At 34.5% G+C, this 125,553-nt stretch overlaps 1 protein-coding gene and 1 long non-coding RNA gene across 8 annotated transcripts; one reads left to right on the top strand and one right to left on the bottom strand.

Annotated features, from left to right (window-relative positions):
• Positions 1-3,403: 3,403 nt before the first annotated feature.
• On the bottom strand, positions 3,404-13,364 carry LOC308502759. 2 transcript variants are annotated; one of them, XR_013994091.1, is made up of 4 exons: positions 12,839-13,364; positions 8,001-8,161; positions 5,410-5,465; positions 3,404-4,312 (listed from the first exon to the last, which is right to left on the bottom strand). It is a non-coding gene; the product is annotated as an uncharacterized lncRNA (long non-coding RNA). The 2 variants fall into 2 exon arrangements; XR_013994092.1 differs by having other exon boundaries at positions 8,001-8,210; positions 12,839-13,352.
• CNOT2 (CCR4-NOT transcription complex subunit 2) lies at positions 12,689-120,011 on the top strand. Of its 6 annotated transcripts, none has more exons than XM_081060973.1 (17): positions 13,427-13,476; positions 50,698-50,840; positions 65,884-65,941; positions 74,742-74,864; positions 85,417-85,483; positions 95,774-95,921; positions 96,652-96,834; positions 99,166-99,245; positions 101,852-101,977; positions 103,732-103,856; positions 104,839-104,959; positions 105,051-105,207; positions 107,492-107,553; positions 107,643-107,692; positions 109,595-109,695; positions 111,406-111,550; positions 117,494-120,011. In XM_081060973.1, the coding sequence occupies exons 3-17, from the start codon at positions 65,921-65,923 to the stop codon at positions 117,578-117,580; spliced, it is 1,596 nt and encodes a 531-aa protein (XP_080917099.1). In that variant the 5' UTR covers positions 13,427-13,476; positions 50,698-50,840; positions 65,884-65,920; the 3' UTR covers positions 117,581-120,011. The 6 variants fall into 6 exon arrangements, with proteins under 6 accessions (XP_080917097.1, XP_080917098.1, XP_080917102.1 ...); XM_081060974.1 differs by having other exon boundaries at positions 13,429-13,476; positions 50,768-50,840; XM_081060971.1 differs by lacking the exon at positions 65,884-65,941 and having other exon boundaries at positions 12,689-13,476; positions 50,768-50,840.
• The last annotated feature ends 5,542 nt before the right edge of the window (positions 120,012-125,553 follow it).

Raw genomic sequence — 125,553 nt, forward strand, 5'->3', positions numbered from 1 at the left:
TGATAGAGAATCCTCATTCTCTGCATACAGGAACCCCAAATTCAGCCTTTCAAATACAGTATTTTCTTAAATGTAGTAGTTAGATAGTTCATGGTTTTGTGAAGGATTAGCTGAGTCTTTAATAAAAAAGAACTAAGGCACTTAGGGACACAAATATTAGCATATTAAAAATCCCAGCGATAATGAAATTTCTTTTACTTGGTATAACTCAGCATTCCCAATGCTTAATTTAAAATGTAATTCTTTTCTCACAGAATACTTACCAGTATATAATAGAACTAGTCTGAGGAACCCAGTTTGGATTCTATCTCCCTCCCTTTTTCCTTTAAGTAATTTTTGTTTCCATAAGAAACCTCACAGATTCCTGAAAGTTCTTCAGTTTAAAGAAGTATAATAAATATGTCTGCTGTTGCTTCACTAAACAGAGGATTTCTCCTCCCTTTGCTGCTACAGTAAGAGAGTTTTTTGTTTTTGTTTTTGATAAGAGCCCTTGGCTTTTCGCAGAAAAAAGCTAGCTTCTGGGATGGGGCTACCAGAAAAGGTGTTCCCTACTGTTTAGAAGTCTTATTTTTTATGTTTTCCTTTTGTGCTATACATCAAATTATCTCTTCAGTGGCAGCGGCTGAGTTTGTCAGTGATCAATTGGCTGTTTCTCTGGGATTTACCATTCAATTGTTCTCTGCCCACTTTTTGTGGGTTATGCTTATGAAGTGTTATTTCCTAATTGTGGGCTACTTTATTAAAATGAAAAGAGGTTTGGGGACCACCTTCACCAATCATAAGGTATAGCAGATGTAGCAACTGTTAAGACTTAGAGGCTAATAGGAATTAACTTCACTCATATTGAAGACGTACAAGTGTTTTACAAAACACAGTATTTATCTCTATTATAGGCAGTGTTTGTTTTTTGTTTTAAAGCTTTTTTTTGTTGTTGTTTTGTTTTTTATTGGGGAAGGGTAACGGGACTTTATTGGGGAACAGTGTGTACTTCCAGGACTTTTTTCCAAGTGAAGTGTTGTCCTTTCAATCTTAGTTCTGGAGGGTGCTGTTCAGCTTCAAGTTGTTGTCCTTTCAGTCTTAGTTGTGGAGGGCGCAGCTCAGCTCCAGGTCCAGTTGCTGTTGTTAATTGCAGGGGGCACAGCCCACCATCCCTTGCGGGACTCCGAGGAATTGAACTGGCAACCTTGTGGTTGAGAGCCCACTGGCCCATGTGGGAATCGAACCGGCAGCCTTCGGAGTTAGGAGCATGAAGCTCTAACCGCCTGAGCCATGGCCGGCCCATAGGCAGTGTTTTTTAAAATACCTTGATTGATTATAACTGTAGGTTCTACCTACTTTATATAGAGCTGGACACCACATTAAAAGTGTAATGTTATTTGAGAATTATTGTGAATATCTTGTAACTATCTTCTTGCAAATTTCTTTCTTTAAAAAGTGATGGTCTTTTTAAAATCTTGATAGTAATTGTGGAAGGGACGCCGACATAGAAACTGAAAAAGATTAGCTAACGTATGTATCTTATTTAAAAAAAAAAACACCTATTAAAATATTCTTACAGTAGCAAAATAAAACAATCACTAGTTGATGCTATGAAGTGTAATCATTTAATGTTTCATTTTCCTACCTTACCTGATTTATTTTTCTTAACAGGAAACATGTAACAGCTAGCTAGTACATTTATGCTTCTGTTTTAAATGGCCATTTAAATAGTCTTTCATTTTCTTGCATTTTCCATTTTAGATTCTCCCTTAATAATTATGCTTTTCACTTAAAATTCTTAGATTACATGTGGTATTTCACATAAAAATGCCATCATTATAGCAACTACTATTTTTTGAATGTTAGGTTCATTCCCTCTATTATGTTGAGCATTTACATAGATAATCTCATAAAAATGTTAACAACCCTGAAAGACATGGCAATATTTCTGTGTACAATTTTTAGGTAACAAAACTGAGGCTTGGAGAAGTGAACCATCTTGCTCGAGGGTATTCAGCTTGCTTGCATGTGACTTAGTTGGATAATATTCCAGGTCTGTGCTAATCTAAACCCCCAAACTTTTAACTTTTGCTTTTCACTAATATTCTTGAATATCTATGATTTCTCATCAAAAGCTTTAGTTTTCAAATTTTATTTCAAAAATAATTTAAAAATTAATATAGCTATACTTTGGATGACAGAGAAGATCACTACGTAAATATATTCTTTCACCTGAGTTAAATACCCATATTTTTGTTTATGTTTATAAATGAGTTGGAGACAAGCTATAAAAGTTAAATTGCCCTGGGCTACAGTAAAGAACAGAAACAAATTAATGATGCATACATGCCAGGTAAAGACCAACTATTGTAATTGCTTGCTTCTGAAACAAAGGTTTTAGAAAAATTATGATAGAAAAAATGGGGGAAAATGAATTATCACATAGCAATACTGGTATCCCAAATTAAAACAAATTTGTGCTGTATTAATTTCTGATGATGATTTAGGCTTAGCAAAACAATATTCTGTTACATTAAAATTACTGTGATTAATTTAAAATATTTTAGTTTAATTTCCATTTTTTCCAGTTTAATAGTTAGAAAAGAGCTATGAGCATAGGCTTACACCAAGTTTTCTATTCGCACATTACACATATTAGGATAACTTTATAATAAAGTTTATCACATTGGGTACACACAACAATTATTACAAGGTGTTCCTATATTATTTAAGATTGACAAACAGTACTATATAATCTGTATGGCTGGTGTGTAATAGGAACTTGATAAATGTTAGTTGAATCAGAGTTTTAATTATCTATCTAGGTTATCCATATTTATTCATTTGATTGACCAAGCCAAACCATGTCAGAGTTACTTTCTTATGATAAATGCACTGAACTCAAACGAGGAGTTTCAGTGGTGCTTAGATTTTTTTCACTAGGGACCTCTTAAATAATCTTATGAAATCTATGGACCCTCACCAGAAAAATGGGTATATAAAAACATTACATGCAATGTAAAAAAATTACATAATTAAAAAGAGAAAGGATTCTGAAGTTAGAAATAATCTGTGTAATCTAAGGTGAACTCTCTTAAAGCTTCCATTTCCTCATTTGTAAAATGCAAATACCACCTATCTCATGTTATGCAGATTGAGTGAAATCATGTAATTATGGTGCTTGCAATCTAGTAGATGCCAAATTAAGTGGTAGCTATAATTATTAGGTCAATATTGACCTCCTATTTTCTCTCTATTGTTGTTTGAGGTTTGTTTGTGCAGATTGGTTTGTTGCAGCCACTTTATAATTTCCAAGGTTATTTTATTCTTCCCATTGCTTACCTCATTTATTTGGCTTTTCCTTTTAACCTATTATTATAGATGATAGTGACCCATGAAAGCATTGGAGAGTAATAACATCTTTAAAGTTCAGTTTAGAATATTAAGTGGCTTTAATATTGCTGTGATCAATTCCAAAGGTGATTAGTAATAAACCGAAATTCAATATAAAAACAAAAATACTTAAAGGGCAAAATATGGTTCACAAGTTTAAATTGGAGATCGGCTACATACTTGTGGCATACATGAAAATGGGGGAAATTACTATACCCACAACACATAGTTTTCTTGGGAACTAAATGACAGTAAAACACAATGAATAGCACTTAAGTGAGATTTAATGACATTTGAATAATGAATAATTAATGGATACCAAGTCAGAACTGAACATTGTATTGAGAAAGCATTTATTCTCAAAACTGGTTATATTAAAAAGATACCCTCATGTTTTTAATATATCTGGAAAATAATTCAAAAAAGATACAGAATATTTACAAAAGTCAGCAAGAGTGCCATGAAAATAACACAAAGTTTTGGAAACACCCAATTATGGAAAACCTTATCAACAAATTCTAAGTAAGTGACTGTCCAATTTATTTATTGTCATTTTGGGATTTTTCATGTAAATACTGCATGAAATGTATAGGTAGGTGACAGGTTGAAGAGAAAAATATATTATTTAATTTTTATTTTTTTAAAGATTTTATTGGGGAAGGGGAACAGGACTTTATTGGGAAACAGTGTGTAGGACTTGCAGGATTTTTTCCAAGTCACGTTGTTGTCCTTTCAGTCTTAGTTGTGGAGGGCGCAGTTCAGCTCCAGGTCCAGTTGCCATTGTTAATTGCAGGGGGCACAGCCCACCATCCCTTGCGGGACTCTAGGAATCCAACCGGCAACTTTGTGGTTGAGAGCCCACTGGCCCATGTGGGAATCAAACTGGCAGCCTTCGGAGCATGGAGCGTGGAGCTCTAACCGCCTGAGCCACCCGGCCGGCCTCGAGAAAAATATTTTAGTTATGTGTTTGACATAGTGGTACTGTAGTCATCATCATGAGATTTCACTAAACACGGAAGAGAAACTTAATAAAGTTTCTCAAGCATTACAAAATGCTTTTATAAGTAATCAGTAACCTCCATCTGTATGGGAGATCTTAAAAAGTGATCTTAAGAACATATATAATGGAACATGTCCTCCTTCCCAAAATGATGGTATTATTAAGGATGCTGGTCATTTACCATCACAATGTCTCTCGTTTTAGAATGGTGAATGCTTCATTTAAAGTACAGTACGTTCTGGTTTTTCTTTTTTTTCAGTATGCTCTTGATTCTATGCAATTTCTAAAAATAATGCATAGAAGCTGAACCTGTGATCCCAAAACAGTTTTTATTAGTTCTATTGAATGCCACAGACTGGGAAGGAGAGCTAAAGACTTTATTCCCTTTATATTTTGAAAGATTTCGGAATTGAACACGTATATATAACCTGTTTCTGACTTAAGTCTTGGCAACTTAAGGCATCCTGGTGTATGTATTAATTATTGGGATATTTGTCACTCTTCCTGCACAGACTTGTGATCATAACTGTTTTGTTTAAATGAAATTGCTATCACGTGTCCTCACAGAAAATTTCTAATGCAGTTTTTGAGAACTACAGTTAACTATTCATGTTTAGCCAGAAAATTGACACAGGGTACCTTTTTGAAAAAAATGCTTTTTAATTACTAACCAAGTTATTTACTTTTCATTTTAAAAGGTGTTATTTCTGATGTGTACTGAATAAATGTAATTTTTTGTGCTAGACCTTTGACTGCTTTCAAGCACTGTAATGTGAAGTATGGTTAGAAACAATAATAATTAAAATATATATTAACCCTGGCAGGACTGAACTGTATCTCTCTAAAATTTTTTTCTTGTGTTGCGATGTTTGCCAGCATTCAGTACTGTTGATCGGATATAGGTTTACATGCTCATTTTCAGCTATTTCCTATAACTTGCAGCATGCTCTACAATTCAGTCCTTAAGGGGTTCATTTTACAAACTGTGTACGCTAAGGTTTATTAGCAATCAGATGAAAAATTGAGTAAGTTTATACCATAGTTTTGTAGGGGAAAAAATTCTGCTCAGCTTCATATTTCATCCATGAACAATCTGCAATGTGGGCAGTTTCAAGGAAAAAATAAAAATAAAATTAAAAACAAAAACAAGCAATGTAAAATTTCAGGTTAAACACAAAAACAGTCCCTGAGCACAAGAACTATTGAATAGCATAGAATCAGTTTGAGATAGGGAGTTTTTAGATTCTCTCATGCCCAAGGTTTTCTTGGGATCTATGTACTTCATAGTTTGTCTTCATAATCTTCATTGTCTTTAATACTGACTGTATTTTCACGTTAAGTTCCTCAGTTAAAATAACATTAACATACAGCTTTTGAATGGCTATCACTGATGCCATTACTAGTTAAGAAGCACAGATAATTCTTTTTTTTAGATAATTCTTTCATCAACCTATTGTTATGTATAAATTATTTTCATTCCTTCTATCAATTCAGTATTTAATCCGTTTCCCTTTTAAAAAGATTTTAATTTTTCATTGCCAGCAAAAATGTATTGGCTCGTTATATGTGAGTTTTAAATTGATTTACTATTATACATTCATTGAATCTGGTAACTTTTGGGGGAATGTTACTTTTTTAAGTGGAAGATACCTTATAATTCATACATAAGATAAAATAATTGGTCTCTTCATTAAGAAAAGATTAATCATATATTTAAACATTGAATAAAGTTGAGAAAGCAGAATAAAAAGTATTGAGTCTTTTGCATGAAGTGGGGACAAAATTTTTCTTTTCTTGTACAAAATTGATTTGAATGGGTAAAAACTTACATCACATTAATTTGGAGATGTCTCACAATTTATCTTGGAAAAAGGAGAGCAGCAAGGCCAGGTGATAAAAGCAGATGTGAAAAAACATGTAATCGATTCTATTTAACTTATTTTTCCTTTTTGGTGCTGACTAAACCTCGTAATTGATTGATTAGCAGGGACTTATCAAAATGCATCCATTTCAACTCTTCTGCCTGGCATTTAAAACTCTCCAAAATCCTACCACCTTATTCTACCTAAATTTCACTAACCCCCTCTGCTTATCTTAGGCTAGTTCTGTCACTATTCATTTCCGCTTCCAAGTTGGCTGAACTGTATCCCTCCGAAATTTATGAGGTTCTAATCCCCAGTGCCTTAGAATGTGACTGTATTTGGAGATAGGACCTTTAAAAAGGCAATGAAGGTTAAATGAGGTCATATGGGTATGCCCTAACACAATATGACTAGTGTTCTTATACAAAGAGGAAATTTGGAGACTCGCATATAGAGAAAACACCATGTGAATTGAAACAGCCATCTATAAGCCAAGGACAGAGGCCCTTGGAAGAAACCAACTCTGTCTTGGACTTCTAGCCTCCAGAGCCGTGAGGAAATAAATTTGTTTAAGCCACCCGGTTGTGATATTTTGTTATGATTTTGCTCATGTTATTCCCCTCACTGAAAATGTCCCCTTCCTTTCATCCACATCTATCTATACTGTCATTCAAAAAGGAACTTAAACAGCCTCTTGGTGAAGTTATCCCTGACATACCAGTTCTCGCTCACTTCCTTTTCTGATCGAGCAGAAAACTTACAGTCTGTACCAGAGATTTTTAGCAATTCCTAATACATGAAGTAGATGCACGGATATCATGAGTTAATATAGATACAATGCTTATAAGAGTGCCTGGCCTGTAGTGAGTCTTTAAATGTTTGCGTATCCGTTGCTGCTATTACTATTTCCTAACTATATTTTTCTCTAATCAAATCATGTTGCTACTGACTCTGTTTAGTATAATGCTAGGTATGTACGTGCTAAAAACACTTGTTGATGAATAAAACACTTAGGGGAAAATGAGACATAGTCCTTGCCCTTAAGCAGCTCATTGTGGAGCAGCGCAAAACCCAATTCTAAAGGAAAGGAAAAAAGTGGATTCAGAAAAATTTCACAAAAGAGGAGTCCTGAAGGAAGATACATTAGTTATCTATTGCTATATAACAACTTAACCCAAACCGTAGTATCTTCAAACATGTTTTTATTATCTCAGATTAAGGTACGTGGCTTAGGTACCTGGTTCTGGCTCAGGGTCTCTTATAAGACTACAGTTAAGCTGTTGGCGAAGGTTGGAGTCATCTCAAGGAGGCAAAAGGACTTGTTTCTAAGGTCACTTGTGTGGTTGTTGGCACATTTCGGTTCCTTATTGGCTGTTAGATTTCATTTCCTTGGAACATAGTTTTATCTATGGGCTGCCTGAATGTCCAATGACATGACAGCTGGCTTCTCAGAGTGATTCAAGAGTATGCATGAGGAAGTCCCAACGTCTTTTATGACCTGGTCTCAGAGTCACAGTCACTTCTACTTTATTCTATTTATTAGAAAAAAGTCACAAAATCCAACACACACTCAAAGGGAGGTGAACAAAGTTCCACCTCTTAAAGAGCAAAATATCAAAGAATTTGTGGACATATTTTTTAAAACCAGTATAAAAAACTAAAAAGTTAAGACATTTTTGGGGGGAGCAGGAGGCAGAGTGAAGAAAACTGCAAGAGCATGAAATATGAAGCAGCATAAAGTATTGGGATAAAACCACAACTAGTACCTGAGGCTGCAAATGTAGAAAAGTGTTATATTAAGGTCTTTCTATTGCATGAATAGGAGCTTGCACTTTTATCCGGTAGGTGATGAGGCTTCATTATAGAGGTTTTATGCAGGGGCGTCTCCTAAGATGTGCGCCATAGAACCCGGTGGTAGATTGGAAGACTGGAAAGAGGTAAAACTTCATGAAGAAAGACCAGATTAAGGGTGGATCCTAGACATATTTAAAAAGTAAAATATACAAGAATTCATAATTAGCTGTGGGATATAGGGAAGAAGAAAGGATGAACGATATCAGGCTTGGCAACTAAGTATGTGGTACTATTTCCCAAAATTATTAGCTTGTTTCTTTAAAGATAAAGGTAGCCTTTTTATTAGTATTAAATTTTTTTATTCTATGAAAATTAAAAACTGATATGGAAATAATGAAATAAAAATAATTGTAATAGTTACTTCTACAAGGTTGAATTAATATCTTGTATATATCCTGTTGGTCCTTTGTAAACTTGTAAATTTTTACAAAATTGGAATTATATTTTAAAACTTTCTTCACATTTTATATATCATATTGATAAAATTTTCTTCACGTCATTTTTAAAGGCTAAATACCGTACTATTGTACGGATGTAGCTTATTTAACCAATATTATAGCAAACAATGCAGTAATGAACCATCTTGCAATAAAACTGTTATACATATTTTTATGACACATTTCTAGAAGAGGAATTGCCCTGTCAAATGCTCATGCTCAAGGTTTTTGATATACAGAGGGTACCAAAAAAATGGATACACATTTTAAGAAAGGAAAAAAACTATTAAAATTTTAATAATATATACCAATAACAAAAGATGACTACAAGTCATGTGTATATGTATATTTTGGCACCCCCGGTATATTGCCAAACCGCACCTTAGAAACGTGCTAATTTATATTCAGTAGTATAAGCTGTTTCTCTGAACCCTTGCCCGTATTATCAAGACATAATCACTTGTTAAAATAACACCTGAAGACCAAATTAATGTGTAACACGTTATGTCGCTTCTAAGTCAGACTTACTATTAAACTTTTATATTACCATTCAAAGCTTAAGATCCTTACAAATATTTTAGATGATAAATCTGAGGTCCAGTATAATAAATCAGACTACTATTCAGTAGGAGTTTCTGCCCTAGATATTATGTTGCAGCACTCTTTTTGATTTGCCATTCTGTCTCACCAATTACTTTATCTTTTTTCTGTAATAACCTTGTAAGTTTCCCAGAAAAAGGTACATATCTTCATTATCAAGAGCTGGAAGCTAAGCATATTTATTCCACTAGTTTAGCATTATTTTTCCTAGCTGCTTCCTAATTTGGATTTTATACATTATACATTGAAGGAAAACTTTCAAGACATTTACTTAAAAAGTCTATCTAATCTTGGATAAGGATCTATTTCATTAGTTCAGTGGTTCATTTATTCAGTCTCGCACATGTAACTACTTATCTAATGTGTACCGTGTGTGGATAAAGCAGTGAACAAAACAAACTTAGTCCCTACTCTCATGGAACTTACATTTTTTAGTAGGAAGAAGGGAAACATAATAAATAAAAATGACAAATTACAAATGCTATTAAGAAAATAGAGGGTCATATGAGAGAGAATGCAAAAAGGAGCTACTTTAGATAGGGTGGCCAAGGAAGGCATGTTAGAGATGATATCTGACTGAATTAAGACCTGAAGGATGAGAACGTTAGTCATACCGTGTTTCCCTGAAAATAAGACCGGGTCTTATACGTATTAATTTTTGCTCCAAAAGACGTATTAGGGCTTGTATTCAGGGGATGTCATCCTGAAAATCATGCTAGGGCTTATTTTCCGTTTAGGTTATTTTCAGGGAAACACATTATATAGTCATAGAGAAAGCATATCTCACAGAAAAAAAAATAGCAAGTGCAAAGGCCCTGAGATGGAGCATCATTAAGTCCAATTGAGAACAAGAGACCCTAAATAGTAGCTTTAATAAGATAGTTCACTTTTTCCTTACATCAAAATCTGAATGTAAGGAATGCAGGACTGGTCCGGTACTCCACAAAGGTCTCAAGCCCCAGGTTTCCACCAGCTTACTTCTGCTATCCCTAGTATGGGAGAACTTCCCGATGGCCCAAACTGGCAACTCTTCTAGGGTGTAGGATATAAAAGGAAAAAGAAGCAAAAGTCTGAAGGTGTGCAACAGCTGTCTTTTAAGGATAGTTCTGGATGAGTGCCACATGGCGTATCTGTGGATATCCCACTGGCCGGAACTACCACAGGGATATACGGAGGCTGGAAAATATAGTCTTTATTCTGGACAGCCATGTGTCCCCGTCTATTACTACGAAAAAAAACTGAAATTTTAGGAGACAACTAATAGTCTGTGCTACAGACTGGGAAAAGCTTGGTACAAGTCAGAAACAGAAAGGCAGGCTGGGTAAGAATAAAATGAAGTTGGAGAGGTAGGCAGGAGGCAGATTATGCAGGCCATGGTAAGAAAACTGGATATTATTCTAAGGGATGCTATTGGAGGGTTTTAAACAAGGGGGTGGCATAGCCTTATGAACTTTTAAAAATGATTGCTCTGGCTGGTATGTAGAGAATGGTCTGAAGGGGCACAGGGAAAAGTGGAAGCAGAGTGATCGTGGATATTGCCCTGCAAGAGATAATGGTATCTTGGACAGGGTGGTGGCATCAGAGGTGATGAGAAGTGGCTGAGTTCAGAAAACACACAAGGAAGAGCTGATGGTACTGGATGAGGGGTTGGACCCAGAATGTGAGGAATCACAGACGATTCCTAGTTTTATGCCTCAGCAAGTGAGCGAACTGTTGGTAGTTTATGGGACGAGTTTGGATCCAAATGTTCTAGTTCAGTACCTGTTAAATTTGAGATAACCGTCCCTTTCATCCCTTACCACGGTAAGATTTTCAGATTGTCTACAACTTTTAAAAAATGTGAGGCCCTCCTTTCTTATAACTAGTTATTTATAAACTCATTTTTCCCCTAATAAAAGGAAAAAATTTTTCTCTCTATTGAAATCAGTACTTTTTCTATGAGATGCATAAGGAATTTACCTTACACACAGCTCAAACAAACACAAAACACATACAGGGTATGGACTGTTTTATCCATCAAAGTGAGTTAACAATTTAAAAAAAAAACCTATCTACCAAACGGGCAAATTTGATAAATGTTAGCAATAAAAATGAACTTTTTCATGCAATAGGACAATTTAAAAAAATGTACCAGTGCTTACTAGAAGCTCATAGCAAATGTTAGCTCATTGAATACCTAGAAGCAACCTCTAAGGTAGGTATTAAACAAGCTTTACAAAATTTTAACAGATTGGACACCAGTACCCGAACAATTAAAACTTGTTCTCCCACAAGACTTAAAGTAAATTTATCCTAAGCAGTGTTCTCAAGAAAGCAACAGTATCAGTGTATTTATTCCTAATGCTCCTACCCTACACATTTACTGTGGGAATGTTTGTTGTCTTACTTCTTTCAGTAAGATGTCCAAGGTAACAAAACCTCCGATTAGACCTGTCCCCTTCTGGAAGTGATTTCTTCAATTTTACCAATGCTTATGTTATTTAAAACTTGTGCTTTTTTGAGCACATATAGGGATGTTAAGAATAAGGTACATCTTTTGGTCTTAACAAAGTCCTCTATGTGAGTCAAACTAATAAATGGTAAGTAATACTTGATGTTACTATATACATATCCACATACCCCATTTTTCATTCCATCTTATGATTCCCAATATTAATAGTTATGCTTTGAAGTCATTAACAGATGAAAATGCTCAGTAACACACAGATATGCGTACACATAGGTATGCAAACCCCTGTATGTAGGACACAGAGGTGCAGTCAGTGTTTTAACACACCACCTTACACAGAAGAGCAAGGTAAGCAGCAGGAAGGAACGGGGGGGGGGGGGGGGGGCGGGGAAGGGAGGGAGCCGGGAGGGAAGAATTCAAAGACGTGTTAGTCCTCCTTGAATTTTCCTGAAGTGAAAAAACACAGTGAAGCAGCATGTTTAATGAAATGAAAAACCAGGCAAACGTTTTCTACTGGCTACATCAGCACCGTTTGAAGTTTAAATACATTTACACAGAAAGTACCAATTCAAAGTACCCTGTATTCTGTAATCACGGGTCACCTTTTATTGTACAGCATGCTTAGTTTTCTTCCTACTTATGACCCACAGAGGCCCTCTGACCTTCAATGACAACATTTTAAACTGGATGACAGTGAGTTTTGGGGGAGGGAAAGGTGATTTTACACCAGGAACAAACAAAGGAAGTAGACATTTTACTTACTCCAAATGAACTGTACTTCACGTGAACAAATTCCATCCCCCAAAGTAGCAAGAAACCGTTTTTTACTTTACGCAACGACACAATCCCCAAACAGACCGGCAGAGGCTGTTTTTCAGTCCAAAAATGCCGGGTAGCACCAGAAAGGGAAGCGTTTACTGATGCACAAAAGGATAAGGAGAGCTTTATTATTTCTAAGGGAAGAAATTTAACTCCACTTGGAGAGACAATTACGTTTCCGGACAGCGGAGACTTTTCCTTCTCCCGAAGTTGCCACCCGAAGCGCCGCGATCGCACACGGCGGCCCCGGCCCCCGCGCGGCCAGTCACTGCGCGCGGGGGCCGGGGCGTGGGGCGAGCTCAGGTGCCACGATCTGGCCGCGGCGCGAGCTCACCCGGACGTGCTTTACAACCCTGCTCCCCGAGATGCTCCCTCCCACCGAGTCAAAAAGAAAACACGCGGGTGGTGCATAGAAACCACCAGCGGTTTGAGCGGGGGGACTCACTTCTCAGGTGAAGGTGGCGAGCGGCCGGTCCCTGGACGTGCGCGCGCGAGCACCGCAGGCCGCGGGGGCTGAGGGAGGAGGGGGGGGCGGTCCGCGGGCTTCACGCGCTGGGAGGGCGCACGGCCCCCGTTCCAGGCTGACGTGGGGGGGGCGGGGTGTCGGACACGAACACAAACACAAACACGCTCGGCATCCCCAGGGAGGGCGGACCCATGCCACCTCAGCAGTCCCCGCCCCTGGACCCTGCGGCCCCCCTCGCACCCAGTGCCCGTGCCCAGTGGGAAGCAACCCTGCCGCAGGGGAACTGTGGAGGCCGCAGAGGCCCCGCTCGTTATAACGGCCACGGAGAAGCTAGAAGCCTCCGGGTGAGTCGGTGCGAGACAAGGTGGAGGCCGCAGAGGGGGAGGTGATGGAGTGAATCACCTCTCCCCACCGACAGTCTAACGCGCGGGAAGCGGTCTATCCACCCCCAACCCTATCCCGTAGGCAGTCGCCGCTCCCACCTTCCGCCGCCGCCTTGAGGGAAGCCGGAACGACGGGGGTCACGGCGGGGGTCAGAGGGTAAAGGTCTTGCTCCCAGCAGCCTCTGCGGTGGATACGTCGCCATCTTGGATCCGCGGGACAAGAAAATTCATGCGGTGAGTTTTTGGCAAATTTTCGGAAGTCTGGCGGCGGGGCGCGCGGCGGGGGCGGCGGATTCGGGGCCCCCGCAAGGCAGGGGAATGCCTCGGGGCCGGTCCGGTCGCGCCTGGGGTCTGCGGGCAGCGTCCCGGCCCGCCGCTTCCCGTTGCTTTTGTCTCGGCTCCAATCGAGAGAGGGAGAGTGGAGCGGGCGGGGAGGGGGGGGTGGCGGCGGTGGAGGGAGGGAGGGGGTGTGTGTGAGGAGGGTGGTGGACCGGACGTAAAGCGTCGCTGTACTCGGGTCGCTGCAGCGGCAGCTCCGGATCCTAGGCCCGGTCCCTTCGGCCGGCGCTGGGGCTTCCCCCAGACTCCGCTCCCACGGGCTCCCGCCAGCTCGGAGGAGCCTCCGCCGCGCCGCTTCCTGGGGAAGAAGAGAAGGCGGCAGCGGCGGTGGCCAAGGAGCCCGGGCCCGCTTTAGACGGCACTGCCGCCTTCCCATCAGCTGCCGCGGTCCCTGGCTGTTCACATTCCCTCAGTACACAGACAGCACCTGCAACTTGTGTGTATGTGTGTTTGTGTAAAAGATGGGGAACACCGGACTGGCTAACGGGCCCCAGGCGCCTCCAGGCCCTGGGACACCGAAGGCTTCGGATGGTGGAAGGAGTGCAACTGGGATGCTTCCTCTGCTCCCGCACCCGGAGGGTGAAGCTGCCGTAGTGGTGGGGACAGCGAGGAGAGTCCTGGGCGGCGGAGGAACCCGAGACGCTTCTGTCTGTGAAGTTGTGGCCCTGGGTTTCTACTTCCGCCGGGGCCTCCCCACCTTTTGCTGTCTTGAGTCTCACGTAAAAGTTTTACGGAAGAAATGAATAGTCTTAAAAGAGGCTCTCCTAGGTCTTAGTTGAGGCTCTGTGTCCGTCGAGGAGAGAAAACCTGTAACTCTTGGTGATTGAACCTTTTTGAATGCGAGTTGTAGTGGTTTTTTTTTTTTTGTTTTTTTTTTTTAAATAAAAGCATTTCCAAGGTTTTAGAATTTGCATTTATTCCAGGCCCTGTGAGTACGGTATTACCACCATAAAAGTCCTACGTGCGGGTACCACCCTCTCGGAAGGAACCCAAACATCAACTTCCTTTGAATCCTAGGAGATGCCTCCACTTTTCAGAAGACCGAATGCAACAGTTTTGTTTGATTTTCATAAAACTCTTGGCCAAAGAATCCTCCTCCTTTCTTAATCTTCGGGATGGTTTCTAATAAGTACAAGAACATTAAGTATTCACTGATACCAACTCTTAGATGATTTGAGAAGTGGTAGAAGACACTGAGTTAACAAAACCTGTAAAGGAGAGAGGCCATACTTGAATTTTGTTCAGCGTTGAACACATTTCCTGTCTTGCTTGATGTTAGGGATTTCTAGACCTCTGGAATAAGGGCACCTTTTGATTTGAAAGTATCTACGTATTTACATACCAGGTTTATGTTGAATTGTTAGGTAATATTTGCTATAGTTGACAATATTCTTTCCCAAACGTCAACGAACACACCTCTTTGGCAATTATGGAAGATAACCTTATCCTAGATGTGAAGGGATGATTAAGAATCACCGTGAGCTGAGATGGTTAAGTGCCTACTACATTCAAATAGTTAGATGTCTGCATTCTGCATTCTGATCTCTTTTCATTGAAATCCTTCTTAATGGATCAAGATCTTTAGTAAACTTTGTTTGTTGAACTCAACAGTTTGTAATTTTGTAAAATTAAATCCAAAGGAAAAATACAAAATGCACGTAAAAAGGCAAAACTGCTCCACTTCTTTGTAAGATCCTCATTTAATTTTAAAAAGTTAACTTTTCTCATCCTTTTCTGGGGGCTTGAATTGCAGTGACTTCTGTGACTACTTTGTATTTTAGACGGGAACTGAGAAACTCACATTTTTGCATCCTAATTGATGCTGCTGCATCAAAAATATATTCATGTAAGCATCATTTGTTGGCAGAACCCTTTTATTCTAAGTATACTGGGTAGAGATATCTGTAACCTAATCTGATACTCTTGGGGAATGAAAAATGCCTGTATGTTTAACCAAACAAATACAACTTTTGAAAATTTTTCAGTTTCTGTAATACTTTTGTTTTAAAGTGAATTTATAAGGTGGGAAAATGAGAGCAAAATGTGTAAGTGACTTACATCCCTTTTTTTTGGGGAAAGTACTTGATCTTGATTAAACTCAGAATATGCCTCCCCAAAGAGAACTAATTACCTATGTTTTTACTTAGTAACTTTGGATGTTTAATTTACTTTTTGATTTTTGAGATACTTGACAGTTATAACCTTGTTTGTTTCAAAGTAAATAAATAGTTTAAATTTATGAGTAGATTTCATTTGAAGTTCTTTGAACACAGTTTTGGTTTTTCTCTCTTCATAGATATTGGTATTAAAAGTACTTTTTAAAGAGCCTTACAGAATTTTTCACAACCTGTGGGAATTAATTTTACCCTCCTTAGTGACAAATTTGCTTCATAAGATTTTCTGATGATAAAGAAAAGGTATGCTTCATGTCTATGTATGAAATGAGTAGACATTAATAGACTAGTAAAAATAAGTTAACTATTTTTTGCTCTTTAAAAGCAATGTTAAACAGTATTTTTGTCTTAATTATTTTAACTGTGGAAAGTTCATTCTATTAGAATTAATGTAAAAGCAAACTTTTCCATGTGCTTGCTTGAATAGCCATTTGAGGACAACTTATGCAAATAGTGATAGTCTTAGTTAGAAGATACTGCTAAGATTTTATTTGTTACCTAGACCTCGAGTGGCTTTTGTAACACAAAGAAGCAAAAGAAACCAAGGTACCTGGTAGGGCAGTTTTACAGGCAGAGTTAATCTGAGTTGCACTGTAATGTTTGAATAGAATTACATACAGTATTGATATCAAGGAACCTAGTGCTATGAGAGGAGTCACGCTGGATGATGATACAGGTGACTGTTCTTACTAGGGATGATTTCTACTTGTGATACTTAAAGGAATTGAATTTCCTTTTGGTTTTCACTAGATATTTTAAGAACAGCTGTATACTGAAATTGATGTCTGTTGTGGAAAGTGTCTTTGAAAAGAAATAAAATGGACATAAGGGTTTTAAACTTATATTTTTTTACCTTGGTTTTGTTCAATGACCCTTTCCTCCTCCTTCAATTTGGATACTTTATATATTTTCTCTTGTTATTTTAGTTTTTCGTTTTTCTGTTAGGCTTCCTTTTTTAATAAACTCTTCAAACTCTTATAACAAGTCATGCTGATATGGCTTGTTCATTTATGTACTTTGTACTATTAGGATGACCTGGAAAAAAATTCCTAATATGTTTTTCTGCTAGCTTGTACTCTGAAGTAAGGTGAAAATCTCTTGTATATCACTTGGGTATATGCTGCATTATGAACTAATAAAATGGTTCACAATGTTTATTTTTTGGTCAGATCTCATAGCTTATATAATATGGAAATGCAAAATGAATTATCTAGGAGGAAAAAACCTAAAATTTCCCTTTTCTAGACACAATTTAATAAATTGTATATACTTTGACTCAGGATCTAAGTCTGTTTAAATATAGATAGATATTTTGGACCTATTTGCCACTTATTGTGAAAGTTTTCCTTTTTTTTTTGATTTCGTGTGTTTTTCTGTGTGTATGTGATGGGCTTATTTTTACTATCACTTCTCTGTTGTTTGACAGACTTCTTGTTCCTCAAAACTACTCTGGTGTCACTTTCTTAATGAAACCTTTCCTGACTCCCAACATCCTTCTGCTATACTGCTTTTATACTGCTTTTATTCGTCAAACTTCTCTTAATATGTCACACTGCTGTAATTTACTGTCCTACCCTACCACCCACCATGACCTCCACTAGACTGTAAGCACCTAAGAGGTAGGGCTTTGTCTTATTTATATTTACATTTCTACTACCTTCTGTAGTGCATAGACCTTAGTAGGTTATCAGTAAATGTGCAGTAAAGTGAACTAGTGCCAGACTGTCATTTGACAATGCTGTCAGTGCTGTTTTCCCATCCACAGATCAGAAACCACAGATTGGAAAAGGGAATGGGGAGAAGGGCATCCTGTACTCCTTCACTTCCTTGGATCCTTTCTTACAGTTTTGTTTCTTAATTACCTAGGGGAAACTAGATAGCCAGCTTCTTTGAGAAATGAATGTAGAGGGAGTACAGGACTACTGGAAAGATGTTAGTAGTAAAATACTTCTGGCATAGTGTTTAGGTCTGTTATTTCTTGCTGTATTTTGTATGGCTAAGGTCACTAAGGTCATGGGTTGAAGGAGGTATTTTGTATTTATAGTTACACAGTCATATATTTTTACCATTGCTTAACCATGTTAGGTCATATGTATAAACACTGTTTTGCCTTTCTAAAATCTGAAAAAGTTCCAATTCTGAGAAACACCTGGCTTTTAAGGGTTTGAATAAAATATTATGCCCCCTTTTTGTATCAGTTTTTTGAGATGTAGCCATCAAAACAGAGTAAATAACTCCCAGAATTGAGTTAGTGGAGATGCTAACATTTGACTTAAGGTTTTTAGAAATCTTTTCTTGTGTTTCATTTGCTTATATATTTTCCAGAGACTTGAATGACTAAAAACTACTAAAGATACAGACATATTTTTTTTAAGAGAGTTTGATCCAGTACTGAGGACTCCAGTCCTTTCTCTGCCTTTACTGAATTGAAATGTCTTTCCTTATGTGAAAGTAAATGAGAATGCACACTTAGTAAATTTGTACTTTTCCAAGGAATGATAAAATAAGAGAAAATTAACGTATCTCGGCAATTTAGATAACAATGAATAGGCTTGCTTTTTTAAAAAAAAACATTGATATACCATTTTTTCATTCATATATTTGGATGTTGAAACATAACTGCATTTTGTGTCAGCACCTGGACAAAATATAATGACTGATTATGTAATGCAGTGTGTTTGGAGAGGAACATTTGGTTTTGTGTCCTGTCTGGCAGGAATGTTTTTGTGTTACTTTTTACATTGTAAATTATACTTCATAGAAATTTTGTATTTGATATTCTGTTTGTAAAAGTCTTTCATAGGCTGGTGAAATAATATTCAGTAAGTTTACCATGCCAAAGTATCTGATACCTTTTGGCTTAATTTTACTACTTAATATATGAAAAATGCTTTATAGCTTGTGAAGCACTTCTTGGTATACATCATCTTAATTTTATATGGTTGTCATTTTGATGTTAACTTTTTGAATAAGATTAAATTTTAACATTGACATCAAGGTAGAACAATCAAACTGATGATTAGTATGAAAATTAGTAATTGGGAATTGTAAAGGCCCTTTTATTCTTAGACTGGACTCAGCATCTAATACCATTCTCACTTAATGCTACTCTGTAGGGAAAATCCTGATTCATCATATGAAGTAGGTGTAAGTGGAAAGTTTGTTTTATTTTTAATTCGTCATCTTGCAGATCTAGGATAATTTTAATTAAAATAATATAGGAGTGTGAAAGAAGTAGAAGGAAAGTTTTGTTTAGGGCTTGACTTTCTGGCAAAATACAACAGTTGCTCATATTTTTAAAAATTATAAATGTATTTATCAAGAAACAGCAAAACTTCAATATTGTGTTATGAGAGTAGTTACTATATCACACTGATGCCATGTTTTGTAAATTTACTTATTGAACAGTTACTTTGTAAGAAGATTATGTGCTGAATAGATACACCTTGTACTTTACCTTGATTTAATAGTGCACAAAATAGTGTTTTTAGAAGTGTAGTTTTTATAATTTTATGCGAGTAAGCATATCTGGCCTTAGATCAGAAAAAAATTTAGAGTTATACTCTTTATAATCTGTGCACATTTATGAGGAATTGTAGCTATATTTATAGACATGTCAGGCCAAACTTTATTTGAGGTCTACCCGGTATAGCAAAACTAACCTGGCAGAAGAGATAGCAGTCTTCAAAGTGTTTAAATTTGGTATACAGTCATGGGCAGCAAAATGATGTTTCAGTCAATAGCGGACTGCATATGTGATGTTGGTCCCATGAGATTATAATAGAACTGAAAAATTCCTGTTGCTTAGTGACGTTTTAGCCTTCCTGACTTCCTAGTGCAACTCACTGCACCACGTGGTGATGCTGGTGAAAACAAACCTGCGCTGCCAGTAGCATGAAAGTACAGCACATACAATTGTGTACAGTACAGAATGCTTGATAAATGACTGCGTTAGTGGTTTATATATTACTATGTTATACTTTCTATCATTATCTTAGAGTGTAATTTTTCTACTTTTAGAAAAGTTGGCTGTAAAACAGTATGCCATATTATGCAGGCAGTAAGTAACCTCATCTCTTTTATTGCGTCTCTTGATTGCATTTTCTCTTATGCTTGATTCAGTCTTGTGTTGTTTTGTACTGTACAGGCTTTAGCCCAGGAACTGCATATATACCATATAGCCTAGGCTTGTTGTAGGTTGTGCCATCCAGGTTTGTGTAAGTGCGCTCCATGATGTTCCCACAAAAATAATCACCTAATATAGTGCATTTCTCACAATGTATCCTCATCGTTTAGTGATGCATGAACTATATAGTGCACTTCTGTGGTCTCTGTATGAACCACATGTTCTGAAATAGATGTATATGTATAAAATGATTGTAGTCCAGTGCTTCAGGGAATTTGATGTCTGACTGCTCGTAAGGGATTTCAGAGCATAGTTTGAAAAACCACTGGACTTGAGCTCTAAGGTCAGTTCCAACCTAAAATCTGCATTTTTAAAAAAGTCAAGACTTTTTCTTCTTATGAAGATATAAAATTCATAGGATTTACTTGTTTTTTAGTAGCATTTGGATAGAAATTATTAAAATTTTTAGGCTCTATTAGTTGGTTGTTAGCATTTTAGACATTTTCAACTAAATCCTTTAGTAATTTGAGTGTTTTTTGTCTTCTAGACATTGCTGTAGTGCTGGGTATATATGGTGGTGCATAGGACAAGTCTGCCTTCATGGAGCTGTCATCTTAGAGGTGGAGACGGAATATAAACAAGTAGACAACTAAATAAGCACTTTCAGATAGTGGTAATTGTGATGAGAAAATGAAGGGGGATAGGATACACCACTGGATTAGGGATGGAAGGAGCAGACTATTTTAAGTAGGGTGATGAGGGAAGACCTCTGGAGGTGTCATTAGCGCAGAAATTGAAAAAGGAGAAAATCATGCAGAAATCTGGGTGAATGGTTCTCAAAGCAAAAAGAATTGAAGGCTCTGAGATGCGGTCAAGTTTTTCAGGTTTGATGGTAAGTTTTATAAACAGTTACTTAGTGCTTTCTACATAAATAGTAAACTCTATAGGGAAAAAAATAGATGATTAACACGTAATTCTTGTCTTTCAACTGCTGAAAATATTTTGGTGGACCTAGTAATTTGTAATATGTTTTGTGAGAGATGTAGAAAGGAGGGATTCATTAAGAGGCCATGGTAATGTTTTCAGGATCAAATGAAATTGGGGACTCTATATTAGCAGAAAATTATGAAGGAGGGCAAACTTAGAACTTTCTTTGTGTGTAGAATTAGCAAAACTTTTTAATAAGAGTTTTTAATTTTGCAGATTTTTAGATTTTTTTCCTTAGAGGTTAATTAGAACTGATTTTCATGTTTGATCAGATTTCTTTGTACAGTTCAATAAATACCGTTATGTGTCATGCACTATTATAGGTGTGCTGAATAATTCTTCAAGTTTAGTTTTTGAGGTGGCTATATGCTAGAGCGCAGCAATCTTGTTGGAGGGAGTTTATGTGTTGGTTTCAGGGAGGTGGTATTTGAACTGGTGTTTTAAAGGATGATTTGGAATTCAGTAGGTGGGTGAGTATATGGAATGAGCATTGCAAATGCATGAAGCCTGGGTGAATATGCTGGATTTGGAGAATGGCAAAGTCATTTGTTGTAATTCTTGATGGAGTTCTGGGACCTCATGAGAAGTTAGTTGGAGGAATGTATTTGCCATAGTGTGAAAGATTTACACGATGAGGAATAATTAACCAAAAACAATTTTTTAACAGTACCAGTGGTAATCAGGTTTGTGCTTTCGGGGCAAATTTTAGATTCCACAGTCAATTTATAATTAAAATTACAAGTTTAATGGTGTAGTATGCAGTATTTGTGAAATTTTTGAAAGATTATTTTCTCTCCATTAGACAAATTGAATATTTTGTATTTGTATTGGCAGCATTTTTTTTCTTTATTAAGAACTGTATGAACTTTGAAACTCTCTAGTTTGTTTTCCAGAGAAATTGTTATATGTATATATCAATGCCAGTAGTTAAAAGTTTTGCATTAATGTATGGAGTTTGTTACGTAAGTTAAGGGGCAGGCAAAGTTTGAAAGTTGTTATTTGCAGGCATGAAATTTAACATTGTTTGGATAAATGAGAATAACACCAAAAAAAGTCTAAATTAACCACATAATTATTCATAGGAGCTGGTACCTATGTATTATTAGAAGTGCTTATTTTACAGTGCTAAGATGTATGTGTGTGTCATTCATAATACTACATAACAGTAACACATTTAAGGTTGCTAGCATTATGTTAATTCTGAAATGCAAAAATAAGTCCAAATTATGTTTTTAAATAAAAAAATACTGATTCCCTAAGAATGCAATTTGAGCAAATTACTACTTTGATAGTATTCAGTATATAATATTTTTCTATTAATAGCAAAAGTTAATGAGTTGGAGTTGCCTAAGTTGCTTAATTGTCTATTTAGTTCATTTTCGGCTGAACAAAATGGAGTTGATTATAACTATTTCCTGTTAAAGAGAGTTATGTTGTGCTGGAGTTTTGCATGCTGTTAAAATCTCTGGTACTAGCCAGCCTGAATTGGAATCACCATTGTTCTGCTTTTAATTAGCTGTGTGACTTATCCTTCCTAAATTTCAGTGTTCTCATTGGAAAAATGTGGATGAATAACATTATTTACCTCATAGAGTTGACTTGAGTAAAAGTCTCTTGTGGGGTTTTTTTTTGAGTGGGACTCAGTACTTAAAGATAAGCTGCTGAGAATTAGCCACAATTTATTTCATAGAGTGCACCATGCTAGTTTTTGTATCAAATTTGTAAATGTAAACAAGAAAGATGCAGTTTTGTTCTCAGTCTAGACATGTTTTTCCTACTAGGAAATTTGTTTAGATAACATTGTGTTAAGTATTGTGTGTAGTATTTTGAGTAACAAAATACATTTTAGCATTGCTCTATCTGAGTGAAGCACTTGCATGGTGCTTGGCACATAATTTGTATTTAATTCCTTTATTGAATGGGATAAATCTAATGGGGAGAGCATTGGCTTAGGACTTAGACTTGTCAACCAGTTAAAACCTGAGTTATGTTGAGTATATGTAGCAAGTTTCTTTTCTGTGCCTGTGTCCATTTCCTTTAAATAAAATACACTACACATCTACTAAAAAGAATGAAAAAAAAATACAGTCATAAAACACCTGACAATAGGTTCTTAGCAGTGCTGGTTCCTATCTCTTTTCTTTATGCAAAATAAATATTTCAGAATTCTGGAGGAAGTTCAAAGGAAATACATAACATGGAACCTATCATTTAATTTTTGATCATTGAGAAAAGTCATTGAGTATATATATGCTCATATTTAAGGGAGGAATAATATATTGTTTTGGAAAGACTAGTTTGGGCTCCATGAATTTATTAGCTATGTGCCTGGGTAGATCAGTTAGTATTGAAGAGCCTCAGCTTTTTAATCATTTCTACTTCATAATGTTGCTGATGAGAATTGAGATAATGAAAGCAAAAGTGTTTGGTTAACTGCAAAGTATGTGAAAGTATTATGGTAATGATTCTTTATTACTACTGGATGTAACTAAACTAGTAGTTTCTTAAGTTTTGTGATTCATTCATTGATTCATGTTACCTTGTACTGTTGCATTCATATGGATTGCACTTTATTAAATTAAATAGCTGGCTCATTGGACTTTGTGGAGGGGGAAGTGTGGAGAGTGGGAAAAGTGATTCTGCTATGTTGATGATAGGAGGCCAGTTAATACTTGGATATTTTTTTGCGTGCTGAAGTCCTGGTACTTTCTGTGTGTTAAGTACATAGCAGGAAGTCTACCTCATCTTCATCCTGTCTTCGTTAAGGATGAAAGATTGTGAATATTCTTTGGGTTATTCCGTTTTTTGTAACTGTGTATGCTCTCTTTGTCATTGCTAGCCAAACAAATTTTTGGGAACATTATGCTTGTTTTTCCCTACAAATGAAAATCGTTTGTAGTTTATAATTAGAGCATTGAAAATGTCAGTGCAGTAGTTTGAAAGTATTGTATGTTCTCTGTGTATGTAATGTGTATGAATAACTTTTACTGTTTTTTCCTTCTTGTAAATCTGTATGATCTCTTGGGTACTGTGCCTTTTGAAGCATTCAAGTAAATACCAAATAAGGAAAGCAGACTAGTACTAAGTAGCTGCAGTAGCAAAGTAAGGAAAGTGAATCACAGAGTGATGAATTTGGAAAATGACTGTTGTGCATTGAAGGGAAAGGTGTTGCTTTTACTGTCACCCTTGTAAAATCTAGTTACTGATATTTTGTGTTTGTGAGGTCTACTGATTAATCCTGTACTGTAAAAAAATCTGCCTTCAAATAAAATGCTTATCCTAAAAACGTATGCTCAAACTCTAGAAATTGAAATCTTGGTACCGCAAATCCTTAGATTGCTCCTCCATTTTTTCATATTAACTAAGGCAAATAAAATGGTACAAAGACAACTCACTCATATCTAAAACTTACTAATAAAACTTACGTTTATTATATAAAATTTGTAAACATCTAGGAGAGGGGCAAATCTTGGTCAAGATATGCCCCCTGTAAAATTTTTGATGGTTTTAATAATGATTCTCAGGCATCGAATACTGATTTATGTCCAGTATGCTTACTATTCCCAGAAAAAGATAATTCGCTAACTCACATCAGGAACATTTTCAATACCAAAGGCTTTTTGGTTAATTTGCTGGAATTAACTGGAAGTAACTAGAGAATTCATTCTTTATAGTAGTCTACATTCAAAATTGTTTCGTTAAATGGGTTTTATTTTTAGTTGTATATGCCAGCTTTAGGCAAATAATGTACATGATGAAATCTCAAGACATGACAAAGATGTGTATTTTTGCTTTTACAAAATTGATTGTCAGTTTCAGAAAGTTTATCTTTATTTCTGATATGAAGATATCAATTGGCACAGAAAAAGAACAGTTAAGGTCCTTTGATTTCTAACATTCTATCTTGTCCCTCATTTCACCACTAGATCATAAGTAGGGGTCAAGTCACTCTTGTTCACTAATGTGTGTTTGAAACTTCATTTAGGACCTGGCATATATTTGTTGAATGTATGAAAGGTTATTTTCCAAAACTTTTAATATTTACTTGTCTTCTTTCCCCATAGCAAGGCTGTGCCAATTTACAATTCTCACTAGTTATGTGTGAAATTTCTTTTTTTCTTTATAAATTACTTGAATGTAATTTTCTTATTAGTTTCATGTGTACAAAGCAACATAATAGACATTTATACCCCTCACAAAGTGATAACCCCCCCAACCCCCCGCCAACGAATTGTCTTACTTTATTGTCAGTGACACTGAGAGTGGCTGTGTAAAAAAAATTGTCCTAAATTTTGAAGGTGTAAACTTACAATTTCAAAAATTTGTATTTTTTTTTGTTTTTTCGAGTAGTGAATCTTGTATTGTGCAATTTGTGTTTTGTGTGTTTTCTATTTATATCCTTGATTCTCAATAATAGTAAGAATAAAAATAAGAATAAAATAAGCAGTTACAATCCTATCTCTGGTCCCCTTCCAAGAATCATTCTGTATTTCCTGGGGAAGAAAATAAATAATATTTAATATTACACAAATGTTTAGTGAGGTTAATGTAGAGGTACGATACCAAAATTGACCACAAAGTGGTTCAGACTAGATAAATCAAACAATGTAAAAGTTTAAGAGGATTTTTGCCTAATTTAATTTACTATATCAACACTAAAAATGTAGCTAAAATGTTTTGTTAAATGCTAAAATTGGATTGCATTTTTACCATAAGCTTATGCTCTCGAGAAGGCTTCAATTTGGTATTCATGGATGAATTTGAACAGAATGAGTTGTTTGCTAGTGGGAAGTAGGCAATGGAACATTCAAGTACTGTATTAGATACTTTATTTATTAATTTGGCAAATATTTATATAACTTCTTTTATGTGCCAGGCATTGTACTAAGAGAATATAGAGTGTACAAAGTAAAAAATAAAACGTGGTATGGCAGATGGTAGTAAGGGTATATAGAAAAGAGACCGAGAGAATATGAAGTACATGAGGAAGCAGATTTGAATTGGCTGGCCATGAAAGCCCATGAAAGTGTGGCTGGAGTGTAGTGGGAAAGAAGGTTTGCACCTGTGTGACCATCACAGTCCAGATAAAAACATTCCCATCACCCCCCACTACTCCAGGCAATTCTCATTGGTGGCCACAGGAACCACTCACCTGCTTTCTGTCAGTATAGAATTTATTTTTTTTAGAGGTTCCAACAAATGGAATTGTACAATATGCATTTTTGGGGGATCTAGCATGTTTTGCTCAACATAGTATTTTTAGTTCATCAATGTTTTTCATGTATCAATCATTTCTTTTGAATAGTATTTTTCAGTGTGTCTGTTGAATGAATGCATATTTGGTACAGTAAATATACAAGGTTTAGAACTAAATGACCTTGTCATGACCCAGTATTATTTTATTATAGTATGTTTATTATATCATATTATATTTATTATATTATATTCCTGGTCTTGTAGTAAAATAAGACTGGGTCTTATATTAATTTTTGCTCTGAAAGACGCATTAGAGTTGATTGTCCAGCTAGGTTTTATTTTGGGGGAAACACGGTAGTGAAAATGGTCACTTAGGTCTTGATTAGTTTACTTTTATGTCACAAAATTGTAGGTTTTATTTCAATTAAAATTATGATTATAACTCATAAAACTTTTTTTAACAGCTTGGAAAGCTTAGTAAGATATAAAGGAGGAAAAAATCAGTAATTCTAACTCTTCATTATTTGGTGGATAATTATTTCAAAGAGTAATAATATGCTGGTGGGGAGAAAGTGGCTAGGAAACTAACATTTAGTTGAGTCAGGTTCTGTAGTAGGTGCTTTTCACATACCATTTATTCATTCAGCAAATTTTAATTTAATGCCGACTAGGTACCAGATACTCTAGAAGACATGCCTCACTGTGAGCTTTAGAGATTTTTAATGCTTCTATTTAAAAAAATCCTCTGTTCAACTTAGTGCTGGTACTTAAATATTATATAAATGTGTATTTGCTGAATGCATTAATATTTTTATTTGGCTTTGGAGCTAGGAGAGTTAATATGGTTTTTAGTAGATTCCATCAGTAATGTGTGCTTGTGACCAGGAGATAGTTTTTAATTTGCCTAAGTAACTGAAAGGTTATCAAAGTTTATATTTTGACTTAAGCATTGATATGGTTTGTTACTCCTAATTACGTTCCTCTCAAATTAGACTTGACCTTTGGAAAGAAAAATTTTGCATGTTGGGGTTTTGCTGCTTTTGTATGGTATATAGAAAATTTAGAACAAGAACACTAAATTTTGAAGGATATCTTTTACCTACTACAAAATTTTACTATTTGTCAGTATGTCACTTTTTCTTAAATTTTACAGGGTAAGTCTAATTGATTTATTGTCTTACAGATTAACTGGTTAAATCAAATGTGCTGTAATCACGCATTCAGTAGAAAAAGTTACTAGATGAAAACAGAAAAATGATGGTTCAGTCTGAAAATGTATAATATAGACGAAAAGAAAGATAAAAGTTAGTGGAAAAGTACAAATGGGAGATTGTTGCATTTTCATCTGCAATGTATGAAGGATCCAGTTTTCCCTCTTTCTAACAGTTGTTACTCTCTTTTTTTGTGAATATAGCCATTCTAGTGAGTTTGATTTCATTGTGGTTTTAATTTCGGATTTTCTAATTAATGGAAATCTGTTTCTCATAAGAAACACCATTGGGATTTTGATTGGCATTGTATTAATTGATCCGTAGCTCAATTAGGGTCTCTCTAATAGATGTCCTAATTATATTGAGTTTTTCAATCCTTGGACATGGTATTTCCGTTTATTTAGTTCTTTGATTTGACTCATCAGTGTTTTGTTGTTTTCAGCATACAGATCCTACATGTGTTAGACTTATAACTATGTAAAATATATAACTATGCATCTCATATTTATACCTAAGTATCTCATTTTGCGAGAACTACCTGGAACTGTACTATTACTAGCATAAAGAACTAAGATTTTTTTATATGTTGATCTTGCTTGTGACCATGCAAAACTCACAGTAGGTCTAGGAATTTTTTATAGATTGTTTTGCGTATATTATTCAGGCAGTCTGTCATCTGTATGTAGGGAAGACTTCTTATTTGTGTCTTTCCAATTTGTATGCCTTTTGTTTCTTTTTGTTTCTTTTTGCTCTCTTTTTTGCATTATTGCACTGCCTGGGACATCCTTGCCTTACTTGTAATCTTAACGTGAAAGAATCCAGTCTTTCATGAACATTATATATAATGATAGATATGTTTGTCAAATTAAGGAAATTGTTTTGTTGTCTGTTCACAGAAAGTTTTCATGATGAATGGATGTTGAATTTTGCCAAGTAATTTTTCTATCAGTTGATATGATCACTTTGTTTTTTAGTCTGTTAATATGGTAGATTACAGTAGATTGGTAGATTGACACTTTCACATAATAGCTTTACTGAGGTAATTCACATACCATACATTAACTTACCCATTTAATGTGTGCAGTTCAATGGTTTTTAGTACAGTCACAGAGCTTTGAAACCATCACCACAATCAATTTTAAAACATCACCCCCCCAAAAGAAATCTTACACCCTTTAGCAGGTCATCCCTGTTTCCTTAATCCCTCATCCCCAGTCGACTTTAGGCAACTGCAGATCTACTTTCTGTTTCTGTATATCCTCCTATCCTGTACATTTCATATAAGTGAAATACGTGGTCTTTTGTGACTTTTTGCTTAGCATAATGCTTTCAAAGATCATACACATTGAAGCATTTATCAACATCTTATTCCTTTTGTTGTTGAAGAATATTCCATTGTGTGGATAAAACCTATTTTATTTATGTGTTTATCAGTTGATGGACATTTGGATGTTTCTACTTTTTGGCTATTAATGAATAATGCTGCTTTGTGTACAGGTTTGGTGGACATATGTTTTCATTTGTCTTGGTTGCATACTTAGTGGACTTGTTTGGTCATATGGTAACAGTATGTTAACTTCTTGAATTGCTAGACTGTTGTCCAAAGCAGCTATGTACCATTTAACATTTCCACCAGCAATAGATGAGTTTGTTTCTTTTTATTATAGCCATCCTGTGTATCATGTGGTATCTCATGATTTTGACTTACCTTACCCTGGTGATTTATAACATTAACTTTTTTTGTGTACATATTTGGGCATTTGTGTAATTTTGGAGAAAATGTCTGTTCAGATTTAGATTCCTTGCCTAGTTTTAAATTAGCCTGTCTTTTTATTAATGAGTTGTAAGGGTTCTCTTTACCTGTTCTAGGTACAAATTCTTAGGTACCGTGTTTCCCTGAAAATAAGACCGGGTCTTATATTAATTTTTGCTCCAAAAGACCCATTAGGGCTTATGTTCAGGGGATGTCATCCTGAAAAATCATCAAAAATAAGTTAGGGCTTATTTTCCGGTTAAGTCTTATTTTTGAGGAAACACAATATGTGACTTTTAAATGTTTTCTCCCATTCTCTGGGTTTTCTTTTCACTTTTTTATAGTATAATTTGCAGCACAAAAGATTTTAATTTTGATGAAATCCAGCATATTTTTTGTTGTTGCTTATGCTTTTGCTGTCACGTTGAAGAAGGCATTGTCTGACCTAAGGTCATGAAGATTTCTCTGTTTTCTAAGTTTTCGCTTACACATTTATGTCTATGAGCCATTTGACTTAATGGTGTGAGGAAAGGGGTCCAGCTTGATTCTTCTACATGTGGATATCAAGTTGTCCTTGTACCATTTGTTGAAAAGACTGTACTTTCCCCTTTGAATTATCTTGGTATCCTGCCTAGAATGAAATGACCATAAAACATGAAGGTTTATTTCCAGACTCTCAATTCTATTTTGTTGATCTATATGTCTGTTATGCTAGTACGCTTTTTCAAACTAGGAAGTATGAATCTCCCAACTTTGTTCTTTTTCAAGATTGTTTTTTATTAGTCTGAGTCCCTTGAATTTCTGTGTGAATTATAGGATTAACTCATCAATTTCTTCAAAGAAGCCAAGTGGAATTTTGATTGTGTTGAATCAGTGGAATCACTTTGGAGAGTATTGCCATTTTAAGTCTTCTGATCTATGAATGCAGGATGTTTTTCCAGTTACATAGTTCATTTTAAATTTCTGTCAACGATGTTTTGTAGATTTCAGAATGCTTCATATTTTTAACTAATTAAAAAAATTTTCAATTATAGTTGACATACTGTATTAGTTTCAGGTATGTAATATTGTGGTTAGACACTTGCATAACTTAAGTGATCGCCCTGATACATCTAGTACACCTCTGACATTATACATAATTATCACAATATTTATTCGCTATGTTGTACTTCACATCCCTGTGACTGTTTTTATAACTGACAATTTGCACATTTTTTAAAATGATGATCTTTTTTTTTTTTTTTAAGATTTTATTGGGGAAAGAGAACAGGTCTTTATTGGGGAACAGTGTGTACTTCCAGGACTTTTTTCCAAGTCAAGTTGTTGCCCTTTCAGTCTTAGTTGTGGAGGGCGCAGCTCAGCTCCAGGTCCAGTTGCTGTTGCTAGTTGCAGGGGGTGCAGCCCACCATCCCGTGCGGAGTCGAACTGGCAACCTTGTGGTTGAGAGGACACGCTCCAACCAACTGAGCCATCCGGGAGGCAGCTCAGCTCAAGGTGCCGTGTTCAATCTTAGTTGCAGGGGGCGCTGCCCACCATCCCTTGCAGGGCTCGAGGAATTGAACCGGCAACCTTGTGGTTGAGAGCCCACTGGCCCATGTGGGAATCGAACCGGCAGCCTTCGGAGTTAGGAGCATGGAGCTCGAACCGCCTGAGCCACCCGGCCAGCCCCAATTTGCACATTTTAATCCCTTCCCCCTTTTTATACTTGTCCCCTCAAACTCCCTCCTATCTGGTAGCCATCAAAATGTTCTCTGTATTTGTGAGTTTCTGTTTTGTTTTTTCAGATTCCACATATAAGTAAAATCCTATAGTATTTGTCTGTCTCTGTCTGACCTATTTCAGCATAATATCCTCTAGGTCCATACATGTCACAAATGGTAACATTTCATTTTTTTTACGACCAAATAATATTCCATTGTATACATGTACCCCATCTTCTTTATTCATTTGTCTGTTAGTGGACACTTAGGTTGCTTCCATATCTTGGGTATTGTAAATAATCCTGCAGTGAACATAGGGATGCACGTGTCTTTTCAAACTAGTGCTTTGGCTTTTTTTGAATAATTACCCATAGGTGGAATTGCTGAGCCCTTTTTTGTCTCCTGTAACAGCCCTTGTTTTAAAACCTGTTTTCTCTGATATAAGTATTGTTACTCAGCTTTTTTCTTTGTTTCCATTTGCATGAACCTTTTCCCCCCCATCATTTTAACTTCCAGTCTATGTCTGTCTTAACATGTGAAGTGAGTCTCTGTAGGCCTCATGTGTATGGGTCATTTTTTTTCCATTCAGCCATTCTGGGTCTTTTTATTGGAGAATTTAATCCATTTACATTTAAAATAATCATTGATAGGAATGTAGTTATTGCTGTTTTATTCATATTTTTTTCTTTTTTCTTCTTAAGGAAGTCCCCTAATATGTCTTGTAATACGGGTTTGGTGGTGCTAAACTCCTTCAGCTTATTGTCTCGGGAAGCTTTGTACTACTTTTATTACTCTTACTCCTAAGTATTTTATTCTTTTTGATGCTCCACCCCCCCTTTTTCCACTTCTCCCCTACCCCCTTCCGGTTCAAGCCATTGTTTCTCAGTGTAGTTGTGTAGGACACAGCTCCCTGGACCATGCTAGTGGTATTATGAGCCTTTGCCCCATCTCCCCCCAGCTGAGGCTGTCTGTTGTTGGTCATCGGTCAGCCGCGCACAGTGACTCATGGCAGCTCTCGACGGCTGCCGACCACTCACGCTGGCCGCCCCCCTCCCCCCCCCCCCCCCCCCCCCCGCTCATGGCAGCACACGGTAGTCCACGGCAGCACACAGCAGCCCATGGCCACTCATGCTGGCAGTTGGCCACGCACACTGACTGCTGGCCACTCATGCTGGCCACCAGCCACTCCTGGCAGGGCATGGTAGCCCATGGCAGCACACAGCAGCCTGCAGCAGCCCACGCCCACCTCCGGCTGCTCATGACACCCCAGCTCCAAGGAGAGCCATGGTTCACAGTCTTAGCTGTAGGGGGCGCAGCTCACTGGCCCATGTGGGAATCAACTGGCGACCTCACCATTAGGAGCAGGGCTCTCCAACCACCTGAGCCACCGGCTGGCCCTTGATGTTTTCTAAATACAATTGTCTTATTAATTTTATTTTTGGAGTGTTCATTGTTAGAAGTGTAATGGATTTTTGCATATTTATTTTGTACCTTGCAACCTTGCTGAACTCATCAAATTGTACCTTGCAACCTTGCTGAACTCATCAAACTGTTATTAAAACCTAAACTGTTAAAGTGCTATAAAATCCAATAGATTTTTTTTTTTTAGTAGCTTCCTTAGGGTTTCATATCACTTGCAAATAGAGCTAGTTTTACTTCTTCCTTTCAAACCTGGATGGATGCTTTTTATTTCAGTTTCTTGCCTAATTGTTTTAGCTAGAATCCTCAGTAGGTTGAATAGAAGTAGCCAGAGTGGACAGTCTTATTGTAGTTCTTTCCTAGATGCCCTTTGTGAGTGTGAGAAAGTTCTTTCTATTGCTATTTGTTGAGTTTTTTTTAATCACTAAGCACTGCTGGATTTCTTAAATGTTTAATCTCCATCTAGTCAGATCATGTGATTTTTTTGTCTTCAGTTAATATGGTGTATTACATCATTTAATGTTAGGATGTTTAACAAGTTTTGCTTTCCTGAGATAAATCTCACGTCATAGCATATGTTCTGTTTTAATAATTGTTGGAGTCAGTTTGCTAGTATTTTGTTATTTTTGTGTGTGTCTATTTTTATTTTGTTATTTTTGTGTGTGCCTATTTTTATAAGAGATACTAGTCTGTAGTTTTCATTTTCTGTGATGTCTTTGATGTTATTAAAGCAATAATGGCCTCAGAATGAATTAGGAAAGTGTTCCATGTGCTCTTACGGTTTGGAAGAATTTGTGAAGAATTGACGCTAATTTTCTGTAAATATTTGGTTGAATTCACCAGTGAAGCCATCTGGGCCTGGGATTTTCTCTGTGAAAAGTTTTAAAGTTACTAATTCAATTTCTTCACCTGTTACAGGTCTGTTCAGATGGTCTGTTGAAAACTTGAGTCTATTTTGGGCATTTGTGACTTTCTAGCAAGTGGTCCATTTCATCTAGTTATTTTATTTGTGAGCATATTATAGTTGTTCACATTATTCTTTTATAATCCTCTCCATATCTGTAAAGTTGGTATTAATGTGCCTTTTCTAATTCCCAATTTTAGCACTTTGAGGCTTCTCTTTTTTCTTGGTCAGATTAGCTCAAACTTTGTCAATTTTGTTTTTCTTTATAGATAGGTAATCAACTTTGGTTCTTTTAATTTTTCTCTATTGTCTTTCTTTCTTTCACTTATTTCTGAACTCATTTTTATTCTATTACCTTTTGGTTTAATTTGCTCATCTTTTTCTAATTTCTTAAGGTAGGAGGTTAAGTTACTAATTTGAAATCTTAAATGTAGGTGTTTTACATTACAACTATAAATTTTTAAGTAATTCTTTCACTGCACCCCATAAATTTTGGTATCTTTTAGTTTTGTTTTCATTCCTCCCAAAATATTTTCTAGTTTACATTGATTTTTCTTTCCTTTGCCCATTGATTTTAGAAGTGTGTTAATTTCCACGTTTGTGAATTTCCCAAATATCACTTTGTCGTTAGTTCTAATTTCATTCCACTTTGGTTGGGGAACGTACTTGCATGATTTCAGTCTTTTTAAGCTTTTTTAAGGCTTGTTTTATGACTAGCATATAGTTATCCTGGAGAATGTTCCATTAGTACTGGAGAACGTATTTTTTGCTGTTGTTGGGTGTTCTATTATATGTTTGTCAGATTTAGTTTTTATATTCGTTTTTAAGTCTCCTATTGGCTTGTTGATTTTGTGTCACTTGCATTCATTATTGAAAAGTGGGGTATTAAAGTCTCCCAACTACTGTTGTTGAATTGTTTCTTTTTGTTCTTTCAGTTTTGCTTTATTTATTTTGGAGCTCTGTTAGGCTCATGTTTAAAATTGTTATTTTTTCCTGATGATTGAGTCATTTATCATAATAAAATGTGTCTGTTTGCCTGTAATATTTTTAAGTCTGTTTTGTCTGATACTAGTATAGTCACTCCAGCTTTCTTGTGGTTGCTGTTTCATGATGTATCTTTTTCTATCTTTTTTCTTTCAACTTGCTTGCATTTTTAACATGAAATATCTTTTGTGGTACCCATGTAGGGTTTTTTTTGTTGTTTTGCAACGTGACACTATGCATTTTGATTGGATTGTTTAATCATTTACATTTAATATGTTACTGATATAGTTGAATGTGTGTCTGCCATTTTGCTGTTTTCTGGTCTTTTTGTTCTTCTATTCCTCCTTTTCTACTTTTCATCAAGTGACTGTCTTCCCCCAGTGTAACATTTTAATTCCTTTAGTGATACTTTCACTAGATTCTTTTGTATCTTTTTAGTTGTTGCTGTAGGGCTTACCATATGCATCTTACCTCATCAAGATCTACTTTAGACCTATACTAATTTAATTCCATTGAGAAATAGAAATCTTGTTCTTAAACAGCTCTATTCCCTCTTCTCCCTTTATGTTCTATTGTATATTATGCAGCTATGTATTTTACAAGCCCGACAATAGTATATTGTTATTACCACCTTATATGATTTCGTATTATTTTAAAGAAACAGAGAAGAAAGGAGAACAGGTATATTCCCAAGGTAAGCCTTCCTTGTTCATTGTTTATTAATCTTTGGGTATCTTGTTGAATTTGATTTGCCAATATTTTGTTGAGGATTTTTGCATTTATGTTCATGAGGAATAGTGGTCTTTTAGGTTTTTTTCTTGTATTGTCTTTGGTTTGGGTATCAGAGTAATGCTAGCCCCGTAAAAGTGATTTAGGAAATAATCCCTCATGTTCTATTTTCTGGAAGACATCGTTTCAGATTGGTATTACTTCTTTCAATGTTTGGTAGACTTCACTGGTGAAACTATCTAGGAGGATTTTAACTGTAAGTTCCATTTTTTTAAGGAGCTATAAGACTATTCATGGTATGGCTTGATTCTGGAGGTTAGAAGTCTGAGATCAAGGTGTCAGCAGGGCTTCTGTCTTCTGAAGGCTCCAGGGAAGAATCCTCCCTTGCCTCTTCTAGCTTCTGGTGGTTATCAGCAGTCCTTGCTGTTCCTTGGCATAGCTGCCTCGTTCCAGTTTCTGCCTCCATCTCTCTTTTCTCTTGCTTGTCTTTGCTCTCTCTCTACTTCTCTCTCTCTCTCTTTTTTCTTTTTCTTATAAAGATTCCAATTATCAGATTTGGGCCCTCCCAGATCTAGTATAACCTCCTCTTAACTTGGCTGCATCTGCAAAGACTTTATTTCCAAATATGGTTGTAGTCAGAGGTACCAGGGTTTAGGTGCATACATTTATCAGGTACAAAACTCAATCCACTACACTTATCACGTATGTTTTACCACTTCAAGTGGAATGCGGAAGTCTTGTCATCATGTGGTTCCATTTCCTCACCCTCCTCTGTTGTGGTTGTCACAAGTATTATATCTACATGGTTCCAGTACCCCTGCAGACAATGGTGTAAATTTTGTTTTAAATGATCACACAATATTTTAAAGAATTTAAGTAGAAAAGAATAGTCTACCACAGGAATTGGCAAACTACAACTTCAGGACAGATTCGGCCTGGCACCTTCTTTAGTAAATAAAATTTTATTAGACTATAGCCACACCTTAGTTTATATATTGTCTGTGGCTTCTCTTGCACTACAGTGCAGAATTGATTAGTTACAGCAGAGACTGGCCTGCAAAGCCTAAAAATATTTATTTTCTGGCTGGCCCTTTACAGCAAACCATTTGCCAACTCCTGGTCTGTTTCCGTTACACGTATCCACATATTTGCCATTTTTGTGGTTTTTCATTCTTGAAGTTTTCTACTAGCATTATTTCCTTTTGTCCAAGGAAATTTCCTTTAGAACAAGTCTGTTCTTGATGAATCATCTTAGTTTTCTTTCCTGTGAAAGTGTAGTTATTTCACCTTTATTTTGTGAAGGATACTTTTGTTCCATCTGGAATTCTGGGTTGACAGTTCTTTTCTTAGTGGCATTTAGCTAGAATTGAGTAGTAGCAACTACCTTCTGTAGGTGGCGCACAGGCTCTCCTGTTTTTCACAGTTGTTCCTGCTTTCTGTTGTTTTCTTGACATTGATACCAACCGTTATTTGACACTTACTATTGCGCTTGTGCTGTTGTACTTCTTATCGTAGATCAGGAGGGAAGTAAAATTTTCACTTTACCTGTGTCTCTCTCTGTAAAGTGGAAAAACACGAAGAAATGCATGTTTCAGGAAAAATGGGAGTGGTAGTGTATTTTAATAACGTGGAATATTTTGGTGTTTAGAATGTTTCTTCTGGTTTAGTACGCAAAGAGAATCTCACCTGTTTGTTTCTGTCTAGTCTTTTTCAACATTTGAATTGGCGTGGCATGCTATAGAATGTATTTTCAAAATGCTTTAACACCTCAACCCATCATTTTCTTTTTCAAACTGGCTCTTCCTGTATAATTGATTTCTTTCCTTAATAACCTTTTGACACGTGTTTGCGGAGTTGTCTTTGCCCTGTCTTGCTTTCTTATAGCCAAGTCACATCAAAGTTGATTTAGCCTTGTATTATGAGCCAGAATACCTGGATTCTGCTTACTTTGGTTGTGTCACTAATTAGCTGTGTGTGTGACCTTGAGCAAAGCACCACAGTATATTTTTATAGTGAGGAGATTCAACTAAATGAGATCTGAGGCTTTTTCAAGTTCTTTAAGGAGCATGCATTCTGTTACCCGCTGCAGACACCCTAACCCATGCTCTGATACTCTCATCCATGTGTTCTTACCCCTTTTGGGGGCATGAACCTCTTTGGCTCTCTGTTGACACATGTGACCCCTTTCTTAAAATACTTGTGCAAAATTAAATGGGCATGCTTATAAGGATACCAATTATATTAGAAGACAGTCTTTTAAATAGCAAATAAATAAATTCAGTAATGTGCATATCAACAAAGTCAAGTGGTATATGGTAATTTTTAAACTACTAATGTGAATAAATGATAATTTCAAATTTGAAGCAACTGAACTAATAACGAAAATATGTGATTTCTAATGGTAACAAAATCACTGGTGCAGGTAGTAAGTACCACTGTGGCTTTTTATTTAAATTTTTAATTAAAGCAATACTAAATCTCAGAGGTTAATAAAATAAAAATATAATTTTTTTCCATCCAAGTTCATGCACCTACTGCATTCGATCAACAGTCTGAGAATTTGTAGAACCCAGGTTAAGAAATGCTCTAATCAGCCTACCAATACATTTAACTTAGTGTCTGCTGTGTTTTAGGTAAACATGTTGTGTTTAATAAAAAATACATTTCGTGAATGAATATTACTATTAAAGACGTGAGTATTATTGCCGTCTGTAACTGTTACTTAGTATTTTATAACTAGAGAATAATTTGGAGGTATGGTTTCTGACCCAGGGTCTATACAAATGGAGTTTTTATTTTAGAAGTAAATTCTTCAGTTGTGTGTTTCTTATGGGCATTTCTTAGTGAGTCCTCTTTATTTGGCATATAGTAGAACTCAGTAAGTATTTTTGGAAGGAAGTTAAAAAAGGGTGTAATTATCAGTATCGAGGATCTTTGGCTGTTTTAATACAAATAATTGTTTCCACCTCGCTGGTAAGTTTCTATTTGAAATAATTTGTCTAGTATTTCTTAAAATGGAATACAACTATCCCTTGTAAATAGCAAAGTGCTATAGTTTTTAATATGACACATGATAAAATGGAACTTGGCTGTTAGGTAAATAAGGCAAATAATATATTTTGTCTGTATTGCCTGAAATTTTGAATTGCAGTATTTTGTCAATATTCTCAGTTCATTAGCAGTAAAACAGCACATAGTGGGGTAAAGTTTCTTTATGGTTTCTGTGTTCTCTATGTGACTGGAGTTGAGGTTAAATAGTCTCATACTTGTTTGATTTTAGGTTTACTCTAATTTTAATTTCTCTCCTAGAACCATGTGTCCTAAATTTTTATAGAATTTTTTTAAACTGCCGCCCTGCCCACTGTAGATGTACATCTATTTGTTATAGACAGAATCTATTATATATACAGGAATGTGTTTGTGACTGATGTCCTTTACAAACCTCCACTTAAATGGCATGCTCTTCCAAACCAGTGCTCTCAAAAATCCGGTAGTGCAGAGTATTCTGAGCACTCACAGCGAGTGATCGATTGTACTTTACTCTTGTACTCTTCTCCCACCAGCTTAGTTATAGGCCCAAGAATTGGGGTTTTTATGCCAGTGTTAATGTAAATTTTAGTTTAAGTAAGACCTAAGCTAATGAAATATGAGTGTAGAAACAACTATTTCAATGAAAAGCAAGACGGATGCTTTGGAAAGACTTTATATAAAGTGCTTTAAAAAATTAGGATTTAAAGGATTAGGTTAGGATAAGCCTAAAGGTTTAGGAAACTTTGGTTTAACTGACTAAACAGTAAAGAGAATTTATTTTCTCACATTATCTGGAAGAATGGCAGTTTTTGTGTTGGTTAATGCAGCAGCTAAATGATTAATACCGGAGCCAGAATCTTCCCATCTTTTTGCACTGCCATTTTCCATAGCTTGCTCTCATCCTGGTTACAAGATGGCTATACAGAGAGAGAAGAGGGGCTGTTTTTTCCCTCTTTCCTAAAATCCTACCATCAGTTTTACCCTCATGTCTCTCTAGACAGAACTGATTCCTTCCATAAACCAGTTTCTGACAAGGGGTGTGGGAGGGTTGTGTGGTAGCATTATCATTTTGGCTTAGACTGATCAACATTTCCCCTTAAATCACGTGGGAAAGGTTGAATGTCTGAACAACTAGGGCAGTCACGAGGGAGAAGGACTGTTAGGGAGTCAACAGAACTATAGTTAGACATTAATAAAAAACTAGAAAACGTTTGTAAAAATTCAAACTATTCTTTAAGCCTTTTTTAAGATCTTGTTGAATTTAAACAAAATCAAAATGGAGATCTTAAAAGATGTGATTTTGAATAAATTATACAAAAAGATCATGTGAAAACCTAGTCAGTAATCCTAAACTCGAAGAAAAGGCCTGGTCCTGCATCAAAATATCAAGGCAAGTACATGTACATTTATATTTATAAGTATGTATTTTGAGGGGTGATATGTGCAGCAGCCATCTTTTAAAATTAACCTTCTAAAGTAAAATTAAATCTCTGGCATTGTTCTTATCAGACAGATGCTTCTTCTGTAATCTGTCCTTTTAAGGAAAATGTTTTCATAAAATTGAAGTTAGTAAAGGATTTAGTATATTTTATATGGTTCATTTATAAAGTGTATGTATTACGTGACACTATTTTAGGTACTGAAGTTAATAGTGATCAGCAGAATAGACAAGCTCCGCTCTTTCAGGAGCTTACATTCTAAGGGGTGGAGACAGACGTTAAATAAGGACAAAATTCAAATAGTGAATGTTTAGGTAAGACCTCTCTGAAGAGAGCTAGTTAAGCAGGGGTGTTAATGTCAAGATACTGCCTGGCATTTGAAGATTTGGGGGAAGATCATTGAAAAGGAGCAGCAACTGTAAAGGCCCTAAGTGGAGAACTGACTTGGTTTGTTTGAGAATCACAAAGAAAGCCGGTATAGTGTGGCGATGGTAAGAAACGCCCTCACTTCTTTTTGTACCCATCGTCCGAATCACTATTTTGCCTACCTCATGCTTCATTTACTCACCAGCTTTGTTCATCCCACTTCTGCCTGACACTGACGCTGTTCCTCCTGCATCCCTGAAGCTGCGTGTGGCTGGTGAAGAGCACAATGCTGAGCATCAATTCCAAATGGGCCCTGAGTGCCACTTGGCGATTCTAATACATTTCCTCTGATCTCTTCACTCTCCCACTTTTCTCAGAAGACTGTTTCATACTTTTCCCTTCCTCAAATCTCTCAACACCTCTTTCTATATCTTCACTCTCAACTAATGACCTTGTTTGTTACTTTACTAAGAAAATACAGAAACAACCAGATGAGAACTTCCATACTTATAAAAGTTCTAGATATATCCACTTGTCTAAGTCTGTAACTATTTGCTATCTTTATTTCTATTTATGACATAGCCTTTTGCCTAAGGCCATTCTCTCTTACCGATTCCATCCACATCTTCTGAAAGTCATCATTCCAGTAATTCCCCTCCCTCTGTCTTGTACAACCAGCTTTCCCCTTTTATGTCATAAATTTTCCTATCTTATAAAAGGCTTCTCTCGCCTCACATTTTCCATCAGCTAGTCCCCATTTCCCTCCTTTTATTGCAAAACTCCTTGAAAAATATATCTATATTTTGTCTCCAGCTTTTCTCTTCCTGTTCTTTTGTCAACCCAGTCCAGTCCATGCTTTTATTTCCACATTCCACCAGAATTACTCGTCAAGATTACCAGGTGACTTCCATGCTATTAAACCCAAAGATTTATTTTTTTTTAATCAACAGCGTTTGAAACAATTGGTTACAATCTTCCTTGAATCACTTTTCCCAGTAAACTTTAAAAATATTTACCACCCTCTTTGGTTTTCATCTCCCTCACTGGCGAGTCCTCTTCTTTACTTGTTGCATCTAATCTCTCTGACTCTTAGATGTCAAAATGCCTTAGTGCCTAGACCAAATTGGCTGCTACTTGGTTCTTATAGGAAAAAATAGAGGAAGGGATACCAACTGGGCAAAAAATAATTGTGGTTTGAATGAAAGTGGTGGTAATAGAGATGTAGAAAATGAAATTGAATTTGAAGGAATTTTGAAGCCCCCTTTTTAAAGAATTGTATAAAGTTAAGATACATTGAACTTATTCATTTCTGTGACTGAGATATACACAGAGACCTCAGTTGACAAAATAATCTTCCAGCATAAAACTAAACAAAACAATTTAGCTGTTTGCCGTGTGACAATGCCTGTTTTTTTCTCTGCTTAGGTTCTAAAACTGTATCTGAAAGGATATTATGGGTACTTTACTTCCTGATCTGGGTCTTCCTGAACTTTGAATCTCCAGCTAATTAATGTCTGTTACTTGTCTCCCCTTTGCTAATTTTTTTTTGTAGGAGAATAGCTACCAAAAGCAGAGACCTGAGTTGAAGTATTATTTAAGAGCTGGAATTTTGTGAAATTCGTAATCGATTATGATACCACATGTACACATGTATGATATGTTTGAGATATCTATAACACCGATTATGGTTTCATGAAGTATATACAGTGCCAAAAAAATGTACACATATTTTAAGAAAAGAAAAAAGTATTAAAATTGTAATAATATACATCATTACAAAAGGTGAATACAAGTCATTTGTATACATTTTTTTTTGCTACCCCCTGCTGTATATATGAGAGAGATAGCAAAGCATAGTAGCTAAGACTGGATTCAAATCAAATGGGCATGAGCTCAAATTTTGGCCCTGTTAATTCTAGCTTACTTACTTAGCTCTTGACCTTGTGTAATTTTCTTATTCTTAAAGTTTTCTTATCTGTAAAAAGGGATAGTGATATCTACCTTACAGAAGTAGTTTGAGGATTGAAAGAAATTATACAGGTAAAGTGTTCAGGACACAGTGCCTAATAGTTGGCAAATGATAGTACTATATTTCTAGGAAGAAATGTTGAGTGTGGTGGACATTTTAAAAATCTAAGTATTGAATATATTAGAGGAACTTTTTTATTAGAAATTTCTTCTAATAAAGTTTTACTGTAGTGTTTGCATCTACTTTTTAATATCCACTTCTGAATTTACAATGCTTGTATTTCAACAGCAGAAATCGTGTGCTTAAAAAACAATTTAAAAATTAATGTGTAAGGCCTAGCATCATTTATCGGAGGTAGAGTGAATAGGAGGCAAGGAAAGGCACATTGGCAATGCATAGGAAATCAATTTATACATTTATAGTGTTTCTCTTGCTTAGTACTTAATGCTAAGATGAAAACATTTTCTAATTTCACTTTCCTGTACAGTCTTAGCCTTGATAGTCTTAACCTTTGAGTTGTACGTTAGAGTCATCTGGAGCACTTTAAAAAGCACCTGACCAGTTAATTTAAGTAGGGGCAAAGAAAGGGAACATCAGTATTTTTTAAAAAATTCCCTAGGTGATTCTGATGTTCATCGTGTGTTAAACATGTAAATCCTTGAGCCTATTTCTGTCCTCTAGCAATACGTCTGTTGTCTCTTCATTTCTTTGTTAGTGCCCTAGACAGTCATGGACCAGTGCTGTGCAGGGCATCTCTGGCCAGTCCCTTGTCTGTCACAGAACTAGGATAGCAGTTGCCCCGTTTGTCCTTTACAAACACTAAACTTTGAGGGGTTGGGAATGTGCATTCACCAACTCTTATGTTGTTTTTAAATAGATGTTAATACCTATAATTATTCTTGATTGTTTTTTACTTTAATAATTTGTTAGAAAAACTAGGAAAATAATTAGTTTTGAGATTTAAAAATATACATAAGTGACTTGTTAAATTCATGTTGAGAGCAACTTTTCAGTTCTTATGATATGCCTCATAATTTAACAATGTGACTATCATTGTTTTCTCAGGTAATTTGGTAAGCATAATCAGTTTTTATGAATTTGGTAAGTCTGAGCAGTTGATATGAACTAGTCAGTTTTTAATATTTACCAGTAGAACCAACAACTTGCATACATTATTATGAGAAAAAAAAATTACCTATAAAAATTGTTGGTATCAGTGGCAGTTTTCAGATTTCTGGCTCACATATGGTATATTCAGTTGGTGATATAAAATAGTTTATTTCTGGCTCACATATGGTATATTCAGTTGGTGATATAAAATAGTTTATTGACCATTCGTAAGGCAGAGTAAGAAGGGAGCTGTTACATATTTTAAGGAGTTTTACTTCTAGATTATAACTCACACAAGTTCCTTTGTTGAATTGACAGAGCCAATGTGTCTGTTCCGCAGTAGACTGTGAGGCTAATATGACTTGGTTTTACTTTAGAGGGACTGTTTTCGCAATAGATACTTCAATCCTTGGTAACCCTTGTGGATTTTTAGCTAATTATAATGAAAGGTTCTAAAACAGTTCATTAATTTTAATACTTTCTTTAGCTCTAAACTTTCAGAAAATTAGTGAGTACTAATAGATGGGTGTTTACACAGATCACATCTGGTAGTTTATTCTAATTAATTTAAACAACTTTATTTAAATGAGGTTTTGTATATTATAAATCTAGTTCACAAACTTACTTGATCATAGCGATAAGCTAAACTACGCAGATATTACTGTTTTCATATGAAGAAATTGAATCACGCAGAGGTTAAGCAATTTGTGTAAACATCTCTAAGTTTCAGGCAGCTGGAAGATGAGGACACCCAATTGTCCTTATTTTAGACCCCAATTGCATTTAAGCCTCAAACAAATAAACTTTTAATTTTCATGCCTGTAATTTAGAACTTACTGAACTTTTGTCATTTAAGTTTAATAGGACTCTATTGTGTTTCAAATTATTTAGGATTTTTAAGACTTGATTGTAGAAAATTTCTGTCTTGAGATGCTATTCCTTTTAATCAGATGTACTGATTTTCTGTTCTACTTAATGGTAAATTCTACGTATGAGGTGCCTAGAATTTTCCTTGGAATATATGTGAGAGAACTACACAGATATGTGACAAGTAGTGCATCAGGAAGGCTGATGCAGTACAGAATAGAAAATATAAAAATTTCTTAAATGTTTTTCTTTGTAAAATAGGCAAATTTACGTTTTACATGTTAATTATAGACCCATAAAACCTGTATTATTAAAGTATTCAGAAAAACTTTTCTTAGGTACTGTGGCAATTTTTCCAGACTAAGTTTGATATGAAACTAAAATTCTTGAGTTATATTTATTTTTAATTCTGCCTGCCTGTGTTTCTTACATGTACCATGTAGGTCATCAACTCAGAATTTTGAAAACATTTATCTGTGTAATTGAACCAAAAATTATTTCACAAAATCAGTTCATAACATTTGTATAATTATAATGTCCTATTAACAAGAAAAAGTTGCTTGACATAGTTGTGGAATTTCAGAAATCCTAAGATTTTAAAGATAATGTCTAAGTGCATTTACTTAGCTTTTATTGAGCATCAATGAAATTGGTCACATCTGGTAGTCTGTTCTATAATTAATAGCCAACCTGGAATATAATGTCCCTTTATCGAAAAATAAAACCTGTTCAACTGGTTCAACTGTCTTAACCTGTCCAAATTCACATTGTGGCTTGAAGTTAAGTGTGGTAATGACTACCAAATTATAGATATTTTAGATACCATTCCCAAACTCCAAAATATTTGGGTAGTGTCATGAGTACTACTGAGTAATAAAGTAGGTGAAAAAAGAAAACATGGGGAAGAAAATCAACTGTTATTGTTCACTTTCCTAAGTGGATTTATTTTGACAAAATGTTTAAAATATAAAATTATAAAAATGTAATCTTTTTTTATAAATATAAAATGCAAGGTGCTTGTGTATGAAAAATTCATCTAAATTTAATCCCTTTATTTTATAGATTAGGAAACTGAGCCAGAGAGAATAAATTGATCAAGCTAATACTAGAATTCAGATTTTCTGGTTCTTGTTCCGTTCAGGGTATACATTTTTCTATGATGATGTGACACCCAAAATTTAATAGGATTTGGAGAATAAAGTTAATTATTTCCCTTTTCAATGAAGTATTTTTTAGAGATTTTACTCAGGTTCGGCTGACTGCTTGTTTTGAGAAACCTTTTTCAGAAAGGAGAAAAACTGGGGTTCAGTTATCATGTGTTAGTCTAGATAATGTATACTTAATTTTTATTGGGCTCTGATTTAGGGAAACATCTAAGGATGAATAAGTCTACTTGTTTTTTTTTTTACCTTAAGATTTGGTTTTTGTTTCCCCAATTGACTTCTTGTTGGATTTTAAGCTGATAGCATTACTAAATCTATTTTAAAGTTTTTTCAACACAGAAAAGGTGGTGTAAAATGTTTATTCTTTATCATTTATACTGATGTATTCAGTAATTTATTCTAAAAGTGTTTTGAATTTGAGAGAAATTATTGTACGAGTGCCTACTAGTGTGTTAACATGAATTTTCTTCTTGAAATTTAATTCTGTTGGTAGTCTGTTAAGATATTAGAGATAAACTTATTTAAGTTAGTTATTTGCAAATATTAAAAAATTGGAGCTTTTCCAAAATTAGATTATAATGGCTGAAAAATTTCTATCACCTAGTGATGTGCTAGCCGTCCTAATGTTGTAGCACAGCGCGTTACATGTTTGTGCTGATGCTAGTGTAAACAAGCCTGCACGCCAGGCGTATAAAAGTATAGCTCACACAGTTATGTATGGTACGTGCTACTTGATAATGATAATGAGTGACTGTGTTGCTAGTTTATGTATTTACTATACCATGTGTATTTTGGAGTAGTCTCTACTTACGAAAAAAAAGTTTGCTGTAAAGCAATATGCTGTGTTACATCAGCAGCAGCCTCATATAGCTAGTGTTTACCGGGTCTGTTGATGCATGATTTTCTTTTGTGCTTGATTTACTCTTGTATTGTTTTACACAGCAACATGCTGTACAAGCTTGTAGCCTAGGTGTGTTTGTAGGTTGTATCATCTAGGTTTGTGTGAGTGCACACTGTTATGTTCCCACAAAGGTAATCGCCTAACGATGATTTTTCGGAGTGTATCTCCATCGTTAAGTGGTGCATGACTGTATTCATTGTACCCTTCCCTCCTTGCTTACCTGTAACTTCCCTGTCCAACAGTGGGAAACCTGGCTCGCACCAGTCGCCATCTGTTTTACTTTTTATCTCCAGTATGCATGCATGGTAGTTTCGGAATTATTAACCTATAGCCCTGTGAGGAATTACTTTACCAACTAGAACACAGTGTTTATGCAGAGTTATTTCATAGAATACCGTTTTCCAAAGTTACTTATTTAGGTCAGCGCTATTTCTCATACCCCTTTAATGTGGCTGTGTCAAACATTTGTAATACTGTTAGTCTTTTATGAGGTCTGCATTTCTAACCTGGTTGATTTTTAAAATATGCATACATTCAAGTTCACTCTTTATGTTGTGAAGTTCTGTGGGTTTTAATGAACACATGCATAGTGTCTTATTCATCACTCCGATACCGTATGGAGTAGTTCCATCACTTTAAAAGTTTTTTGTGTGTCTTCTTTTTCATCAGTTGTTCCTTACATTCCTCATCAGGCCCCTGGCAACTATTGATCTATTTTCTGTCCCTGTAGTTTTGCCTTTCCAGAATGTTAAATGAATGGAAACATTTACCATATAGCTGTTTTGGTCTGAATTCTTTCCCTTAGCAAAATGCATTTAAGATTCATTCATGTTGCATGAATTAATAGCTTGTTCTTATTTTTTGTTGTTGAATAGAATTCTATTGTATATATGTACGCCATTTTGTTTATTTGTTCACCTTTTGAAGGTCATCTTCATTGCTATAAACATTCACGTATAGCTTTTGGTACGAACATAAGTTTTCAGTTCACTTGGGTAAATATCCAGGGGCACAGTTGCTGGGTTGTATGGTAAGTCTATGTTTAACTTTATTAAAAACTGCCAAATTCTTCCATAGTGGCTATATTTGCCTTCATTTTTGAAAGATATTTTATCTGGATTTAGATTTTTTTGGTTGACACTTTTTTTTCTGTAGTTTAAAAATGTTGATCCACTCTCCTCTGATATGCATTGTTTCCAATGAGAAGTCTGCTATCATTCCTATCCTTGTTTCTCTGTGTATTCTCCCCACCTCTGGTTGCTTTAAGATTTCTCTGTCACTGTTTTTCAGCAATTTGACTCTATAACGATGAGGTGATTTTCTTGTTCTCCTTGGAGGTTGCTGAAGTTCTTGAATCTGTGAATTTATAGTTTTCATCAAATTTAAGAAAAATTTAGCCATTGCTTTTTATCCTTCTCACTCTTTCTCGGTCACTCTAGTTACATTAACATTAGACTGCTTGGTATTGCCCAACAGTTCACTGTTTCTCGTGGTATTCTCACATTTTCTTTTTTTTTTCCTGGTCCCTTTTCTCGCTGTGATTGATTTTTCTATTGCTTTGTCTTCAGGTTCATTAAACTTTTCTTTTGAAGCATCTAATCTAGTCCTATCCAATGCATGTTTCGTTACAGATACTGAGTTTTTAATCTCTAGATCAATTTGAACCTTTTAAAAATCTTTTAACTTTCAAACAATTATAAACTCATAAGAAGGTGCAGAATAGTACAGAGAAGTTCTGTGTGCCCGTCATCTATCTTTTTTCCAGGAATGTCATCTTCCTTTTTATATGACAACATATATGTCATCAACTATAATGAATTAGTAGAACCAGAAATTGACATAATATAACTAATTAGACTACAGATCTAGCATTATTTAATGCTGGAGTTTGCTCTGTTATTTTAAATATTGTTGGGCGTTCTTTTGGGGTGCAGTTGTGATACTTAGAATTAGCTTGATCATTTTGAGGCTTGGTTTTAAGCATTTTTAGTGCTGGTCCAGAACATCCTTATTATTAAACTTAATTGGTTTCATTGATAAGACATTCATTACCTTATGAACTCTATTTAATACCCCATGTGTTAAGAGATTCTACTTTGGTTGATGGAAACATGAGCTCGGGCGATTTTTCAGACTACTACTACTTTTCAGAGGCCTTTTCTCCAGACTCAGTAGTTTTTTCAGATGCACTCACAGATGATTACTCAGCTAAAATCTGGAGAACAATCTTCCTGATCTTTGGAGCTCTTTGTCTCCAACGCTTTCTTCTCTCCATTTGCTCAGCAAATTCTAGCTGCCTTGGTGTCTCCTCTAACTCTGAACACTTAATTCAGTAAGGAAAGGGCTCTGATTGTGTTCCACCTCACCTCTCCCTGTGTTTCAGCCTCATAGCTCTGCAGGCAATAGGGTTTACTTCATTTGTTCTTTGCTCTTGATCTCTGTCCTGAAATGACATCAGTGTTTGAAAGTTATTGTTTCATTTTTTTCCTTCTTATTTTCTGGTTATTTAAGGTAGGGTAAATACAGTCTCTGTTTTTCCATCTTGGAAGGCATCCAAACTTTATAGAAAATTTCATTTTGGTTATGTAAATATTTGTCTTTTCTGGCTTTTTCAATGTTTGTAAGACGTTTGGGGAAACCAAGTGTATAAATTTAGGCAGCTAGAGTGCATGTTCTTTCATGCTTGCTCCTTTTTGCATATTTTGTCTCACATACCTTCTCACATCCTCTTTCATCTATTGTGCAGCCTTTCATTGGAAATATGACAGGTATCAACACAATCTATTACTGAACATTTTAACTTAATACAAGATAGTGGTGACAGTGTTAGCTTTTCACGTTTACCTGGAAGAAAATAGTCCTTTCATTCCTTTTTCTTCGTTTGCTAAAAGGAGGTAATGGTTCTTGGTTATTTTTCAGTATAGAATATTGATTCCTATGTTGGTTAAAACATATAGTTGTTGTTGATTGAAACCCTAAACCGTGAAATATTTCAAGTTATCCTAAGAGAGGCAACAAAAGAGACAAACAAAAACAAGATTTCCCTTTGTACTAAAATCCTTAGTATTCCAAAGTTAATATTTTTCTTTTATCTGGTAAATTTACAGGTTAAATATTAATTTTTGTTTTTAATTAAGATATTATTTAGCATATCTTTTTTACATAGGTGGATTATCCTGTTGAAAATTGCCTGGTTTTAGACTTGTAACTTATCTTTTGTTGAAACTAGTATAATTTGTAGAAAATGCATGGACTTGAAACTTATTTAGGAAGGAAAACATTCTTATTCTGTAAGGAAAACTGAAATTTTATACTATTATACATTGAATTCAGAGTTGCCATGAATACATTAACAGTAAGGCAGGTACTTTTTTCAAGCCTGTTAATATTATAAAACACTAACATTAAAACAGGGCTACTATTGTTGAGGGGTGCGTCATAAAATAGTTCTGCTCTCATTTTGTGACAATCATGAACATTTAAATTGGAGCTGAATGTGTGTCATTTAACTATTCTTGGACATCCAATTCACTTGATTATTTTTCTTTATGAATAACCTAATTCCTTGCTAGATGGTGAGGATTACACTTATAGCAGTAGACACACTTAAGGTTTAAAAAGCATTTCTCCTTTGTTATTTTTGAGAGAAACATACTTAATTCCAATGGTACATATAAATTTGGTAATGAGCACTTACGTTTTTGCCATAGAGTCAGGAATCTTAAAATATTTCATCAAGGCGTATACAGTGGAAGATTGTCAAAACTAAGTAAAAAGTATAGCATTCACTAACTTTGTGATCAAACAAATCAAGAGACAAAATACATGTTTCCATTGCGTGGATTCTTTTTTTTTTTTTTTAATTTATTGGGGTGACAATTGTTAGTGAAATTACATAGATTTCAGGTGTACAATTCTATTACATCATCTATAAATCCCATTGTGTGTTCACCACCCAGAGTCAGTTCTCCTTCCATCACCATATATTTGATACATAGATTCTTTTAAAAACTTTAACAATATTTATTCTTAATGGTTTGTTTTCTTTGAAAACATTCTCCCCTGATTAGATTGCTTTTTCGAGGTAATCTGTGTGTGTGTGTGTGTGTGTGTTTTGGTTTTAATGAAATTGATTCATACTTTTTGTGAATTTAAATTAGATGGTTTTATTATCCTCTATCAAAGTAAATTTTGTATAATGTTAAACAGTTGCTCTAAATTTGAACGTCTGTTTAGTGGTTAGCAACTATTGTTAGATCAATGCTTATTACTTCCCTAGGGTAAACATTTTACTAAAACTTAGGTGGAGACATTTGTCTTAAAAATGTATCCTTACAAATTATTTGCAGATACCACTTTAAAATTTTTTGTCTCATTTTCAGTTGACATTTTTTTTAGCATCTCTAGTGACTATCACCTCTGCTTCAGTGATTTTTTTTTTTTTTGTCTTGGTGCGCACAGTGCCTAGTCATTTTGGACGTAACTTATCTCTGTTCAGGTTAAGAAATGAACCCCATTATTTTTCTGCCCTAGTGTAATAAAGTGGATTCTTTTAGAACATGCATGAGATTGGAGGATTGCAGGACAAAGGCTTCAGAAAGTTGACATTTGTTGCTCCTCTTATTTTAATAGAATACTGAGTTAGGTTTGCATCTAATCATCATAAAAACATATGTATTTCATCTTATGGCATAGGGATAAACAAACTGAATGAATGCAATGTAAGTAAGCAAGTCTTTGAAGGAGAGGGATTTGAAATTAAATGACAGAATCTGAATTAATTAGATATTTTTATTTCCAACTTTTTTATACCACTCCATTTTTATTTATAAGTTTCTTCTTTGTGTGTGAGGTCTGGCGGACAGTGTAGATATGGGAAGAGTTTTTCATATTTAATAATTTCTGTCTCAAATAAAGTATGTCCGCCAGTCTAGGCCTCCCCCAGATGATTTGAGAGGAAGATCTGGATGTTATAAAAGCACTCTGTGTTTTTGTTTATTTTCTGTGTATCATATTAGATATTTTTGCTACTGTTTCATATGTTTACATGTTAGTAATTTTGACGGCTTTTGGATAATTCCACTCTAGAGGGAGAACTGGTGGGCGGTCCCTCCTGTGACACGACCCTTGAGTGACAGTTCTGTTTGATTGCCTCCAGTACTGTGAGGAAAGGACACGACTCTATGGTGAGGACTGATGGACATACATTATCTGAGAAAAGAAACTACCAGGTAAGATCAATTTTTTTTTTCTTTTTCTCTATTGGTCATACAGCTACATTGAACTGTTTCATGTGTTGTATTTAACTGGAACCAGCAGACTGGATATGCCTCAATTTGAAAATTTTGGTTTATAATTTAAAATATATATATATTAGATTTGACAGTTGAAATAGTTGAGAACGTTTTTTCAAAATAAAGCATGCTTATAATAAATGTATATTCTCTTAGTGTCAAAACAAATTTTCTGGTGTGTGTGTGTGTGTATATATGTAGGTGTATATATATACACGTATATATATCAAAACTTAGATTATCTGATACACAATTTATAACTTCCTGGCTGGATTCAGATCTAGTATTCCATAAAACATAAAGTGTTGATTGCTTTTATGCATATTATTACTGGAAGACTAAACCTGAAATCTTATGCTATATTCAAGGTAGTGGAGCATCACAGAAATGTTGACAAAATTGGTTAGAGGATAGAAGAAATAGAAATGAAAATCCCAGGATTTTCGGAAACCCAAATTCTATTGAATTTGTCATTCACTTGCAGTCCTTATGATGCTAGATTCTTGTTTTCTCATTTATTAAGTTAGTTATTATCCACCCCCTGTGTAGTGTGTAAAGATGCTGAACGGGTAGTTGAAGTGTAATATTCCTGTTTTCTTTCTGAGCTTTTAAAAGAAGTTGAATTTTAAAGGTAGTGCTGTTAATAGTGATTAAAAGAAAATATTTGAATATAATTTTTTCAAAGAAAATCTGCTTTATTCATTTGATAATAATTCATTATCAAATTATGTATGATTCAGAACACAGAATATCAAGTAGGAATAAGCTTTAGACTTTATGCACAGATACATACGTATCCAACCCACCCAACAATTTCATTTCTTCTAGGCTGCGAAGGCAACTAGTGTAATGGCAGCAGCTTTGGTTAATCTGCTAATTATTTGGTTAATCTGCTAATCATTAATTTTAGCCCAGTTAATTTTTTCTTCCCCCAAATTGTAAAAGTGAACAGTGGAGAAAATTGTACGTGCATATTCATGGTGTAATAACAGAGGGCCTTTGCTTATAAAACTTAGGTTCTGGTTTGGGCACTGCCCCTAATAAAAAATAGTGTCACATTTAACTTTTCCAGAATTTCCCCTATTTGATATCTAAAGTTTCTTGCCAGAGCGTTATGATTTTAATAAGCCAGAGTAAGCTGTAGCTATGAGGAATCAGTTCTCCCTGTAACCTTTTCTGTTCTGGGTGGTTCTTCTAGGCTTGACCATCATGACCTTTGCTAATTATTTATACTTGCTATAGCTCCTCCTGTCTCACAACCATTTCCAACTACCTTGACCCCATAAGATTTTAATCACACCACTTGGGCTGTTACATATTTTGATAGGTTCTGGGTAAATTATTTTAAGAATATTGTGATTGTAGGTTATGTGGCTTTTTGGTGCTCATAAACCAGTTTGCAAAGAACTTTGTATCATTACATGGGATGGTTAATTTACTTCATGGAATCACATTAATATAGATTGCAAAATTTTCATCTAAGGGAATAAAATGAGATTATATTTTACACATGAAGAGATTTCCTAATTCCTGTTCATTCTACTCTAAAAATAGTTTATTGTTCCAGTCACATTATTTACAAATAATCAGTGTTTTGAGATTACTTGAAAAATTCATTCTTGGTTAGTTTTTTCGGCTAAAAATATTTTTCCTTTTCTCTTTTATTGTTGCTTAGTGACAATAATGCATGTTGAAATATCCTTGGAAACAGTGGTTTAAATCTTCCTTGTAAAATTATTTTATTTTTGAAGCCTCTTCTCAGAAATACATGTACAGAAATACAATTTCTTATTTGATATTGTGATGAATATATTGAGAGCATATGAGAAATTCAAAGGAATATCAAATAAATCACATATTTATATTGGTAGTGCTAAGAGTTCATGTTAATATATGCTGAGGTAAATGATTTGGATTTTTAAAAATTCCATTTGGAAGAATTTTACTTCTGTTTTTCATGGAAAAAGTAGGATTTCTTTGTGTCCATGTTGATACTCATTTTAATTTATCTTTGGGAGCTTTTGTTTTTGGAAAGCAGTTGATGTGTTATAGAGATGTTTAAATAAACTAATATTCCAGAGTTTAATAAGAATACTATTTCTCCAATTCTCATTTCCTTATAGACATGATTAAAGCCTTAGTAATTTAGTTTAGGAAGGTGCATTTCCTCAGCTTTATGCTAAAAGCTAGTGACTTTCAAATAGGTATTGGTTGAATTATTGATTTTTATACTGGTATCTACTTTGTGTTTCATTTCTTACCATAAATTTAAGCCTGGTTAAGTTTTTGGAGTTTGAATAGAGTTGAAGTTTATTTGCATAGATAGATTGACATATATTAAGGTAAAATAATTTAATTATTTAAATGGTTCATAGTTCATTCCTTTTTGGAAGGATTATCAAGTTTCTTTCAAGGAATTGTAATTCCAATTTTTTGCCAAATTTATATTCCTCTAATTTACTCCATCTATGAGCGTGCACAAATCTAACCATGTTAACTACCAGTTTAACTTATCAGTGGCTTTTCCTTTCTCACATAATAAAGCCACGCTCTTATATTATAGTCTTTCCACATTCTGACCCCTTTATGCTTTTCCCTTTCCAGGGTCTCTCCTCTGACTCTATAGTGAGTTTATGCATTTAGTTTACAAAATTGCTTTAAGGAGTCTCGCTACAGTGCACTTTTGTAGTGGTAGCCTTTACTTGTTTTGGTTCCTCTTCATACAATGCCTCACTTTTCTTCACATGATTTAAGAATTAGGTGTCAGTAGATCCAGAAGCCATTCTATGATGAGCTCGGTGCTCCGTTATCTTGCTTTCATAGCCTTAGTGTTTATCCTAAGACGTTGGCAGTTATCTGTTTGTCTTTGTCTTTCTGTAGACTTGTGCTGTCCAATAACTGCAGGCACTAGCAATAAGTGGCTATATAAATTAAGTAAAATAAAAAAATTATTTTCTCAGTCACATTAGCCACATTTCAAATGCTCGGTAGCTACATACTGTTAATGGCTACCACGTTGAACAGTGCAGATGTAGAACTTTTTCATTCTTCCAGAAAATTGTGTTGGACAATGCTACTGCATGTTGTAAGCTTGAAAACGGGAACCATACCTATTTATTTTGGTATTGCTAGAATCTAGCATGGTACATCGGGTACATAGGTTATTCAGTGCACGTTTCAATAAAATTAAATAAAACAATGAAAGAATTGAAAGGAAGAAACTGCAAAGTGTGCTGGGTAGCATACTACTGGTATTTCCAAGATTTTTAGATATTACCCTGAATGGAACCTTTTAATATGAGATCATCAATCACATCATATACTGACTAGTTCCATACGTTATCTGTAAACTGGATCTAATGCATTCCAGTTCCGATGTTTCTGAAGAATATTCCTCATAATATAAAATGCCACACTGCCTTTGTGGAATATAATATGTTAGAGAACTATGGCAGTGACTGTATTGCCATTTCCTTCTCCCTCCCCCGCCACTAAAAATTTTATTTCCTTTTTATTCATCTTTTAAATCATAGAAGTAATTGATGCTCATGCTAAAACTTTGAAGAAAAATACAGGAACATAAAATAGAACCTGAAAGTTTATCTTCGCAGCTTTCCTTTTGTGTAGTGTGTATCTTTTTATATCTTTTCTAGTGGTTATATAGATGCAAATGTGCAAATATAATTTGTTGTCTTTGTTTTTAACAAATACTGTTTTTCTGCAGCTTGCATATTGTACCTAATGGGAATGTTTCCATGTCCCATCCTTCCAGTGCCTCCTCTAGAAGTAATCAGTAGTTCAAATTTTGTATTTCATGCTTTTTATTATTATATTTTTATTACATGTGTTGTTAGTATATACAGGTACATCTTTATGTTTGGCAATTATTTGGAAAGAGGTACACTATCTTCAGTTATTTTGAATGGAGAAAGAAAATTAGCCTACCTGAAATCATAAACAATTTTCCAGATATTGCAAAAACACTCATCACCTATCTGACAATTCAGCAACGATTTCTGCATAATACAAAGCATTTGAAACATGTTACTTAATTATTTAACACATAGAAATGTATCAGTATGTTTCCATTCAATATGCAAGTGTTATACAGTACTGCATACAAATTACATTTTTTTGTTTTGAATTGCAATAAAAATGCAGTGTAAATAAGCAATGTAGTACCACATTTTTTGAATTCCAAGTTTATACGTTACTGAAAATTTTTATCTTTTGTCAGAATGCATCTAACAATTGATGGTGTCTTACAGTCTTAGTTGTAACGTAGTAGCTTCTAGTATAAAAATAACATAAGCATCAAAGCATCTTAGAATTTGTGATACCATAAAGTATATTAAAGATACATAATAAACATAAAGAATACTTAAAATGAATAAGAATTTTTAAAAAATGAATACTTAACGATTCAAGAGTTGACTGAGTAGATCCAGTGCCTAGGACAGAAAGATGGAGGCTTTCCTCATTGTTGATGTTGGGTGTTGGGTAAAGGTGTTGAGGAAGGAATTAGTCCAAAAATAAATGCCTGAAACCAGCCAACTGGTTCACAATTTGCTCTTGAAAGGAACTCTTGGAAACAAATGGCTGTGACTTACTATCATTCAACCAGAGATGAAGCAAGAAATAAAAAGAACTCAAAATGGATGACTAAGCTCTCTTCAGTTGCAGTTACACAACTGCTAAAATGAGATTGCTCTCAAGTTACACATTCGAATGTGATGCTCTTGTTCGTGTCATGATCCACATGATCAGCGATAGAAGTCATTTGGGCTCCAGGACCTGGTTTTTTAAAAAAAATAAATTTTAACATTGTCATTCAGCGCTCCTCTTTTTCTTCTTCCTCTGGCAAACCAACAACATCAAGTCAAATGAATTCCCAGGTTCCTCACTGGTTGTCTTATAATTACACAAGGCTAACAATGTTAGCTTTTCTTGGAATGCATTATACGTTCTAATACTTTTTTCCTCATCTTTTGAATTCATCAAATGAGATGACATTTGTTTCCCAGAAAGCAAGTTTCACCAAGACACATAGTTTATGGCACCCTTAGTGTCTTAGTAACTTTTTCATAGTAGCCCTGTGCCAAAAGAAATACTAACAGCTCTGCTATATTAACTCGGTCCAAGCCACTTACAGTAGCAGTTCACATGCTATCTGACAGATACTGCTGTGTTTCCCTAAGAAGATTTAAAATATCTGGTCTTTTGGGAAATGAGGCCCTAGGCTTGTACACATGAAATATTGAATTCTCTTTTAGAAAAATATTTTATGTTTAAGCAGTTTGCTTCAATCATGAATATGGCATGTATTCATTAAATAGAAAGTTAAAACATTAGTGCAAATATTTCTGTGAATCAGAGAAAATACGGAAGTAAGCAAAGTTATCTTTTCAAATATAATCTAAAGCCTTGCTTCGATTCCAGGATGATTGCAGTGATAGTGGCAGCTTAGGTTTTTGCTTTGTTTGTTTGTTTGTTTTACCTTTTTGAATTTCTACATAAAGATAGAACAACTAGGTAGTAAAACATTTGTAACAAAAGTTGGTAATGAGTTACCCCATGAACCCCAAATATAAGCAGGTGAGAACTAATAAAATAAAAAGACATGCATTTATCAATTTTTGTGCATAAGAAAGCAGAGAGAAGCATTAGGGGAGTCTAGACCTGCAACTGGAAGCACCTCAAAATTGTGAACAGCCAGTTTGAAAGTGGTAAGCGGGATTAGACAATTTTAAGTCGGCCGAGGGGTTTTGCCCACTTTATGAATTAGATCGGCTAAGGGACCCAGGGTGAGGCCCAAAGTGACCGGAGCACCCTTACTCTGTGACCTTTCAAGACTGACCCACCAGGCTGCCTTCCGCCCTGCTGAGGAGAAGTTTCTGGGTGAGATCAAAGGAATATAGGGACCACAGAGACCAAGGGAAGAGAAGGTCCAGATAAAAGTGGGAGAGGGTAACAGGTAGAAATCTCACAAAACAAGCAATGGTAGATTTAGTCACTACAAGACGACAATAGAAGAGGGAGTTTTATGAAGTTAGAGAAGTTTTCTGAACCAAACCATGTTCTCAGAATTTAGGAAAATTAAATTCACAAAAGGTCTTCCAGGAATATGTTTAGGAGTGTTTGTGTCAATTTGGAGTCCCATCAACAGTTTTCATATTGATCTGAAATTTTATAATGTCAATTTTTTTTTTTTTAAGATTTTATTGGGGAAGGGGAACAGGACTTTATTGGGGAACAGTGTGTACTTTCAGACCTTTTTTTGAAGTCAAGTTGTTGTCCTTTCAATCTTAGTTGTGGAGGGCGCAGCTCAGCTTCAGGTCCAGTTGCTGTTTTCTAATTGCAGGGGGCACAGCCCACCATCCATTGCGGGAGTTAAACTGGCAACCTTGTGGTTGAGAACCCACTGGCCCATGTGGGGATCGAACCGGCAGCCTTCGGCATTAGGAGCATGGAGCTCTAACCACCTGAGCCACCGGGCCAGCTCTGTTCTTTAATTTTAAGTGTTTTTAGTTTTCCAAACTTACAAGGTTTTTCTAGTTCTTTTTCTGTTGCTGATTTCTCATGTAATTTCACTGTAACTAGAGGATGTGGTTAGTATACCAATTTGTTTCTGTACTTGAACAAAATGTCTGACCATTTGGTGGGTGTACTGCTTTATTTCACTCCATTAGATCAAGTTTGTTAATCTTGTTGTCTATATCTTCTGTACCCACACATTTACCATTAGTAGCCACGTATCACCATTCATTCTTTAGATGTGGATTCCAATATGTCCTCTTTCATTATAATTTTACATAGCTTTGTGTTTGATGTGTGATAAATCCAACAGTTGGAAGTTGTCATAGATCATTCTAATGTCTTGTTTCTGCTTGTTCTCATTTATGGCACCTTGTTTCTTTGTGTGTATGTTTTATTGTCATTTCATGTTTCTTAGAACGCTGGGAATTCTTTGAGGACTAAGTATAGGGACAATTTCCCCCCAAAATTTGTGTTTGCTTTTGCCAGTACCTATGCCACCACCAATTCAGGACCAATTGAAAATATAATGTTGGCTTGAGGTAGCAGTCCACACTGGTAGCATGCCTTTGGGCTGGTTTATGGATATAGATACTCAAGGGATTTTCTTCACCTCCTCTGCCTAGCATCAAAATCAAGACCATCAAGAATTTTTGGTGTCTTCTTCACTAAGCGGTTATTATAATTATATTGTACCCTTTTAAGGTGCCAACTTCGTGTGAAAGTCTTTTAATTGCTTTTCTACCTTGGACAACTTGTCCTTTGATGATATAAACATGTGGCTTCTCTGAATTCCAACTTTTACTTTGTTTTGGGGGGGGGCGGGGAGTTGTATTTCCCTCCTTCCCTACCTTCCAAGCTCAGCAATTCATTTAAAAATAAAATGTATTTTTTGTGTTAGTTTTCACTAATATTTTGTTCACACTGAATCCCATCCGGGAATAATGCCTGGTATATATATGCTCAGTAAATATTTGTTGATTGGCTGAATCAGTATTTCATGGAGAAATTTTAGTTGGTTTTGAGTGGAGCAATTTGTTTTTTTTTTAAATAATCTGCCATACTTCCATGTATCTTTTTTTTTTTTTTTAATTGGGGAACAGTGTGTTTCTCCAGGGCCCATCAGCTCCCAAGTCCAGTTGCCATTTTTCAATCTTAGTTGCAGAGGGCGCAGCCCACCATCCCAGGTGGGAGTTGAACCAGCAGCCTTGTTGTTGAGAGCTCGCACTCTAACCAACTGAGCCATGCGGCCGTCCCTCTGGCAGCTCAGCAGCAGCTCGTTGTCTTTAATCTGCTAGTTGTGGAGGGCGCAGCTCACTGGCCCATGTGGGAATCGAACCAGCAACTCTGTTGTTCAGAGCTAGCGCTGTTAACTGAGCCATCCGACTGCCTCTCAGAAACATATATCTTAATCATTCTTTAGGTCTCAGCTCAAATTTCACTTCTTAAGGGAAGCATTTTCTGATTAGACCCGTTATATATTCTCATTGTTCATTATAATTGGAAGGGGGGTATAATTTCCGCTTTTTATTGTCATCCATAATTTAAAATGTTTTGTGGTTCTTCCCCCCCCCATTCTTTTTTGTCTCCATCCCTTCCCTTTCTTTTCTTTTTTCTCCTCCTTCTCCCCTCTCCCCCCCCCCCCGCCCCCTCCTGCCTCCTTCCTTCCTTCACTCCCCACCTTTTCACTCTCCTTTCATTGCAGTGTCATTTTCCTTTTACCTGAAGGACTTAATTTTTTTGGTTTGTTTTTTTTTCTCAAACGGATGACATAGGCAAAATTGTTTGAAGTCAATTTTTGAGGAGTTTCACATGTTGCGATTCCTTCCACCGCCTGTCATCTTAGTTCCTCCAAAGTTTGAGTCATAATTTTCAAGATAGAACTTCTACTTACACCACAATTGTAATATCAGTCCGCAGTACTTTTGGTTGGGCTTTCTTGATGTACTTGACATACTTGATGACATACTTCAAAAATTTCCCACCTGCTGTCTTTGGAATCCAATTTCTTGAAGCAGTTTGCCTTAGGGCCACTTTGAGGGTCAGAATAGATGGATCTGCCTGGTCCTCAGTTTCAGACACTCTCTAAATATGAGTAAGTTTCCTAGTCATCCCTAAGCTGTCGTACCCTAGAAAGTACAGATCTTTGGGATGTATCAATAGCTAACATTAAAAAAAATGACGTAGATCTTTCATACTTTTAGCATCTCTGTTTTGTAGTTCTTTCCCCCAAACCTAACTCTGAATAAAGCAAAGTACTTATTTACTCTATGAAGCACTTCCAATGATGTGGGTCTATAGAAGAAGTCCCATGAGGATAGACCTAAACTAAAAAAAATATTTTGTAGTGCATTTTTGATGGAGATGAATTTTTAGGCCTTGTATGTCTGAAATCTTTTATTTTTGGAAGATTTACTGGTATAGAATTCAAAGTTGACAGTTTTGTTTTTGTTTTAGTACATTAAAGACTTTGCTCCGTTGTCTCTGACTTAGATCATTTCTGACAAAAAGTCTGATGTCATTCTTAATCTTTATTCCTCTTTACATTCTTTGGTTCTCTAGTTTTTCTCTCACTATTAAATTTTTTTGTCATTGGTTTTAACATATTTTTATTATGATGTGTCTTGGTGTAATATTCTTTATGGCTTTTGTGCTTGAAGATTTCTTGAGTCTCTTTAATATGTGTTTATAGTTTTTATCAAATTTGGAAATTTTATTATCCATTATTTCTTTAAATATTTAGTCCCTGTTCTACTTTGGGGACTCCAGTTGCACAATTATTATCATCTGGAGTTCCCCATTTCATTTTTTTAAATTCTTTTTTCTCTTCATGTTTTACTTAGGAAATCTTTTTAAGCTCACTAATCTTTTTTTCATCATGCCAGTTATTCTACCATTTACATACAAAATGTAGTTTTATAATAGTTTTAATGTTATTGTCTATTAATGTTGTCATCTGTGTCATTTCTGGGTCTGTTTCTATTGATTGTTGGTTTGCCCCCCACACACCTCCTTATGTGTTTTATTTTACTGCTGCTTTGCATTCCTGGTAATTTTTACTTCAATGCCAGTCCTTAGAAATTTTACCTGTTCAGTGCTATATATTTTTTGTATTTCTGTTACTATTCTTGACCTTTCTGGAGAGACAGCTAAGTTACTTAGAAACTGAGCCATTTGACACTTTTTAAAATTTTCAGTTTTGTTAGACAGAAACACAGTAGGCTTTAGGGCTAATTTTCCCCAACTACTGAGGCGTACTCTTCTAAGTACTCTACTAATGCCCTGTGAATTACAAGGTTTTTTTTACTCTGACTTGTAGGAATAGCCCTGTGTGAGCCCTGGAAATTGTTTTCACTATCTCTTTACCCAGCCTCAGGTAGTTTCCTCACATACATACGCTGATCAGTACTTAGCACCGATCAGTACTTAGTGGAAGACGCAAGAGGGATCCTCTTTAGATCTTTACAACTCTTTCTCTCTGCAGCTCACTCCTGTCTGGTACTGTAGCCTTTTCACTCTAGCTGCCTTGGCCTACCCAGATGTTCAACTACACTTCCTCAATTGACAGATTTTTGGGCTCCCCGGTCTCTCCCTGAATTACAACCTAGAAATTCCTTCAGTCTGTAAGCAAGGGCAGTTGTAGCGCTTACATCAGTTCTTTCTCTTCTCTCGAGGATTATTGTCTTGCATTGCCTAGTGTTATATGTCTGAAAATGATTGTTTTACATATTTTGTGAATTTTTAGAATTTCAGGTGGAGGCGGGGAGTGGGTCCCTCCTACTCCATTTGGTTGGAAGTAGAAGTCCTAAGGTTCATTTTTTTAAATTATGTTTTGGTTGAGAAGAATGGAAAAGCATTCTTGATGAAGAGCTTTTGTGTCAGTGTTCTGTCAAGGTTTGACTGCTTTTTTTTGTGTAAAACACTATGTGGTATGCAATACACAGAAGTATTACAGCTGTTCATTACACCTTAAGGTCATGTGTGAAGAAACGTAAAACAGCACAAGTCAGTAAGTAACCCTTCGTTCATATGTGGAGTCATCATAGCCTTGAGTCTGTTTTACCTAAATCAAAAAAATTAGACAATTTCCCTTAAATTCCCTCCCTCAAGATTCTTCAGAATCTATTAGACCTGTAAATAGCCATTTATCTTCTTAGCTGAGTAATAATTTTACTAATTAATATTCCTCACTGCAAAAGTCTGTGTTCTATAGCATAGAATGGTATATTATCTCTTTATTGTTTAACCTGGCTTAGTAAATTAAACACATTATAATAGTACGTGAGCTAATGAAAATTGGAAGATATTTTTTCAAGGCCAGAATTCTAAGAGAGACTGCTTGGGGCATACGAAATTTTAAACCTTTTGGGCTGGGATAAGGGCATTGTAATAAAGCTGAAAGAATGTGCTTATGAGAGTGAAGGACCCTGACTTTGAGACATTCTTCTTCACTTTCTACCTATATCACTTTGGGCCAGTTAGGTACATTATTTGATACTTTATTCATATTTATAACTGAGTTCTTTAAAAGTTGATTGGTTTACTTGAAAAAGCATTTCACTTAACAAATACAGTATAGAAGAAATGAAGAAAATAGAAAATCACAATTAGAATATCACAGGAATAGGTGCTGCAGGCAATACCCATGGATGAATGCTGTAATTAACGGGCAAAAATTTAAAGACACATATATTAACATGTTCTCAAAATACTTCTTTCAAAACATTTATTGTTTAGAAAGGGACAACAGCAATTTACAGTGGAGAAAATTGGCAGATATACCAGCTTGACCAAGATCAAGGTTAAAATCACTTGTAATAAGACATATTGTCATCACATCCACTCACTGGCCTCTATCCATCGTACTATACGATGCACTTGAGAAGAACACATCACCTCTGGTGGTATGGCTTTAAAATCAAAACTTCAGTTTACTCATTAGAAAGCGTCAGACATACCCAAATTGCAGGACATTCTGCAGTGTAGTGACGTCAGTGTTATGACATCAATGTTGTGAAAAATAAGGAAAAACATAAATTCTGAGGCTGGAGAAGACTAAGGAAACTAAATGTAAAACTAAATGTAATGTGGATCCTGGCATAGGAAAAAAGACATTAGTGGAGTAACTAGTGAAATCTGTGTAAAGTTGTTTAGTTAGTAGCTAATTTCTTTGTTTTGATACTTGTATTATGGTCATATAAGATGTTACCACTGTGGGAAGGTGGGGTATATGGGACCACTAATATTTTTACAAATCTTCTGTAAGTCTAAAATTATTTCCAAATGACAGTTTTTAAAAAATTGGGAACGGTGTTGTAGACAGAGCTTGTTAACATGTAGCAGAGTTAACCATTTCATTGGGGAAGACCTCATTTTCATCGTGTGTGACATTCGTTTCTCAGGAGCAGTTTAGTTTTTCCACAGAAAACATGTACAGTTTATCCTTGAATAATATGGGGGTTAGGAGCACCGACCCCTATGCAGTCGAAAATCTCTGTAAAACTTTTGACTCATCAAAAAACTTGACTACTAATAATCTACTGTTGACTGGAAGCCTTACCGATAGCATAAACAGTTGATTAACACGTATTTTGTTTATGTATTATGTACTGTTCTTAATAATAAAGTAAGCTAGGGAAAAGAAAATGTTCAGAAAATCATAAGGAAGAGAAAATACATTTACAGTATATATTGACAAAAATCCACGTATAAGTGGACCTTCATAGTTCAAACCCCCGTTGTTCAAGGGTCAGCTGTAGTTTTCAGGAGGGGTGGAGGGGTGGTTCTTAATCTGTTTGGTAGTGTTCTGTAAGCAGGTTAAGGAAAAAAAGGTAAGGATCCCACAGTTCAGAATGTAGGTCCTTACCCATCCCTTGGTTTTCAAGCCCGTGCTTCACCCCCTGACACTTGGGCTAATTACCAAAATTTGGATCCTGTCCACTTGGGTTTTTCTGGAGAATAAACCTTTAGTATCTTATTGGGGTTGCCGGGGGCTGGGTGTTCTCCAAGATGACTGATTTTAGTACAGTTTATAGGCTCTACCCTTCTGTGCCTCAATTTGAGGAAAAAGTAACAATCTTATAGAAGTTTTAGTATGATTGAGTAAAGGTGGGTGTGTGTGTATAGTGCTTTGAGCAGTGCTTATCATTTGGCAGGCACTCAATATATGTTAGTGCTTATTTGTACCAGACTCACTGTGTCAGACTGTTCAGGCCGTGCGCTGTTCAGCTAATTGCAAGCAAGTTTATATTCCCACGGACTACAGTGCAACCCAGTGGCTCTAAGTAGTATAATTCTTCAGTGGGATTTTGTGATAGCAAAGAGACATGTATTGTCTCATCATATTAAACTGTAAGTCTGAAATAACTCTCAAAACAAGTTTTTAAAAAATGGGTAATCTAACTTTGAGAAAAAATTTGGGAAATGGAAAGAAGTTATTTTAATCTCCAGATCCTTATCTGTTGCTTCTCGTAGTATAACATCCTAACCACTGAAGGTTTTTGGTAGTCTATTATGTATTTGGAAGTGGTTGTCATTTCAGTGGGAAAAGACATAAAACAATTTTTATTCATATATATTTCAGAAATATAAAATTTAACATTAATTTTTTGGCATTCCAATACTTTAAAAAATACTTACTATGCTTATAAAGTTTTTGCATGTGCTCTAAGTGCTGCATTTGTCAATTAACGTCAAATAAACACTCAGGTAACGGCATGTGTGGAATAAGATGAGGGGGCATTCCTGTTACGGGCCTTATCTTTGCCAGGCAGTTATTCCAGATCCTGTGGAGACAGAAGTTAACCGAGTAACAAGCAAAATCTATTCTCATGGAGCTGACATTTTAGAGCATAGAAAGACATTAAATAAAATAAATGAAATGCATTGTATATTATTTGTTGATACACGTTATAGAGAAAAAATTAAAGTAGGAAAGGGATAGAGTGTGCCTAAGGGGTTGGGGGAAAGGGCAGTGTAATTTAAAATAGAGCAGGCCGGGAAGTCCTCCTAAGATGACTGGTACCTGAAGTAAGGCTGTGTAGCATGTAGGGGAAGAGAGCTCCTGGAGGATACACCGAGCACAGAGCCCTGGAGACAGCAGGATGCCTTAGGTATTTGAGGAATAATAGCAAGTGCCGGTGTGGGGAGGAATGGGGGAGTGGTCAGTATCCGCAACACAGTGTGACCAGGGGGAAATGGTAGGTAGGAGATTAGAGATAACAAAGGGTAAGTTCTCTGAGGCCTTGGACGTCATGGTATTGGTGCAAGACTCCGTTATAAATGCGTTTTCTCCTCTCTCTGATTTGTGATGTTCCTTTATTCTGAACATCAACTTGGTAAAGTATATGAGTATACAGGTACTGGTCTAGCACATTACATGATCGATGCTTAATTATTTAATTAATTTATATAGCAAGATATTTAGAGGTATTTTAAAAGCCCCGTGTTCCCTTGCTGAAAGAATACTTTTCATTTTTAACTGCTTCATATAGCATAATTCAGGATTCTTATACTCCTCTATATTTAGTTTACTGTTTTAAAATATTTGTTACTTTCAATATGTTAATGTTATCTTTAACTTAAATAAGAATCTTTATTAGCCTTAATATTCATAATAGAATCTAGTTTTCTCGGATCATTAATTTACTTTTTTATGTTATAAAACAAGTATTCTCATTTTTATAAAAGTGAGTATCTCATTTTAAGTCCTATATTTAGATTGGTTTTTAAAAAAATCTTTGTTTTTCTCTAGTTTGCTTAAAGTTATTTTAATTGATGGGTTCTTAATTTGTTTTTATCAGAGTGGAACACTTTTAAGAGATTCATTTATTCCCAAGGAATATACTTATATCAAAAGTTATCCCTGGTTTTTAAAAACTCACTGGTCTACTTTTAGGAATTTAAATACATCCCTGTAGTCCAGTTGTCATTCTGCTGGTTGATGGTGTTAATTTATTTTAAATGTGTAGGAGAGTGTTAGATTTAATGTTGAGTGCTGAGGAGAGCAAGAGAATATACAAGGAGAGGATAGGCAAAGCATTTTAATATATTGTCCTAGATGTTTTTATGATGGCCAGGTAAGCCCTATCCTGTCATTTTTCTGGAAAAGTGTGAACATTTATAGACAGTTCTGCCGTCCTTCCTCCCCTTTTGATTAGTACTTTGAATCAGTCTGAGGGATGATTCTGGGGTTGGGAAATACGATGTGAAACGGAGTCATAATGTTGAAACTGGACATTCAGATCTTTATAGCACCATTTCCTTATTTTTCAAAGAGCAGAAGAATCCCATCATTTATCATGTTCTGGTTGGACTCCTTTCTTATCGTTTGCTGGAGTTTGAACTTCAGAGCTATGGTGTCAACCAAGCTGTAGTATCTCAGGGGAGCTCCTAGTGTGGGGCTGGTGCCATGGCTCACCCTCCAACCTTTCCTTCTTCACTTCAGCCTCCAGCTCTGAGCTTTCCAATCCCCAGAGTAGCAAATGTTGAAAGAAGTTGCCCAGGTAAGTATGTGGTGGGAATGGCTGGGGGAAAAAATGGTGCTTTCATCAGTATTTTAAGGGTGGATGTTGGGCCATTTTACCAGTGACTCATTTTGTTAGTTTGAAAATATGATGTTTCTTACCAATTATTTTTCTTATAAAACTGTCTCATAACTTATTAAATAAAAGCCTAGTGCTCTAAGAAATAATTTTACTTTTTGTTAGATGTGAAACAGGGAAAAACCTTAAACTAAATAAACCATTAATACAATACAAACGAAGGGTGTTAATTTTGCTTTGTTTTTAATTTCATATTCTCCACTGTATATAGCAGGACCAGAAAACTCATTTTCAGAAAAGAAGATAAGAAAAAAATTGGGGGAAGACGTAAATCTGTACACTTAAAATTTTGCTACATGTAACTTGGTCTCAGAAGGAGGCAAGTTGTAGTTTCCTTCCACTCACTTTAGACATGCTGTTCTTCTGTTCCTCAAGATATTAGGCAGGTACCATGTTTCCCTGAAAATAAGACCTACCTGGACCATCAGCTCTAATGCGTCTTTTGGAGCAAAAATTACGACCTGGGTTTATATCACGTCATATCATACATCATATCATATGATATATGTCATATCATACATATTTTATAAGACCTGGTCTTATTTTAATATAAGGTCTTACATTAATTTTTGCTCCAAAAGACGCATTAGAGCTGATGGTCTGGGTAGGTCTTATTTTCGGAGAAACATGTAGCTATATTTTTAACACTTGTAGGAATAGAAACTTGAAGCATCTTTTCCTTTGAAATCTACAGACAGGAAGACGGGAACATTTCTACCTCTGGGTTTGAGGTTAACAAAATAAGTACAGAAGTGGATATGTTCATATAGACGCTTAGTTTTCTGCTGAATCACATTTCCAACCAGAGTCATATGTTTCCTGCGCATCTGCCTTTTGACTGCCACTTGTTAATAAGACTTTTATTGCTCATTTATTGGGCATTCTGCGTTTGCTAAAACTTTGAATTGAATTGCTTTTCTTTCTATGCTATCATTTCAAGTTGATGAATTTAGATACTCTACCTTGAAAATTTATCTAAAGCTTCACTTTTCTTAGATCCATTCTAAGCAGATTCATAAACTATTCATTATACATTATCATACATTATCATACGATATCATACATTATCATACATTTTCATACGATAAATATCAAGTTCCAGGATTCTAGAACTAATAGAACTTCAAGAGTAATATGCTTCTTACATGAGAGAAAGATCATTTGTTCTTTTCCTAAAGATTTCCAGAAATTAAGTTGTTTGTTCTTTAAGAAACTAGATTTTTTTTCTGTCCACTGTATGTACCCTTTTCTTTTTTATTTAAGCCCACTTCTTTTTTTAGTGTTTTTCAGTAATTAAGTAAAATAGGGTTATTTATAATAGTTGTGAAGCATGTTTGGTTACTGCTCAGAATCCTATTACCAAAATGTACTGCCTAAACAAAAATTCCTCGGGTTATAAATATTTCTGGGTTGTTGATTTAATATTTGAACTAGGAATATGCTAGTTCTGTAGAATGTGTGTATTCCCTCAGTGAGATTTGACCTATCAGCTCTTCCCTGTAAGGGCAATAATAAAAATAACCAGATTTTCTTCAGATATTATGGCTTGTCATGATTTGTTTCTGTTGATTAACTACATATTGATAAAGACAGATAAATGTTAATAGCAGTTGGCTGTGAGTTTTTATTAGTTTTTTCCTACTTTGTAGACAACAGAGAACCCTGTGTATATGTGTATGTGAAGTTTTTGCTGATAATAAATGTGGAATTGGGAAAGAAATGTAAGCGTGCAGTCAAATGCTATATTCCCCAAATAGAGTGAATTAGTGAAATCTCCATTAGAGAAAACCAAGAAAGGAACGGTGTGGCTTACCCTCTTCCCCACTATATTTTGGCAATCTTTATCCTTTATAATACAAGGTGAATGCAAACTCTGTTTGTAGAAGTGAAAAATTGTCAATGGAAGTCTTTATATTTTAATGTTGTAAAATAGTTGATTTTATTATGGTTCACATATATCAGCATGCTAACAGTAAAACTCCTGGGAACATTAGAGAATCCATAAGAAAAAGTTGCCATTAGGGATTATTCTTCTTTTAACCCAGTTTTTAGTTGTATCCTACATATTTAATGCTACAATGTATATTTCAGTAGCTTTGTAATGAAATTTAGAGTTCCATTAAAATCATCCTAATTCCTTGAAGGATTAAATTGTGTTCTCTATATTTAGAAAGAACTTAAAATTATTAGTTCATGTGGACTATGGAAAAAACAATTTTTAATTGGTGTAATAGTGTTCTTCTAAGCATAATTAAAAATAATAACGTGACTTTCTCTAAAATAGATACAGTCAACGGGTAGAGACTGGCTTTTGTATCATATACTGCTAGCCAGTCCCTTCTCATTCTTCTGCTATAGAGATCTTTTTGACAGGGATAAATACTGGATTGTATTTAGAATCCTCTACTTACCATTATTCACCACAAAATAAAACCCCCTCTTTCTTTTTTACCCCTTCCTGCTTTTCCCATTATGAAGCTTACAGTTTGTGGAGAATGCACACATTAAAGTATTAGTTGTATGTGTGGGGGTCAGTGTACTGTAGTGAATACAAGGGGGACTCTAGTAGATTGTCTGGGTTTATATCCCATCTCTGTCACTTATCAGATGCAGAACCTTGGACACATCAGATCTGTGACCTTGGGCAATTTGCCCAACTTCTCTGGTTCTCTGTTTTCCTCATCAAAAACTGAGGACTACATAAGTCAATACATGAGGATTGAATAAGTAAATTATGTAATTATTACAGTTGCACCCCTTATCCATGGTTTTGTTTTCTGTGGTTTCAATTACCCGTGGTTGACCATGCTCAGAAAATATTAAATGGAAAATGTCAGAAATAAACAATTTGTAAGTTTTAAATTGCACACTGTTTTGAGTAGCTTGATGGAATCTCAGGCTGTTCATCCTGCCTGGGACATGAATCATCCATTTGTCCAATATACCCACACTGTATAGGTTTTCCTCCATTAGTCACTTAGTAGCCACCAGGGTTATCAGATTAGTTATCAGAGAGAGAAGGAGATCACATTCACATAACTTTTATTACAGTATGTTGTTTAATCTATTTTATTATTGTTAATATCTTACTGTGCTTAATTTATAAATTAAACTTTATCATAGGTATGCATGTATAGGAGAAAACATAGTATACATAGGATTTGGTACTATCCAAGGGTTCAGGCATCCCATTGGGAGTCTTGGAATGTATCCCCCGTGGATAAGGGGGGACCACTATACTAAATAAATTATGAGGATTACATAAGTAAACACATTTTAAGACATTTAGAATATATTGCCTGACACATTGTAAGTGGTCAGTAAGTTATTTATTACTATAGTATAATTATAGTTATGATAAGGTGTTTAAAATGACTAAATCAAGGGTTCTCACTTAGTGTGAGTTTCAAAGAATGGGAGAAAGAACATACTAAATAGAGGTATCAGGATACGTAAAGCCGTGAGACGGAAAAAAAACTGGGTTTTAGTAACTGAGGTGTAGCAGCAGTTTAGTGGTGGCAGGCGATCTGTGGAGGGAGTTAAGGTCACAGAGGTTACCTAGGGCCTTGCAAGACTTACTATTGATTGGACAAGCTATTTCCATCAGCAGAGCCATGGCAATTAAATTTTTATTTTAAAAATTCACTTTGGCTGATATGGGAGAGTAGATTTGAGGGGAATAAGAATGGGTTAATAAAGATCTGTTAGGATGTTGGAGTTGCTTGTGCTAGGACATGACAGAGATGGAAAGATGATTTCAATAAATAGCCTGATCAGCTTGAGTTTCCATTGTTGAAGATCACAGGGGTTATATATGGCATTTTCAGAGATTGAATATTATGAATAGGAACAACTGAATAACCCAAATTAAGCTGAGGCATACGGTTGTGTTGGGGTTTGAAATAATTCCTGCTGCAAAGTTACGTAAGGTCATGATCTCAGGAGTCTTGGTCTGTATCCTCTGGGAGGGGAAATAAACCCCAGATAGGAGAACAGGAGAGGGGCAGAGTCGATGCCATGGTTATTAATACGGCGCCATAATAAAGTGTTAGTTGAGGGAAGTCCAGCTTAGTTCCTCACCTAGATTTTTGTACCTGGTTTTCCTGCCTACACGCTTGTCCTTTTAACCTGGCAGAAGTCCAGCCTACTCTTCCTTACCAACTATCACTGTCCTTGCAGACATCCTCTGCGTTGGCTTTATTGTAAGTTTTGTTGTTTCCTGGACTTGCTCTCACTTCTGGACACTTGGCGTGCTGTCTGCTCTGCCGAAGTTTGCTTCTGCCTCCCATCCCACACACTTGGATGTTTTTAAAATCAGGGCTGTGTTCACCCAAACATTATTACTTCTTTTATAATAAAGTCTTAAAGTCTGTTTCCCTCAAAGTTACATAGTCCCTTATTTGTGTTATCAAAGCACCTTACAGATCTTTATTTTGTAATTGTTTATTTACAGATCTGTCTCCTAGCTAGACTGAGCTTGTTCAAGACTTGGGGCTGTTACTTGTTTGGTTTTTGGGTTCATTAACAGAATTTCTGGCATAATTCATATATATCTCCTCATCATGTTTATTGAAATGTGAAAAGACCAGTCAGGAGGAGACTTCATGTTTGTTGAAATGTGAAAAAACCAGTCAGGAGACTAAAAAAAACTAATCTGGAGTTTAAACTAAGATGATGATACCAAGAAGGGCAAAAACAGATGTGAAAGACACTTTGAAGAAAGGAGAGAACTTGATGGGTGTGCAGGACAGAACAGGAGAAAATAACTCAGGAAGTCAGTTTTAAATATTACTGCCTTAGTTTATTAAATTGTACTTCTCAGGGAGAAATATCTAGCAGCCCTTTAAAATATGTTGCTAGGGGCGGCCGGATGGCTCAGTTGGTTAGACCTCGAGCTCTCAACAAGGTTGCCAGTTCAATTTCCAAATGGGATGGTGGGCTGTGCCCCCTGCAACTAAAGATTGAAAACATCAATTGGACTTGGAGCTGAGCTGCTCCCTCCACAATTAGATTGAAGGACAACTGCTTGGAACTGATGGGCCCTGGAGAAACACTCTGTCCCCCCAATAAAATTTATTTTAAAAAAGTATGCTGCTAGAACTTTGAATTAAGACTGAAGATAGATTTTGAAATCAAACTACATGTGTTTGCCATCAGGAAAAGGACCACTCTGCGACGGATGTGTTTGTCCCCTGGAAATAGGATTCCATGCATCAGCCAGTATTTGCCAGCGTTATAGGCAGTCAGTGCGTTTCAGAGTTCAGTTTCTCTCCAGAGGCTTTACTGAACAAAATTTGTATGATTCGATATTGTCCTGTCCTGCCTTGGATATGATCTAAGTCTATTTTTAAACCTTTCATATTTATCTTTCTATCTGTACACATACACGCACATGCATACATATTTTCAAGTTTTATTTATAAGGTATCCTAGTTTTGTTTCTTTGGCCACTTGAAAAGCTCCAGACCTTGCCTCTTATTTTTTATGTTCTATAATTGCCATTCATCCCGTCGGGATCAGGGGCCACTTTACCAGTCTTTGAAGTTGTTGGTTAAGATTATCTCAAGTTTGGGGTTTTGTGAGTTCTTTTTCTCTGATTTTGATTTACTGCCTTTAGCTTTGAACTACTGTATTTAAATGCTGAAAATGTCATACCTTAAGAATTTCTATCTAGTCCAAGTTAAATAATGAAGTATGTGCGCATGCATGCATTTTAATTAGTTCTTGTGGAGTCAAAGGAAAGATAAAATGTCTTGATTGAATTTTTAAGATATGTGTTCCAAAAAATCTTAAACACTGCTTTTAGTGTATGTATATATGTGTGTGTCATGTTTTTTTCTTGGTAATAATCTTAATTTTTATTTGTCCTTTGTTATAACATCTGGTATGAGAGTCAGTAGAGCAGGTAGTCAGATAAGCCTTTGATATATTTGCTTGTAAATACCAAAGATTCTAACAAATTTCATATGTAATAATGTAAAATAAAGTATGATTTATTTTTAAAATTTCCATTTAGCATGTTGACTTTAATATAAATAGAATAACCAGTAATTTTAGTGTATTTCAGAAGTGTTGGCATAGCTCTTTGAAATTAATAAAAATTGATTTCTAGGTTCCTTTGATTTCTACTTATTCTCTTCCAGGAGGTAATGTTACCCGTTCATATTATCATCCATCCATTTATTCATCAGTGTCAGCTCTCCCTCAGAATACATCCTTTAACCATTTATGATCACTACAGCCACTGCTGCCACAGTCTGAGCCGCCACCTCTCAAGAGCCCGTTTCCCTGCTTCCATTCATGTCCTGCCTTTTGTTCATTCCTTACAGAGTAGCTACAGTCACTTGGCATATGTATGCCAAATCACGTCAGCCTTAAACTGCCCCCAAACCCTATCTTGGCTTCTCATCTCATGTAGAATAAAATCCAGTGTCCCTCAGGCGTTCAAGGTACATTATCTGGCCCCCACCAGTATCTCTAACTTCATTTCCTACCATTTTCCACTAAGTTAATGCTATTGAGCCACACTACTGAGGATCTAGCTATTCCTCTGTATTGAATATTCTCACTGTAGGTCTTTGCTTCATTGGTTCCCTTACTTACCTGCTTATCTTCCTAGTTTCACCCTTGCTGGCTATTCTAAAATACTTTCTTACCCTATTCCATCATTCTATATGAAATACTGGACAGGCCATTTAAAATGAAATGAAACCAGCTTTTATGAAAAATTTGCTGTCTTTTTTTTCTTTCTGATTTTTGCCATGGATCATAAAATTCTTTGTTTTATCCTAGTAACTGTCCCTGGGCTGGGGCTTGCATTTGGAGAGCAGAATATTATACTCTTTGCTCATGTCATGTAAGAATATTAGTATTTTCACTGACGTATAATTTCTGTGTTGAAGCACATAAAACAAAAGTGAAATTCTGTGTATTTGTGTTTTTTCTCTCTGGCATGTGCATGCATGCGTGCACACACAGAGTCTGGGAAAATTGGTATTGATGGAAGAGGAACATTTCTGTTTTCCTTTGAGACATTTCATGTTTAGTTTTACTTTCAAAACAGTAAAACCTCTTTGTACAATATTAGCTGAAGTTTTTTATTCTGTACAATTTTGGAATTCTAGCATTCTGTAATTGGTTTTGAGGACAAATGTTACACAAAAATTGTCAAAAGAAGAGTTTACTTTGTATCCATTTGAGTTAATTTGTGAGTGTTAAATTTGGTACTCGCCTGTAAGTTTGGTGTCATTTTTTCCCCTGAATCCTTTCTTAGAAATAGAACTGAATAGTAACTGTCCTTTAAAGAGAATTAAATGTATCCTAAACTTCTGCAAAACAAACATTTAACATCTCATATGTAAAGAATCTCAGTTTGTAGGCGATGAAGTGCTTTTCTCCTTGTTACTTTTCTGAAATTAAACTCACGAAACAACACTTCTTTTTCCTGTTAGTGACTATTAGGGGGTTGGTGAATTACATTCAGAATTAGTGCCTAGTCCCTGAAATTACATTCAGAATTATAGACTAGCTTTCATGAGATTCACCAGGGAGTCACTGCCCAAAGAAGATTAAGTATGTTCTAATAAATTAATAGGCCATTTAAAAATATCTTTCTGTGTTTCACACCTAAAGAGATTAATAGCCCTAAAACATATAGCGCCGCAGTGGTTAAGCTGTCTTTCACACGATTGTTCATATTTAATTGAATAGCTTTTTCTCAGACTTCAACAGGAAGAGTAGTTAAATAGTTTTCTACAGGTTTAACAGGGAACTTAACATATAAAGTAATTGTTAAATAGCATGTGTGTTTTCAACAAACTTGCACATTAAATTTGGGTTTTAATTTCCGTCACGTACTAGTTCACCATGTCTACTGACAAATAATAGTAACTACAGTGTTTCAATCCCTCCTATCACAACATTTCAGTTTACTTTGAACTACAAAATACTGTTAGGGAAAAGATACACTGACCTTAAATAAACTCAGTCAGTTGATAGTTTTGGAAACTTTATAGAGGTCAGCTTAAAAAAAAAACAACAGTAAAAATTAGTACAGGTTCAGTAATTATTTTGGTGTGGACTCAAATTACTAGTGTTGAATGTGGTAAAGACTTAAAAAGTGAAAGAGTAAGCAGGTCACATAATGGAGCATAATGGATGATGAATGAAAAAATTATCCTACTGTTATTTAAGTGGGTACTTGTGGCTTGAGATAAATTCCTAGTATGCATTTATACACTGATTCAAAAAGCTCTGTATCTTAATAAACTCAGAATGAAAGTGAAGATCATAAGCTCTGGAAAACAGATAATTTTAGTAGGTATAGTGATGACAAAGACAGTAATATTGAAGATGCATGTGGAGATTTTGAATAGTTAAACCCAAACTTAATTTTTAAAGTTCTTTAATGTGAAAATTATATTTCGGGTTGCTAATTTTCAAGAGTAAGTGATATTTCTTTTAAAGTAAGTAGAATAATTACATAACGGGCTTTACATTTCTCTGATTTTTAGGGCCTGGAAGTAAATATTTAATACTATATTATTATAGTCAGTTTAATGACTTTCTCACGTACCCCATTAGCCCTTAGTTGATCTGTTTATTTTAGCAATCCTCCCTTCATTTTCTGTTTCTACATAAAAGTAAGGTAAAACATAATATTTTCCAAAATATTCTTGATAAAAGTAATATTTTTGTTTAGGTGACAAACAGCATGTTTGGTGCTTCAAGAAAGAAGTTTGTAGAGGGGGTCGACAGTGACTACCATGACGAAAATATGTACTACAGCCAGTCTTCTATGTTTCCACATCGGTCAGAAAAAGATGTAAGTTAATAAGTTACGTTGTGTTTACTCAGCTGCCTACACCTCTCTCTGGTTTCTGAAAAGCAGTATATGAACTGAAGAGGACCGTCTTTGGTTAAGGGACTGTTTTAGGCACATTGCTAGGCCCCGGGGATACAAAGATGATGAGCTTACATTTTAATGGGAAATAAAATGTTCTGTGATTCTCAAGTTGGGATGTGGTAATACTGTAGTAGGAAGTACTCAAAGACATAGGTAAACATGGTATTAGGTCTAGATCATCAATTTTTTTGTGTGAAGTAACTTATTTTTATGTTGAAACACACAGAATAGAAAGCAGATTTGCACGATGTAAAGATACAAGGCAGGTTTCAATGAAACCTTACCTTCGCATTGTAATCTTCTGGCTATCATCCTAGACCTCAGATAGAAACAGCATCTTTCCTGTTATAGACGTGTGAATTAAGTGCTTTGTAAGGATAGTAATTCAATAATCCCATTTGGAATGGAAGGATTTAGGACACATTCAGGGTATAATTAGCCAAGTGATCAAATATTTTAAACTCACTTGTCATTTTCAAATTCTGGTAAGCTACTTTAAATTATACACTATACAGTAAGTCTTAATGTCATCGATAGGTCATCAGTAGGTTCTTGGAAACTGTGACTTTAAACAAAACGACGTATGACAAAACCAGTTTTAGCACAGGCTAATTGATATAAACGATAGTTAGGTTGCTATAGGATGTTCTGGTCATAAAAGTATCACAGACTTCTAAATAAAGACCCAAAACATTTCCAATATTAAACATTGAAATAAATGTGAACTATACATACATTTAGGAGAATTACTAATTCGAGGTCAGGGTCGAGGGTGGCCAGAGCCTATCCTTGCAACTCGGGTGCAGGGTGGTTCTCACCCTGGACAGGATGCCACTCCATTGTAGGGCACACTCAGAAACAGAAGTCTACACTCACTCAGACTGGGCCAGCTTAGACATGCCAGTGACATTAGCATAATGTGGGAGGAAATCAAGAGTACCTGGAGGAAATCCACACATGGAGAGATCGTGCAGACTCCATACACTCAGTGATCCCCACTGGGAATTGATTTTTTTTTCTTTCTCATCACCATTATAGTGAAACAATGTTAAATGGCATATTCACTTTATAAACTTGTTATTTCTAATTTACCTGTCTTTATAATAATCTACTCTAGTTATTAACCTAATGAGATTCTTACTGATGTTTAAAATAGTTACAAAATTCTAAATGTAACAAATGTCCTCATTTTTCATTAAAGTTTTTCATTAGTAAATCACTTCCTGTGTCTTAGAATATCACAAATAGGCTTAACCTACATCTAAGTTAGGATTTTGGTGGGCTTTTAAAAAGTCTTCCACATTTTGGTGTTATTCCCCTTTATTTTTATTGGAAAATTGTGTCATTTTGGCAACAAACTATCAATGGCGTTATCAAGGCTCTTTTCAAATTATGTGTGTGGTGGTTTTCTTCATAATTAGTGTGCGTTTTAATAACTTATAGAATAATGTCATCTAATTAATTTTGTTATATTTCTGTCCTAGCTCTGTTATATAAATTACAATAGAATTATTTTTTTATATAAGTTGCTCTGTTTAAGTGTTGATCTTGTAGTTAAAGGATTTTGGAATGTCTTTCTGGTAGCATCACTGCAGAAATTATAAAACTTACGTGTGTGTTGTGATTGTAATGCAAGTTAAGTTTGATGGAAAAATGGCAGTGGAATATTATTTATTTATGAAAAGCACTTATTCTGATTAGGAAGATATGAAACTTTCAAACTGAATCTAAAATAATGTGAGAAGAATAAATGATAGAGGTGTTTTTCTTTCAGAGAGCAGAAATATGTCAGTTGTTTTAGTCAGAATTATTTACATCTATTCACATACTCACATATATTGGTTACCGTTCTAGTCTAGTTTGTCACAGAACTAACACAGAATGATTTGCTTCATAAAACTTTTTTTTTAAATTAAGAATGTAATAAGACATAGGGATTAAGAATTTTGGCACTAAAGCAGTACAGGTATGTGTTTGGATCTTAGCTTTGCCTATTAGCAAGAACTTCTCCAAGCTTCAGTTTTCTCATCTATAAAATGGGAATAATAATAATGTGTGTAGTAACTACTTATAATTTTTTGCTGTTGCTAATACTTTTTTAAATTGCAAAATAGTACCAGGGGCATTATACAAATTTTACAAAATGTGCATGGGGGGAAGAAAAGTACCCATAATATTGATAGTCAGGAATAATTAATTTATTGCTAAGATTTTAATTTTTTACTTTATCTTAAAAATGTTATTTAAATTTCTGGAACATAGTGACATATCTTCCATCAGAAAGCTTGTGGCAATTTTTTGTCACCAGCACTCTCCATGCCTTTAAGTCTTTCCCAACAGACAAAACCAACTTATTGTTTTAATGTACAGTAGAACATTACTAGGTTTATACACACACACACACACACACACACAGAGTGATGTGTCTTTTCTGTGTAGTTATTGGCCATTTGTAGTTCTTCCTTTGTGGCTTACGTATTTTTGTACCATTTTCTATTTCTCTGTTGAGACGGTAACTCTTAACTTTTCAGTGTTTTCTATATATCAAGATTAATAACATCTTGTTTGTTATAAATATTTTCCCAGTTTTTTGCTTTCGATTTAATATATGGTTTTTAAAATATTCATCACTTTTATTGAATTTGACTCATCAGTCTCTCTTTTTTTATGGTTTCTGTTTTTGAGATTACACATTACACTTAGACTTTTCTCAACTACTTTCTTCTAGCACTTTTGTGCTTCACTCTTCACATATAACTTACATGTTATTGATGTAAGGTGTGAATTTTATGATGCCAGACTCCCCCTCACCAATTGTCCCGACACTGTTTATGATTAGATTAGCAGTCAGAAAACTTCCATAAATCACCAGATAGTAAATATTTTAGCTTTGCGCGCCAAGAGGCTAAATAAAGGATATTAAGTAGGTATTTATATAACTATTTAAAATGTAAAAAAAAAATTTTTTTTTTGGTTCATACACCCTGTAAATATAAGCAGCGTGCTGAATTTGGCCTGCATTCAGTAATTTGGCCTTCCCTTAATTTCTTCTTTAATATATACCAATGTCTGATGTATTCTTGGGCCTGTTTCTAAACTCGCTTGTTCTGTTTATCATACTGTTTCTATGGCAGAACTACAACATAGTTAAATTGCTGTAGTGTATAGCCAATTTTCACATCTTAGTCAGGTAAGGTCTTTCCCATCCTTTATAAAAATGTTTTTGACTATTGCACATTTACACTGATGTTTACCTTCTTTCAGAAGAGTATGTCTTTTTTTATTCCTGTTCTTTATGCCTTTTAGTAAGTAGGATTTTATGGTTGCTATTTTCATTACATTTTTTAATTGTTTTTTTTTTTTACTGCTATATAGAATAGTTTGTGTATATACTTATAACCAACTATTTTACAAAGCTCTTTCAATAGTTTTTGTTGATTGGGAATGTGGCCTCTGGAAATTCTACTGCATCAGTTTATATCTCAGCCACATGATTTACTAACTGTGTGCCGTGGGCAAGTTACTCAGTCTGTGTGTGTGTTTTCTTATCTATAAAATAGGAATAAAGTATAGGGCTCCTGGGTGGTAATAGGATTTAATGAATAACCGTATGAAAAACTTTTAGAAGACCAGATAGTAAATATTAAATAAATATTGCTACTGATATGAATAACATTCCATTCAATTTCTTAATTTTTTTAGGTATGATTATATATATCATCTGCAAATAGTGATTATTTTGTTTTTTATAAAACTTTCAGAAGTGAAAAAATTTTAAAATACTAAATAAATGGGATAATTTTGTAATTTTCTCTGAGAACAGTGAGAAAATAAATTTAAATTGTAATTTATGATAAAGGAAAACTGGCCAGTGGTTGAGGGAATCTTTAAGCCAATTATCAAACAGAAAACGAAGAACAAAACCAACCAATTTCCTGATTTACCCTATTCATAGAGCATAAAATGTTACTTTCTTCATCGTATACCATGTTTCCCCGAAAATAAGCTCCAATTAAGATTGTCAGCCAGACGGATACATTTAATACGTTATGACGATGTTCCAGAAGAAGATGACATCCCCTGAAAATACGCCCTAATGTGTCTTTTGGAGCAAAAATTAATATAAGACCTGGTCTTATTTTCTGGGAAACACGGTACATGGTTATAGAAGTATTTGGGAAACTGTTCTTTATGAGACTGTGTGCTAATTAAAGTGCTTAGTAGTTGTTTAGAACTATTTTCATTTTTCAAGACCTTTTATTTCAAGAGATGCCTGTATGTGAATGTGTCTTTCTTTAGAATGCTGAATTTGCTATTTTGAAATATAAGTTATTTTGTAAATATTACAGATACATTAACTTAAATGTTTTCAAAAGACTAAATAAATCAGAGGCAGATACTGGCTTGATTTCTTTTTTATTATAATTATTTTCTTTTTGGAGACCTTATAGAAAATGAAAAATATTTATATAAGACATGTCGTAGACAACTCTTAAGTATATACGTATTTGTATTTTAATTGCTAACATATTTTCTAGACTTAACGAGTCTGTGTACTCATTAATCATTTTTAAGCGTAATTATTTTGGAAGGACAAACTTGTGCGAACCTCTTTGCTTGTTTTAGTATGTGCTGTAAAGATATGAAATATATATCTATTCCTTACTTTCAAAAATTCTTAAAACTATTAAGAGTAGGCCACTTCCTTATTTTGACAAACACCATCTATTTTGAACTCATACCTTTTTGAACTCATAGTTTTCATCCTTGCATTAACCTACAGCAGTTAGAGCAGCTGGGATTTCTTGCAGGCCAATTAATAATCAATATTTTATTAAATTCCAGCATAAAATAAGGATACCTTCTATTACCATTATCACTGTCATCCTCTTGATTAATACTTAACTACATGCTGGAGTCGTGCTGGCTGACTCTCCAGCTCATTGAATTCGTTCTATCTCAGGACCTTAGTACTTTCATTTTTCAAATCTTCACATGGTTCTCTCTCTCTCACTATATCCAGGTATCTGCTAAAATATCTTTCCTGAGAAACCTGTCTGATCACTCTCTTCCAAAGTAGCCTCGTATATACTATCAGTACTACTCCCTCTATATTCTTCTAAATTCTTTCTTGCATTTTAACAATCATAGCATCTATCTACCTGAAAGTACATATTTCTTGTTCATTATCCTGTCTACTCCACTAGAATTTAAATTTAACAAGGAGAAGGACTTTGTTTAGTTTGCTGTTGTGTTCTTAGAATCTCTAACAATGCGGAGGACATAGTAGGTTCTCAGTGAGTCTTTGTTAAAGAAAGGGAAGGAAAGTTGATATTAAAAAAATCAGAATTAACATTATTTGCAAATGATATTATTTACCTTAAAAAACTCAAAAATCACCTTTAAAAGTTTTCATAGAAAATGTGAATGCATATAAATGTCAAATTTTGATTAAAGTGATAACTGATAACGTTAGATGTAAATAAAACAGATTGTACTCTAAAGAAATTGGAATTAAATGTCAGATCATTTGAAGGGAATATTCTAAAACCTCTTCAATTCATTGACATTCACATAATCTTCAAATTCAGTATTTTAAAGATAAAAACCTATTTATGAAAGGAAGTTAAAATGATACAAGTTATATCAAATTTTGCTCTATCTACAAAAATGATTGCAAAATGTTTTGTCTCAATAATAATTCATATTCAGAAAATACCATTTGATTCCTGTCATACTAGCAGGGAGTTTTTGTTGTTTTTTAATTGAAGAGCCAATATCTGTGAGGGATCATTGCACTGCTGTGGAAATGTAATTAATGCAGACTTTGTAGAAAACAGTTTATCAGTGCGTAGTAAGAGCCTTTAAAAATGTGAACAGTCCTTGGTTATGCTTTCTATAAATTTGTACTTTGGTTCTAACCAAAAATTTAGAAAATATAAAGATGTTCATTCCCATACTTTTTCAGTAAAGAATTTGAATGTAAATGTTCAGTAGAATTAATTAGTTGACAATTATTGCTATTTCAGCATATGTTATACTTTGTGTTTTTGAAAATTTTATGTTTAAGCAAAATTACTTGAAATACCTATTAAACTCATAAGTTGTTGTTAGTTATCTTATTCATAAGATAACACGTCCTATGACTGACTTTATTTTTCTGCCTGCTCCTTCCCATGTCCCTGTGTGGGGGACAATAGAAAAACCATTCTTTCGGTTCTTTTAATGTATCAGCTTTACATAGTCTTTCTTTTTTTCGCCTGTTTACTAGATTTCATTCTGACTTCAGTGGTTTCATGTATTTTTTAACCATACTATTTTTAATTTTAAAATATTCTTCAGAATCAGTCTACATTTAACCTTTCCCTTTGTTTCTTTTCCTGTTTGTATATATGATATAGTCAAAGTCATATTTCTTTGTTGGTTTTATCCTGAAATAAAAACAGAATGCTAGGAATTATGTTGTCACCGTACATTTATGTATGTTGTACAATGAATTTTTAAAAACATTTGAAAATTTAGTTCATTTTTTAATTGCTTCTGTAGTCAGGAAATTGTTATTTTTTATAGTTTGAAGTAATTTCTTGACCAAACTGATTTTACTGTTTCTTAAAATTAGATTTGTAATTGAAAGTACATTTATTGGAAGGAGTAATTGTGAGAGGTGGTTACTGTTGAGAGCACAGGGGGGACAGAATAACTTCTGTGCTGTTATGGATTGCTGGCAGGAGCCAGATTTGCCTATTAAGTTTTAAAATACACTTTTTTTTTTTTAAACAAAAATGTTTAGATTTTTTGGTTGTGAATTTCAGTTTTATCTAGTAGCGGTGTAAATAATTTTTATAAATAGTTTATGATCTGTTGATTTCTTTGACATTCTATATATTAAAAGATCAAGGGGCTTTTTAGTTGGGTCAGGAAAATAACTTGAGGCACATTACTAGTTCTAGTTGCTTCCTGGTTTTTATTGTTGTTGTTTGACTGCAGTGTTTATTATAGACTGAGAAATGAGGAAGAGTATAATTGTTATGATGGTTTTATTTAGACTGGGAACACAGTATTCTACTTGTTGATTTCAGTTTTTTACTGACATTTGATCTTTTTCTACCATTTTCCCCTCAAAGAACACAAGTTGTCCTTATTTTACCTGGAATTTGTGGTGATAAACTTCTTTCTTTAGCTTCTTAAGCAAAAATTAATTTAGGGTACTATTCAAAAAATTAACCCAAAGGCTGAGTGCCTCTGACTGCTTTTAATGAGTTCCGCTGGCAGGAAGTCTAGGTTATTAGCAGCTACAGTCACCATTTATTGAGCACTTACTGTGTTCCATATCTTACCTCATTTAAGCCTCACTTCAACTTCATGAGGTAGGTAGTGTTATTTCAACCTTACAGGAAGGAAACAGAGACTCGGCTCTCCCCTAGGTAAGTGCAGAACCAGGATTCAAATCCAGATTTTTTTCTGACTCCAAAGCTGAGGTCTTTCTACTTACACTGCATTTCTTACTGCACACTGTAATATGTCTCTTGACCTATATTTTTCTACATAAGAAATTTGCCTTTATATTGGTAACTTTCAGCATTTTAAAATTTATGTAAATTTTCTGTTTTCTGTTAATTGTACTTATTGCTATGCCAGAGTACATTTCTTCCGCATTTTCTTTGCCCTCATAAATAACATTTCACATTCCATTTCATATTATCCCATTCATATTCCTTTATTGTTTTAAATCTATTTTTATGAAGCATGTTTTCATAGTTTAAAAATATATGCCATCAGGTATATATATCAGGTATATAATTTCTTTATAAGAAATTATATGTGCATTTTTGACACGTTTTGAGGCAGTCATTTTAACATCTATTTGTATAGCTGATCATTACTTACTTTACATGGATGTTTTGAAATTTTAAAGTATCATATTCCTGTAGAGCAGAGTTTTCTAACTTTCTTCATGTACTCACACATTGAGCAAATGATATTTATTTAATATGTCTGTCTGGTTAGTGGATCTCCTGATGTTCTTGGTCTCCAATGATTGGTCCAGGGAGCAAGCCCTCTCGGCCTTCTTGTGCCTCCTTCCCTACTTAGCCTCTGTGCTGAGCGGGCCGGTGTCTCGGCACACCTGTAACTCACTTATGGATGTGTGTGTATACATGTGACCTTTGTGAGAAAGTAGACTAAAATGTCTGTTCTTAGGAGTTACATATGCACTAAACATACACATTTCTGGGAAAAGTAACATTTTAAATGGTCCATTCTAAAATGTTCACATTATGGATCATTCTAAGTCATGCATTCATGTTGGCCAACAACATATTTGATGCCTTTGGAAACAGCTGTACTCTTTTACTTTCATTTATAGCTTATAATGATAACCGAAAATCTTGACCCTGAAACCTTTTACATTCTTTCACTAACTAAAGCTTCACTATATATTACACATTTTCTTTGATCTTGTTCTTGCAACTTGGAAATTAATCTTTAATGTGCTTAAAATATTTCCAGTTACGTGGTAACAGTCATGACAGTGGTACCTAACAAAAGGACTCAATCAGGCACGAAATGTGTATTTTTTCAGTTTGTTTAGATTACATACCCTCTGGATTTGAAAAGGAATATGTATAAGGTTTGATGCTTTTCTAGAAAATTTGTTTCTATATTTAAATACTATTGTTTTAGAGTAGTGTGTAACATCTCTACACGTAGTAGAGTCTGGTATGTATCATTAATTTAAAACTACAGTAGTATAAAAATTATCGAATTTTAGAATGAAGTAACTCAAAATTTTGACATGAAAATAGCATGAAGTATTGTAAAACCTCTATTGTTTAAATATTTTTCCTCTTGGTTTCTTAATGTGGTCAGCGTCAGCACAGTTTTGCACTGGAAACCAGAGTGACCTCTGATAGTTCCCTGTCTGGTGATTCTTCACCCACCTCCTTTTCCCTATACCTCAGCCATTTTAATATAGCACCAAATACTGTTGCTTCTACCATCAGAATGCCTGTGCAGTCCCACTTCTGTTGTTCTAGTTTAATATGTTACCATTTCCATCCATTTTTGCTATTGGAATTATCTTCCCAAATTACAGTTTGATCACGTCATTTCCTAGCTTGATATTATTTTTTCTCTTTATTGCCATAGTCGTTAGCCATTTTGGTATGACATTTAAGAAGACCCTTTACATTTAGCCTCGACATACTCTTTTATTTCCCATTCTTTAATGCCTCAGTATGCATAGGGGCAACCCTATCTCCTTTCTTTAATTAATCTATTATCCAGTCACTAATGTGTGTTATTTTATTTGTATTCTAATCATGTCACTAACTTTGATCCAATGTACCTTCACTGTGTATTCTCAGCCTGGAAGAGCACTCACCTATAGTGACATGAGATGTTACCGTTTTACAAAGTATTCCTGTTACTTCACCCTTGTTTAGAATTATTTTCTCCTGGTAATCCTTTATACTTCCTTTAGAGAGTTTGCCACACTGTGCCTTAGAATATAAGTAGTTGTATAATTCATTCTCTTCTTTCACTAGATTATAATCCACTTGATGATACGGCCCATGTCTTATTTAATTAAGGTAGTTTGATGGTTGCTTAGTATAAGACAGGGAATAATGCACAAACATGCACTTACTTGTACACATTTTCACTCTGTTTAATTACCTGCTTTGTGTATAGCACTGCCACATACAGTGGTAGTCTATGAGGAAATAAAAAATGAATAGAACATGTTCCAGGAATATAATATGCCTTGAAAGAATTTATATTCTACTAGGGAAAAAAAGACTTTGATGCAACAAACTGAAAGACACTATATGGAAATGGCATGAAATTCACCTCACTCACTAACAAACAGTATACATTATATACCAAGTCTATATATTTTTGTAAGTATTTTGACTTATTTTTGGTATTGTGTCATCTCCACTTATATAGTTGTGTGTATATTTGTTAGATTTTTTTCTCTCCCTGTGTGATACACATCAGTTATTTGTATATAAAAGTCAGGAACTAATATTACAAAATACACATCCTCTATTTAGGTAATTTTATTTTCAACTTTAATAAACTGAATTTAGAATTTAGCTTTATCGTCTAACAATTAGGTAATTTCATTTATAAATTTAGAGACTGTTTCAGATACTGGCTTCATGTTTTTGTTAGCCTAGTTTATTTTCTTTTAAAGCGAAATAATTCTGCTATACTTTTATTTAGAGTACCTTGAAAAAAAACTTTTGTAGTAATAAAAAATTCATTTTATTTGCACAGCTTGATTTCATCCAATTGTGATAGTTTCTTAAGGAACATGGAATTTATTATGTAATGTTTGTTTTATGCTTTTTTCTGAAGAATGAGAAATGTGGGTTTGACTTCATGTATTATGATATATTGTACAGATTTGTAACATGTACATCTGTGTACTTTTCTTTATGCTCTAATATAATTAATTTGTTTCTAGATGCTGGCATCACCATCTACATCAGGTCAGCTGTCTCAGTTTGGGGCAAGTTTATACGGGCAACAAAGTAAGAATTTTGTATTTATTCTGGAATACTTTATTTAGAGAAAATATAACTACCAAATAAAGAACAACCAGTACTGCTCTTTTGGGTTTGTTTTAGGGTTTAAAAGGAAAGATAACTTAATTTTTAGTTTTTTTTTTTTTTATTTCACTTACATAGCAAAACCTCACTCATCATTTCAGACCGTTCTAATTCAAAATTTGTTATTTGGTTATAGGATAGATTAAAATTTATTTGGGCATCTTTTGTATCTATATTCTTTTGTAATATTTTTGGAGAAGAATTTGCTAAACAAATTAAAAATAGACATCTCTGTTTTTAGTTAGAGGAAGTTAAAAGTTTTTGTTTTTTCTTTTTTTCTTTTTTGTCACTTGACTAGGTTGTTTTGTTTGTGTGTTTTGGCCTTTTTAATAACATAAGCCCATTACTTAGCAGTTCGTCAAAAGTTCTCTTTATTTAGCAAATATTTCTAATTTTACTTTAGTTCAGTCTGGGTATGGAATCTATGTTTTTGACTCACAGTTTAATGCTTTTTCCATATACAGGATTTTATTTCTTTTTAAGTATTGTAGTAGTTTTATAGCGCTTAGCACAGTGCCTGGCGCATAGTAAGCGCTCAATAAATTTTAGCTATTATTATATAAAACCTTTATAAAGCTAAATTATAAAATCTTCCTATTTTTTTCAAATTAATTTTTCAAACTGTTATATATTAATAATAGTTTATCATATCTGTTAATTGCAAACTGCTGCTGATCTCATCTCTGTTAATGGGAGGGGAGTGTTAAAAGGGATATAAATTCCCGGTATAGATTATAGAATAATAAAGTAACTAGAGAAGGTAATCTGATGGCCGAGTATCTTAACTAGCTTCAAATAAAAATCACTTATTTGATTTGAAACTCTTTCCCAGTGTAATAAACGGCAAAGTTTTGTTAGGTATCAGAAAGTTACCATACCACTTTACCCTTCAAACTTATTTTGAAGATAGTAGGGGGAAAACAGTTTTTTTGTTAGACAAATATAGTTTCCATCTACTTTTTTCTTTCTTTATGTCTTTTATCTTTTGCTATGGAACACAATTTTATTAATACAGAATTAGTAAATAAAATTGTTAATTGCTTATAGATATTAACAGTTTTCCTGTAGTTAAGCAGAGAACATATTTTAAAAGCTTTTATTATTAAAAGAAGTGTTGCTTATTTATCCACAAATGTTCATCCTTGTTGTTGAAAAATTAGCTAGCAGTTTGTTTCATTTAGCTTGTGTTTTAGTGTGAAACCTACTACTTTCACCTTTCCTGATAATCCTTACCATGGAAATATCTAGTTATTTTAAAGCTACCCTTTATTTCTATAGCATAACTGCAAAGAACTTACTTTGTTTTATTTTTAAAGCCCACAATTTATCACAGCAAAAATGTAGATATGGAATGGAGAAAAATTATATTTGAGAAGCTAAGGTTATGTAATGAAGGAGAATGGCAATTTTTTACAGTAAAATCACTTACTGTGAACTTTAAAAATCTAATCTATTTGTTTAAAACTGCAAATGTGAAATTGTAATTGGGCTAAGATATGTAATGGTTTAGGTTTTTTACTATAATTATTTCATTGGTATGGTAGACATTTATTGACTTTTTAATTTGTGTAGATGATTGTGCTGATTGTTAAGGATGTAAATGAGCAAAGGTATTTTCATTAGAAAATGTGTTTTAAGGTACTTACTAGTTTAAAAAGAGGTCATATATGACAAATATTTACTGTTAGAGTTTAGTATATTAAATGGCTATATTCCTGTAGTAGTAGTGAACCAGCATTTTCAATGCATGTCTCACTTTTTTAACTGACATTGTGGATATTAGCCTACAGAAATATTGAACCTTAGATCAATTGAACCATCCAATTTAGATAGAACTAAAATGTTTCAAGTCAGGATACAATTATTCCTTTCCAGCATACTGATTTAGAAGCTACAAGTAGTGAAAAAAGACAGAGCCTAGATTCCCAGTCTCTGTCTGTTAGTATAGACCCCAAATCACCAAATGAATCATTTAGCTGGTAAGTAGTCTGAACACATACTTTGTCAGAGAAGAGAACACCAGCTACTATGGGGGACTTGAGGTCCAGGTTTTAATAGTGTACGTCAGCAGCATAAAAGTTGACGGGCTGACCTTACGAAGGATAGGAGATGGAAGGAATAAGTAGGTAGGAGTAGATTACAGATGTTATTCTTAGAGCAATTAATTGTAATTGTGCATTGGTTTTCATATAACTAAATTCTTTCGCCTTCCAAGGGTATTGAGTACCATCGTTAACTCTGTATTCAGATTGGCAAGGTTCAGTAGGAATTTATGCTGTTAGAGTGGAGGTCTCCTGTTTTGATGTTCTTAACGATTAGAGAGATTAGGAGAAGAAAAAGTGCCCTCTCCAAAACTAAGACTCACTAGATTAGACAAGGGAGGGAATTCCTCTTGGAGTGGATACAGAACTGCTTAAACCTCCATTTTGCCAGATTTGGGTGGAATGATTGCATAATACATAAGGGTACCCAGAAAATGCTGGATCACAGGTTTTTGTATGATCACAGTATGATTGTATCTAAATATATAAGTCACTTTTCATCCAGGCGTTCCTGTGAATCCCGTGCACCACATGGTAACTGTAGAAGTCAGTGAAAGGAATCTTGTATTCAAGTTGTGTGATGTTCTTCTCCGTGAGAGTGTGCCTAAAACTGTAGGTATACGTACAGTTTTAAAGATCCCTAGGCTTCCTAAAGCTGTCTGCTGTATTAGAATGAAAAGGGAACCAGGAACTAATTTCTCCTGGGTATTCAGTGCATTGAAATTAAGTGCTAGTATAGTTGGAGTGACTTTTTCTTACTTACTAACAGGATCTAGAGCCTTGGAAGGTTGGAGAAAAAGAAAACCACTGAGTGCTTCCACCGTGCCTGTTATCTCATAGGCACAGGGGTTAACTGGCTGCATGGATACATCCACCAGGCACACTTGTGTCTGCCTGAACTCCCAGAGGGCTCCGGTGCTTAGCTGGGAAGGGAAATACAAGGAAATTGTCATTTTGGGATCTCCTGGCTTGAGAGCAGTGGCGTGGTCTCATGCTTTCAACAATATCCTTCGCCTCATGTTTTAAGAACACCTTTTGTGAAGGTTACTTACCATGTGGAGAACCAGAACATAGGTGGCGGCTTCAGAAATGATGCTGTTGACAGTGCAGGTAGGCAGATGCCATGTTTTGGTAGTAGCTTCAGGAAATTGAGGACCAGGTACTTGAATTAAAACTGAACAACTCTCTGGGAGTTCTTGCTCTCAAGAAGCACGTTACAGTTGGGGAAGTCAAGACCTTTATATAAAACAGTATTAAATAACAGCTTACAATGCTAATACATAGGTTAGAGGCATGTTGACTGGTATGGACAGACTTAGGTTTGGAGAGAAAGGCACAGTAAGTGGCAGTGGTACAGGAAAGCTTCAAAAAGGAGGTAGGAACTGCGTGCCTACCATATACTATACTGAATCGTGCTAGATACTGCAGATGTGCGGTTGGAGACATCATTCTCTGCTGTGCCATCTCTGCGCCACACTCATACCGGCGCTGCCGTGTTCTGCACGTGCTCATTGCGTGCCTTCATTGCCTTTACGTCCTCAGTCCTCTGCACATGCCAGGCACTCAGGAAATGTTGAGCAAGATACGGTCTCTACACGAGTATAGTAGGATAAGTACACAAGTTATTTTACTAAGTGGAGGAATAAGTAGAGAGTTTAGTGGACGTATATCAAAAGTAATCGCATATTTTGGAAAAGGATCAGGAAAGGATTTACAGATAAGATCATGTTTGACATTGACCTTGGAGAGACTCTAGGTAAGGTTATTTCAGTAGTGTGGACAACATCTACAGCAACGGGGTAGGATCGATTTGGGAGTGTTTTAGTTTATTAAGGCACCACAAGAAACCTGTTGGGCTGTTACATTGGTTTTAGCTAAGAGCTACAATCGTCACAGTTCTACGGAACATATCAAGATCTTTGTTACTTTCCAAGTTCAAGAACACAGCTATAGCAAACTGTTTCCCCCCAGAAAACAACTTTTTCTGGTGAAAACCAGTACTCCATTAGGCTACCACATTCACCTTTAGGACCACCTGTTAACTTTCTTTCCATATGCAGGTTTCATCTTCCCACCCTGCCCCGCAAGTTAATAGTTATTAAGTATGTAGTGTGCAGTCAGGTGCTATTTTAAGTACTTTATATGAATTAACTCATTTAATCTTTACCACAACCCATGAAAGGTTAAAAGATTTGCCCAAGGTTATACAGATAGTAAATACTAGAGCCTAGATTATATTACTTTCTAAGTGTATCTGTGGATATGAGTTGAGAGTAACAGTTTCTTTGAATCGTGGATGCTACATATTAATACTTACTGAATGTCATGACCCCAGGAGGCCATTTGCACATAGTAGAAACTACAAATGCTAACTCCACAGATTGCAAGAGAATTGACTAAGGCATTACGTAGGATTTATTCATTTACTGTGTTATTTTTTGAGTACCTACCACGAGTGAAGTATTATTCCAAGATGTGAGAGTATGGCAGATAAAGTTCCTACTTTCATGGAGCTTATATTTAAATGGGGGAAGACAGAAGAAGCATGCAGAGAACTAAGTAAATAATATAATTCTGGTAATAAGTACTATAAAAACAGAGTCAGAATAATTGATAAGTAGATGGAATATTTTACATGGATCAGGCAAACAGGCAGTCTCTGAGAAGGTAATATTCAAATGGAAACCTGAATGTTGAGAAGGGTAGTCCTTGGAAAGATCTGGGGGAGAGCTTCTCAGGTACAGACAACAATGCAAAAGTTCTTTCTCATGAGAATGTAAAAATGAACTTGTTGTGTTAAGGGTGAGAGGACCAGCATAATGAACAAAATAGAAAGTTAATGAAGTGGCAGGTGTTAGATCATGGAGTCTTGTAAAGATTTGGTAAAGAATTTGGATTTATTCTAAGTTTAATAGGAAGAATTTTTAGGTACAGTATCATTTTTAAAAGATCACTTTGCTATGTATGTAGAAAATGGACCGGGTGGAGGAGGGACCAGTGGTGAAAGAGAGAAGGCTGTTCATGTACTAGTTGAGGCAAGAAAAATCAGGTGACTTGGAGGAGTGATGGAGGTGTTGCGAAGTGGTCAGACTTAGGCCATTTTAGAAGTAGAGCTAATATGATTTGGTGCTGTGGGATGTGAAAGAGAGGGGTCGAGGATGATTTCTAAGGTTTGAGACCTGTGTTACTTTGTGAATGGGTTCCACTAACCCGAAATGGAAACTTAGCTTGAGGAGGAGTACAAAAGTGTACATAGGAGTTTTCCCCTCGGTGGGTGCCAGCTGCTGTAAAGATCCAGCCAAATGTCTGGGACGCTTAGCTGGTTCTGACATATCAGCAACTTCTCATAGTGGAGGATGTTGAAGCCAGCTAGCTCCATCCATGCTTCTTGTCTCACACGTCCTTAGTACATAGAAGCAAGCCTGCTCTTCCCAGGCCTGTCACTTGTCTGCATTTTCATACATTTTGCTGTTTTCTCAGACTGACCTGTTAACATTTTTATCCCCTTGATTCCTCATCACCACCACCGAATACCTGGCTAGGTCTCTTTCATTATTTAATTCATGTATAGTCTCCTCCAGGAAACATTTTTCTGATCCCAGATCCATTCTGCTTTCACTGAATTAGTCTGAGTTTGTAGTCCTTCCTATATACACACCCAAGCACACCATACATATATTGCATGTAAACAGCTCAATCATAGTAGTTGTTATTTTTTTTTAAAGTCTTTTGTCGAAGGTGTTCTCGGTGGGGAGGAGGAGAAAATGTTCAGGGGCAGATTAGGGGCTTGGATAGAGAAAGAATGAAAAAGATTGTAAGCCAAATATATGGTATGTAAGAAGAGTATGTATTGGAGTGAGTAAAATATTAACAGAAGAGTTACATGTCAGATATATCTCAGTAAAGTAAAACTGGGAAAGAAAGAAAATGAAATAAAGATTAGAAGAATCTTTTGGGACCTGACAGGACGTAAAAGACTAAACTGTGATTGGATTTGACACTATAGAACAGTGGTTCTCAACCCTGGCTGTACCCCTCGCAACACCTGTAGAGTTTTTAAAATCCCACTGCCTATGAATTGCCCAGACCCAGACTGTCACAAATTCTGAGTATTGGACCCAGGCATTAAAGTTACCCAAGTGATGCAAAAGTTAACTGCTATAAGAAGTGGAAAGTGATTGGTTGCAAAAAGGGATTGAAATAGAAGTCAAGAAATTAGATCTTGGGCGAGTCACTTAGTGCTTGATATTAGTTCTTCATATATAACTTAGTTGGATGATCATTATAACTAAATTTAATGATGATCTCTGGAGACTTTTCTATCTCTCAAATCTTTTGATTTAATGAAGGAAATTACATAATGAAATAATGTACAGCTACATGCAGGACACTTTGGAGGTAAGAAGATAGTTGTCCTTTGTTAGTGTGGGTACGACATTGAGTTCCTAGGGGAAGCTCTTTGCTTTGGGAATGAGAATGGGGACACTGTAAGCCCTCTTGCATCAGTTAGGGATTTTTTTCCCCCTCATCCTTTACGTAAGTATGTGTATTTGAGGATCTGGTTGCTGTGATTGAATTTTTTTTAAGTTGTATTGTTTGTCCCTTGCAAAAGCTTGAAAAAAGGATGACATTATCTTCCCATAAGTATTTAAGGGATATGCTGTTAATCAGTTTGTGCAGTGAAAATAATTTATGGAAACATTTCTTAGATCATATTCTTTTGGGTTTCTGAAAAATGATTAATAAAGAATTTAATTTATCCTTTGATTTGGCACCCTGCCAAATAAGTAGATTCCTACTTAGAATATATATATTCTTCTTAATACTGCATTATTCTTTATTAATCAATATATTCCTCCTAATACTGTATTATTATTTATTATCAGTTTGTCAAAATGAAAGAAAAATTTGATTCAGAATAGTTTGAGAACCTTTCTGACTTTTTTTTTCGTTGTTTTATTCCTATTCGGTAAAAAGGGAATAACTATTTCCTTTATAGGATTGTTATAAGGAGGAAAGGAAATGAAGTAGCATAGTGCTTGACACATGGTTCAAGTGCTTGACACATAGATGCTTGATAAATTTTAATTCTACTGCCTTCCCACTATACAAGCTCATGCATGGATATTTGTATTTACCTGTTGTAGCTATTTTATGCTAAAACTTCTTTTGTGTGTGAGCTGTTTTTTTGTTTTTCCCTTTTAGCTTACATGTCTTCTTCTTGATATAATAATTTGGAGATGATTTTCCATAAATGTTTGTAACCATACTAGTAAAAGAGTCAATTTTTCCCTCAGGACCCTGAACCTATCCAGTGTAATAGTTTGACTCAACTAACTCAAATTTAATGACTTAGTGTATTTTATTTACTAAAAGTAAATTCTTGTATATTCCTATTCAGTGATACTAATTCTTTATGTTTTAAAGGGATTTGGTTTTTACATTGAGTTTAAAATAATTTAGTTTCTAAAAGTATTCAAGGGTTGATCATACAGTTTGAAATTGATACACTCCTTTCTGCTCTATTGATTTTTTTTCATACTTACCTAGTTCAAAATGCAAATCAGACCTTTTGAATTTATTAGTTTCTTTAATGAAATCAAGAATGTTGAAGGAAAAATAAAAGTAAATGCTAATCTTTGAGTTTCTTTAAGTCTTCCTCCACTCTCCGCACTATACAGTAACTCACTTTTGCCAATCCTTAACTGACTTACCCATTCTTGTTTCCTTTTCCAAAAGTTTTTTTGCTAATGTTCAATAAGCTCCGTTCTCTAAAATATTTCTGAAGTTACACATTTTCACAAGACAGAATAGAATAATATGTATGTGAAGGGTTGAAGTAAACAAATCTCAGTGAGTCTTTGTAGGGCTTATTAATGATTAGAAAAGAGCCTAAGAATACTAGATTTTTGGCAAATGTATGTTTACAGTAATGAAGGTGTAAAGAGAATGAAAAAAAGGAAAAGGAAAAGTAGGGAAAGAAAACTTGACAGGTGTAGAGAAGAGAGGGAAAAGGAAAATGGAAGAGAACAAGAGATGGAGGTTTAGAAAAAGTTTGAAGAGAAATGAGATTCAAAAAAGAAAAAAGAAAGCAAGAGAAAAAGCAGACTATGTAAGAGGTGTTAAGATGCAGTAGGAACTCACAAGGGCACTAATTTAATGTTATATTGAGCTCCCATAAGGCTGCCAGTAAGAACACTAGAAGTTAAGAGATCTAAATTCTACTCTTGGTTCTTTGCGTCACCTTGGAGAAGGCTGTTAAAAATTGTATATTTCTTGGTGATTAGTAACTGAGAAACACATTTCTGCGGGAAATTTGCAGCTATAGCTGACTTTAGGACAGCATACTTGGGGAGAAGGATGCAAGCTCCCTGAGGGTAGGAGCCTTTTTCTGTCTTATTCACTGCTGTATCCCCAGCAGCTAGCACCATGCTTAGCACACAGTAGACACTCAATAAATGTTTATTGAGTGAGTGATGTGAAAAGTATCACTTTGGTGGTTCATTATGGGAGCCTCTAGAGGGCCAAGGCTCTCTAGAGGGGGAAACTATGTGATTGAAAGAAAGAAAAGTCTGATTTCTTCTGGAGAAATCTGATACAGGCTGATTTTTAATCTCGTCTTCCTCTTTATTTTGTCCCAGTTTCAGAGAAAGTGGCTGCAGCTAGTGGTATACTCATGGTCACAAAATTTGTAGTGACCAGACATACATGTAGTGATTAAAACAGCATATAATCTAGGCCAGTTCTCTTTATGTGACTTGAAGAAATGCAGAACCAAACTTAGTTCTTCATGGAACATGAATGAAAAGAGGACGATGTAGTAGCTGTATTGAGTTATACTCATTGGCTTCATTCACTTGAGAAGCATAGTTAGGCTACAAGCTGAGGACTGAGGCTGGCAGATTCCAGTGAAATCTTTGTGATCCACTGGTAACCCTTAGATTAGAAGATGGTTCATTATTATGCCAAAAGATAAATTTTGCAAAGATATTTGAAGGAAACATTCAGAGCCTATATATGCTTCGAATTTTTTTGAAGGTCATAGTTTCAGAATATTCAGATCAGTGCAATTCTTGGACCCAAAATTAGACCAAAAAAGGGGCAAGGGGAGTCCCTTTAAATCCCTAGCACTAAAGTCATCTACTTATTCATTAGTTCTCACTCCATCTTACCACTTTTATTTAACCTCCAGTTCAGAATAAGCTTGGTTGACTGATGTACCATTCCATAGCTGACAGAAACAGAAAGTACCCGAAAGTGTGGGTCAGGAAAATGGAGGCAAGAGCTAAAAATCCTTACTGAGGGATAAAAGGGGGGGCGGAGGGGAACATCTAGCACGTTAGTTATTTATGATAATTCTATGTCATTAAGAAAATACTAATTTATATTTCATACTAATAAAAGGAAGGAAATACACATTTTTGAAATGTTTATCCCAGTTGGTTAATTTTTTTTTGTTTTGTATTTGAATGGTAAACCCTAACTAGTCTTTAAAAATGCACTTATTGGAACACATTTATCCCTGCATCTGGCACCAGGAGTCCTAGATAAATAAAAGGTCATTGTACTTTGAAAATTTTTTCAAATGTTTTAAATTTTTGTTGCTTATAGTTATATTCAGATTGAGTTTTTTATTAGTTGCTGGCGTTTTCTCTTGGGTTTGTAAAAATTGTAATGTTGAGAAGTGTGTATGTATAAAGTAGTGGTAAAGAGACTTTTTCTTAAATGCATTTAAGAAGGATCACAAAAATTAAAGTTAATTAAAATTCAGCAAAGTGGGGTTAAATGTCTGTGTACCTTAGCTATGATTTAAAACAAAAACACAAGATTGCAAATTTCTTAAAGGCATATTTGTACAAAATGTTTTTATTGAACATACGTCATCTAATTTGTTAAATCATTGACAGACATAGTTTTTGTAAAATAGAAATATGAAAAGATTAGCAATATAAAAGCAATATCCATTCATAATACTAAATTTCAGACTAGAACATTATTTTTGTTAAAATCACAGTCCATGTGGAGTGAATTTAATATATCCATTCAAAATTTGCATATTATATTACATGTTAGGTCATTTTCAAATGTTTTAAATTGCCAGCTCCAGAAGATGGATAACAATTTCATTCCTGATGGCAATGAATTTCCTTCTTCTGAATTTTTTTACTAGGTGCACTAGGCCTTCCAATGAGGGGGATGAGCAACAATACCCCTCAGTTAAATCGCAGCTTATCACAAGGCACTCAGTTACCGAGCCACGTCACGCCAACAACAGGGGTACCAACAATGTCACTTCACACGCCTCCATCTCCAAGCAGGTATTTATTGATGGACCAGAATATTTCTCAGAATGTATCTTTGTAGAGTAAGCAAGCTTTTTAGTTTTTCAATAAGGTAACTAATAGTTCAGTGCCTTTCACTGAGGAAAAGAAAGTCGATACCCTCTGCTCCTTTTATTTCACTGCAAATTGTTAAGTCCAGTGTAAGATGTTTCTATCCTGAAACTAGCATACTGATTGTCAACTGGGTGGGTATCGGGTTAATCACCACCTGGGGAGCTTTTTCAAAAGCCAGTTTTCTTCCTCAACAGAGGATGTGCAATTTAAAATCACTCCTCAGATAATTCTGATTATTGCTCCTTCGTCACACACCCATTGCTCTAGTGAGAATAAAATAAAACAAATTACACAGATGATGCGTATTAGTATGAAGAAGATAGAATGACATACATTTGGGATGAAATTATTCTAATTATGTGTGAAATACAGTTGTGTTATTTTATGTCATAGTCACACTAATAGTTCTCTCATCCTAGGTATCACCATATATTATTTCCACTATAATTTGCCCTTTCTTGTTGGTTTGTTTACTTTGGCTTTTCTTTTCAAAGAACTAGAATGACTGGACAAAGTAATTCAATTAATAAAAATTAGCAATGCAATTTGAAAGTATGTTTGAGGTTCTAGAAATAGGCCAATTGATTATTTACAGAGAATTTTAATGAGTAATTATAGAGAGCTTATTTAGTATAATGGACTTCTTTTTCAGGGGTATTTTGCCTATGAATCCTAGGAATATGATGAACCACTCCCAGGTTGGTCAGGGCATTGGAATTCCTAGCAGGACAAATAGCATGAGCAGTTCAGGGTTAGGTAGCCCCAACAGAAGCTCGCCAAGCATAATATGTATGCCAAAGCAGCAGCCTTCTCGACAGCCTTTTACTGTGAACAGGTAAGATGTTTATTGATACTGTGTATACTTGTCTTTCTGGGTATTTTCAGATTTGCCTTTTCATATTCAACATTCTGTTCTTGAGTCGTGGCTTCTGTCTCATAAGTGTGTTTCATCATGTGTTTATGACCAGAGATTCTCTTTCTGTTAAACATTACAACTTGAACCTCCCCAAACTAAGGACGCGTTCTTTTGTGATCAGTGATTTTAGAAAATACATTAAAGCCTTTTGTTGTTGCTGTTAGAAGAGGATTGTTCTTAGGTTGCCACCAGGCAAATTTTTCTTGATAATGCCCTTCCTTTATTCAGTGAGGCTGGTCACCTGTGTGCTAAGAGTTCCAGGGTTATGAGTAGGACCGGAGACATGTTTGACTGTTATTACTTCTTTGCTCCACCTATGCTTTGGTTAAGTACCTTTTCAACCGAAACTAAGTTTTGTGCTTTGGAGACTGACCGAAGACTTTTTAAAACTGCATCTACAGTATTTGAAAATTATGCCGTGTCCTGGGATTTAAAACAAAAAGATGACCTGTTGTGCTTTTTTGCTCCTTTTTGCACTATCCATTGCATATGCTATTATGCAAATAATAATAACAGTATAAAGACCAATTATCCACTATGTTAATTTTTTTAAAGCTGTTTAGATAATTTATATGAGAGACTTTCTTCCTTGCAAAAATAGCATTTAAATTTGCTTATTTTTTAAAATAGAGAATTCTAGGGGGGGAAAGGACCTGATCTAGTTGCTATCATCATATATTTATTTCACTTTCTTTTAACTAATACTTATAAAATCTCAATTAAAATAGATTATTAACCCATTTCCTGTTTAATCTTCATCTCATAAGCTCCAATTCTTACTCTTATTTAGATTTATGAGTATTCCTTTCATAATTTTACTGTTCTTTTAATTTTTTAAAAAGTTATTATCTGTAAAGGGTTATCAAAATTCTAATCTCCTTGATAGATTCCTAATGGTATAATACTTCTTGGGCTTTATTACATCTTTCCACATTCTTGTAGTATTGTTCATTGAATGTATATTTAAATTTTTGCCTTTCCATTTTTTTTCACATTTTAATTGGTTTTAAAAAAATACTTTGCTTGTAAATTGTCGTTAAACATAGGTCTCTAAAATCCTGCTCATTACTATTGATAAGTTTGTTATAGAATGTTTTCGTTTCTTAGTACTTATTCCATGTTTGAGGTGTCTAAATCATCATCAATTCCAACATACTATTAAACAGAAAATTCTGTTGGCTTTCCTACTCTTATCTAAAGTATTCTTTTTCCCCCAGCTGTTTATTTCATGAAGATATTGTTTGGCCATAGTTTTACAGATTTGGGGGCGAAGAAAAACAAACAAAAAAAAAAAACAGAAAAAACCTGTTATCTTCAAACAATTTAACCCTACTTATAACACAGATACACTGTCTTTTATCAGATAATTTGATGTTAAAGATGAATACTTTCAGTGTAGAATTTGCATTAATTCTTTTTGAAATTCTTAATTACTTCTGGCCTTGCTTTAGGTTTAGTCTTATTTTTTGTTTTTATTTTCCCATGTTTAGGCTTTTGGGAAAAAGGGGAGGAATTTGTAACTATTTACCATACACCAATTATGCATTAATTTAGAATTGAAGGCACTAGAGAAAGAATTTTTTTCTTTTAAGTAGCTGAAAGATAAACTGTATTTAGATAAGAGTGATGTGTTTTGGAACACTGAATTCAGTTAAAGAAAAACACCATTTAATTCAGGTCAGCTGAACATTTGTTGAGTGCCTGTTGTATCCTTCTGAATACCAAGGGCAGAGGATGCAAAGATGAATTTGCCACGGACCTTGTCCACGAGGAGTTTATGTTCTAGTTGGGAAAGACAGGCTGTAAGAAAAAAGATCTTCTATGGCAAGTAACAATAGCACGCCTTACCAGTAGTGGAAGTAAAGCAAGTGTTCAGGAACCATAGTCTTACATGAAACAGCATAGTTTTGAGGTTAGTTCTGCCAGTACATTTCTTGTAAGTTGGCTCTCCAAGTACACAAAGTAGTACCCTTAAGCTCTGTTTTCTTCAAGACTCATATATAAATTCTTTGTTTTTTTGTTTTTTAATTAATCTGTATAAGACATTTTGGTTCTCTGCTTTTCATGGAAGGACTCAGGGAAGTTTTTAAATAAAATTAAAGATTAAACTCAAAAAAATAAAATTAGTACGGTATTTGTTTTAAAACATGTTGTTTTATATGAGGAGATCAAAAGTATACCCTTTTGTTTTTCATCATCTGAAAGTTAGTGTTCTTACTGTATATCTAAAATTATTTTCTATGTACCCAGTATGTCTGGATTTGGAATGAACAGGAATCAGGCATTTGGAATGAATAACTCCTTATCAAGTAACATTTTTAATGGAACAGGTAAGCTTATTCTGGAGCTAGTACCCTATAAAAAATATGGTAGATCTTTGAAATATAAAGCAATTCAGCATACTGGTCTTAAAATATTACAGGATTTTTTTGTGTGTGCTAAAATGGTAGAATTGAATTTAGTGAAGATTTGACAGGAATAGGATTTAATTCAGTGAACACTTGGAAGATACCTAAATATATTTTTTCACTTGGCATGGTGATAGCACAATGTTCTAATACCAGTGTTTTCTTAATACCTAGAGAAGCCTAAACATTAACTTAGACTATGTTTATGCTGCAGATTTTTTTTTTTGCTTCGAAAGCTTTTCCTCTCCTCAGTCCTGTCACTGCAGTCTAAACTAGGTTGGGTGGTATGGCATTCTTGTTACTGAGACCCAGATTGAAGAAATCGTTAAAATAATATTGATCACTTACAATTTTTTTCTTAATAGTTTTAATAATACTCATTTTTGCATTTAATCCTTATGAATTTTTTTATCCAGTTTTATGTGTAAAATTCAGAATTTAATTACATGGAAAAACAATTCTGATTTTGACAGTAAATAATTCCTGCAGTCTGTTGGTTTATTTTTTTTTTTTTATCAACTGCTTCAGACTAAACAGGCAGCTTTGTTGCTATTCTCCTTCGGTTTTCACCCTCTTCTGCCCTTGCCTCCAGACCCTTCCTGATAAAGGATGTTGTTGTGGTCACAGGAGCAAAATGAACACAATTGTTGAGAGAGAAATGAGGTAAAGGAAGTAGAAGGTGAAAAGAATGATCAGTGAAATGGAGCATATGTGGAAGCATGAGAGATTTAGTAATGAAATGTCATTTGTGGCTATGGGCTTTTCATTTTTTAAATGTTATCATATGTTTAGCAGCAGAGATTGATCGAATGAAACTTTAAAATGAAAAGTTTTAGCATTTGAAAATTATAGATTTGTGTTGAAGATGTTAAAATAACATGAAGTACCATATTCATTGTCTCTAAAATACTCGTTTTTTCATATTTTAATATCTCTGAATTCAGGCTGCATATCATAGTTTCATTGGTTAGATTTTTTTCTTTAATGGACCATAAAATAACTGTGTCTGACAGTGCCATCTTATATTCTGAATTATGGTTTCATACACTTCTATAAATTTTATAATTATTTTTAAAATGCAGTTTTAACTATGCTTAACAATAAGAAAATTGTTTCTAAGTCTTTCCCTAAAGATATAAATTTGGGTGTTTATTAACTATTTTTTAAGTTAAAAATGCTCAAATAACATGGCAATTTTAAATTCCATCTTAGAGGAACTGAAGATGTAAATTAAAAGTTAATATATGTATATTAAGTGTATAGTTAATTTGTAATCAAATAATTCGAGAGGTTACTATGTAGATTGAAACTATATAAATTGCTATTTTCTATTGTCTTGTTCAGATAGTACTATCATTAAAATTCAAAATTCATAAACTGCAGTTTCTATAAAAACAGTAGGTATGATTTTTATCTTTTACCCTTCATAATTTTAAATTGTCACTTAAGTTGGAATGTTAATAGTGTACTATTTTTCTGTCAGCAGAATAAACATGAGATAATAGTTCTTTTTCCTGAGATTCTTCTAATTATGAAACTTGGAGAAAAGTTAAAATTAACTGGTATAAAGGGTAAAATAAATTTAAAATGGTCATAAAACACTAGGTGAAAGAAAAATTAAAGAAAAGCCATAGCACAGGCTAAAACTAAGGTAGAAAGTTAAAGTCTTTAAAATTAAAAATACAAAATTATAAGAATAATAGAATAATAAAAGTTAAAAAATCAAGGGAGTGATTAAAATAGGCAAAGTAGAAATGTTGGGTTAAATTTTAATTTTTAAAAGGAAGAGAGCTGAGTTTTAAAATGAACAAAAATAAATTTTATTCATTCAATATATATTTATTGAGCGCCTACTGTGTAATAGGTAATATAAACTTTTAGGCTTTACATCATATTCCCATGCTTCCCAGCATTCACCATACATGGAAACTCTACTTACACCCTCTTTTTGCCACCCTACTTACATGCCCAGCTGCAAAACGCACGCACAAATGCATGCATGCACATTTGTGTATGGAACCAACAGACCACAGGATGGAAGTCCATAGGGCTTTGCTTCCGTTGCCTGTGCCTCAGATATGATTCTGGCCATTTGCAGAAGGCACTGTCATTCTCACACCTGTATATCACTGAAGCTCCAAGCATTCCAGATACAACCTCCGCTTTTGAATATAATGAAAAGAGCAGTTACATCATAACAATCTCTCTTCCTAGCTAACAGGCTATAACTTTAGAGTACTGTCTTTCACAGGGGAAGTAATGTACCACCGTACTCCTTACTCTATATCTTAAGACTCTAAGATTTGGGATATTTATTATGCTAGTTACAAACTGCTTTGCTGATTGTTCATGAAATTTTTTCATGTGAAATCAGTCCACAGTATTGATTGTGCACCTACATATGCCTACTACAGTGCTGTGCATCATTTAGGAAGAAGGGACTGTCATTTCAAATTGTATTATGGTTGGTCTTTAATAATCTCTTTAAATGTTTGTAGAATCAGTAACTAGTGTTCCTTCTTATTTAGATGGAAGTGAAAATGTGACAGGATTGGACCTTTCAGATTTTCCAGCATTAGCAGACCGAAACAGAAGGGAAGGAAGTGGTAACCCAACTCCATTAATAAACCCCTTGGCTGGAAGAGCTCCTTATGGTAATTAAGCCTTTTAATGACGGCCAATGGAAAGTTTCCATTGCGTGCACGCATGCACACACATGTATGTTTTCTAATCAGAGTAGTGTAATTTGTCAGTTGATACATACAAAGTGCTTTTTCCTCCCAGAGTACCATCATAGCAAAGCTAAACGGGAAAACTTAGTTTGTACAGAAACCCCCAAAAAGAAGTCCTCATTGGTATTCAGAACTTACTGTCTTCTGGCAGTTCTGCCTTCATACACCTAATGATTATTTTGTGGTCTGCCTTTCTTTTTAATTCATCACACATTTTTTAAAAGAACACATTCCTGCATTCTTAGTGATTCATAATGACTGATCATACAGTAAAGACTTTTTCTAAGCCAGTTTCTTAACTTCCACTCACCTGACATTTGGGTCAGTAATTCCTTGTAAATGTGGGGCTATCCTGTAGAATGTTTAACGACATCCCTGGTCTCTGCCTACTTGATGCCAATGGCACTCCCCACTTTCTAACCTTCTCCCATTGTGACAACCACAGATGTCTCCAAACATTGACAAATGTCCTAGAGGAGAAAAAATCATCTGTTGAGAACCACTACTCATGGGTCATGTATAGTTTATGTAGACTCTTGGTCACCGTTAATACCCCTTTTTTAATGTCTCCAATAAACGAGAGATTTGGTTAATAGAAGCTAAATGAAAAGAAGGGGGTGTGTGAAACATGTGCAGTAACAATTTAGACATGAAAATTATGTAACAGCAATGTAGCCATACTGTTTTTGTCCTTTGCATATAATTGTTTCCTTTTGGGAGAACCTGATGGAGACCAGTAGCAGAAACAGTGAACTTAGAGGGGATCAGTTCGTCACTCTTATAACTGTTTTTCCCATTTTCAGTCTAAAAGGATTTCCATGATTTTCAGAATATGAATACAAGTAACAGTATGTCAAGAAGGGAAAAATTTATTGTTCCTATTTTAAAGTTTCCAAATCACTCTTCCAAAAATAACAAAAAGTGATCTGCCCTGGAAGTTGACTACCTAGCTATTTGGTTCTCAGTTCAGACTCTAATGTTTTTAACCTTTCCTCATAGGTCCATTTTTTCATCCCTTTAATCATTCCCGTTGCTCTCCTTGGACCATCTCTAGTTTCTCCATATCGTTCTTGAATTGTGGAGTCCCAAACTGGATATTGTTCTCCAATAAGGGCCTGACTAATGCCAAGTATAGTGGGAGGATTACTTCCCAGTTCTTGCATGTTTTACATCTATTACATGGAGCCCAAGAAAATCTGAACTAATATGGAGTTATTTTATAATTGATTGCAATTTGCTCACTCTGTAAGTCACTTTCAAGTAGAATACTGACATTTTCTTTTAAAACTTATTTTGTTCATTTGTATTTAACGATTAACTGGTGTTTATAATAGCTAGTCCAATATTTAAATAAAGCAAGCTTTTAAACCAAAAATGTTAAAAATTATTACCAATATCAAATTATATTTAAAGCATCTATATAATATGACATTGGATTAGAATTACAAGATTACCACTTATTTCCCTTGTATTGTTTTGTATATTGAATTATTGATCAGTATTTAAAAATTCAGTTCTTCATTGTTACCCTCAGTACTAATTTTTTTGAAGTATGCTTTCATAGCAAAATAAGAATCTCTTTGGTATATTCTCATGAGAAAAGTTAACATTTTATAATTTGTAGCAAAATAGCATAAATATCAATTGCAATTCTCCGGATTATTTTTATTGCATAGTTGGAATGGTAACAAAACCAGCAAATGAGCAATCCCAGGACTTCTCAATACACAACGAAGATTTTCCAGCATTACCTGGTTCCAGCTATAAAGATCCAACATCAAGTAATGATGACAGTAAATCTGTAAGTAACTGAGAATTATGTGAGTGATGTAGTTTTTTTTTTCCCTTCAGATTTCTCTTATAAACAGTTTTATAGATTGTATTAAGGACTTATTAAATACTATTACAAAATTGTTTTTCTTCAATATCTGTAATAATCTAACTTCTGAAGAATGTGGAAAACCTTTATAACTTAGAAGATAGCCTATTTTTTTCCTATTTCATGTAGGTTTGCAAATTTCTGTTGAACTTCTCAGAGTTAATTTAGACTTTTATTGTAGTCCCTGTCAGCTGGATCCCATGAAGTTTGATATTATAGCCTTCTAAGGAGCTGTGTTTTTCTTGAGTAAGTTTTCACCTTGAAGAATCTTTATACACATTTTTATTCCTGTGTTGATTCAGCCAACTCAGCTTCCTCTTTCTGACTTAACGAATGATGTTTATTTCTTCCACATTTCACTGAAAATAGCGCTTTTTTTGTGATGGGAGTTTGTATATTGTTAAAATAATTGATAAAGAAGATATTGGGTAAGACTTAAAATAAATATGAATTTTTAAAATACATATATTCTAGCTTATCTTGGAGGTTTTTATGGTGACATTTTAGGTAATGTACTATATTTAGTTTCTCTTCTAAATGAAAGTTTTGAATAGTGGAACCAAGTGTATCCAAAAGCATAAAGTCCTGAGATGATGGATGGATGGATGGATGGATGGATGGATGGATAATATATTTTATCTGTGACTGGAGATCTGAGATAAATAATATTTTCCATATACTCCTTGCCCTTTAAATACTTAACTGTGTATAAGACAGGATTTGTTTGTATGCCATGGGACAGTTTTGGAAACAAAAAATTTCATGTAGAACTTGAAAAACAGGTAATAATTTGCTACCAATTTAAATATAATAAAGAATAAATAGAAAGTTACTAATATATGAACAGGAAATTTTTATACTTAACAAATTTACTAATGTTACATTTAATTTTTTTTCATGTTAGAATTTGAATACATCTGGCAAGACAACTTCAAGTACAGATGGACCTAAATTCCCTGGAGATAAAAGTTCAACAACACAAAATAATAACCAGCAGAAAAAAGGGATCCAGGTGTTACCTGATGGTGGGACTCTAAAATAAGTCAGTGATATTGTAGAATTCATTTTCTTTACTGTTTCATCAAAGGTTAAAATGACCATAATCTTCTTATCCAGGTCGGGTTACTAACATTCCTCAAGGGATGGTGACGGACCAATTTGGAATGATTGGCCTGTTAACATTTATCAGGGCAGCAGAAACAGACCCAGGAATGGTACATCTTGCATTAGGAAGTGACTTAACAACATTAGGCCTCAATCTGAACTCTCCTGAGTAAGTGTTTTTCTTTTTTCCACATTTGTATATAATACCTCCCTGTAGACTTTGTTTTTAATTTCATGTCATCAGATTGTATCACCTGCTGCCACTCATTGCTGTTACCTATTGACTCTTTGGGTCATCCCCTCTCATCAGCTCCTGGATCACTGTCATTTTACAATATCATTCCTCTTAGAACTTGGCAGTTTCGACACTTTTAGGGTCAGCTCCTTGAATTTCTCTTCAAAAATCTTACCCTCTCCCATACCTCAGCTACGCGCTTCTTTCGTCATCCTCTGACCTTGCCATTACTAGTAATAGTAACTTCAGTTTCTCTGTGATTTTACGTTCATGCTCCCACGCCACTTCCTATTTTCCATCTCTCTCCCTCTAGTACTGGCTCCCGTAATCATGTGACTCCATTGGGACCTTCAGTCCGTTCTTTTTACCTTTTCATTGTTCTCCAGCATCCCTGTCTCTGTTTCCCTGCAGTGAACTCACTTCTTACCCGGTTAAATGCCCTTGACTCCTTTGCCCCTCTCTTGCTTTGTCATACTTGTATGACAGAAACTACAACCCTGGTTACATCTCTGCCTGTTCCATTTTTCACCTGTGCTACTGAGCTTGGCTAGAGAAAACCATACAACTTTGCTGCCTAGTCTCAATTTAAATTTGTTGTCAGGAACCTCAAAAATAGGAGCCTTATTCTGCCAACCATAATCATAGCTGATATGCCTAATCCATTCATTCTTTTGTTCTCCTATCCAACTATTTTACACTTCCCTATTCAAACCCCTAATACCTTTTCCCCTGGCCCTACTCTCAGATGATGACCTTGTTTTTTTATTTCTACTTTGCTCAGAAAGAAGGAAGCAATCAGAAGAGAATGTCAGCATTTCTCCCACCAAATCTAACTACTTACTATCTACCATCTGTACCCTGTTATTCTTATCCTCCATCCTGTTGCCATAGTGGATACATGCTTTCACCATTTTTTGCATTTTGTTGGATTATTTCCATCAGCATATAAATATGCTGTTACTTCTTCCATGTTAAATACTTTTTCTTGATTTGACTGATGCCCCCCCATTTTTTTAGTGTCTTTTAAAACAAAATTCTTCAAAAGAGATATTTCTGTATCTCGTATTTATCTTCTATTCTCTGTTAAAACCATTTCAGTTAAGATTTTGCCCTCCACTGCACTAAAAGTTGTCATCAAAGTCATGAAAAGACCACTGTGTTGTTAAATTCAGTGGTCACTTCCAGGAACTTACCTTTTTGACCTATCAGCAACATTTGACATAGTGGAATCATTGCTGTGGTGCGTCTCCGTGCTTTTCACTGCTGACACCCTGGTTTTAATCACCATCCTCTCTTGCCTGGATTACTCTGTTAGCCAGTCAGTAGGTATCCCTCATTTTCCCGGTGCCCCTTACAGTCTCTTCTTCATACAGCAGCCAGGACAGTTCTTTTTGAGTAAGTTATTTCTCTGCTCACTACCTAGTAAGGGTTTGCAGTTTCATTATAATTAAAAACCCAACAGGCATGATCTGTATCTCTCTCCTGCCCCTGCCTCAACAGCCCCTTTGTTCTCTCTGTTCTAGCTTCACTGGACTTGCTGTACCTCAGACATGTTGGTCATGTCGTTGCCTTAGTTCTAGCAGTTTCCTCAGACTAAAAGTCTTTGCCAGATAATTAATATTTTTAATTCCCTTACATCCTTCAGATCTGTTTTCAAATCTGACTTGAAAATGAGACCTAACCTGACTACCCCATAATTTAAGTATGCAATTAATCTCTCCTCCCTACCCTTCCAGTAACGTGGAATATTGTTTATTACACAAATTATTTTTGTCTGCCTCCCTCCTATCCACCATCCCCAACCAGAAAGTAGGTTTCCTGTTGTCAGTGAGTGATCTTTGCTTTATTCCATGGTGTATCCCCAAGTACCTGGAACAGTGCCAGGCATTCAGTAATATTTGGTGAATTGGAACCTTTGACTTTAATAATTACTGATGTTTTTTCTGGCCATATAAATGGGAAAGTAATTTTACTTGGGGGCACGGTATTAATGAAGTTAAAGCAGTCTAAGTGAGTTGAAGTAATATTTCTATATATATAAAACCTTGTTTCAGTTTCTTGTTGTATATAAGTCATAGTAAACCCAAGAAGGGATATTAGAAGTAAAAATGCTCATTTCACTTTTGAAGTCATTGTTTTTCCCGATTTCCTGAACTAAAATTAGAAATCTTTTTTTCTACTTTGGACTTCAGAGTGTTTTTTTCCCCCCCTTATTCAGAAATCTCTACCCCAAATTTGCATCACCCTGGGCATCTTCACCTTGTCGACCTCAAGACATAGGTAGGAAAATATATTTGTGTTCAGACCTTTTAAAAATACGTTTGTAAGTGAGAATCAGTTAATAAAGCTTTTTTCATTTTATTATCCAGACTTTCATGTTCCATCTGAGTACTTAACGAACATTCACATTAGGGATAAGGTGAGTGTAGTTTATTTATTATTCTACTCAGTCAACACAAATTTATCTATTTTTCAGGTGCAGTTTTTTTTTAGTTCAGACAGTATATTTGAAATAATTAGCAGTGGTCTTGGGTATGCTTTCACATGTTCACTCAGTTACATTTAATAATTTTATTTCTATTTTTGTTTGTAATCTTAATGTTTTTATGAGGTCCTAGATTGTATTTTTAAAATATTTTAAAAACAATGTTAGGACTTGTAAAATATTTTTATAGTTAGTAATAACAGAGTACAGCCATAACCACAGTTGATGGGAATGAACTTACTTGAAAAATTTAAATTTACTTTTGATATTCTAATTTTATGCCCTTATTAAGAAAGAGTTTTCTTCACAAATATTACAGATAGTGTTCTACATATGTATATATCTATATATCTATATATATATGTTATTTATGACCTTTTGCTTTTTTCTGGGTTTTTTTTTGGTCTTTTTTTAATTACCTGAAATTCTAGTTATAAAGTAACTATTAACAGATAGCAGTATTAATCTTCTTTTTAATCTAAGAAAGAAAAATGTTAAACTCTTGCTTTAGGCCAAGAACTAAGCGTTCATTGTTTTTAGAAATGATACCTAAATTTTGGTCTTGTGGAAGGCTATAATTTATTAAAATTATATACATTTACCTGTTATTCATATGTCTATAAACGTCTAATTTGAATGACAGTGTTCTGCGTCTGTACCATGGAGTTGTGTAGTCAAATGGATACAGCTGTGTGGACAGCCAAGTAAACAGACATATTTCTCAATATGTGTTTTAATACTTGAATAGGGGGGAAGATAAGAAGTATCAGACAAAGAGAGCTAGTTTGTTCTATTTTTGGATTATGTGATTTGCTGCCACCTCCACTGTAGCACTATTTTGCTCCAAATACCTAAGGATTCCAGAACCATTTCTTATGCCAATCTAAGAAATACTAATATAGGAGAATTTGACACATTTGGCAGTGCTACCTGAATGGGGATAGTATGAATGGAAAGAAAAATTATATTCAGAGAATGTGTGATAGTTAAATAAACATATAGTTACATGATTAGGGAAAGAGGTGGAAGCATTTTCATCTTGGTGAGCTTATAATAAAGGTTTACCGTAATGTGAGAATTTGAGACTTATTGTACACACAGTTTTATAGTTTGTAGGTAACTGTGCTGTGAGGGACACGTAAAGCAGTCATATTTGAGTCATCCATTTAAACCAAATAAAGAGCAAGCTCTTTATATTTTTGTACGTAACATCTGTGATTTGCTAAAAATACATAACCAACTGATTTGTGAATCACTGTCAGATGTAGATTCCGTTAACATTTCCTGTAAGTCTTCTATGTATCACTCTGCAAGGTGTGTTCACATATAGTCACTTATTTAATTTCATTTTCATTTTTAGTAACCCTTACAGATGTCATTGTCTACATTTTATAATTGAAGTTCAAATACATTAAATAACTTGGACATGGCATATTAGTAAGTAACGGAACTAGGTCTTGAATATCGGTCCTGCATCTCTGGGCAGTGTTCCTTCCACTATTACTGCCACTTTGGGTAATTCATCAATCCCTTAAGTAAGACAGCATTTGAACTTGCTTAGAAGTTTTTATTTAGCTTTTTTTCCTTATTGGTACGTAAAATAGATGTACCAGAAATAATTGTTAAGTGACTTTAGTCATTTAAATGATAAAACTCCCCTAAATGATGAAACTCCTCTTTAGAATTATAACTACCTGTGTAATTGTATAATAACAGTTACCTGCTACAAAGAAATGCGTTTCTGTTTCTCTTCCTATTTTTACATTAGTGGTAGCAATTATGTTAGGATTTTCAAACTAGTTTTATCTCTCAGAGTAATATATTTCTCTTTTTCAGCTGGCTGCAATAAAACTTGGCCGATACGGAGAAGACCTTCTCTTCTATCTCTATTACATGAATGGAGGGGACGTATTACAACTTTTAGCTGCAGTAGAGCTGTATGTTCAAAGTATTTTTAAACACTTTTGTATTATAGTGTATCTTGTTTATCCTGAAAGCTGCTTTTTAAAAATGATGAAGGCTGTAGTTTTTTGTCTTTTGTTTTTCAAGTGGAAATATTTCTCCATCAGGAAATTTAAATTGCTTATTTTTACATTTAGTAAATTAAAGCTAATCTAGATTGAAACGTACACTACCATGGCTTCATAATTACTGTATACATAAAAAGAAGAATTTTAAACTTACCCTAAATTTATGAGACGACAAAATCGACTTGACTCTTGGATTTGGTGAATCTAATTTTTATAAATACATGAAGTACAAGATACAGTTCATAACGGTGGCTCATCTTACTCTATGGAATCACAAAGTGAATTTCATCATTTAATAAACATTTATTAAATATTGGCAAGTTACTATGTATTTCTTGTGTGTTTTGAAGTGTTAAAAGAAATCCACATTCGTTATCAGGAGCCTACTGGCCAACTTAAAAGAAAATAGTGTTAAGAAGTTGGTCCATTGGATATGTTTTTTTCCTGAGAATTTCTGTTTTTACCTGATGCCCTAAGATTAAAAATTTTGTGTCATTTCTCACATGTCCTATTGGTAACATGTTTTGTTACTAATAGACTACGCTATTAATCATGTTTACTATAGAGTGAGTTGTCACTAAAAATTCATGATGTTGTGATTAGGAAACCTTTTAACAGATTTTAACTATTTTACAATACCCCTAATAACATTTCTATAAATGACCTTGGATCACATACTTAAATGTAAAATTCACTGTGTTGATAATAAATTGTTTTTTATTTCTCAATTGAGAATTTGTTTTTTCCCATGCTTTCCTCTTTTTTTTTTTTTTTTTGTAATATAGCAATTGTTACCTGTTTCTTTTAATTTATTCATAAGTAAATAAATTCATTCATTCATTTATCCATCCATCACTGGCAGTTCTGTCTCATCTTAGTTTTGTCTAAAAGTTACCTTATGGTATTGGTAGGAAAGTATTTGTTTACATGGAGGTTTGTTTTACCAGAGATTTTTTTGTGGTACATTTACCTCCTTTGAATGTTACTTCCTCAATTTACAAGTGGTTATAAATCCTCATTGATTCTTGAATAAATTCTAATGGTGGATATCCTTTTGGCTTTTGATGATTTAGCATCAATGAAATTTGAATAAAAAATAAAAGTAATACATTAAGAATTTTTAAAATGGATCTTGTTTTCAACATAGTTACAGAATTATGTGAATTTAAATAATTAATTCAAGTAGACTTTGTATTTAGATCCTTACAAAATAATACAAATAGTTGGAATTTTTGTGTGTTTTAATAGATATCTCAATTTCTATTGTATATCAAGAAGAACAAGAAAAGAGTAAAGTTTTTGGAACACAATGTATCTTTATTTGGTCTGCCTAAGTTTTTATCACATTGCTCATAGAGCTTTTAAGAGCCATTTTGTTTGCATAAAAGTTTCCTCAAATAAATAAAGATGTGTGTATTAGTTGAAGAGTATGGATTTTATGCAAATTAAGAAACTATTTTCCTATATTTCACTAGGGTTGTATTTACTAACAATAAAAGTAAGGATAAAGAAGCATTCATATTCATGCATTTTATGTGTAATTATTTTCTGAGAAAAGTTTTACAAAATGTGAGCCACAGGAAAAAATTAATTGTCTTTTTCTCTTAAAAATTGAAGTTTTAACCGTGATTGGAGATACCACAAAGAAGAGCGAGTATGGATTACCAGGGCACCAGGCATGGAGCCAACAATGAAAACCAATACATATGAGAGGGGAACATATTACTTCTTTGACTGTCTTAACTGGAGGAAAGTAGCTAAGGTATATTTTTTTCCATGTGTAAATATATAAATCTAGATTTTAAAAAGAAGTGACCTCTTATCTGTTTATATGTACCAATACATTCATTCCAATAATGTGCCAGATATTTGCTAAGTCTTTTGTCTCCACTCTTTGGCTTGAGTGAACTCTAGGCGAGTATGCAGAAACAGCTCATTTCACCCATAGTTAGAAAAGGGATTGAACTTGGTAAGAAATTTTGTAAGTTTTCAAAAGCCTTGGTGACATTTGAAATATTTTTGTGTCTACTCAGCTGTAAAATAAAGATACCCCCTTGTAATCCTAGTCATGTATTCTTACATTATTACTACTTCTAATTAAGCAAGTATGAGATTTTTCTAAAACCAGTTTGTAAACAGATAACAGACTTTTTAAAACACTTGCACTTGTTGCGAGGAAGATGCTTGAATTTTTTAAACAGAAGAAAATACTTTTTTTTAAAATTATTATGTTGGTGCAAAAGTAGTTGCAGTTTCAAAGGTTAAAAATTGCAAAAACTGCAATTACTTTTGCACCAACCTAATAAATGTATTGGGGTGACATTGGCTTAACCCCGATGTTCACTATAGCATTATTTACAGAAAACTATTTCTTTATAGGTCATTGGATGATTTTTTTTTTTTTTAGTTTTTGATTTGGGCTTTTTTCCCCCTCCTTTTGAGTCAGCTTTACTAAACTGATAAAAAGGTAAAACATTTAAGAAGGTAATACAAATGCTTACTAGGTATTAATCACAAAAACATTTTACATCACAAGATTTCATATGAAAACTTGTAAAAAAGAAATAGGAAAAGATGAGCCCAACAGAAAAAACACCGAAACAAAACACATACAAGAGGTTAAATTTTTTAAGTTATATTTGGGTGTTTCTTAATGGTAAATGTCATCACTTCTCAGACCACTGTATACTGTATTTGAATTATTCTAACAATTCTAATTATTACGCATATTTTGATTTCAAAAGGTAGATCCATGACCAACCTTTTAGTTAAATAGAAATAATTACATTCATTACAAATAGTACGAGACATTGTGTATGTTACATGTTCTTTAAGAAGTATGGTGTAATAGAAAGCCATAGTTTTTGAGTCAGATTTAACTCCTGTTTCTGCTATTTGTTTTTACTTGTGCAAGTTTCCTTTTAAATTGAAATGTTTGCTTCTAGATTGTCACGAAGTTTAAATGAGATTACACACAAACACATTTACATTGAGTACAGTGCTTGGCATACATTCGGTATTTCATACGTGGGAGTAATTGTGGTAGTTCGTTGCTGCTGTTTCTATTGTCATTGTTAATACAGCATATTACTATTTCTCCAAAGATGGAAAAATGATAATTGATCATTGTTAGGTTAGGTCAATGGTTCTCCAACTTTAGCTTGCATCAGAATTAGCTGGAGACCTTGTTAAAACACAAGTTGCTTGGCCATGCCTCCATTGTTTCTGATTTAGTAAGTCTGTGTATAGGACCTGAGAATTTTCATTTTCTAACAAGTTCCCAAATGATGCCAGTGATGATGCTGGTCCTTGTCTGGAGTCGTATTTTGAGAACCTCTCAGTTAGGTGATTCTGCAGGGGAGAGAAAGTATCTTTAGAGGGGAGGAAAATTCTATTAGGAAATCACTGAAGTTTTCACCATTTATCTGAAGCTTTTTTCTCCACGTATTCGAAGTTTTTGCTCACTGTCGTTGTAAATTATCCCAAATTTAATGTATTCAAAAGGGATGGATGTTTGAAGTAGATAGATATATAATTTTAGTTAAATTTTAGTTCAATATATGTGAATAAACGTATGTGAAAAAAATCACTTTTCTAGAGAACTAAGTTTGACCCATAAAATTAAATATTCAGAAACAACTTACATGTCAATAGGGCCCCTTTATTCTCTCACAAAAGCAATTCCCCAGTCAGGTAAATGTCACTTGAAAGAAAATTGTGGGGGAGAGAGTAAAACAATTCACCCAGTTTTATCCCATCTCTCCGGTATAGTTGGGCTTTAAAATTTTTAACAGTGAAGTAGGAAAATAAAATTTGGGAAATATCATTATATTATTCCCTAAGAAATCTCTCTTTAGATAATTTGCTGGCCACTTGCACTGATATTCTTCAATCAAATTATTTTCATAGTGATGAAAGCAAGTAGAATTATTGGTTTCTATCAAATATTAATTTCTTTTGGTTATATTAAAATACAAATTCATAAACTTAAAACTTTTAAGTTGTATTCACAAAATAAACTTTTTACAGTGACTTCTGGTTTTTTTATTTTTAAGGGTGTTTTCAGTGTTTTCCCAGAAAGTGGATTAGGAATTCAGAAATTTAAGTTTCATTCATAGTCTATTTATTAACAATTCATCATGCTACAGAAAAGCCATTAAAAAGGCCATGTCCCAAGTTAACTTCAAAATCCCCATTTGTAAAGTAGGTGTGGCTTACTACAGGTATTCACAGGTAAAGAACATGCATTAAATAGCTTCAACTCACTGTAAGAAGCTTGTAGTATGAATTAATATTACAAATAATAGCTTGATGGTATCATGCAAACTATTGACCCGATGAAACCATAACCAGGTCTCCTTTCAGAGTATCTTGTATGAGGTTCTTTTTTTTGCAAATTCACTTGATATTTTCAGAGAAAAGAAGAATTGTAATATTAAGGCAATAGATGATTTAAATCAAAAATACTTCTTATCCCCTAAAAATTCTGACTCTGAGTTCTAGGATGCATCCCCTTATTTATTTAAAGAATTTCCTATCTGTCAATAATGTATGTACATAAAAATTTTGATACTGTATTTGCTTATTCTCCCCTTTTAGATAATCTTGACTTGTCAGCAGGCTGCGTGGTCTGTCCTATATAATTTAGTGGGAATTACTAATTTAAAATTTGTGGTAATTGAGATGTGTATGTAATTTTAATGGGTAAATTTTTTAAAAACAATTTCATCCACAGAGAATTTTTAGGTAATGGAGGCTGCCCTATTATCAATAGGTTTCTCAAACTAAAGACTTAAAAATTGAAGAATTCTTTCACTTTTTGGGTCGAACACTGAATAGGATTTTTAATGCTTAGGTGTTTAAATCATAGCCTAATATAAATGTAAATTTTTTCATTAACTTCATTGGTACACTTGATTACATATTTATACTTGAATCAGTAATATATACTTTTCTTCAAAATAAAAATTATTTCTAATAACTATTTAAGATAGTTTAGTTCCTTCCTAAAACTTAATGAGGATTTACCATAGTTAAGAGAAAGCTGACATTTTTGAGAATTTGAGGAAACATTCCTGCAGAGTATGTTTCTCTGAGAAATAAGATCAATGATGACTTTAATGCTTTTGCAATAATAATAATATTTGGTCATCTGAATCCAGTGCATATATTTCAATTTTGCTTCACAGTAACCTTTTGAGAATGTGTAACCTAATTTTATTAATAGAAAAACTAAGACATTGAAAGTTATTTTTAAAAAGCATTTAGAACTCTTTTTATAGCCTTTTAAATCATTAAACTATAATCTAGATTCTTTTTTTCCTTTAAAGCAAATATATACATAGACCTTCTAATACTGAATCTTTGAATATTTCAAAAATTGTTACGTTCATAAAAGAAGTGAAGAAAACTTGTGTTTATTAATTCATCAGTCATTAATTACACACCTGCTAGGGGCCTGGCACTGTTCTAAGCAATAGGTAGTGGTATACGAAACAGGCACCCTTCTCGCCCCTACAGGTTATGCAGAGGTGCACATGTGTGTGGTGTGTGTATATATGACAAACACGTAAAAGAGATGTTATCAACAATCACAGTTAGGAAACAGAGACACCAGTTACTGTAAGCTTTATGTGTTTTAAGAATAAAAGTATATAAAACCCCCCGCCCTCCAAAAACAAGATTTAAAAAACGGAAGACAAAATATAACCTATTTTATTTTTGAATCTTTGATATATAAGATCTTTTGAGATTTTCTTAAAAATATTTGTGTTCCGTAGATTTAAACTGATCTTTTTTTTTTTTTTAACGTAGGGAAAAAAATATGTGCATTGATGAAGTTACTCTAATTTAACTTCTAATAATAGATTGCAGTTCACCAATGGACAAGGACAAGGACAGGATAATTGGGCAATATTTTAATATTTATAACTTAGTGGGATGCATGATTTGTCACGGTTACAAATAGACTTTTTACCATATAACTACACATAGTTTAGAACTAAAATGCTAACTTGAATTTCTAAAGAATGATGTAACAAGAAGCTATTTTCTTCATTAACTTGGATATTCATCTTCAAGCCAGGCAATAACATTCTTGTAAAGCCTAAATGGGAAGGAAGAGAGAGTGGTGCTTCCCCAGTGCCTTAGGGAGGGTTATGGTGATTGCAGTGGTGGTTCTGGTGTTTGCTGGTTTTTACTGGTAAGCAGAACAACCACTGTGCCTCAGTAATTCTACCAGTCCTGTAAAGTGAACCTTTGTAGATTAAAATCACCACAGTGTGCCTTCTTTATAAACATTTGTCAGTGGACTGAATTTTTTCAACATTATTTCTAGATAGGGGTTGTAATGAAGTGATTCTATTTTGGATCTTGGGCTAAAAATATTAGTAATGTGTTATACTAGAAAAGTCATGGGCTTTGGTGTCACACGGGTCTGGATCCTAATCTTACCTACATCTGATAATTACTGTATGATTTGGGAAAGTTACTTGTGAGCCTCATTCTCCTCAGGTGCAAAATGAACATAATATATGTAGTTTATAGAGTTATCAAAGATTAGAATAAAATCAGCTGTACCTCTAGTTTTGATAGATACTAGGCTTTCAATAAGATACCTACGATTTCTGTAATTATTAATGTAATATCCTTAAATTTTAAATACTTGGTTTTGTATTTCAAAATTTGTGACCTAGGTTTTCATTTTAATGTTGAAAATTTCCCCTTAATTTAATAATGGAAACATTATGGAATCAGTTCAAAACAATATAGATACAGTAAAATATGTTAACCCAGGTGTCTAACATTACTCGTTAGCTTTAAAACATAATACATATTAAGGTTCATAATTTTTTAAGTGGGATTGACTTGAGATAGTTTGTGCTAATTGAATTCAGGATGTAGAATTAGTGATTTTAGAACCTCTTGCTCTTTGGATTTGCAGTGGTATTTTTTTGTTGTTTGTTTTAATATACCATTTAATATACCAAAGTTATATTCTGCATCTCTCTTTGATCTTGGGTAAGTATGAAAAAATGGCTTCACCATCTCTAAATTACAAAAGTCATTAAGTTAATGTAGTATTTTGAAAGTTTAAGTGAAATAAACTTGCAGTTCATCTTCAAATGTGCCTACATGAACCACTGCCTAGTTTTGGGTGGCAGTTACATCTTTTCAGAGTTTTGGGTTTGTGAAATGGGAAGTCTGGAGATATACGAGTTTTAAATTCATTGTTTTCCGCAGATTTTAATGAGATTAGAATAATTTTGTCTTTTTTTTTTAAGACAAATTGGAAAATTCTTTATTTCTAAACATTTTTATGAAAAAATAAATTTTTAGGTTGTATACTTCATTGAAGGAGGTTTTACTTTTAAATATTTTATAATTTTCAGTGTTTTGTAGTGATACAGTAATTTCCCCTTCAAGCTTTTATTTTTGCGCAAAAAAAATGTATAGAATGTGTGTATTATAAAGTAGATGTTCATGAGAAGTCTACACAGAAAGTCTGTATTTTTGTACCTATCAGGTATAAACTATAGTACGTTATTTTTATTCAAGCTGTATTTTATCTAAAGGAAAAAAGTTGGTATATCTGTGTTCATTCTCATATATGTAGGTATTTGGTTCATGTAGTAAAATATATTTTGACAGAACCCTGAGAACAAAGGAGAAGAAATCATCTAAATTCTTAAATTTGGTTTTATAGGAGTTCCATCTGGAATATGACAAATTAGAAGAACGGCCTCACCTGCCATCCACCTTCAACTACAACCCTGCTCAGCAAGCCTTCTAAAAAAAAAAAAAAAAAAAGACTTCCCTTTTCTTGGGGTATGGCTGTCTCAGCACAATACTCAACATAACTGCAGAACTGATGTGGCTCAGGCACCCTGGTTTTAATTCCTTGAGAATCTGGCAATTGGCTTACGCAAAGGGTCACCATTTGAGGTCCTGCCTTACTAATTATGTGCTGCCCAACAACTAAATTTGTAATTTGTTTTTCTCTAGTTCGAGCAGGGTCTGAATTTTTTCATTTATTTTCTTTTTTTTTGCCAGCAGACAGACTTGAGTCTATAAAGACAAACAAGTACACTGACAGAAGGTTACCATTTAGTTTCTAAAATGTAAAAAGGAAAACCCACAAAAGACTCAACAGAATTAGACCACAAAATTTGCATTGTTCATTGTAGCACTATTGGTAATAAAATAACAAATGTTTGTACATTTTTATGTGAAGATCCTTCTCGTATTTCATTTGGAAAGATAAGCAAGGTCTACTTCCTTCATTTTACTTCCCCTTGTTTTTGAAAGGCAGTTTCGCCAAGCTTAACGCAAGAATATCTGACTGTTTAGAAGAAAGATATTGCCACAATCTCTGGATAATTTCCAGGGTTGTGTTATTACTGAGCTTCATCTTTCCAGAATGAGCAAAACACTGTCCAGTCTTTGTTACGATTTTGTAATAAATGTGTACATTTTTTTTAAATTTTTGGACATCACATGAATAAAGGTATGTATGTACGAATGTGTATATATTATATATATGACATCTATTTTGGAAAATGTTTGCCCTGCTGTACCTCATTTTTAGGAGGTGTGCATGGATGCAATATATGAAAATGGGACATTCTGGAACGGCTGGTCAGGGGACTTTGTCGCCCTGTGCACTAAAGGGCCAGATTTTCAGCAGCCAAGGACATCCATACCCAAGTGAATGTGATGGGACTTAAAGAAGTGAACTGAGACAATTCACTCTGGCTGTTTGAACAGCAGCGTTTCATAGGAAGAGAAAAAAAGATCAATCTTGTATTTTCTGACCACATAAAGGCTTCTTCTCTTTGTAATAAAGTAGAAAAGCTCTCCTCACTGCAGTGTTGACTTTGATTTGAAATTGTGAAATTACTTCTTCAACATGAAAAATGGAGGGGAAGAAAAACCTAAAGTTTTACAAATATCAAACTGAATGGTGTGACTAAACAATTTAAAACGGAGTCTTTTTTTCAGCTTTTGACAAGTAGTTAATAGAACCATACACCATTTCACTTACAGGTAAAAAATGTAGACATTCTTAGTATTAACCAACTTCAAGACAGAAAACAAATTTTTAAACAGATTATGGAACTATTAAAAATAACACTCTCTGCACATTCTTGGGACCCAGTCAAAACACTTTGTGTGCAATTTATGAGAAATTTCTTAATACACCTTTGAGTTTTATCTTTAAGAAGTAACGGGGGGTGGGGAAGAAGTAATACTCAAGGTAATAGAAAAAAAAAGGAAGAGGAAGTATAATACTCAAGGTAAGCCAAAAGCGGTGTTAAGTGGATTTTACTTTCCGTTTGCTGGCCGGGGTATTTCTCATTAACAAGTTGATGGATTCTTTTCCATCTAAAGACAAATAGTGTATTTGAAAATGTCTGAAGACTGAAGCTATGAGAACAGAACTAGAGAGTTTAAAAAGGCAGTGAGTTTTGTTCTTTAAGTTTTCATTTTTAACCTATTTTTCTATGAAGAGTAAAAGTTTATTGACATTTACCAAATCATGTTTAAAAATGAAACATTTATGGCATTGCTGTGTTTGTGTAACAGGAATATAAAATGACTTAAGATTACCTTTTTCTATGTATTTTGAGGTGAGAAACTGACATAAAAGTATCAAGAGTTTTTTAATCTTTCAGATTTAAACCAAAGCATCTCCTCCTCTGTAGGAAAGATGGCACTTATGTAATTATAGTTTTACGATTGTGCAAAAAAAAAACCAAAAACCGAAAACACTATATTTGACATAAATCCAGCGTCAAACCCTATAATTTCTTAAAGATTACATTTTTTTCATAATAATTTGCTATGTAAAATGTAACATTTCCTCCATAACCATGAGAAACAAGTGGAACGGGATCTTTATTGTGAATGCAGACACTGTAAAATGTCACCATGATCATGACCGGTACTGTGTGAATGACTCAGAAAAGCAAGGTAGCTCATAGTAAGTGGTTTGTGTTGGCTCGAGTTGTTTGCTTTAATTGCCGTATACTAAGTTTTAAGTGCACACTTTTCCAGATTTCTGAGTTCTTTTTACCCTGAAGCATCAAAATGAGAAAACTCTTGGCATGTAAACCAACTTTTTATAATTTGTTAATATCAGAAATTAACATGCTCTTGACTTCAAATCCAAGTTTTAAAATTCTTATGAAACCTTTAAAATATTAAACTCTTTAATGTAACAGTTATTTTCCTTGGTTTTATAATTTGTGGTTATACATGTACAGAGTTGGCCTAAACTAATATTTCACATTTTCTTAGACATAAATTTTCTTAATTTTTCTTTATATTACTAATGACAAAGGTGTACATTAAGTAATTTTTGTGATTATATTATAATTGTCTTTCTGCAACCAAACGCTATTTAATTGCAAAGGAAAGTCCTTTCAGCTATTTAGTCTCAAATACCGGGGGTGCCAAAAAAAATGTATACACATGACTTGCGTTTATCTTTTGTTATCGGTATATATTATTACAATTTTAATAGTTTTTCCATTCTTAAACTGTACATTTTTTTGGCACCCTCTATATATTCTATGCTTCTTGTGATGCTATAATTTATATGAAAAAACTCCATTTTCAGGGATTTTTCACTGCACAGTTTTCCTTCGATATAACATTTTAATTAAAAACAAAGTTTTTTGAATTCTTGCGGTATATATAAAGGCAGCCACTTATCTGGTCTTTTCCTTTTTGCCACTGAACTTGGAACACAATAGGTGCTTGATAAATACATGTTGATTGAATGGTATAAATTGATATTTCAATTTGAAAATAAAATGTACAAATTAAAGCACTGGGCTTTGAAATTATAATTTCTGCTGCAATTTCATTTTCAAAAGAATCTTTATGCATTTTCAGTTAACTTGCAAAACTTCAAATTTTTCCCACTCTGCTCCTTCTGCTTGACACTTCCTCTGAATCCTTCATTCAGAAATCATAGATCTTCCATTCTGTTACACCCATTGCTCATTAAATATGTGGCATCTGAGCATGGCTGCAAAGGAGGACTCATTTAACTTAGATTTGGTTAATGGCATCAATTTTGCAAGAAAAGTTGCAGAAAACCTAAACATCCATGTATGTAAAAGTAAGAGGATGTGTGTATTTAATGTTCTTTTAACCATGGTTTATGTAGTTAATAATGAAGACATAGAAATACCTACTAAATGGTTCTATTAAGACAGTCTGGAGAATGAAATAAGCCAGACGTGTATTAGTCTTTTTAAAAGCTAGATCCTAATGGCATGTCACAAGGCTCACTCCTTGACAGTAGCATTACCTTGACAGTAAATTAGATCAGACCGAATAAATTACCAATATAGGAGATGAAGCAAATAAACACAATAAAGGTCAAAATTGAGATCTGAATCAAACCCAGTAATTTTGTGATGAATTGCATCAAATGAGATGCATTGAGTTATCAGGATAACAACTTAGTTTTGTACTTTGGTTGCTCAAAGAAAAAGAATGGTGGAACATAACATGGCTTTAAGAGTGGTTCATACGTACATTAGTGTAAATTGATTCTGTTGCCAAATAGACTGGTGTAATTAATATTCAGCTACATTAGGAAAAGTATGCCGCTTGGAACAGAGTAGGAAGTCTTGCTGTATTTTAAGAGCTGCCATGACTGGAGAAGGCGGGGGAAGAGCATGTAGAATGCCTTCTAGCTGCTAGGCAGTAAGTACACTGCGTGCTTATTGTAGCCTGTCTTCAGCATAGTTCTGAGGCAGATTTTAGTATCCCCATTTTAATTTACATTTTAAATACCATACAAAAAAAAGAATCCCACCCAGGAAGTAGGAATGTTGAGTATTAGAGGAGAAACTATGGAAACATGGTGTCTGTCTTCAAATATCAAATTCAAGAGCTGTCAATGATGAATTCATTTGTGTGGCTGAAGAGCAGAACTAGGACCAGTAAGAGAGATGTCAGGGCAATATTAAAACATAACTGATGTCATTAAGATATTGAAATAAGTTGCTTTATGACATTAGATTCAATCTCAGCATATAACCAAGGAGAGACTGAATGGAAAGTGTTCTGTATATACTCATACTTGTAAGATAAGGGGTTGAACTGAATGATCCTAAATGTGCTGTCGTTTATTGAAAAAGCAGTGAAGTGGGATAATTACTGTATTTTAGCAAACCTAATTGCCAACAATTGTAAGGCACATTATTTTGTGTACCTCTAAGGAAAAATAGTGCGATTAAACTATGACAAGCCACTAATTACAAAATGCATACTAATTTCAAAGGTGCCATGCTTGGAAAGAATGTGCATCTTAGAACAGCTTGGAGAAGGGACAACCAAGGGGAGACAGGACAGCCATCTTCAAATAAAGGCCTGATTTAGATGAGAAAGCAATTCTCCAGCTAGCAGGTGGGGGAAGCTGGGTGAGAGATCTTGGTTCTGTATGTCACGGCGCCGTCCCCAGTACTAACTGCTTCTTGAAGTGAGGATTTCAATGTTCACGCAGAAACTGGATGACTAGGCAATTGCTATTGAGAGGACAACCTGTTTGAGTAAAAGGTTGGATTTGATAAATTCTAGGCCTCCTTTCTGTTCTTTAAGATGTTGATATACTTTCCTTGATCTGAAGTTGAGGAATATGGTGTCATCAGGGCTAAAAGTATATACTTTAACATTGACCTACTGTAAAACGTGCCCTTCAGTGAGTCGTTGATATGGTTTAATTAAATTCACTGCTATCTCTTTGGAAAGAAATTTAAAGTTACAGAAGGCACCTATTCAACTTTTTTTTCTTAAGCTTCAGAAACATGAAACAGTAAAATACAACAAATAGTAAATCATACGCGTATGTATGTATATTCACCAGATTTATTTATGTATGTACTACATTCAAAGGGAAGAGTTTTTAATAAGTTTTGAGGTAAATGTTTAGCATGAAATTATACATTGCATTAGTGTCTGATCTCCCGTTTTCCTGCTACAGTAGTGGTTACAAAATTAGATTAAGCAATAATCCTATTTCTTAAAGCTGATCATTAACTTTGATGTACAAAAGGCTCAATTTAGATTGAGATAGCTGCAGAAACTAACCAGAGTCAGAGTTACCCTCTAGTTAGGCAATTCTCAAACTTAATGTGCCATAACAGTCACCCAGGGAGCATGTTTGAAATGTCAATTTTAGGTCTCAGATACTCTGACTTTCCAATGTCCAGGGAGAGAGGCTAGGAATACATACTTTAGTAAATACCACAAGTCATTTGAGAAGTTAGTGAACTACCAATGAAACTACTTGGCTGACTGTACAGGTACTAACTAGAATAAAATCTTAAGGTTCTGGTGAAATCCCATTAAGTTAGTTTTGGAGTAATGCATTCTATGTATCGGGCATTCATTAACTTTTTCTGTATCTGATGTTCTAACACTAAAACCACATTATTACAGTAGTTCCTGGAGCAGACTGAGGAAAGATAAATCCACTTCCAAGTATAAAACAGCAGAGATGCTTTTTTATAAACCCTAGCTATTTCCTGGGAATGTTTTGGCTAGATTTTAGATTTCCACTTCAGTTTGTGTGCATAAATACTAACGGCAGTTAATGTACATTATCACTTCTATGTCCATTAACTGAAAAAAAGTTTTAATCTAGTCATCTATTGTATAATACTATGCTGAGAAGATTTTAGTTTTTTCTTTATCATAAGAATTTAATGTTCAGTTTAAAAAGCTAGTCATTTCCAGATGTTTGCCCCACAGTTTTCCCTCAACCATTGAAATGACTTCTTGAAAAATGTCAAAACTCACTGTGATCGTCGTCTTTGTCATAGTTTCCTATCTCTTTTAAAAAACCCAAATTCTTGGATAGTCTGAAACTTATGATCAGCTCATAAACTACTTATTTTCTATATAGCAAAACGAATTTTTCATTTTGTGTAAGATACTTAATTTTCATTTCCAAGGCCTGATAGGCATCTACCACACCACAATGTTTTTGACATTTTTATTACAAGATGAAATAAAACTGGCCCCATTTGTGCCAAAAGTGGTAGTTCCTTTAAACAAGCAATTGAGGACACTAGCTGAGGAAAACAGTTTTTTACTGTGAATCAATCTCTTGATTTTCATAAGCATACCCTGTTTTTTACTGTGAATCGTCTCTTGATTTTCATAAGCATACCCTGAAATGTAATGTTCTGATAATTTGCATTCGTATTTAACATTTTGACTACATAATTTAATGTTTAAAATTTTTAACAAGTGATGTTTTTCTTCCAGGCTAACCTAGTCTCTAATATACTGAAGATAATATTAGTAATAACACAAAAGGTCTTTAAAACATTTGGAAGAAATGCATCAAATTTCAAGGGTGGTATGAAGTCAACAAATGGCTGACTCTGCTTGATTCTTAGGATAAGCCTTACTGATACTCATTTGTAATGAAGAAACTTAAATTAAGCACTGATTATTTTTCAAACATATACAGCTCGGAAAGAAAGATTATATGCCGAGTGGCATAAATAGTTTTATCTTGCATAAAAATAAAGATTTGGGGCAGACAGAATGTTTGGAAGCTACCTTTAAATGTGTTACATACTGAACATTTATTTTAAGATGTAGTTTTAATTACCATATGTAACAGTTGCACGAAAAAAAAATGGACTGCCTTAAAAGAAAATTTGAACTGTTAAATATTTCCCCTCTTTAAGAGAGATGTATTTGATTTTTTATTTTGACTTAAGTATCTTCAATTGGTTAATGTTCTTTAAACATAAAACGTGTTCCTTTACTGAGTGAAAATCACACATCTTTTTAAAAACAAGTCGTTAGTTTTCTGCTCAAAAATTTATTTCGATTTCCCCTTTTTAATCTGAACTTTTACATCATTTTTATTTCACTCTCAAGAATTTAACATTTGAATATTAAATTAGTTGACTTGAACATCACTATTTGGAATCCAAATTCTAATGAAGATGAGCCACAATTCTTTCCCAGTTTCTCTCTGCGTTTGCAACAATGTTGTTAATTAATGAGCAACAAAATCTTACCATCCTACCTGTCTGTAGTTTGGATAACATGGAAAAGAAAGGTACACACTTGTTGTAGAGAATGTTAAAACTGGGTTTCCTTCCCAACTTGAATTATCTATTTTCCTTAGCAGTTTGGGGTAAGGATATGACCTTGGTTTTCTAAACCATATCAAAAAAGAATAGTGAAGAAACTGAGGTATAAGAAGAAAGGCCTAAGAGGGAGAAGATAATTTTCTTCCCACAATCTGAAGTGGGATCTTTTGCAAGGCAGATTATCCTACATAACACCAGAGGGCAGAATAAGGACCTTTATGTGGATGTTTTGACAAGGCAGATTTCAATTTACAAGTATTTAAAACGTCCAAAAATCAAATGGGTAGCATTAGGAATTAATGAATTTTTCATCACCAGAAGTGTCCAAGCAAAGCCAAGAAAACTATTAGAAGTATTACGTGATTTCCTGCGTTAGGTGGATAGCCTTTTTTCCTACCCTGCAACTATTTAATGACTTGTTTTATTAACATGTGGCAGTTCTCCGTGTTTACTTTTACTTTGAATGTAGTTTGAATTTCCAACAAGCCTCTCTGAAACCTAAATACTACGCTTAATTTCCCTTTCCCGCATAAAACAATACTGCTTATATTTGCTATGTATCTAAAAAAGCTATTTTCAACACAAGTGATTCAAAGTAAAATTAAACGAGGACCGGGTTAAATCATTAGCT

This window comes from Rhinolophus hipposideros, assembly GCF_964194185.1.
Source record: "Rhinolophus hipposideros genome assembly, chromosome: 9".
In the NCBI taxonomy this organism is placed as follows: domain Eukaryota; kingdom Metazoa; phylum Chordata; class Mammalia; order Chiroptera; family Rhinolophidae; genus Rhinolophus; species Rhinolophus hipposideros.

Coding starts and splice junctions, on each gene's coding strand:
- CNOT2 (XM_081060971.1), top strand. Junction 50,841..74,741: donor CTGAGAAAAGAAACTACCAG/GTAAGATCAATT, acceptor ATTTTTGTTTAG/GTGACAAACAGCATGTTTGG. Junction 99,246..101,851: donor TAACATTTTTAATGGAACAG/GTAAGCTTATTC, acceptor CTTCTTATTTAG/ATGGAAGTGAAAATGTGACA.